General features: G+C 45.2%; 1 protein-coding gene across 1 annotated transcript; it reads left to right on the top strand.

The window, feature by feature from the left end:
* Positions 1-30,373: 30,373 nt before the first annotated feature.
* On the top strand, positions 30,374-102,310 carry LOC122926868 (leucine-rich repeat-containing protein 38-like). Its single transcript, XM_044278373.1, has 2 exons — positions 30,374-31,001; positions 102,045-102,310. Exons 1-2 carry the CDS (start codon positions 30,374-30,376, stop codon positions 102,281-102,283), a joined length of 867 nt encoding a protein of 288 aa, XP_044134308.1. The 3' UTR covers positions 102,284-102,310.
* The last annotated feature ends 41,869 nt before the right edge of the window (positions 102,311-144,179 follow it).

The raw sequence follows: 144,179 nt of genomic DNA, 5'->3' as shown, positions 1-144,179 counted from the left end.
GGACCTTTGTGGACAGTTGTTGTCGTCCACCTGGGTGTTTGTGTTTGTCTGTCCTCTCCCTGGTGTTTCCCTCTTAGTGCAGTGGTGAGGACTAGCGATCCCACCGGCCCGTTCATTATCTAGGGTTCATTTCAGGGAAAGCCAGGGTTTAGGCACGTGATCGCCGCACGGGTGAGGAACCCGTCTAGGGACGTCAGGGCAGTCAGGTGCCAGCCGCAAGGAGAGTTAGGGGTCACCACCTTTCCCTCTCCCTTGGGCAGGACTTTCCCTTTTTCCTCGCTGTGCGTGTTGCCGGTCATTACATTATATCTGGCCCTTATTTTTGTGTAGCCCTTATTACCTACTTAGAATCCAGTATGGATCCAATTGCTGCTCTGTCCGAACAATTTCATGGCCTGTCTTTGGAGGTGGTAGGATTGAAGGCGTCGGTCCTCCAGCAACAGCAGCAATTACAACAGACCGCAAGCCCAGCGGTTGCTACTGGTAACCAGGTTGTTGCGGAACCCAAGGTCCCTCTCCCTGACAGATTTTCTGGGGGAAGGGACAAGTTTTTGACTTTCCGTGAGGCCTGTAAATTATACTTCAAACTGCGTCCTTACTCCTCTGGTAATGAAGAACAGCGGGTGGGTGTTGTTATTTCCCTGCTGCAGGGGGACCCGCAGTCCTGGGCGTTCTCTTTACCTACTGATTCTCAGGCGCTTCGGTCAGTGGATGAGTTTTTCGGGGCCTTGGGTCTCATATATGACGACCCTGACCGAGTCGCACTGGCTGAATCAAAATTACGGAGACTCCTACAAGGAGAGCGGCCGGTAGAGGAGTATTGTTCTGACTTCCGTAGGTGGGCTACGGATACCCAATGGAACGACCCGGCTCTCAGGAGTCAGTTCTGCTCTGGGTTATCCGAAAGGGTTAAGGATGCGCTTGCATTGTATGAGACCCCCTTTTCCCTTGATGCAGTTATGTCCCTTTCTATCCGTATAGATAGACGCCTTAGGGACAGGTTGAAAAAACCGGAGCCATTGGTAACCCCTCCCAAGCAGCAGTAAGTCTGTACGGACTTGAACGAGCCTATGCAGCTAGGAGGAACTACTCGTCAGGTCCGTCCTCCTGAGGTTCGCCGTAGGCGTGGGGTTTGTTTTTTTTGTGGGGAGAGGGGTCATTTCATTAACGTCTGTCCTTCTTTCCTCAGAAACAAAAAAACTTCGGAAAACTACTAACCCCAGGCTGTGTGGAGGATGTCAGCCGGGGGGTATACGTTTCCTCCATACGTACATCGCAATTTGTGTTGCCAGCGGTTATTGTTTTTGGTGATAAGACAGAGACTATTTCTTTCTTTCTAGACAGTGGAGCAGGGGTAAATTTGATAGATGCCCATTTTGCCCGCACTATGGGTTTGTCTCTCTGTACACTACAGAGACCTATTCCCATATTTGCTATTGATTCTGCTCCTCTGTCTCAGAGAAATCTCACCCACATTGTTCATAATTTACACCTTCGGGTAGGGGACCACCATAACGAGATGCTTTCATGTTATGTTCTGGAGGGGCTTCCCGCTCCGGTAGTGCTGGGTCTTCCCTGGTTGGTAGCGCACAATCCAGTGGTGGATTGGCAGGCCAGGGAGATATTGGAGTGGAGTGAGCCGTGCAGAGAAAATTGCTTAAATAGCAATTGCTTAGTCGCCTCCATAGCTACCCTACCTACATTTGTTTCGGACTTTGAGGACGTTTTTTCTGAAAAGGATTGTCAGAAGTTACCACCTCATCGTCCTTATGATTGCCCGGTTAACCTTATTCCCGGCACAAAATTACCCAAGACCAGGTTATATAATCTTTCAGGTCCAGAGAGACAAGCCATGAAGGATTATATCTCAGAGAGTTTGGCTAAGGGACACATCAGACCCTCTTCTTCACCCGTGGCTGCAGGGTTTTTCTTCATTAAAAAGAAAGATGGGGGCCTGCGTCCTTGCCTAGATTTTTGTGAATTAAATCGGATAACCATCCGAGACCCATACCCTCTTCCTCTCATTCCTGACCTGTTTAACCAGATTGCGGGTGCTAGGTGGTTCTCCAAACTCGATCTTAGGGGGGCCTTCAATCTGATTCGTATTAAAGAGGGGGATGAGTGGAAAACAGCTTTTAACACCCCTGAGGGGCATTATGAAAATCTAGTTATGCCTTTCGGCCTGACCAATGCTCCTGCCGTCTTTCAACATTTCGTTAATGACATTTTTAGTCATCTAATCGGCAGGTTTGTGGTAATATACCTAGATGATATCTTAATTTATTCGTCTGATCTGAGAACACATGAGGAGCATGTCAGACAAGTACTACAGGTACTACAGACGAATGAATTATATGCTAAAATTGAAAAATGTGTTTTTTCCGTTCAGGAGATACAATTCCTAGGTTATTATTTATCTGCGTCAGGTTTCCGTATGGATCCTAGGAAGGTCCAGGCAATTTTGGATTGGGATCTTCCTGAGAACCTCAAAGCACTACAACGGTTTTTGGGCTTCGCGAATTTCTATAGGAAATTCATTTAAAAAAAATCGGTGATCGTAAAACCCCTTACTGACATGACTAGGAAGGGGACTGATTTTTCTAAATGGTCTGACGCCGCTAAAGTTGCTTTTTCCAACCAGGGAAGACCCAGCACTACCGGAGCGGGAAGCCCCTCCAGAACATAACATGAAAGCATCTCGTTATGGTGGTCCCCTACCCGAAGGTGTAAATTATGAACAATGTGGGTGAGATTTCTCTGAGACAGAGGAGCAGAATCAATAGCAAATATGGGAATAGGTCTCTGTAGTGTACAGAGAGACAAACCCATAGTGCGGGCAAAATGGGCATCTATCAAATTTACCCCTGCTCCACTGTCTAGAAAGAAAGAAATAGCCTCTGTCTTATCACCAAAAACAATAACCGCTGGCAACACAAATTGCGATGTACGTATGGAGGAAACGTATACCCCCCGGCTGACATCCTCCACACAGCCTGGGGTTAGTAGTTTTCCGAAGTTTTTTTGTTTACCTCAGCACCTGTACTAGTCCAACCTGATGTCTCTCAGCCTTTTATTGTTGAAGTCGATGCATCAGAGGTGGGAGTGGGGGCTGTACTGTCTCAGGGTCCGTCTCCTGGCAAATGGCGTCCTTGTGCTTTCTTTTCTAAAAAACTATCTGCAGCAGAACAGAACTACGATATTGGCAATAGGGAACTGTTAGCTATTAAACTTGCGTTTGAGGAGTGGCGTCACTTTTTAGAGGGGGCAGTCCACCCCGTCACTGTGTTTACGGACCACAAAAATCTGCTGTACCTCGAATCAGCTAAGCGTCTCACCCCTAGACAGGATAGGTGGTCGCTATTTTTTACCAGGTTTAACTTTGTGATCGTCCTGGGGTAAAGAATACCAAAGCTGATGCACTATCTCGTTGTTTCCCTGGAGGGGCTAATGTGAGTGATCCGGTACCCATTCTACAAAGAGGAGTGGTTGTCTCTGCGGTACACTCTGCTTTGGAGGGGAAGGTGTTAGAGGCCCAGGGGGACGCCCCGGTCTCTTGCCCCTCAGAGAAACTGTTTGTACCGTTGAACCTACGTCTCGAATTATTAAAGGAACATCATAATTCGGCACTTGCTGGGCACCCGGGTAGTAAAGCAACCTTAGAGCTATTGTCTCGTCGTTTTTGGTGGCCAAGGTTGCGTCAGGATGTATTGGATTTTGTGTCTTCTTGTTCTACCTGTGCGTGCGCAAAAGTTTCACATACACGTCCTGCAGGGTCTCTATTACCACTCGTCATTCCCAATAGACCATGGACACATCTGTCTATGGATTTTATCACTGACTTACCTTTGTCTGCGGGTAAAACAGTTATTTTGGTAGTAGTGGACAGGTTTAGCAAAATGGCACACTTCATTGCGTTACCCGCACTACCTAATGCTAAAACTCTTGCTCAGGTATTCGTCAGTGAGATCGTGAAGCTTCACGGGGTCCCCTCCGATGTTGTTTCGGATCGGGGAACCCAGTTTATTTCTAAATTTTGGAAAGCTTTTTGTTCCAGTTTGGGGGTTCACTTGTCCTTTTCCTCAGCTTTCCATCCTCAGTCGAATGGACAGACTGAGCGTACCAACCAAAATCTTGAGACATATCTAAGATGTTTTGTGTCTGAAAACCAAGAGTTGTAGTCGTCATATTTACCGTTAGCTGAGCTTGCCATAAATAATCGCCGTCAGGAATCCACTGGCAAGTCACCATTTCTTGGTGCATATGGTTTTCATCCCCAATTCTGTACTTTCAAAGAGGGGGGGTCTTCTGGGGTTCCCGAAGAGGAACGGTTTTCGTCATCTCTTTCATCGGTATGGCAGAAGGTGCAAGCTAACTTGAAAAATATGGGAGGTAAATACAAATGCATGGCTGATAAGAGACGGTCGCCAGGTCCGGACCTAGGAGTGAATGACTATGTGTGGTTATCTACTAGGAATATCAAATTGAAGGTTCCCTCTTGGAAACTGGGTCCTAGGTTTATTGGTACTTACAAGATTGTAGCCATCATCAACCCCGTGGCTTTTCGCCTAGAGTTACTTCAGACTTTTAAAATCCATAATGTCTTTCATAAGTCGTTACTCCAAAAATATGTTCCACCTCTAGAACCGTCACCGCTGCCACCCCCTCCTGTTGTCGTGGATGGTAATTTCGAATTTCAGATATCCAAAATTATTAATTCTCGTCGGGTCCGCCGCTCTCTCCAATATCTGGTGCACTGGAGAGGTTACGGTCCCGAGGAAAGGATGTGGGTTCCTGCGTCTGAGGTAAACGCCGACAGGCTAGTTCAGATTTTTCATGCCTCTCATCCTGAGAGACCTGCGTCCTGAGTGTCCGGAGGCCCCTCGTAGAGAGGGGGGTACTGTCACGAGGGTGTCAAGAGCCACGCCTGACTCCGTTGTACCCGGGGTCAGGAGGTCGCAGCGGTTGGCTGCACGCTCTATGTAAGATAGGGATGTTTCCTTATTGTAGCTTTCTGGGTTTGCTTTGCAAACCCTTTTGTCTCACTCAGGGATCCGTAGCTCCTTCTCTCAGCTGTTCCTTGTCCAGCACTCCCAATCCTCCTGTGTTTGTCTGTCCTCTCCCTGGTGTTTCCCTCTTAGTGCAGTGGTGAGGACTAGCGATCCCACCGGCCCGTTCATTATCTAGGGTTCATTTCAGGGAAAGCCAGGGTTTAGGCACGTGATCGCCGCACGGGTGAGGAACCCGTCTTGGGATGTCAGGGCAGTCAGGTGCCAGCCGCAAGGAGAGTTAGGGGTCACCACCTTTCCCTCTCCCTTGGGCAGGACTTTCCCTTTTTCCTCCCTGTGCGTGTTGCCGGTCATTACAAAAACCCCTCTAATATACTGCACATCTGGGATAAGACGTGCATAAGTGAGTGTCAAATTTAGGCCAGAAATACGGCTTTTTGGTTACTGGGGTGAGAAAACCCTCTGATATACTGCACATCTGGGATAAGACATGCATAAGTGACTGTCACATTTAGGCCAGAAATACAGCTTTGGCATACTGTGGTTAAAAACCCTCTAATATATTGCACATCTGGGATTACACGTGCATAAGTGACTGTCACATTTAGGCCAGAAATACACTTTTTGGTTACTGGGGTGAAAAAACCCTCTAATATACTGCACATCTGGGATTAAACGTGCATAAGTAACTGTCTCATTTAGGCCAGAAATACGGCTTTTGGTTACTGGCGTGAAAAAAAACTCTAATATACTGCACATCTAGGATTAGACAAGCATAAGTGACTGTCACATTTAGGCCAGAAATACGGCTTTGGCATACTGTGGTGAAAAAAAGCCTCTGATATACTGCACATCTGGGATTAAACGTGCATAAGTGACTGTCACATTTAGGCCAGAAATACGGCTTTTGCATACTGTGGTGAAAAACCCTCTAATATATTGCACATCTGGGATTACACATGCATAAGTGACTGTCACATTTAGGCCAGACATACACTTTTTGGTTACTGGGGTGAAAAAACCCTCTAATATACTGCACATCTGGGATTAGACAAGCATAAGTGACTGTCACATTTAGGCCAGAAATACAGCTTTTTGGTTACTGGGGTGAAAAAACCCTCTGATATACTGCACATCTGGGATAAGAAGTGCATAAGTGAGTGTCACATTTAGGCCACAAATACCGCTGTCATATAGAGTTTAAAAAAATAAATATTAGTGCAATACCCTACATCAGGGTTTTTATTGGCGGTTAATTATTTTTAACAGACTTAACCACTTTTTACTTTGCTTTGTAAACGCTAACTATGAGGCAAACATCTAATAAGGCACGCTGTCATGGTTGTATTGGTGGAGCCTCTGGTGCAGGGAGAGGATGTGGCCGTTCTGCCACAGCTATACGTCCTACTGAACCTACTACCTCAGAGCCCAGTAGCCGCCAGAATCTACAGCGATATTTGGTCGGGCCTAATGCCGTTCTAAGGATGGTAAGGCCTGAGCAAGTACAGGCGCTAGTCAATTGGGTGGCCGACAGTGGATCCAGCATGTTCACATTATCTCCCACCCAGTGTTCTGCAGAAAGCGCACAGGCGGCGCCTGAAACCCATGCCCATCAGTCTGTCACATCACCCCCGTGCATATCGGGGAACCTGTCTGAGCCTCAAGTCATGCAGCAGTCTTATGCTGTTTGAAGACTCTGCTGGCAGGGTTTCCCAAGGGCATCCACCTAGCCCTTCCCCAGGGGTGGAAGACATAGAATGCACTGACGCACAACCACTTATGTTTCCTGATGAGGACATGGGAATACCACCTCAGCACGTCTCTGATGATGAGGAAACACAGGTGCCAACTGCTGCGTCTTTCTGCAGTGTGCAGACCGAAAAGGAGGTCAGGGAGGAGGACTGGGTGGAAGACGATGCAGGGGACGATGAGGTCCTAGACCCCACATGGAATGAAGGTCGTGCCACTGACTTTCAGAGTTCGGAGGAAGAGGCAGCGGTGAGACCGAGCCAACAGCGTAGCAAATGCGGGAGCAGGGAGCAAAAGCAGAGCAGCCGTCGCCAAAACAGTTCGCCTGCTACTGGCCACCGTCAACAGGGACCGAGCACACCAAAGGCAGCTTCAAGGAGTTTCCTGGCATGGAACTTCACACAATGTGCTGACGACAAGACCCAAGTGGTTTGCACGCTGTGCCATCAGAGCCTGAAGTGAGGCATTAACATTCTGAACCTTAGCACAACCTGCATGACCAGGCATCTACATGCGAGACATGGGCTGCAGTGGAGTAAGCACCTTCAAAACCAAGAAAGGGCTCAGGCCCCTCCTGCTCCCTCTTCTGCTTCTGCCTCGGCCTCCTCCTCTGCCTCCGGAGGAACGTTGGCACCTGCCACCCAGCAAACAGAGGATGTGCCACCAACAACACCACCTCCGTCACCAAGCATCTCCACCATGTCACACGGAAGTGTTAAGCTCTCCATCTCACAAAACTTTGAGAGAAAGCATAAATTCCCACCTAGTCACCCTCGATCCCTGGCCCTGAATGCCATCATTTCTAAACTACTGGTCTTTGAAATGCTGTCATTAAGGCTGGTGGAGACGGACAGCTTCAAACAGCTCATGTCGCTGTCCCACAGTACGTCGTTCCCAGCTGCCACTACTTCTCGAAAAGAGCTGTGCCCTCCCTGCACAACCAAGTATCGGATAAAATCAAGTGTGCACTGCGCAACGCCATCTGTGGCAAGGTCCACCTAACCACAGATACGTGGACCAGTAAGCACGGCCAGGTACGCTATATCTCCCTAACTGCACACTGGGTAAATGTAGTGGCGGCTGAGCACCAGGCGGAGAGCTGTTTCGTGCACATCCTTCCGCCGCCAAGGATCGCATGGTATCATTCTTTGCCTCCTGTTGCCTCCTCTTCCTACTCGGCTTCCTCCTCCTCTTTTACCACCTCCTCATCCGGTCAGCGACAGACCTTCACCACCAACTTCAGCACAGCCAGGGGTAAATGTCAGCAGGCCGTTCTGAAACTAATGTGTTTGGGGGACAGGCACCACACCAAGCAGGAGTTGTGGCGGGGTATAGAACAACAGACCGACGAGTGGTTGCTGCCAGTGAGCCTCAAGCCTGGCCTGGTGGTGTGCGATAATGTCACGGAAGGTGTACAGGAAACAAGACAACACAAAATGAATATATGACTCACTGGATCCAAAACTAAGGAACAAAAAGGGAGACCCCTGCATCAGACCTGGCACTCTCCCTGACTGCTCAGCCTATGCGAAAATCCCAATGGTAGATGATCGCATATCCTCGTACCTCGACTGTATAACACCTGAACACCCTATAATAGTGAGGGGACACAACCACCGGCTCCCTACACTAGATACGGAGGGAGTCAGGGTCACCTGGGATCCAGCAAACAGAAAAAATGAATGAACAACACTTATCTTGTAGAAGACTGGGAAGTAGGATCAGCATGCACACACACTCCAGGAAGAAATATAAACCGCACACTGATGCACTATGGGGAGGAATTTAAGGGATGCAATCAGTACAACTACATGACAGCTGAGAGAGGCTAACGAGATGAGGAACTGAAAGCAAAACAAAGGAAGCTCAAGGAGGAGGTTCTGAAAGGCATCTGTCAGAGCTTCTCAGATGTCTGGTGGTGACAGTACCCCTCCTTCTACGAGTGGACTCCGGACACTCAGAGCCCACCTTCTCAGGATGAGACCTATGGAAAGCCGTGATGAGACGAGTGGCCTTAATGTCCGTCACTGGGACCCACATCCTCTCCTCAGGACCATAACCCTCCCAATGAACAAGGTACTGAAGAGAACCGCGGACAAGACGAGAATCCACAATCCTAGAGACCTGAAATTCAAGATTCCCATCAACCATAATCGGAGGAGGAGGCAAAGGCGAGGGTACAATGGGTTGAACATAAGGTTTCAATAAGGACTTATGAAAAACATTATGGATCTTCCAAGTCTGAGGAAGATCAAGACAGTAGGCAACAGGATTGATGACAGACAGGATTTTGTAAGGCCCAATAAACCTAGGACCCAACTTCCAGGAGGGAACCTTCAATTTGATATTCTTGGTAGACAACCACACCAGATCACCAACATTCAGGTCCGGACCAAGCACACGTCTCTTATCTGCCACACGCTTATATCTCTCACTCATGCTCTTTAGATTATCCTGAATCTTTTGCCAAATAGATGACAAAGACGAGGAGAATCTGTCCTCATCAGGTAAACCAGAAGACCCCTCTCCCGAGAATGTCCCAAACTGCGGATGAAACCCATATGCACCAAAAAATGGTGACTTATCAGAGGACTCCTGACGACGGTTATTTAAAGCAAACTCAGCAAGGGACAAAAAAGAACACCAATCCTCCTGATTCTCCGCCACAAAACAGCGCAGATATGTCTCCAGATTCTGATTGACGCGCTCTGTCTGGCCATTCGACTGTGGGTGGAAAGCAGAAGAGAATGACAACCGAACCCCCAAGCGAGAACAGAAAGCCTTCCAGAATCTGGAAACAAACTGCGTGCCCCTATCAGAGACTATGTCTGAAGGAATACCATGCAATTTGACAATGTGATCAATAAATGCCTGCGTCAGCGTCTTAGCATTGGGCAAGCCAGGAAAAGGGATGAAATTCACCATTTTGCTAAAACGGTCCACCACCACCAGAATCACAGTCTTCCCCGAGGAACGAGGCAGGTCCGTTATGAAGTCCATGGACAGATGTGTCCAAGGACGGGAAGGAATGGGTAAGGGAAGGAGAGGACCTGGTGGCCGTGAATGAGGGACTTTGGCACGAGCGCAGGTCTCGCAGGCTGCCACAAAACCCTCAACCGACTTACGAAGCGCAGGCCACCAGAATCTCTGAGCGATGAGATCCACTGTGGCTCTTGCCCCCGGGTGCCCAGCAAGGACAGTATCGTGGTGTTCCTTAAAAATCTTGTGTCTTAAAGCGAGAGGCACAAACAACCTCCCAGTAGGACAAAGATCAGGAGCCTCTGACTGGGCTACCTGCACCTCTGCCTCCAATTCAGGATAAAGAGCAGAGACCACCACACCTTCAGCCAAAATGGGACCCGGGTCTTCAAAATTCCCACCTCCCGGAAAACAACGTGACAGGGCATCTGCCTTCACATTCTTAACCCCAGGGCGGAACGTGACAACAAAATTAAACCTTGAAAAGAACAAAGACCATCTGGCCTGTCTCGGGTTCAGACGCTTGGCTGACTCCAAGTAGGCTAGATTTTTATGGTCAGTAAACACGGTAATAGGGTGTCTGGCTCCCTCTAGCCAATGGCGCCATTCCTCAAAAGCCAACTTGATGGCCAACAACTCCCTATCTCCCACATCGTAATTTCTCTCTGCGGAGGAGAGTTTCTTCGAGAAAAAGGCACACGGATCGCCATTTGGCAGGAGAGGAACCCTGAGACAATACCGCACCCACACCCACCACAGAAGCATCAACCTCAACTATGAAGGGTAGAGAAATATCAGGTTGTACCAAGATGGGAGCGGAAGCAAAACTCTCCTTGATATTAGAAAAGGCCTTACGCGCCTCTACCGACCAGGAAGAAAAATCTACCCCCTTTCTGGTCATATCAGTGAGTGGTTTAACAACAGAGGAATAATTCAAAATAAACTTCCTGTAATAATTGGCAAAGCCCAAAAAACGCATCAGCGCCTTCTGATTCTCAGGAAGCTCCCACTCAAGCACAGCGCGGACCTTCTCGGGGTCCATGCGAAAACCAGAAGCGGAGAGAAGAAACCCCAGAAATTGAATTTCTGGAACCGCAAACACACATTTTTCCAGTTTCGCGTACAATTTATTCTCCCGCAGGATGAGCAAGACCTGACGTAAGTGTTCCTTATGAGTTTTGAAATCAGGAGAAAAAATCAAAATGTCATCCAAATACACTAATACAAATTTCCCCATTAAATGATAAAAAATGCTGTTCACAAAATGCTGAAAAACGGCTGGAGCATTCATCAAACCAAAAGGCATAACCAAATTCTCAAAATGGCCCTCAGGGGTATTGAAGGCCGTCTTCCATTCATCTCCTTCTCTGACCCTGACCAGGTTGTATGCCCATCTTAGATCTAATTTGGAAAAAACTTTAGCCCCAACAATCTGGTTAAACAGGTCCGGGATCAGAGGAAGCAGATAAGGGTCACGAATTGTGATACTGTTCAGCTCCCTGAAATCCAGACAAGGTCTTAAAGAACCATCTTTTTTCTTAACAAAGAAAAAAACAGCGGCAACAGGTGACTTCGAGGGTCGTATGTGTCCTTTTCTCAGACTCTCAGAGATATAAGCACGCATAGCGACCCTTTCAGGTTGGGAGAGATTGTATAAACGAGATTTAGGCAGCTTGGCGCCTGGGATGAGATTAATAGGGCAATCGTACTCCCTGTGTGGGGGCAAATCCTGAACTCCACTCTCAGAGAAGACATCCGAAAATTCTGGGAGAAAGGATGGTAGTCTTAGTAGAAACCTCAGAAACAGATGTCGTGAGGCAATTCTCTCTGCAAAAGTCACTCCAACCTTTTATTTGCCTCGCTTGCCAATCAATGGTGGGGTTATGTTTAGTGAGCCAGGGTAGCCCCAACACTAGAGGAGTAGGTAATCCGCTAAGGATGAAACATGACACATCCTCAACATGAGCATCACTCACAATTAAATGGATATTGTGAACTATGCCCTTTAATGATTTCTGAGAAAGTGGAGCGGAATCAATAGCAAAAACAGGAATATCCTTTCCCAAAGTGCATACCTGGAAACCATGAGTTATCGCAAATTTATTATCAATGAGATTGACAGCTGCTCCATTATCTACAAAAATCTCACAAAAAATGTTCTTGCTCTCTAGCGCCACCCTGGCAGGCAGGACAAAACGGGAACTACAAGCAAACGGAAAACCTTCAATTTCCGCCTCAACCCTGCCAATGGTAACAGATGGAACATTTTTAAAGGATTTTTTCCTTTTTGTTTCTTTATTACTCCCAAAAAACTGCCTGAATCTCCTAGAGGGACAAACATTTGCCAAATGATTTATACCTCCACAACAAAAACAAACCTTCCCATGCGGGCTGAATCTTCTATTGTCAGAGACAATCAACCCCAGCTGCATGGGCTCCTGCTCAGAAGGGGTTGACAGCGACTGAGACCCCTGCGCACAGAAAGAGACCGCTGCACTGTCCTGGGATTGAGTATGACAGGAAGGAGTGATCTCTCCTCTCTCTCTAAGACGCCTGTCAATACGAACGGCCCGAGACATAGCAGAGTCCAAGGAAGTAGGCCTCTCATGAAAGGCAAATGAATCTTTCAATCCCTCTGAAAGACCATGGCAAAATTGACTTCGGAGTGCAGCATCATTCCAACCAGTATCAGCTGCCCATCTCCGAAATTCTGAGCAGTATATCTCTGCGGATTGTTTACCCTGGCATAACAGACGTAGTCTAGACTCAGCCAAAGCAATACAATCCGGATCATCATATATCTGACCCAGGGCTAAAAAGAATTCATCCACTGAACGTAGGGGCCGTGCTCCCACCGGCAGCGAAAAGGCCCACGACTGAGCGTTACCCCTGAGCAGTGATATAATGATCCCCACCCTCCGTTCCTCATTACCAGAGGAATGGGGAAGAAGGCGAAAATGGAGTTTGCAAGCCTCTCTAAAACGCACAAAATTCTCACTACCCCCGGAGAACGTATCCGGGAGCGAGATCTTAGGCTCAGAACAAACTCCATGAACGCAAGCTGAACCGGTCACTTGAAACTGAGAAAGAGTCTTACGGAGATCAGCTACCTCCAATGAAAGACCCTGGAAGCGTTCAGTCAAAAGTGAAACCGGATCCATGCTTGAGACGGTTTTGGCGGTTTATAATGTCACGGAAGGTGTACAGGAAACAAGACAACACAAAATGAATATACGACTCACTGGATCCAAAACTAAGGAACAAAAAGGGAGACCCCTGCATCAGACCTGGCACTCTCCCTGACTGCTCAGCTTATGCGAAAATCCCATTGGTAGATGATCGCATATCCTCGTACCTCGACTGTATAACACCTGAACACCCTATAATAGTGAGGGGACACGATCACCGGCTCCCTACACTAGATAAGGAGGGAGTCAGGGTCACCTGGGATCCAGCAAACAGAAAAACACAAATGAATGCACAACACTTATCTTGTAGAAGACTGGGAAGTAGGATCAGCATGCACACACACTCCAGGAAGAAATATAAACCGCACACTGATGCACTATGGGGAGGAATTTAAAAGGATGCAATCAGTACAACTACATGACAGCTGAGAGAGGCTAACGAGATGAGGAACTGAAAGCAAAACAAAGGAAGCTCAAGGAGGAGGTTCTGAAAGGCATCTGTCAGAGCTTCTCAGATGTCTGGTGGTGACAGATAATGGGCGAATTATTTATTCAACAGACTTTTGGGTCCTTCAGGAGGTGGTCACACTATATTTCTTTATATATGCAATTCAGTGGTCACTGGGACCGAAGTGTGGCTTTTTATCACCTCACTGACTAATTATTTTCATAAAACATAGATTTTAATAGTTAATTTTAAAATATTTGTTTCCACTCTAAATTTAAAATTAATGTATGTTTTATGAAAATAATTAGTCAGTGAGGTGATAAAAAGCCACACTTCGGTCCCAGTGACCACTGAATTGCATAGATAATGGGCGAAATCTCGTTGAAGCTCTGGGACTAGCCGGTTTGACGCACATCTCTTGCCTGGCGCGTGTGCTGAATTTGGTGGTGCAGAAATTCACTCACAACTACCCCGACATGTCTGAGCTGCTGCATAAAGTGCGGGCCGTCTGTGCGCGCTTCCGGCGTTTTCATCCTGCCGCCGCTCGGCTGTCTGCTCTACAGCGTAACTTCGGCCTTTCTGCTTACCGCCTGATATGCGACATGCCCACCAGGTGGAACCCCACCTTGCACATGCTGGAGAGACTGTGCGAGCAGCAGCAGGCCATAGTGGAGTTTCATCTGCAGCACGCACGGGTGAGTCGCACTGCGGAACAACACCACTTCACCACCAATGACTGGGCCTCCATGCGAGACCTGTGTGCCCTGTTGCGCTGTTTCAAGTACTCCACCAACATGGCCAGTGGCGATGACGCCGTTATCAGCGATACAATACCACTTCTATGTCTCCTTGAGAAAACACTTAGGGCGATGATGGAAGAGGATGTGGCCAAGGACGAGGAGGAGGAAGAGGGGTCATCTCTAGCACTTTCAGACCAGTCTTTTAGAAGTGGCTCAGAAAGAGGATTTTTGCAACAGCAGAGGCCAGGTACAAATTTGGCCAGCCAGGGCCCACTACTGGAGGAGGAGGATGAGGAGGAGGATGGGGATGAAGCATGTTCACAGCGGGGTGGCATCCAACGCAGCTCGGGCCCATCACTGGTGCGTGGCTGGGGGGATATGGAGGACACAGACGATACGCCTCCCACAGAGGACAGCTTGTCCTTACCTCTGGGCAGCCTGGCACACATGAGCGACTACATGCTGCAGTGCCTGCGCAACGACTGCAGAGTTACTCACATTTTAAGGTGTGCTGACTACTGGGTGGCCACCCTGCTGGATCCCCGTTACAAAGACAATGTGCCATCCTTAATTCCCTCACTGGAGCGTGATCGGAAGATGCCCGACTACAGGCGCACGCTGGTAGACGCGCTCCTGAGAGCATTCCCGACTGACGCCGGGGGACAAGTGGAAGCACAAGGCGAAGGCAGGGGAGGAGGAAGAGGTCGCCAATGCAGCTGTGTCAGCGTCAGCACCTCAGAAGGCAGGGTTAGCATGGCCGACATGTGGAAAAGCTTTGTCACCTCGCCGCAACAACTGGCCCCAATTGCTGATATGGAGCGTGTTAGCAGGAGGCAGCATTTGAACAACATGGTGGAACAGTACCTGTGCACAGGCCTACATGTACTGACTGATGGTTCTGACCCATTCAACTTCTGGGTCTCCAAATTGTCCACATGACCAGAGCTTGCCCTGTATGCCTTGGAGGTGCTGGCCTGCCCTGCAGCCAGTGTACTCTCTGAACGTGTATTTAGAATGGCAGGAGGCATCATTACAGACAGATGAAGCCGCCTGTCCACAGCCAACGTGGACAAGCTCACGTTCATTAAAATGAACCAGGCTTGGATCCCACAAGACTTGTCTGTACCTTGTGCAGAATAGACATTTATACCACCATCAAACATACATTCTTGTACTCAAGTCAAGTGCAATGATTCTTTGTTTTCTTTTTTTTATTTGTCCCAATATTTTGGGGGCTACCTACCCCAATAAAAAAAAAAAAAAAACATTGTTGGCTACCTCCTCCTCCTCCATTGCTGCCTCCACCTACAACACCACATTCACCGCCTCCTCAACCTCTGACTCCATATCCATCTCCTTCTCTGAGTTGCAGGTTAATAATTTTAAATTTTTAGTTATTTTATTTCATTTGAAGTTATTTCCCTATCCACATTTGTTTGCAGAGCAGTTGCCATGCTTTTAAGCACATTTTACTGCCTTTTACATCCCTCTAGCCTTTTTAAGGACTATTTTAGAGCCATTTTAATGCAAAAAAGTGCCAATTTTAGTGCCCTAATTTGAAGAAAATATTATTTTCAATTGTCGGGTGACATTTTACAATTTTTGGCGTATACAAACCCCTGCTGTGCCTGGGTGACAAGAGCCTAAATCTCTCAAAATCCTCTGTTCTATTGCTGGGTGACATGAACCCCCTTTTGCCATGAATAAATCCCTGCTGTGCCTGGGTGACAGGGGCCTAAATCTCTCAAAATCCTCTGTTCTATTTCTGGGTGACATGAACCCCCTTTTGCAGTGAATGAACCCCTGCTGTGCCTGGGTGACAGGGGCCTAAATCTCTCAAAAATTCTGTTCTATTGCTGGGTGACATGAACCCCCTTTTGCCGTTAATGAACCCCTGCTGTGCCTGGGTGACAGGGGCCTAAATCTCTCAAAATCCTCTGTTCTATTGCTGGGTGACATGAACCCCCTTTTGCCGTTAATGAACCCCTACTGTGCCTGGGTGAAAAGGGACTAAAGCTCTCAAAATCCTCTGTTCTATTGCTGGGTGACATGAACCCCCTTTTGCCATGAATAAATCCCTGCTGTGCCTGGGTGACAGGGGCCTAAATCTCTCAAAATCCTCTGTTCTATTGCTGGGTGACATGAACCCCCTTTTACCGTGAATGAACCCCTGCTGTGCCTGGGTGACATGGGCCTAAATCTCTCAAAATCCTCTGTTCTATTGCTGGGTGACATGAACCCCCTTTCGCCATGAATGAACCCCTGCTCTGCATTGTTGACAGGGACTAAATTTAGTGAAAACATCTGTTACTGATCAGAAGATGCGCGACTACAAGCGCACGCTGCTGATGGCATTCCCACCTGACAGCGGGGGCACAGTGGAAGCACAAGGCGAAGGCGGAAGAGGTCACCAACGCAGCTGGGGCACCGCTAGCACCTGAGAAGGCAGGGTTAGCATGGCCCAAATGTGGAAAAACTTTGTCAGCCTTGGAGGTGCTGACCTGCCCTGCAGCCATTGTATAGTGTGAACCTGTGTTTAGCATGGCAGAGAGCATTGTCACAGGCCGCAGCCAATGTGGAAAAGCTTACGTTTATTAAAATGAACCAGGCATGGATCCCACAGGACTTGTCCGTACCTTGTGCAGAATAGACATTTATACCAGCCTCAACCATCCATTCTTGTACTCAAGTGCACTTATTCTTTGTTTTATTTTGTTATATGTCCCAATATTTTGGAATTTAGAAATAAAAAATAACACAAATCAGTGTTGGCTACTTATTCCTCCTTCACCGCCGCTTCCACCTACATCGCCACATCAACCTACACCGCCAAATCCACCTACACCGCCACATCCACCCATCCACTGCCTCCTCAACCTTTTTTATGCTATTTTAAGTCATTTCCCTATCCACATTTGTTTGCAGAACAGTTGCCACGCTCTTAAGCACATTTTGATGCCTTTTGTAGCCCTCTAGCCCTTTCCAGGACTATTTTAGAGCCATTTTAGTGCCCAAAAGTTTGGGTCCCCATTGACTTCAATGGGGTTCAGGTTCGGGTCAAGTTCGGGTCCCGAACCCAAACTTTTTTTTCAAGTTCGGCCGAACTCCTCGAACCCGAACATCCAGGTGTCCGCTCAACTCTAGTCCTTTCTTTATCGATATACAGTGGCATAAAAGGCCTTTTCTTTCAGGTGAATGCCTAATTTTTGGGGCCTGTACTGGCCGACAGTTACATATTTATCCTGTGACTGCCTAATGTACCTCCAGCCACAGAATGAGAGCAACGGAGCGGGGCGCAGCATAGCATAGTGTAACTTGACTTAGGGGGAAGTTGAAGGCAGATAAAGGGTTAATGTATCTTTTAGGTTAGGGGTTGGGCTAGGTATTTTGCGGGCAATATATAAGCTTGGGGGAGGAGACACCTCCCACCGGCGTGCAGGGATTTGTCACGGTTAGTCGCATCATGGCGTCTGTGGAGGATCTGGTTTTGGCTGTGAGGGCTGCTGTTGAGCATCACGGTCAGGATTGGCTGCAGGATTGTTTGAGGGTGGCTTTAACAGGTCCGTCCGGGCCCCCTGCGGCACCTGGAGCTAGGCCCAGGGCCAGGAGATCAGTGCCTTCTAAACGCCTGAGCCCTGAGGCTACTCCCCGAGTGCGGCGGCGCTTAAGGAGCCCCGTCTGGGACCCTCCGCTGGGGCTTTGGCTATTAACCCTTGCCAGTGCAGCGGGAGGAATCCTGCTCAGCGCCGGGCACCGGCGGGAGAGGGACGTGCTGCGCCGCATCTCTCGTCCTCGGCGCGTCAGAGGGGGAGAAGTTCTAGAGCTGTGTCTCCCTCTCCAGCGTTCTCTGGAGGGGCGTGAGCCGGCGGTCGGATTTTACCTGCTCAGCCTGTGGGTAGGGTCCGATCCGGGAGAGCGGCGGAGGGTGCGGCCTCATTGGTGGCTTGTGAGGGCCTGTCTGGGAGCGCAGCTGCGGTGAGGAAGCAAGTGGCGGCGCGGCCTGCATCCTCTGGCCGGCGGCAGTCAGCGTCTGTTCAGCGGAGGAGCTCGAGGAGAGGAACAGCGAGCCAGTGGTCGGAGGCGGTATTGCCAGGATTTTTCACAAGCGCTGGGTGTGGACTCTGGGTTCGAGTCCCCCATGGTGCAGCAGGGGAGTGTGACGGCGGTTTCAGGAATTGATGCGGCTGCCGGTTTTCCTGCCGACGAGCAGGGGATGGAAGACATTTTTACTGTTGGTGGAGGTGCGCTGGGTCGGCGGCCATCAGGATGTGGGCCAGGCGGCTTTGAGGACTGTGAGTTGCAGCCAGGCCAAGCGGACGCTGGCCGTGGTTCCCAGGACTAAGGGGCCTTGGAAGAGGGCGAGGTGAGCCTGGACGAAGGGGATGCGGATGGCAGCCTTGAAGTTACTGCGGGTACTGGTCCTTCATTATCATCAGCGCGGAGTGGATCGTGGACGGGAGGATCTACAGGACGGTCGGCGGCTGCTGGGAGGACGCCCCAGGGACAGCCAGGTGAGCAAGCATCGTGTCAACAACGGACCCTCGGCGGGTCGGGTTCGGGGGGGCTGTCTGGGTCTGAGGGTTTAGTGCGGGAATTTATGTCGGGGATGTTATCGCTGGTGGTGCGCTTGGGTTCGGGTGCTGGCACGTCTCCGGCGGCGGTGTGGTCGTTTGCGCCGGTGGTGGGCAGGGGTGTGTGTGCTAGGGCGGAGGCCATTGAGAGCACGCCGACTGTCACGGCGGGTGCTTTGGTGGGGGAGACGGCGGTGTGTGGGGGTGGCAGAGGCAGGGCAGGTGAGGACGTCAGAATGGTGGACTCGGCAAAAGGGGAAATGTATGTTTGTTTTGAGGGGCCTTTGGGGGCGCATTTGAAGGTTGAGGTCAGGGAGAGAATCTGGCAGGGGGAGTATGTTGAGATTGGAGAAGTTTAATCTGGAAAGGGGTAAGCCAGATGAAAGCAAAAAGGAGGAGGAGGAGAAGCGGCAGTATCGGTTAATTCCGTGGACGTTTTTGAACTGGCTTCAGGCTTTTGCGATCTTCGCTAGTGTGGTGGGGGAGAAAGCGCCAGAGACTTGTTTGGCCTTATTTTGCTACATGGATGCGATTGGGGAGGCATATAGGACGTATGGTGGGGTGGCTTGGCTCCGCTATGACGAGCAGTTTAGACAGAGAAAGGCGGTGCGATCGAGTATCAGGTGGGACCACAAAGATATTGGTCTGTGGATGTGGCTTACGTCGGCTCCAAAAGGTGTTGGCCAGCCCTTTCGGTCCGGTGCCGGGGGTTCCTCGGCGTCAGAGGTCACTAGCGGGAATAGGAAGGGGTGCTGTTGGCAGTACAACGAGGGTTACTGTAGATATCTCGCTGATTGCAGGTTCAAGCACAAATGTTCAGGTTGCGGGGGGTCCCATAGCTTGTCACTGTGTTTTAAGCGCGGAAAGGGCAGAGGTTTTGAAGCTGCACACAAGGGGGGCGACTTCCGTGATGGTGGTAGAGATGGTACCGTGGCTAAAGACATACCCAAATAGAGAGGCTGCAGAGTTGCTGTTGAGGGGTTTTAGGGACGGTTTTGTGATCCCGTGTGTCTCAGTTGAGGTTGAGGTCGTGGCTCGCAATTTGGCTTCTGCCTTGCAACGACCTGAGGTGGTTGCGGAGAAGATTGGTAAAGAGGTGGCTGCGGGGAGGATTGCAGGCCCGTTTTCTGAATGTCCTTTGTGAGTGTCCCCTCTTGGGCTGGTTCCTAAGAAGGAGCCGGGCAAGTTCAGGCTTATTCATTACCTGTCGTTTCCCGCGGGGGGTTAAGTCAATGATGGTATTAGCGGGGAGTTATGTTCGGTGTCATACACGTCTTTTGATGAGGCGGTCCGTTGGGTGCGTCGCTTCGGTCAAGGGGCCTTGTTGGCGAAAACAGATATTGAAGCAGCGTTCCGTTTGTTGCCCATTCATCCGGATAGTTTTCATTTGCTGGGTTTTAAGTGGGAGGGGCAGTTTTATGTTGATTGTTGCTTGCCGATGGGTTGCGCTATTTCATGTTCGTTGTTTGAAACATTTAGCTCCTTTTTGGAGTGGGTGGTTAAGCAGGAAGCTGGTTGGAATTCGGTGTTGCATTACCTTGACGATTTTTTATTTTTGGGACCGGCAGGGTCAAGGGTTTGCTCGGTTTTGTTGCGGACGATGGAACGGGTGGCGGCCAGGTTTGGCGTGCCGCTAGCGCCTGAAACAGCTGAGGGGCCGGCTACAACGGTCAAGTTTTTAGGGATTGTGATTGATAGTGTGGCAATGGAATGTTGCTTGCCTGAGGATTAGGTGGCAGATTTGTTGTGTGAGGTGGCTTCTCTGAGAAGGTCTAGGAAGGTGCAGTTGCGGCGGGTGCAGTCTGTATTAGGAAAGTTGAATTTCGCTTGTAGAATCTTACCGATGGATAGTGGTTTTGTAGGCGCTTGGCCATGGCTACGGCGGGTGTCTCTGTGCCTTTTCATTTCTTGCGTTTGTCAACTGACATGAGGGCGGACTTGGCGGTTTGGGAACGTTTTTTGGGCGAGTTCAATGGTCGGTCTGTTTGGATGGAGGCCCCTGTTTCTAATGCTGATTTGGAACTGTTTACTGATGCTTCAGGGTCATGCGGTTATGGAGCATTCTGCCAGGGGCAGTGGAGTGCGGGTGCCTGGCCTGAAGAGTGGAGGGCGGCAGGTTTTTTGGGCAATCTAGCCTTGTTAGAATTGTTCCCAATTGTGTTGGCTATGGAATTGTGGGGGGACTTGCTCACGAATAAACGGGTGCGATTTTGGTGCGATAATTTGGGTGTGGTGCAATCGGTTAATAGCCAGTCGGCTAATTCCCCTCCAGTGTTGCGTCTGCTGCGGCATTTGGTCCTTAAGGGTTTGCGGTTGAATGCCTGTTTTGTTGCTGTGCATGTTCCTGGTGTTGACAATGCTATTGCTGACTCACTTTCTCGGTTTCAGTGGGATCGTTTTCGAAGGCTGGTGCCGGACGCGGATGCGTTCATTGGGGAGCTTTGCGTGCCGATGTGCGAAGGAACGGAAGGTAATTGGGTTTTCTACCCGATGGATTGGTTTGCGGGGGCTCTTATGGGGCCGGGTGCTTCAGGAATTCAATGCGTCAGTTTCTTTTGACAGGGCACCGGATATTTTGGTTCTACATGTGGGGGGCAATGACTTGGGGGTGCGTAGTTCTGATTCGGGATATAAAGTTGGACTTGTTGCGGTTGTGGTGTGATTTTCCGGGGCTGTTGGTGGTGTGGTCGGAGGTGGTTGCTCGGAGGGTTTGGCGCTTGGCGCGATCGGTTGACCGGATTAATAAGGCGAGGGCGAAGCTGAATAAAGAAGTGGGCGCTTTGTGTGGCGTCATGGCGGTATAGTGGTGCGTCACCAAGATTTGGAGGTGGCTTTGTCTCAATTCCATAGGGATGATGGGGTTCATCTCAATGATGTTCATCGACATGTGGACCCTGGGGCTTCAGGAGGGATTGGAGACAGCTTTGAGGGTGTGGCAGGACGTCCATAGGTGAGGTTTCACCTACGGTCGTTGGTGGCAGGTTAACGGAGGGTCCTGGAAGGCAATGCAAGGCTAAGGGTCCATTCACACGTCCGTTGTTTCTTTCCTGATCTGTTCCGTTTTTTGCGGACCAGATCTGGACCAGATCTGGACCCATTCATTTTCAATGGGTCCTGAAAAAAATCGGACAGCACAATGTCAGATTTTTTTCAGGACCCATTGAAAATGAATGGGTCCAGATCTGGTCCAGATCTGGTCCGCAAAAAACGGAACAGATCAGGAAAGAAACAACGGACGTGTGAATGGACCCTTAATAGGTGCATGACAAGTTGGAGCGTGCATCGCATGAGGATCGGTAAGCTGGTGGTTGGGGCCCCTGTTTGGCAAAATGGGCCCACAGGGGTAGATGGAATTATAATTGGCGGATTTGGTGCCCTTGGGTCGGTGACCGCGGCCAAGGGTAAGATGGTATGACAAATGGAGGGGAAGAGTGATGAGAATGGCTTGCCTTGTTGCCTTCTAGGATCCTATTAGTCTTTCAAGGTTCGGAATGTTGTTTATTCATTTTGATACGCATTTTGATATGGGATAGGCATAAGGCCATCCTTCATATAAGATAGGGCCAAGGGCTATTCATAGTATTCAGCATATTGGGCAGACTAGATGGGCCAAATGGTTCTTATATGCCGACAAATTCTATGTTTCTATAAGCCACAGAATCCAAAGTTCTTTGCTGTCAGGTGAATGCCTATTGGCTAATTTTTGGGGCTTGTACTGGCCGACAGTTAAATTTTTTATCTCTAGCCACATAATCACACCTGTCTCACTCCTCTGCCTCTCATTATGGTGGCCTATGAACCGCATTCACCATAAGGACCTTCTAATATCACAGGGTCATGTGACTGTGCCCCCACCCCATACTGTGCCCCTCACCCCGTACTATGCCCTCTTATACCCTGCATTGTGCCCTCTTACCACACCCTGTGCAGTGCCCCTAGTCATTCCCCTTACTGTGCCCTCTTATACCATTTTTATCCGGTCACGGTATGGTGGTGTTATCCCATCATAGCACAGAGGTGTTATCCGGTCAATGTATGGTGGTGGTATCCAATAACTGGATGGCCATAACTGTATCCCTTTCCCTGGCACCGCAATATACAGATTGCGGTGCTAAGGACCTTTGCGGCACAATCTGTGTCAGAAATACGCCTAATATAGATGTATATATATAATAAATAACCCCCTAATTGTATCATTATTCGGGGGTAGGGCTAATATCTTTATATTATATAGATTATAGTGTATTATTCTATGCCCTGTATTTCCCAGTAGAAAATGATCCTTGGGAAACACAGTCCTCATCCCTGACCACCAGGACCAGGTAACGCTCTGTCAGTACATGGCAGCTTCCCCTCTTCGTCACGCTGCTCTGCTGTGTACTGGTGCTTATTCTGACACTAGGGCTGGGTTCACATCTTATTTTTTGCCATCCATTTAATGCATACCAAAAATGTATGCGTTAACAGATGCCTCAGACTGATGCCGTACAGTGGGGTCTGTTTACCATACAGTTCCATGGCAGAAAAAAAAAATTACGTTAACGTATGCATTTTTTTGCTGGACTCTGCAGGATACATAAATGTGGAGTGCTGCACATTTGTATACATCAAAGCGATAGGAAATAAACATTTTCTAGGCTCCAGCGGGGCACATTTTTGAGAGTTTCCCTTTAAAGCCTCATGCACACGGCCGTTGTTTTGGTCCGCATCCAAGCCACCGTTTTGGCGGCTCGGATGCGGACCCATTCACTTTAATGCAATGGGGCCGCCAAAGATGCGGACAGCACTCCGTGTGCTGTCCGCATCCGTTGCGCCGTTCCAAGGCCCCGCAAAAAAAATATAACATGTCCTATTCTTGTCCGCGCTTTGCGGACAAGAATAGGCATTTATATTGAAGGCTGTCCGTGCTGTTCCACAAATTGAAGAACGCGCACGGACGCCATCCGTGTTTAGCGGATCTGAGATTTGTGCATGAGGCCTAAGTTGCATAAAAATGGCCCCTGAGTAAAATAATTTTTTGGGGTGGGAATTTTTGCCAATGATCCCCCTCTGGTATGTCACTGTCCATGTTGTGGGACTATTTGTGCACTTCTAGTAAGTGTTTGCTGGCTGCAAATATGACCTGAAGGTTTTTCAGGTTTGCCTGCCATTAAAGGGAATGGGGCCCACCGCGAACGCGCGGTTCGCGAACATTTGAATCGCCCGGCCCATGTTCGTCCATCACTAACCTGGATAACTTTGTAAATTTTGATCAGGTCACATTCTTTGTCAAGCTGTCATTGCATGGGCTAGATAAGCCTTCCTACATCACGAACCTGAAAACACGGGATTATTTTACCCATTTATCTTCATAACTCAAACACATTCTGGAACATTTCCTTGTACAAATCCCCATCTCTGTTAATGATCTGGCAGCCTCATTCATTAGACAATTGAATGTTTGAAAATGGTATTACCTTCAGATTCCTGAATGTACACAGGCCTATCAATCACTGCGCAGCTGCCCGTGTCCTGGCTTATTTTAGCCATCACAGAGGTTAATGACAACCACTTTTTATAGTTACATGCACCAGCATATTTCATGTTCGGCTTTAATGATCTGCTGGGATGTCATCGTTTTCCCGCTGAGTGGGGGTCTTCTACAAACGTATAAAATGCAACTCAAAATGATCACTTCTTTTTTATGTCATTATTGCATTTGCATTACACCTGGTCGGCAACAAGGTCAATATATGAGAATACTGTAGGTGACTACGTTCTCTGGAGACAACAGGGTTCTCCATCAATCTGATGTATCTATAAAGTCATAACTGCTTCCTGGGTGACAGCAGATATGACTTCACAGAAAACACATGTATGATCATCCTTCTTTTATTACAGTAGCATGAGAACAGAGTTCTGGGCTGGAGGACAAGTAGTTCAAGGAGAATCCTTCGCCGTGCCTCCTACATCTCCAGTGGTTGCCTGTGCAGTAAAAACACAGGGTTAAAGCAACCCTCAGGTTCACAATAAACATGCCACAATAAATTTACGCAATATACAGTATGCTGTGGTTAAGATAGCTGATGCCCTCCTTTTCAGTATTGCTGTGGTTCATGAAGGTCTCAGTCCCTTCTTCATGTATGTAAAATGTCCACCATATTCTCAGACTACCCTATGCACACTAGGCTACTGTAGCCTGAGACAATGCGAACTAGCTCTGATGACACCAGCACTGTGCCCATCCTCTATCTTACCTGGTCCACCCGAGAGAAGGAGAAGTATCTCACAAAGGACACTAAAGTTATACACTACACTAAAGTGGTTGAGCGGAAAATTTAATACAGCACAACCTATTTCCCTATGGGAAACAAAGTTGAAGGCTGACACCAAAAAATACAACATGGTCAGATTTTTTCCCAAAGTTTAAGGAAAGTTGATTTTTCTACATGGAAACATTGCTGTTGGTTCACAGCCATTGTAATCACATGATTTTAATGGATTCTCACACAACCAAATGTTGAAGTAAAATCGCACGATTACCATAATGCAACCTCAATGTTTCCATATGCAACACAAAGTTGTAGGCTGACGCAAAAACTACAATAAGAATGTTATGATGTTTACGTCCTCCCATAGAGGGGCTGCGTTGAAATTGCTGTAATCTCATGACCTTACTGTGACTCATGTGACCAATCGTGGAGGACTGGCCATAGACCCTACAGGGAACTTCCTGGTGGGCTGATGTCCCATGGGCCACCTGAGCCCTCCTCACGGCCGGCCAGTGGCAGTTTTGGGGATATATTTTGTGATGCACTGTGGTATTTGGCTCTGTTGGGATGGTATAATGTGCCAAAACATAGTATTGTTGGACCGTCTACTTGTTTTAGCCCTTGTTAGGGCCACTTTTATTCCAGGGCCACTTTAAGTTCCCACTCCACCCCTGTGACCAATATAAACCACAACATCTTTTCCTACTTGGGCCCCCTAGCCATAACTGCCTACCTAGCTGTGCTTCACCAACAACTAGGGGGCGCCTCACCAATGAAGCCTGTATTTCTGTTGAAGAAGCAGTGATAGAGATACACGGGTGCAGATATATCAATGTCACTGTAGCTGGAAAGGATTTTATTCTTGTGCCAGAATTTCTGGTATGCCAAGTATTTGAAGTGTATGGGCGAAATCTAGTTTTATTTATGACATGCTAGACAAGAATGTTTTTTTAGACAACTGATGCACCAAATATTTGTCCAGTCCAAGTTTAGAAAAACTATACAGCTCCAAGTTGGCATAAAAAGTGGTATTAAATTCTGATATTCTAAAGCTCTAGGGCGCATTGTGTATATTGTGAATATTTGTGGTGCATTGTGTCGCATCTTCCCTTCAGACTATGTTAAGACAGAAATCACAGATTTAGACACATTTGACAATATTAGTCATAACATTGACACCAAATAAAAATGGCACAGGCACAATATTCTTGTCAAAATCAACCAATCTTAATATATCTGCCCCAGGGATGCCTCTTAATTACCTTGATTTCCATTTGCAAACATGTCTATAATTCCATGGAGACATTAACGTTACCTCCCCCGCCTTCATCCACCTCCTTTATTTAGAGCATGTGATTAATGGATTTTGGGGAAAGGGGGGCAGGGCTGCCGATGTTTTGTTTCTGGCTGTAATGGAGAACAAGCAGGAGACAACCCTACAGACACATTTGCATAGACAGCAGAAACAGAATACTCCATGTTATTATGCCGTAGGGCTCATGCACATGACCGTGTGTCCCCGTGGCCAATTGCAGGACGCATACAGGGGGTCTGCAATACACAGGCACCAGCCGTGTGCATTCCGCATCACGGATTGTGGACCCATTCACTTGAATAGGTCCGCAATCATGGAGAAGAACAGAAGCGCGGATCAGAACCCCACGGAAGCACTACGGGGTGCGTAAAAATGGAAATAAGGAAGAATACATACAGGAGTAAATTATATTATTTTTTTTGCTGAACCATTGAAATTAATGATTCCGTATACGGACCGTACACGGAACACAAAAAACGTTTGTGTGAACGAGCCATTAATCTCAACGCTCTACAGGATTAAAGAGCTGCTGGATCCTTTATATACATGCTATCTGCACGTTGTGTGTGCAGATAAGATGTATATAGTCAGTGGGCAGTCATCAAGGGGTTAAAGGGCTTCTGTCACCCCACTAAACCGTTTTTTTTTGTTTACTTATAATCCCTATACTGCGATTTATGCCTACATAATCTAATTAATCATTTCGGTTCAGTAGATTGTGTAAAAACTTGCTTTTAAAATATGCAAATTATCTTGCTACCAGCAAGTAGGGCGGCTACTTGTTGGTAGCAGCCGCATCCTCCGATCCTAAAGACGCCCCCTCCGCATGTTGATTGACAGGGCCAGGGAACGGGATCGTTCTCTGCTGGCCCTGTTTGCATTCAAAATCTCGCACCTGCACTGTACCTGTCTTCAATCGGCGCAGGCGCACTGAGAGGCGGACGCATTCTCAATGCGCCGGCGCCGGGTGTAGATGTGATGTCATCGGCGCAGGCGCAGGCGACTGAATACCGTTACGGCACAGGCGCGAGATCTTGATAGCAGACAGGGCCAGCAGAGGATGTTTTCTGAGATTTCTGCGTTGTGTTATCTAATCTAAGCAAACACCTTCAATTGCTTTTCAATGGCTTTTGTCTCAAGATAACACGATAAGTTAAGAAATTTGAGTTAACAGCTGGAGTGCTAACCCTGCTACATCTGTAGTATCTAAAAAATTTTTAAAAAACATTAAGCATATATTTGCCTCCCAAAAAAACTAAAATCTACATGACTGTTCTCTTAGGCCCCCTTCACACGAGTGAGTTTTCCGCGCGGGTGCAATGCGTGAGGTGAACGCATTGCACCCGCACTGAATCCGGACCCATTAATTTCTATGGGGCTGTGTAGATGAGCGGTGATTTTCACGCATCACTTATGCGTTGCGTGAAAATCGCAGCATGCTCTATATTCTGTGTTTTTCACGTAACGCAGGCCCCATAGAAATGAATGGGGTTGCGTGAAAATCGCAAGCATCCGCAAGCAAGTGCGGAGGCGGTGCGATTTTCACGCATGAGTTGAACGCATTGCACCCGCACTGAATCCGGACCCATTAATTTCTATGGGGCTGTGTAGATGAGCGGTGATTTTCACGCATCACTTGTGCATTGCGTGAAAATCGCAGCATGTTGTATATTGTGCGTTTTTCACGCAACGCAGGCCCCATAGAAGTGAATAGGGCTGCGTGAAAATCGCACAGCATCCGCAAGCAAGTGTGGATGCTGTGCGATTTTCACACACGGTTGCTAGGAGACGATCGGGTAGGGGACCCGATCATTATTATTTTCCCTTATAACATGGTTATAAGGGAAAATAATAGCATTCCTAATGCATAGTACAATAGGGCTGGAGGGGTTAAAAAAATAAAATATAATTTTACTCACCTTAATCCACTTGCTCACGCAGCCCGTCTTCTCTTTTGTCTTTATCTTTGCTGTGCACAGGAAAAGGACCTGTGGCGACGTCACTACGCTCATCACATGGTCCGTCACATGATCCATCACCATGGTAAAAGGTCATGTGATGGACCATGTGATAAGCGCAGTGACGTCATCAAAGGACCTAGTCCTCAAAGAAGAAGACAGAAGAGATGCCGGCTGCGTGAACAAGTGGATTAAGGTGAGTTAAATATTTTTTTATTTTTTTTTTAACCCCTCCAGCCCTATTGTACTATGCATTCTATATTCAGAACCATGTTATAAGGGGAAATAATACAATATACACAACCTTGAACCCAAACCTGAACTTCACTGAAGAAGTTCGGGTCTGGGTACCACATTCAGTTTTTTATCACGCGTGTGCAAAACGCATTGCACCCGCGCGATAAAAACTGAACAACGGAACACAATCGCAGTCAAAACTGACTGCAATTGGGTACCTACTCACGCGGGTTTTCCGCAATGCACCCGCAACACATCCGGACCCTATCCGGACATGCTCGTCTGCAAGGGGCCTTAGGCCTCTTTCACACGAACGATACAGATTAGGTCCAGATGCGTTCAGGGTGCGTTCAGTGAAACTCGCACCATTTTGCAAGCAAGTTCAGTCACAAGCAACACAGAACTGATGCGTGAAAAAAAACGCTCATCTACACAGAACCATTGAAATGAATGGGTTGGGATTCAGTGCGGGTGCTATGTGTACACGTCACGCATTGTACCCGTGCAGAAAACTGGTTTGTGTTAAAGGGTCCTTAGTCTGCTCAGTATTTCCCTTGTTACAGCCACAGTTTGTGCTTCAGATCCTCCATTCCTACAGCCATTTTGGAGGGATTTGAGACTTGTACTTAGTCATCTAGTCACATAAGCTGCATAGACATACAGTCTATAAAGCACTTTCTTTACATACATAAAGAAAGTGCTCAACAACCAACACCTAGGCAAGAAGCTGGGTTCTCTCTTTCTATTGAACACCTAGGCTCGAAATGCAAACTCCTCCTCGTGTTTCCTTTCAATTAAAATTGAGACAGCTGTCGACTCTACTAGCTGTAGGTTAGCAAGAAAAGAATGAAGAGGGAGCGGAGTAACACATGCCCACAGGAGGAGTGTAGTCATTTATCAAACTGGTGTAAAGTAGAACTGGCTTAGTTGCCCATAGCAACCAATCAGATTCCACCTTTCATTTTTGACAGCTCCTTTGGAAAATGTAAGGTGGAATCTGATTGGTTGCTGTGGGCAACTAAGCCACTTCTACTTTGCACCAGTTTGATAAAACTCCCGCATAGAGTTTATTTGATGTCTGTACCCATGGGGACGTGTGAACCTGAACAAGAGCTGTACACGTATGGAGGTTTTAAATCAAGACAATTTGCTATGTTGAGTAGTAGGCTGAACTTTTTTTAGTAGATGCTGAAAACATTATTATGGTAGAACTAGTAGAACCACTAGCACTGCAAATGTGGTCAGTGTAACAGCAAGTTATGTTTATGTCCTACTGGTGACAGGACTTGTGGGCAAAAAAACAGCACATCAAAAAGAGCGCTAGGCCTGTGGATCCCAACCCTGCCGCTGTGCCTGGGGCACTACTGTCCTCAAAAAACAGACGAGCAAAGTCAAAATGGCTTAAAATGCCATGATAGTGATGATCATAATCACATCTAATTAATTTTCCATAGCCATCATAAATGATCACTTTGTAAACCTTGAGGGCAGCAGGTTTGTTATCAGTCGTATGTAATGAATTTTCACGTCATCTTAATGTGATTTTTTTTTTTTATTCTACTTATCTACTTTAAATGCTTTGTACAAAACACAATGTCACCATGGATGTCACCACAGGTGATCAAATGATGCGAGCAAATGTGGATTTGTAACGAGAAGAAAAGGATCCTTGGAACCTGAGCAGAAGCTAGTGAGGAGGAGCTGGTCAGCAGCGAAGCACAGACTCAGGCTGCTTTTCACAATAGTGGAGATACATTTTCCATGCATAGAACATTCCCACTGTTTGTTTCCCCTCCCCCAAGTCTGCTGCTATCTGATCTATGATGATATGTGATCTCTAGGATACCCTCACACACAAGTACCAGGCATTGCTGCTCAGCTATGCACCATGTCTCTGTCTTAGTACCACTCTCTGCTTTAAATCCTTTACAATGCTGCCATGCTTCCATTTCTGTATTTCACCTCTTTTTTGCTTCTGCTGTTTGCTCATTTTACCTCTAGGTCTCCTTTGCCCTTCCGTTTGTATATGTTTGGACTATCACACAATAGATTGCAGGGACCAAGGACTTCCAAGACTCCCCAACCTCTTCCCCTTGGATATAAGGAAACTGCTTGCAGCCAACAACCACATACAATCGATCCCGGCGGATCTGTTTTTATTTTGCGTGGATCTGGTCTATCTGGATCTCAGGAACAACTCCTTGACCTCTCTGGAAGAGGGCACCTTCAGCAGTTCTACCAGGCTGGTGTTTCTGGATTTAAGTTACAATAATCTGACGCAGCTCGATGCTGGGATTTTTAAATCGGCAGGGAAGCTGATAAAGTTAAGCCTGGGGAACAACAATCTTTCGGAGGTGCATGAAGATGCCTTTGAGAACTTGGAATCTCTTCAGGTCTTGGAACTGAATGACAATAACTTCCAAAGTTTAAGTGTCAGTGTACTAGAATCCTTGCCATCGCTTCGGACTATCCGCTTAGAGGGTAATCCCTGGGTATGTGACTGTGAATTTGCCAACCTCTTTTTTTGGATTGATGAAAATTCTAATAAACTGCAAAAAGGTGGGTGAAAAAAATATCTGCATCATTTGCAAAAACCATCATCATGAAAGGCACTGCTGCTCAGTGGTTAGCAATGTTGTTTTGTAACACTGGGGTCCTGGGTTCAAATCCAACCAAGGAGAACATTTACAAAGAGTTTGTATGTTCTCCTTGTGTTTTGGGGGATTATCTCTCACGCACCAACACATACTGACGTAGATTTCAATGAAATTCATCCTAATGTGAGTCTGAATTAGAGGAAATAGATTGTGAGCTTCTTTGGAGACAGGGACCTATGTGAATGATGACGACCTCTGTACAGCACTGCAGGGTGTACTGGCATTATATAAGCAATGAAATATACAGTAATAATAGTTGTAGCTAGTTGAGTATTAGATCATCTACTAGTATTACTAAAATGACATGGCCCTGTTTTCACAGGAAAGTCCCTTCTACAGAACTGCTTGAGGCCTCCACTGAATTAACCTTTGATAATAATTTGTAAATCTCAAATGTTGGGAAAAACTCAGAAATTTGTCTCATAAATCACAAATCTGGGAAGTATGGGGAAAGTACTTTGTAATCCTGGGGGTTACAGAGGTCAGCCCCCACCTATCATACTTTATGATCTAATCAACCATGATTATAAGCATAATGAGACAAAGCCCACTTTAAAGGTAAATATAAAATCACTGATCCTAAAAATACTGCAAAAAAATCTCTCCTGTTCTGCTGGTCAAAATAGTTCGTGCCATAGGAGCTGGACTACAGGAACCATCTCTCTAGGTAATGCCATATTTGTAAGAGGGTAACTACCCTTTGGACCTACAAAGCCGGATTTTTTGTCTGGACAAACCCCCATCTTCCCCGCCTGCACCTTGAGCGGGACAAAAGAGGTCTATTTCTTCCTCTTGGGGACCGGCAAAAAACGTATTGTGGTTTTGATATCTGGTCGCAAAGCTAAGTACCACAAATTGTATCACACAGTATCCATCTATTATGTTACCCCCTGATGAACCTGATAAATATTAGGCAAAACGCGTCGGGGATTATTAGTGATTATCTGTTTTGGTTTAAGAGAATAAGGGTGACATTTATCCATAAAGGGCACCATTTATTCTTTACCATATCATCCTGGAGCATTTTTTATGTAGGGATTTTTAGGGACCGGATAGCACTAGGTTCGGGGACAGGGAACCTCCACCATCAGGGGGCCGCCCTGGGCACAGCAGACCTCTAGGGCTTCTAGGGGTAGCTGGTTCCTGTTTCTAACCCTGTAATTTATCGGGTTAGAATTATCTCCCTGTACCCATCTAATTAAGTGTTTACCCTGTCACTCTGTGTGTTTTTCGTTTTGGGGGTTACTACTTCCCCACTGAGTAACCTCAGTAAGTGTAGTCTTTTCACTGTCGGTATATACATACCTATACCCACTTAAATATTTAATAAAGGTAATTTTAAAAGTCACTCTTTTTTCATATATGCCCTTTACCTTAAAAACTATTGTGACAAAACATCTCCTTAGAAAACTTTCAATACGGATAGTAACTACCCTTTGAGCCTTGCCACTTATCTGTAGTATGAGTGTTGCAGGGTAGAATCCAACAGAGGAGGCGTGACGGTTGTTTTTTTCATTACACATAGATGGGTGAATTAAAATTCTAATCACTGCTGTTTTATTCCATTGTTAGAATCCTAAAACATCTCTGGGTGATTCATTTACATTATAAAGACACGTAGCACACAAATTGCTTGTCACATGGGCTCTGTAGATGTCCTTGTACTTTGAAAGTAGCTTGAAAAAAGGACTAGGTGTTGCTATGATAGATGAAGTACTAAGGTCGATCAGTATGTACACTATCTTCCTGTTGTCAATTTAAAATAGATTTACACATTGCTGTGCCACAACTTTTACCTAAGGTCACCATCTTTGGCCACCTTTGCTTGAACATACAAATTATATACAATAGTCATGGTACACTTTCTCTAGCAGAGAACCTTATCCATTCACTGTAGACTCCTGGTTCTGGAGGACTTTGGCTACTCAACAGCTAGCTGGATTATTGATAGAGTCAATTATTTAATGTGATTATCTTCAAATATGATGACCTTGTGGTTAACAAATATTTGTATCCCATAAATAAAAGAACTACTGAGCTAGCTCAGTGAAAATTTTGTAATGGAGATATGATGCTAAGTACAGTGTGATTAGATGTTTCTACTCATCAGCAAAGTTTCTTGGAAACGCATATTATCTCAGGGACAGTGAGCTGTATCTATAACCTTCACTAGCATATGTGTCATATCTTTATTCCAGACTATCTATTGAATATACTATTATCAAACTTGAGCCCACATTAGCTACTCTACCCCGGGTGTAAGAAGAAGACCACTGAGAACTTCAGCAAATCTTTTTCATTATGTGTTCAACTGATCTTAGGAGGATCACTAATAAAAGACCAAGGGAGCTTTAAGCAGCTCCATTAGTTCATTTAAATGGAATTTATGCTGCACATCTTGACAATGGGGAATCCCAAGCAGGGGCCATTCCTATAAGATAGGAATAGCCCAAAATGGCCTTTAAAAGAGGTTCTCCATCAGGAGAGGGCATCAATCTTTGATTGTTTCGGCACTTTCAAAGGCCATAGCAAGCCCTGTAGAAATAGATTTTCTGACCCAAGACGTTTCCTCTCATTCTGACATTAAAAACAAATTTACAATTAAAGGAGGACTCCTCAAATAGTGGACCCTTATAGGAGTGTTGAGATCAATATGCGTAACCCTCTTATTTTGCAAGGCCTGTTAAAGGTTCAAACATTGACTATACGGTAGCCAACTTCACTACAGAGTTAGCTTCTTTCTCTTGGAAGAGAGCTAATCTGCATACTATTTTTCCCAGGTAGCACTGCCTGGCCTGTTTGACTTTGTATGCCTGTCCTGGCTGTCTCCACGAGGGGTAACAGGTCACTCTCAGACCTACTGTACATTAAAGGCCTCTCACCTAGCCAACCAAGAACCTAGAAATATCTGTCTGCATATGGGTCCCTTTATATGGGTACTTTTTAGAGAAGGCTCTTGGTAAGGCTAATATTCTCGGTCCTGTTCCAAGGCCTCTTAAAGGGGTTGTCGGAGATAATTAAAAATGGCATGTCTTTAAAAAAAAAATCATCTTATACACAACCTTTTCTCCAGGGTCCGGTCAGTGCAATGAGAAATAGTTGCATATAAGATGTATTCTATTATGTTATTATCAATTATTACCCTCAATCCTCTGACTCTCCAGCTGTGGAAAACTACAACTCCCATGGCCTGAGTTGTAGTTGCATTACAGCTGGAGAGCCCCTGGTTGAAGACAAATGCAAAAGACAGTGATAGATATTATAGGTAGCAACAGTACTCACATACTATGGTATGTGCAATGATATGATTTCAGACTGTGGCTCACACTATAGCCTACGCTAGACAAAGACACATATACATGCTAGGAACATCTTTATAGGAATGTCAGCTGGTCTGTGGCTCGCACATTATTGTGAATGGAGGTTTATATCAACATGAATTCCCTATGAAAAAATTGACTTGCTGAAACTAAGAAAAGACTAAAGCACATTAGGTTTCATGCACACAACCATATTTATAATCTACGCGCAATCTGTATTTTTTGCAGATAGCACAATGGCTCATTCACTTCTACGAGGTTATGCACACATCCGTATTGGGGTCGGATCCGTGTAGCCACTCCACAAAGTAAAGAACATTTCCTATTCTGGTCCGATTCGCGGATAAGAATAGTCCCCTCTATTAATGAGAGTCAGAAAAATGTGGAATGCGCATAGATCCGTATTTTTCTGATCCATTGTTTGAGGACCAACATATGTACATGGCTATGTGCATGAAATCCTAGATTAATGGCAGTTGGTGGTATTGGATGACCATCTAATGTTTATGAGAGCCTACTTTTTCGGATTACAACCTGCCTGATCCTTTTGTTCTTGAGGAGATAAGCCGCCAGCGGGAGAGATAGCTTTTGGCCAACAGCTATCTTAAATGTATGACCAGCTTAATTCTATTTTAGACCTCACCTTCTTCAGACCAGAGAGGGAGTACACATTAGGAGGGAGTACACATGTGGTGCATACAACATCAATATGCCACCTGGATACTTAGATGGCTTAGCTTAGCGGTTAACATCAATTATTTCCTAGTTAGTACTGACTATTGCTGCTAATAATATATAGATATAGGGCGGTGATAAATTATTTTGTCTGGTTCAGGGCATTGAAAGAGTTTATGCCAACATCCCTGGTGGTCTAGGTAGTAAAGGCATTAATAACAGCATCCCTGGTAATCAAGGGTAGTGAAGGCATTACTGATAACTCCATAGGATGAGTACGTCATAAATAGTGATGAGCGGCAGGGGCAATATTCTAATTCACAATATTTTGCGAATATTTGGTAGAATATTCGTCATATATTCGCAAATTCACAAATTCGAGATTATTTTCTTGATCGCGAAAAATCTGCAATATTTGCGTAATGCGCACGAAATACGCGCGTGGGTCACTATAGCTACATTTTTCAAGCTGCTAGAAGTTTCCTGAGACTGGGGAAAATGGTTGGCACGAGAATTACAATAGCTTTATATGCAGATAGAGTGCTCCAATATATACGCAATTGCGAAATCGGCACTAATGATGCGAATATTTTGGAGCACCACGTGCAACTTCACATTATAACAGGTATGACTACTTATAAGTGATTGGTGTACTAAGTATTGTTGTGAACTTGTCACATCAAAGCACTATGTCTGTATGTATGTATGTATGTATGTAGCATGTATGTATGGACAGCAGAACCTATCAGCTACACTATATCAGGATATAACCTACACCGACTATCTCCCACTAACTATCTGTATTATATATATAAGGCTGCTTTCACACTAGCGTTCGGGTTTCCGTTCGTGAGCTCCGTTTGAAGGAGCTCACGAGCGGACCCGAACGCAGCCGTCCAGCCCTGATGCAGTCTGAATGGAGGCGGATCCGCTCAGACTGCATCAGTCTGACGGCGTTCAGCCTCCGCTCCGCTCGCCTCCGCACGGACAGGCGGACAGCTGAACGCTGCTTGCAGCGTTCGGGTGTCCGCCTGGCCGTGCGGATCCGTCCAGACTTACAATGTAAGTCAATGGGGACGGATCCGTTTGAAGATGCCACAATGTGGCTCAATCTTCAAGCGGATCCGTCCCCCATTGACTTTACATTGAAAGTCTGGACGGATCCGTCCCAGGCTATTTTCACACTTAGCTTTTTTTTAGCTAATATAATGCAGACGGATCCGTTCTGAACGGAGCCTCCGTCTGCATTATTATGGGCGGATCCGTTCAGAACGGATCCGCCCGAACGCTAGTGTGAAAGTAGCCTAAACTAACTAACTATAAAAATTAAGAATATTCAAAATTACGAATATATATCACTATATTGTAAATATTCACGAAGTCTCGAAGTTGCGATATTCGTGCTTCATATTTGCTATTCAAATATTCGCGCCCAACACTAGTCATAAACTACCCAGAGTACTTAACTCTTTGTGCTGTCTGTGGATACAGAAGAGCTAAGTTTATCACTTGACAGAACTTGTGATATTACAATGTGTTATCATTAGTTTTCTAAAGGGCTGCTTGTCCAGCAGTATTCATTGTTTTTTAATATATTGCTCACAGTGGATTAAAACTGAAACATACTGGCCCTCACCGATCCCCCCACCGCTGCTTTGCTTTGGGCTTGACACACAGGAAAGCCAGTAGATTCCTGCTCAGTCAAGCAATGATTGGCTGAGAAGGCCTTCCTTGGCATTTCCTGCGTGCCAAGCCAAGATGAGGAAACGGAGATCTGTCGGAACCAAAACAACATGGTAATGGCAAAGGCCATGGATTGGTGAGGGTATGCATGGCAGCTTTTATTTTTAACCCACTGTCAGTCCTATATACAAAAAATTAATAACGTTGGACAACCTCTTTAGTGCGATATCACAGTGCAGACAGAAAACAGCTCAATGACAAATTCGGCTCTGCTACCTATATACCGTAAGTGCAGATTTTCCACTTTTGCAGCTGGCTGTCTAAAATCTGCTACAACTGTCTGATAATTACTTTTGTGCTTGTAGCCATCTGTCCAAGCCATAGATATATAAATCAGAAAATCCAAGGGCTGTGAGACAGAAAATCATTATTTTCACAACGCTCTATTTCGCCTTTAAATAACTGCCGGCTTTGTATATGGATCCCAATTATATTATCCAATTACTATATTTGCAAGAAGCTCCTAAGATTCAATGCCCAATAGTAACAGGCTGTATAAATCCCAAATCCCGATGTCAGCTCACCAACCCTCACACAGCCCCGGTGATTGATGGCTATTCACTGACACACTGGACATAGTCATTAAAGCTGTGCTAATTGCTTCCTTTAATTGCCTGCATTCACAGGATTTAGTATTTTTACTGTTCTGTTACTTAAAGGGAATGTGTTATCAGAAAATGGCCTATTTGTTTAAATCATATTTTGTTAAACATATAATTTTAGAATTTTTGCCAATTTGTGTTTCAGTTTTCCATGTCACTAACAATATATTAGGCCACTAGGCCTAATAATATTATGTGATTTTCTGTTCTGTATAGGTAACGTTTAAGCAGTCATCACATTATCATCACAATCAGGATTACAATAACAGATAACACCTGTGTATAGATAACACAGGATCCAACATTCACAATAGCTCTACTTCCTCCTGACCTCTGTACAGGTCACAGAGCGTGCCTAGAAAAATCTCCCACGGACCTTAATGAGGTCCCCTCCTGTCTACTGTGTCAATGGCCCATGTAGCTGCTCTCAAAGAACAGGAAGCCGTAACATATTTCGGGCCTAGTGGTCAGTGTGAAAATTTGCATGATTTTAGTATCACTTTTTAAAATATAGATAGTGACAAAAAAGATAAATGCAAATTGCCACATTCCCTTTAAAGAAAATACCTGTCGACCTTTATTTAGTTTTTTTCTAAATAGGTCCAATATTCTGTGGCGATTCCTATGCCAATATAATATATATCTTTATAGTGGTCAGCGCTCAAGTGTGTGGGCCATTACAGAACTCCCATAGAAGTTAATGGAAAGAGCTGTACATGCACAACCTCTTCTCCATTCAGAGTGGTTGTGGCCCCTGGAAGGATGGGGGAATCAGGGAGCCCTGTTTGGGGGGATAAGTACAGGGTCCAGAGATGAGACTATCCTGTGTATATGCTATAAATATCTAAGATGAGAATATCCCTTCAATCATACCTGCCAACTTAAAGGGCTTGGGTTTGATGACCTATCCTCTTCACCGAGCACCTGTCATCATGATCAACCCTATTAAACCAGGCATTCCACCTGGAAGTGGAGGCACTGGTGGCTTCAGAGAAAGAACGCTTCTGGGGGGAATGATATCACCGGTACCTGCACACTGTGAATCTGTGCTACTTGGCAAGCAGCTGCAGATCTAGAGGACAAGTGCCAAGTTTGTAAGATACGGCGTAGGCACCAAAAGACTGGGTAAGGTTAGATGTCTTGCCCTGTCAATCAACCAGGAGGGGGTAGGGTACTAAGCGCCGGGGTATAGCTGTAACCGTGCTCCTAGCGCTACAGCCAGCCCCTTGGTTCTCCAACTAACTAATTTGCATAAATGTAATAGTAATGATATCAAGCAACAAGTTAAAAATTAGATATCGTTTTAATCAGCATGATCAACCTTACCAGGCAGTAGGCCTGGTTTAATAGGGTTGATCATGTTAACAGGTGGTATTTAACTGTATGCTGTCTAGCTTGTGGCTGTGGTCCAATGAACCAACTGCTTGCCCCCTTCACGTGAATCAAACAGCTGACTGGCTGGGAATGCAGAGAGTAAGACCCCCGCCCATCTGATATTGTTGACCTATCCTGAAGAACCCCTCTAGATTGTTCTCCGGGAGGTCCCAGCTTGCAGTGCCTAGCCATGCCTCTTTATAACTGACCACACCCCCATTTACAGCCCTTTATAACTGGCTATGCACCCCTTTCATGCTGAAGAGCTGACCTCTCAATGCACGTTTGGAGTCAGATTTGCAGGCGGAACACATCCAAAATACTGTACAGCCACAAGGTCCAAACAAGGAACTCCATCCTCCAGTTGGTGATGGAAATTGAGCCCAACATCTTCTTGGCCTCCTCCCCCACCATGCAGTGCTTCGGGGGACTCTTACCCCTTACTCATGCGTTGTGTGACAGGGGAGATGTTGAGCTTGAGCTTGTGCTTTACAAATTGGAATTAAGTCATTTCACTAGAGATTTTGTATGAAATAGATGAAACATCTGCATGTCTTTTTATGAGTCGTGAGTATGACATAATGACTCACTCAACACCAGTATCAATTTTATTGATCAGATTTTGGGGCGTGAAATCTGACAACAATCCATATCCCATACATGAATGGGTTTTCCATAATCCTCTTATGCCACAGAAATTTTCTGGGCAAATTTCTAGTGCCCTCACAAAAAAAAAATAAAAAAAAAAATAAATCCCCCATGACTGTCTGTTTCAGATGGAAACCCTAAGGATTATCCCCATTAAATGAGGATAATCCTTGCGCAGAGCTCCTCTGCGAGCCTCACATTTCTGCCATGGATCTTGTAGCAAAATATGTGTTAGATTTGCAATAGTTAAGCTTGACACATGTGAATGTAGCCTTAATGTTCACCATTCCATTATTATGTTCAAAATTCTGTACTAATTATTTCTTCAAAAAGTTCTGCAAACCATACATATTGATGTCATCAATATCTGATCTGCAGATATCCGACACCTGGCACCCCCGCTGATCAGTTGTCTGATATTGTTGTCAGATATTGTTGACCTATCATCATTATGTATGGCCTGCACAACCCCTTTAATACATCTGCATAGAGGAGCTCTGTTTATCTGACTTTTAGTGTTGATTGAGCACAAAAGTGCTCCGGTGCTCGAGTAGAACACTTTGGGATGCTCGGGTGCTCTACCGAGCACCAGAGCACAATGGAAGTCAATGGGAGAACCAGAGCATTAAACCAGGCACCCCCTGCTCTGAGGGGAGGGTGTCTGGTTCACAGGTCAGAAACTAATGGAAACACTACTGAAATTTTTCAGGAACAGCATGGGGAGGATGTCTGGATGCATCTTGGACTCCCAGGTCACTGCTGGGAACAGATGTTGTCCGAGTAGTACGCCACTTTTACAGACTGACAATAATACGCACAAAACCGAAGATAAAATCGATTTTAGAGGAAAAAGTTGTTAGGAAACATTCTTTGCCTGTATATTTACTTGTATATAAAGTGCAAGTGCTGCCAAAATTACAAGGAAGAGGCACTCCGATACAACCTGTATATCACATAAAGGAGGGCCTCATTCATATTGTGGTGCAATTGTTCAGGAAGTAGGACTCCTACACTCATAAAGCCTATGCACTAAGTGAAAGGGCTGCCAAAAATTACAAGGAACCACACTCTAATACACCCTTTATTACACATAAAGGAGGGCATCCTACACACCCTTGAAAAATTATGATTGATGGCCTGCTGGTGACCCTCAAAAACATTAGGGGCGAGGGCATGCTGGTGATCTGACCATCTAAAACATTAGGGGTGAGGGTCTGCTGCTGATCTGACCCTCTAAAACATTAAGGGCGAGTGCCTGCTGCTTATCTGACCATATAAAACATTAGGGGCGAGGGCCTGCTGCTGATCTGACCATCTAAAACATTAGGAACGAGGGCAGCCTAATAAGCATTTTGATATGATGGAAGAGGAGGAGGACGAGAAAAGGAAGATTGAGCCATATACCGTTTTTTTGTGGTGGAAGGGGTGCATGGGAATACAGTGTATTCAATACACCATAAAAGCCACATTTAAAGTGCCTTTATGTTTAGCTGCTTTCCTCTGGCGGAGCACTAAATACCCGCTCTGACAAAACGCTGGTGGCAGGGCAGGCCAGCAACTCAAAGGCGTAGAGCGCCAGTTTCGTGGCACGTGTCCAGCTTGGACACCCAATAGTTGTAAGGCACCGAGGGATCACTGAGGACGCTGACACGGTCTGCTATATACTGGTTCACCATCTTCCAAATCTATTCCCTCCTTGTGACAGTAGGCCGCGCATCAGGGTGAGTGTGCTGGCGGTGTCATGAATCTGTCCCAGGCCTTGGAGAGTGTTGCTTTGCCTCTGTTGGAACTGATGTGTATTCCCTTTTGTCTCCCCTCCTCGGTTGCCCAAGGAACTACGTACTCTCCAGCGTTGTCAGCTTGAAATTTATGGAGCAATTTTTCCACAAGGAACTTCTGATAATGCACCATTTTGCTAGTCCTCTCCACCACAGGAATGAGAGATGAGAAGTTCTTTTTATAGCGGGGGTCGAGAAGGGTGAACAACCAGTAATCAGTGTTGGCCATAATGTGTATAACGCAAGGGTCACGGGAAAGGCAGCAAAACATAAAGTCAGCCATGTGTGCCAGAGTCCCAACAGACAAGACTTTGCTGTCCTCATCAGGAGGATGACTCTCAAAGTTGCGTAAAACCTCACAGAGGTGAGACATCCATGCCCACTCGTCGATTGTGAAGAGCGAAAGCTGACTGGAAAGGCGACAACCATGTTCCAGCGTTGCCAGACCGGCGGCATTTGTAGATGACTTTTGGAAATGGGCACACAAGCGGCGCACCTTCACCAGTAGCTCAGGCAAATTGGGGTAGGTTTTGAGAAACCGCTGAACCACTAAGTTGAACACGTTGGCTAGGTATGATGTGTGTGAGCTTGCCGAGCTCCAAAGCCGCCACCAAGTTACGGCTATTATAAGACACAGCTCTGCGGCAGTGTTCTGTTTGTCACCTAAACATATTAGTTTCAGCTCGGCCTGTTGCTTCTTCCCCACTGCAGTGCTACACTGCTTCCAGCTACTGACTGATGCCTGACTGGTGCTGCAAGATGAGAATTCAGAGGTGGAAGTTGAGGAGGAGGTGGAGGAAGAGAAGGGGGGGTTGCAGCCACTAATGTAGGTGTTGGCAGAAATCCTGATGGAAGTAGGGCCCTCAATCCTTGGCGTCGGTAGCACCTGTGCCATCCCAGGTTACGACTAGCTCCCGGCCTCCACAACTTTCACTCAGTGTGCAGTCAGGGAAATGTAGCGTTCCTAGCCAAAAGCACTTCCCAATAACTGTGTTGGTCAGGGCACGGGTGATGTTATGGGATACATGCTGGTGTAAGTCGGGGAAGGCACACCGGGAAAAATAGTGGCGGTTGGGGACTGAGAAATGAGGGATGGCTGCCGCCATCAGGCTGCCGCCATCAGGCTGCCGCCATCAGGCTGCCGCCATCAGGCTGTGGAAAGTCTTAGTGTCCACAAGCCTAAATGGAAACATTTCCAGGGCCAGAAATTTGGAAAGGTGCGCATTTAGTACTATAGCCTGTGGGTGGGTGGCTGGGTATTTGTGCTTTCGTTCAAAGGCCTAGGGTATGGACATCTGTACGCTGTGCTGGAACAAAGAAGTGGATGTGTTAGCTGAGGGTGCTTGCAAAGGTCCAGGTGCAGGGCGGGTGGCATCTGGGCCTGCGTCTTGGACAGGGGATTGGCCAGCATGTAACACAGGGAAAAAGGAGGCAGTGGTGTGACCCGCAGACACTGATTGTGGACCCAGGTGTTCGGCCTACCTATTAGGGTGCTTTGATGCTATGCTGGCGGATCATGCTGGTGGTGTTGAAGTTGCTAGTGTTCACGCCCCTGCTTATTTTGGTACGGCACAGGTTGCAAATGACAATTCTTTTATTGTCCGCACTTTCCTCAAAAAAGCGCCAGACTGCGGAACACCTACCCCTTGGCAAGGGAGATTGCCGCAAGGGGGGTGCCCTGGGGAACAGTTGTGGGCCTGTTTGGTGTGGGCCGCCTTCTCCCTTTTGCCACCCCACTGCCCCTTCCAGCCTGTTGCGGTGCTGCAGATCCCTACCCCTTTGTATTGCTGTCCTCACTCAGCTTTCCACCTTCCCAGTTTGGGTTAGTGATTTCATCATCCACCACCTCCTCCTCCACTTTCTCACTCTGGGCATCCTCCTGACTTGTTGACCTAACAAGAACCTCACACAACTGTGTCTCATCCTCATCATCAACCTCTTGAGACACTAATTGCCATTGACTTTTTGGCAACTGTGTCTCATCATCACCATCCACCGCTTAAAACACTAATCGCCGTTCCCCACAGTCATCTTCTTCTGACTGTGGATGCTCAAGAGTTTGGGAATCAGTGCACAAGATCTCCTCATATCCCTCTTCAAGCGGGCTTGCCGAGAGGCCCAAATCAAGTAATGGCGATGAAAAGAGTTCCTCGGAATATCTGAGTGTGGGATCACTTGTTTGCCAAGATTCTCCATGGTGGGAGGAAGGAGGATCAGGGTGAGGATCCTGATGACCAGACTCTTGGCTACTGAGACTGGACTTTGTGGAAGACAGGGTGGGGCTTAACCGACTGGAAGCATTATCTGCTGCAATCCAACCTACCACCTGGTCGCACTGGTGTGACTTTGATAGTGGTGTCCTGCGCCGCCCTGCAAACTGGGACATGAAGCTTGGTATCGTGGATGGATGATTGTTTTTTTTGTGCTCTGGCAGCAGACACAGTTTCACCGCACCCAGGGCCATGGCAACTACTCTCCCGCATGTTTATTGGCTGCGTAGCAGCCAACAAACGTGCGGGGAGGAGACTCGAGCAACGCAAGTCAAAATGGTGTTCGGCCGAGCATGCTTGCCCAACACTACTGACTTCACAAATGATAAAATTCTGACTGCATAAAGTCACCACTAGAGGGAGCACACAGCACTTGGATTTTAACAGCTAGTGGAGCCACAAAAGTGTTATAGTAAGCAAAAAAGCCAGTTCAGTGTCAGGCCCCATCCCCCCATCATGTGCCTCATTGTAGTAGTAATTTTACCATGCTTCTATGGTAGGTACTATAGACCTTTATCTGTAGTTCCTTAGGCATCCAGTCATTCTCTGAGCTAGAATGTAAGCAGTGCATTGACCAGAAGACTCCGATGATGCTGATACTAAATATTTCGGAATCTTCTTTCCTGGTAACTATCCTTGATTCCAAAAGACCATTTATAGTAAAATGCTAGCGTTAAGCCGTCATTTAACTACACAAAAACATTCTGCACATTGCCTTGGGTATGGCGAGCGCTCTGTGCTTCATATTCAGCTAGTGCAGACTTAAGACCCCTGTGAGAGATCAATTGCATGCAAAGTTCGACTGAACTGCAGTTGCCGTGGAAACTGTCAAGGAGATGTGACAAGTTTTATGTTGCTAAATCTTTTGATACATTGTTATTGCATGGGCCGTGATCAAGAGCAGACTACAGAGGGAAAACAGATCATCCAATCCCAGGAAACCATTTTAGCTTATGAAATATTTAATTATATTTTTTTCCTATAAAATATTTATCGGAGATACATGTAGCCATCTGGAAAGCTGCGTAGAACTGGCAGCGGCTTAAAGGACTTGTTCATTTTACATGCTGTAATCTTTACTATGAGGATGATATATACATTTTCCCATCACGTTATACACTGCTCGTTTCCATGGTTACGGCCACCCTGCAATCCGGCAGTCGTGGACTATGGAACAAAACATTGTCCTCTCTGGCGGCCAAGACCAAAGGCGTGCATATAGGTTGGCGCTTTTCCTAATTTCCTAATGTGATGGAAAAATGAATCCAGCCAGTAAAAGAAGCAATATGGACAATCACAATACATTAGGAAGTGCCTTGTATTAACTTTCTCTACATGATAAATGCCATTTGCTGAAGTGAGACAACCCCTTTAATTACTGTCTCTTGTGATATAATATTTCAAAGTGTTAACTATTTATATTGCAATGATAATGTTCCCTCCACACGTAAATGATGGCGTCCAGTCTGGAATGATAGTTTATCCGTCAATTATTTGAACCGACCAATTAGTCCAATTTCTATTGCCCATCAATAATTTTTACCTCTGATGACGACTTACGCATCCACAATTTTACATTTTTGGATAGACCATGATATAAATGATGTGTATACCAAATCTTGTACTCTTTTTATATGATGGGGCACTATCTCAGAAGGTTTAGTCACCTTTGATGTATTTGATTTGATTCGAAGAATATTATATCACAGAGGTCACCTGTCATTGTATTGTGAGGACTCCATCAAGCACTAATACTGTATCTCAGCTTCCTTCAACCATATGAAGGAGATTGGTGGGGAAGAAGAATAGTAGAGTGAATTGCAGTCAACCATTAAAGGAGTTTTCCAGCAAGATTCAATATTTTAGAAAAGTAAAAGAATCTTCACTCACCTCACCAACCCTACTTCCAACTGGTAGATTTGGTCAACCCTGCTTGTGTTAAACTTCAATATTAATCTTGTATCTACAGGAATGGCCATATACTGAATTATACTGATGGGGACATAAGACCAAAGAGCCTCCTAAACAGCCTCTTCTTATATGACATCTAGTATTAGAATCATAGGCCCACCAGAGAACATTATTCTGGGAGCCACCCTCCAACCATCCAGAACATGTCCACATCCATCTTCACTATTATCATTATACACAATGTACATTCTGATTGCCTGATTGGAGTCGGGAAGGAATTTTTTTATTACCCTAAAGTGGGGAAAATTGGCTTCTACCTCACAGTTTTTTGTTTTTTTGCCTTCCTCCGGATCAACTTGCAGGATGACAGGCCGAACTGGATGGACAAATGTCTTTTTTCGGCCTTATGTACTATGTTACTATGTTACATATAATAACTCCTTTTTTGGGCCTTACTGACCAAGCGTTTTTCTTCCTTTTTTCATCGTCGCGTTCCAAGAGCTATAACTTTTTTATTTTTCCGTCTATATAGCTTTATGAGGGCTTATGTTTTGCGGGACAAGTTGTAGTTTTTAATGGCGCCATTTTGGGGTACACAACTTTTTTATTAACTTTATTAACTCTTTCTGGGAGGGATATGTGAAAAACAGCAATACCGCCACTGCGTTTTTACGTTATAAATTTTACGGCGTTCATTTTTCAGCATAAATAACATACTATCTTTATTCTTTGGGTCAGTATGATTACAGTGATACCAAATACATAGTTTTTTGGGGGGTTTTAATACTTTTTTGCAATAAAACCCTTTTAAAAAAAATATGTTTTTGCATTGCCGCTTCCCAAGACCAAATAACTTTTTTATTTTTCTTTCTATGGAGTTGTGTGAGGGCTTGATTTTTGTGGGATGACTTGTATTTTTCATTGGAATCATTTTGGAGTAAATGGTGCTTTTTGATCTCTTGTTATTAAGTTTTTTCAGTGGTAACTAAGAATTAGCATATCTGTTTTATTTAATTTTTTACGGCGTTCACCGTAGGGTATAATTTATGTGATATTTATGTAGTCTGAGTTGTTACGGACGCGGCAATACCAAACATATGGAGGAGTTTTTTTTGCAATTTTTTTATTCGTTGAAAAGCGTATTTTCAATGGAAAAAAAGCTTAATTTTTTTAATGGAATTTTTTAAATTTAATAAATGTGTTTTTTTTTAACATTTTTTTTACCACTTAATAGTCCCACAAGGGGACTATAACAGACAGTATTTTGATTGCTTTTAAAATAAAATTTCGAGATTAGCCAACATATCCTACTGTAGAGGACATGTCTGAGCCCGAGCACCGTGCCAAGGTTTCTCAAGTAACTCGGGACCTAATGCTAAACTTACCTGTGCCGTATGGGCAATACCGGGAGCCAGTGAGCAAATTACAGGTGCGCAAGGTCCGACTCACAGCAAACTCCCAGTTACCTCCAGCATGCAGCCATTCTTACAATAGGAGGAGGGAGAAAGCTCTGAGTCCCACCCAAGACTGGCTGATATAGCCTAGGACTCACATGTGCACCAGAATGCTGCCTTGTAGATGGAAATAAAGGCACATTCAGACTAGGAGTTTTTACACCTCCAAACAATTCTATATATAAACTACAAATTGGTGTGGTAATGAAAAGCAGGAAGTGCTCAACCCCATATGTAGTGGCGCATCTATACCGGGGGGGCAGATACTGCACTTGTGGTCCGCTGCTAAAGGTAATCCCCAGCAAAAATGCATAGAATGGAGGATGCCCACAGCGGACCACAAGTACCACAATAGACATCCTACACAGGATAGCAAATGTGTGGATGTGATAAACAATCAAAGAAAATAACAATAACTTTTACAAAGACAGGTGCACTCTGTGGTCTTACTAAACCCTTAAAGAAATAAAGACCCATAACTTTTTTATTTTTCTTTCTATAGAGTTGTGTAAGGGGTTGATTTTTGCGGGATGACTTGTATTTTTTAGTGGTATAATTTTGGAGTAAATGGTGCTTTTTTATCGGTTGTTATTAAGTTGTTTTTTTTTGCGGCAACTAAGAATTAGCAATTCTGTCTTTACAGACGCGGCAATACCAAACATATGGGGAGATTTTTTTTTTTGCTATTTTTTCATTGAAAAGCATATTTTCAATAGAAAAAAAGCAAAAAAAATTTAATGGAATTTTCTTTATTTAATAAATGTTTTTTTTTTTTACCATTTCATAGTCCCACAAGGGGACTATAACAAACAGTTTTTTGATTATTTTTAAAATGCAATGCACTATCCCTATAGTGCATTGAATTTTAATGGCAATGCTATTCTAACAATGACCAGCAGGCTGTGCCAGAGAGGCGCAGCCTGCTGGAAATTACTGAACGCTGGTCTGGGGCCTACATCAGACCCCTGCCAGCCTTCACACACATCGAAATGTGATCGTGGGGTGCCGATGTGAGACAGAGGGAGTCCACTCCCTCTGTCAGCACTTTACATGCGGCGGGTGCCATTGCCCACGGCATGTAAAATGTTAAACAGCCCAGATCGGCACTCCTGCCGGTCCGGGCTCTTAGAGCGCTCTTAGAGCAGGTCAGATTTAGACCCTGTAGAGTCAGGATCAGGGACTGGTGGATCCTCTTGTATTCAGTTGGACCAGTCAGCTCTGATGACGTGATCATAGAAAGTTGTACTAAATCCCACAAGGGCTGTATTTCAAGTTCCACATCCTAAAACACATTATAAGGGACAGTAATCGGCTTTCAAACTTGAAAACAAATCCAGGAAAAGATTCAGAACCAATATTGAAGCCATTATCGCATATCCTCATGTACATCCAGATTTCTAAATTATCTCTTATAATCTGATGTCTCTAATAGGATTGTAGCTCACAATTAAATTACATCTACTTTATGACATTGACAAATTTAGAAGCTATAAAAGAGAAATTTAGGGAAATATTTTTTTTAGGAATATAATTTTCAGGAAATTATTTTTTATTATAATATTTACTGGCAAATTTAAAAAAGGATGACTATGCTTATTAGGACAATGCAAAACTGTAATAGAGATACAGTGTGACAACTCAGGGGTCACTTAGCTCTCTGGGATCTTCACACATCAAGAAGCCACTCCAACACAATGGATTTAGGTGTAAACTGGCTGTAACCTTTGTCCACGTGGCATAACGGTGTACAGTTCACACACAGGAAACAACGTAAATTCTAGGTAAATTCTAGGCTACTGACTACGCAGTAGTTACCCCTCACAAGTTAACCAGGACCTGTGTCTACCACCCAGAGTTCATGTCAAAACACATGGTCCTCCAGCTCCCACACAGTCTCAGCACTGCATGTCTCTTCTCCAGACTAGAAGCCCTGTTGGAAGATATCAGCATCTATAAATGACCTCTTGAGCCTCAATAACAGGCCATTTATCTGAAGATTGGAGGGAAAAAGACTCAACTTTCCCAGACTTTTCTTCACCTATATATAACGGGTAGCTCATACACCTTCAACAGAAAGGTTGATTAGCCAACAGATCTCTCCCTACTCCCCATACACGTTTGGCTCGGGTGAGCGCATATGTGTTCTCTGTGGGCAGAGGACAAAGCTGCTGCCAAACACTTTTGGTGGCAGCTTATCTGCAGGGAAAACAAAAGGATCAGACATTGAAACTGAAAGCGGCCAATCCTTTTCATCATCTGTTGGGGGAGAATTGGGAGTTCCCCGTACTCATTAAATTGTTGGCTGGTCTGAAAATTGTGGGTTCAGCTGGAAACCACCTAATGTGTAGGAATCGATGTCCGACACATTAAAGTGATGATACCATCAAACATGTTTTATCACATATTAACAACCTGTATGTGAATATTGTAGGGATCTGCTCTGGTAGGCAGGGTAAGCAGACGCACGGTTGAAAAGCAAAAGTTCAGTGTTTATTCACACAAAAAGGCAAAAAAGAAAAACAATACTTTGCAGGTTCCTGGTGTTAGTTGACACAGCAAGAGTACACAGAACAAAACATGTCACCTGGCAATTCACAGCAGGCTATAGAGCGCCTGACTCCCAGCAGGCGGCTCTCATGCGGCTCTCAGCCTTGCAGCATGGCGGAACTCCTCAGCTTCCAAACACAGAGCTTCCACAGCTCCACTGTCACATGGAGGATCATTCCACACCCAGCTGAGCTGCTGGCTGGATTTTTAAATCCCAGCCCAAAACCTGGCCTTGACCGTGGGGAACAGCGACCCACCCTGCTCTTTGGCTGCTCCCAATAAGAAACGGCCCGGATCGGCTTTACAGACACACTAAGTTCCACAGTGGGAGAAAAATAAAAAGCATCTGTAATGACCTGCTCTATAAAATATTACATAATATACTCCCTAAGGTGAATGCAGTTAAAAAAACAAAAAAAAAACTGTGCCAAAATAGCCATTTTTGGTCACCTTGTCACAAAAAAGTGCAATATTTAATGATCAAAAAATCACATATACCCAAAAATGATACCAATAAAAACGTCAGCTCTTCCTTGAAAAAAATTAGTCCCTGCACAAGACGATCAGCGAAAAGTAAGAGAATATGGCTTTCAGAAAATGAAGATACAAAAATATGATTTTTGTTTTGAAATATGCTTTATTACAGTATGTAAAACTGTAACAAAAAAATGTAAATACACATATTTGCTCTATAAAAACAACACATGATCTATCCTGTCAGATGTCTGTAAAAAATAAAAATGGCACCACAACAGCTATTTTGTGGTTACCTTGCCTCACAAAAAAGTGTAATATCGAGAGATCAAAAATCATATGTACCCAAAAATAGTACCAATAAAACTGTCACCTTATCCCGCAGTTTCCAAAATAGGGTCACTTAAAATTATCCCAGTGAAATCTGCCATCCAAAATCCATATGGCGCTCATTCCCTTCTGCGCCCCGCTGTGTGCCAATGCAGCAGTTTGCAATCACATATGGGATGTTTTTGTAAACTGCATAACCAGTGTAATAAATATAGAGTTTGTTTGGCTGTTAACCCTTGCTGTGTTACCTTTAATCAGTTTTGAATAATTTCAGGGGAGTAGGTTCCTAAATGGAGTCATTTATGGGTGATTTCTACTATGTAAGCCCCACAAAGTGACTTCATAACTGAATTAGTACTTAAAAAAGTGCGTTTGGAAATTGCTTCTAAAATTCAAAGGGTAATTGTGCCGCAATCTGGTACTTTCCCTCACTCATGCCAGGTTTAAAAAAAGGGATAGTGGCACGGGCAGGAAAGGGGCCGGCTGGCAGGCCTGTCTCATTTTTTATTTTATAGGTGTAGAAAATGGTCTAAATCTATGACAGCAAGGGAGCTGGCATACATTTAGAAGCAGCGGTGGACATAGTAACATAGTACATAAGGCCGAAAAAAGACATTTGTCCATCCAGTTCGGCCTGTCTTCCTGCAAGTTGAGCCAGAGGAAGGCAAAAAAAAAAAAAGGTAGAAGCCAATTTTCCTCACTTTAGGGGAATTAAATATTCCTTCCCGACTCCAATCAGGCAATCAGAATAACTCCCTGGATCAACGACCCCTCTCTAGTAGCTATAGCCTGTAATATTATTACACTCCAGAAATACATCCAGGCCCCTCATGAATTCCTTTATTGTACTCACCATCACCACCTCCTCAGGCCTCTTTCACACTATCGTTTTTTTTTCCGTTTTGCGGTCCGTTTTTTGCGTTCCGTATACGGTCCGTATACGGTACCATTCATTTCAATGGTTCCGCAAAAAAACGGAATGTGTTCCATATGCATTCCGTTTCCGTATTTCCGTTTTTCCGTTCCATTGAAAAGATAGAACATGTCCTATATTTGGCCACAAATCACGGTCCGTGGCTCCATTCAAGTCAATGGGTCCGCAAAAAAAATGGAACACATACGGAAATGCATCCGTATGTCTTCCGTATCCGTTCCGTTTTTTGCGGAACCATCTATTGAAAATGTTATGCCCAGCCCAATTTTTTCTATGTAATTACTGTATACTGTATATGCCATACGGAAAAACGGAACGGAACAACGGAACCACAACGGAAGCAAAAAAACGGAACAACGGATCCGTGAAAAACGGACCGCAAAACACTGAAATGGACATACTGTAGTGTGAAAGAGGCCTCAGGCAGAGAGCTCCATAGTCTCACTGCTCTTACCGTAAAGAATCCTCTTCTATGTTTGTGTACAAACCTTCTTTCCTCCAGACGCAGAGGATGTCCCCTCGTCACAGTCACCGTCCTGGGAATGAATAGATGATGGGATAGAGCTCTGTACTGGCCCATGATATAGTTATACATATTAATTAGATCTCCCCTCAGTCGTCTTTTTTCTAAAGTGAATAACCCTAATTTTGATAATCTTTCAGGGTACTGTAGTTGCCCCATTCCAGTTATTACTTTAGTTGCCCTCCTCTGGACCCTCTCCAGTTCTGCTATGTCTGCCTTATTCACAGGAGCCCAGAACTGTACACAGTACTCCATGTGTGGTCTGACTAATGATTTGTAAAGTGGTAGGACTATGTTCTTATCACGGGCATCTATGCCCCTTTTGATGCAACCCATTATCTTATTGGCCTTGGCAGCAGCTGCCTGACACTGGTTTCTACAGCTTAATTTGCTGTTTATTAAAATTCCTAGATCCTTTTCCATGTCAGTGTTACCGAGTGTTTTACCAGTTAGTATATACGGGTGACTTGCATTATTCCTTCCCATGTGCATAACCTTACATTTGTCAGTGTTAAACCTCATCTGCCACTTATCTGCCCAAGCCTCCAATCTATCCAGATCCATCTGTAGTAGTATACTGTCCTCTTCAGTGTTAATTACTTTACACAGTTTAGTGTCATCTGGGAAAAATTGATATTTTACTATGCAAGCCTTCTACAAGATCATTAATAAATATATTGAAGAGAATAGGGCCCAATACTGACCCCTGAGGTACCCCACTAGTGACAGTGACCCAATCTGAGTGTGTACCGTTAATAACCACCCTCTGTTTTCTATCACTGAGCCAGTTACTTACCCACATACAGACGTTTTCTCCCAGTCCGAGCATTCTCATTTTATATACTAACCCTTTATGTGGTAAAGTGTCAAATGCTTTGGAGAAGTCCAGATATACGACATCCATTGATTCGCCGCTGTCAAGTCTAGAACTTACCTCCTCATAGAAACTGATTAAATTAGTTTGGCATGACCGATCCCTCACGAAGCCATGCTGATATGGCGTTATTTGCTTATTTCCGTTGATATGCTGTAACATAGCATCTCTCAGAAAACCTTCAAACAGTTTACCCACAACAGACGTTAAACTTACCGGCCTATAGTTACCAGGCTCTGTTTTTGGACCCTTTTTGAATATTGGCACCACATTTGCTATGCGCCAATCCTGTGGGACATTCCCTGTCAGTATAGAGTCTGCAAATATCAGAAATAAGGGTCTGGTTATGACATTACTTAATTCCCTTAGGATACGGGGGTGTATGCCACCCGGTCCTGGCGATTTGTCTATTTTAATCTTTTTAAGTCGCTGATGCACTTCTTCCTGGGACAGGACACTTTTAATGGGATATTTATTTTTACATTCAGCATTTCATCTGACAGTTTATTTTCCTCAGTGAATACATTGGAGAAAAAAATATTTAACAGCTTTGCTTTCTCCTCGTCGCTCTCTGCGACTTCCCCCTCATTACTCTTTAAAGGGCCGACACCTTCAGATTACTTTTTAATATTGATATAATTGAAGAACATTTTAGGTTTACTTTTACTCTCTTTGGCAATTAATCTCTCGGTCTCTAGTTTGGCCGCTTTTATTTGTTTTTTACATGTTCAATTTTTTTTCCTTAGTTTTTCAGTGCTTCCGTGCTACCCTCCTGTTTCAGTGAATTATATGCTTTCTTTTTGTCATTTATTGCTTTCTTTACAGTTCTGTTTATCCACATTGGTTTATTTTTGTTCCTTAACCTTTTATTCCCATACGGTATGTACCTCTCACAATGAGATTTTAGGATGCTTTTAAGGATATCACATTTTGTGGCTGTATTTTTATTTTTGAGGACTTTGTCCCAGTTAGTTAGGCCTTATCGCCTCTCTTAGTTGGCTATATTTAGCTTTTTTGAAGTTTTGGTATTTTTGTTCCTCCCTGCAGAAACGCGCTTTTGAATGATAATTGTAAGGTTATTACTTTGTGGTCACTATTTCCCAGATGTCCCCCAACCTGCATGTCTGTTGTTCTGTCAGGCCCATTTGTTAATACTCCCTGAACCAGTTGGGAGAGGTAATTGTCTTTGGTTATTGCCAAGAACCTGTTTCCTTTATGAGATATACAAGTTTCAGTTTCCCAGTCTATATCTGGGTAGTTGAAGTTCCCATAATAACCACCTCAGGCTCATTATGATTTGCCGTGCCGACATGCCGAACTTATGTAAAGGCCGGCACCTATACATAACTCAGTCGCAGCCATCGCCAGCACAACAGTTTATATGTGAGTGTGTGTGTATATATATATATACACCACTGTGTATAGGGTAGGAAAAATGTGATGAGTAGGACGGTGGAATATTTATTTCAGTACTATATGACAATATTTTGAGCACTGCTTGGTGGTATTATTTGGGTTAATGTGACATATTAGTATTATAGTGTTATATATACAGGGTTATTTTGGCATTGCATCACTATTCTAGATCAGCATCTTTTATTACTGCTATTTGAGCAGGAGCACTATATATTAATATTATTTGAGCACTACATGGTGATATCCTTTCAACCCTTTATGATGCTATGAGTGCACAGTATAGCAGTATTTTTTTAGCGTTATTTCATCAATCATGGCGATGGTTGTTGAAGTTCCTATAACCTGAGCTGTAATACAAGATCTGTTAGTTTATGGACTGTGGGCAGCTCCTATATACAGGCATTTAATGTCACATAGAAACATTGTGCGTTTTTTTAAGTTCTGCTTCAAGGTTAAACCTTGAAGAAATTGTGTCTGTGCATGATATAGAGCGGAACACAATCTGGTCATCAGTTAGTGTGACCCTTCCTGGCATTAGATGTGATCCTGCTGACATTGCAAGACCTTTAAAAAGGACATAAGACCATGCAAACTGCTTAAAGGTGAAGATAAGTGCTCTATCTATCTATCTATCTATCTATCTATCTATCTATCGTAGACCCCTTGCCTAGAGCCCCGGAGGAATTGCACCCTGTACTTGTAGTGACTGTGCTGCTGTTTTTTCTTATCTATCATCTCTCCTATCTGTCTCCTATCATCTATCTGCCTATTGTTGAATAATTATTTGGAAATTATATTTTTATTAAAAATTTTAGCAATTTTTTTGCAGAACACTACATCATAGTCTTCTATACTTATTTTCTCTTTTATGATTTTTAAATATCTGAATTGTTTCAGACTCTTATATGAATATGAATTTATTAATATTTTATAGCAAATCTCCCTTTATTTTTTATGTGCTGTTTTTAGGACTATGCCACATAAACTTGTTGGATTAACTTTTGTTAATTTGTGTTCCTTGCATAAATAAATACTTAAAGGGGAAGTTGTTCACTTAACACAATTGTGTGTCCCCACACAGTTACAGTAAAGTGTAAAGCTGAACAGTGCGGCTGTCCACATGCGCAAGGTCACGCCCATCCACTTCCGGGTGTAATGACGTCAACAGTGTGTGCACTTGGCAAGCAGAACAAGACTTGCTGCGCATGCACCATGTTGGCGAACGAGTGCACAGGAGAAAGAACTCAGTGCCTGATGTATAGTCTAGCACTAGCAATCTAAGGGGAGGTGGGGGGCATGTTTGGAGCACCAAGAGTGTTGCTGGAGCGGTGCTCAAACCACATAAGCTCGCCTCTTGGTGCTCCAATGGCTCATTTGTATCAAAATAAAAGTCTAAATTTCTCCACGACGTCGGGACCTAGAATGACAATACAGGTATCGTTTATTCAGGTAGATCAACCCTACAAGGCTATATGCCTGGTTTAATAGGGTTAATCCTGGTGACAGACCCTCTATAGGGGTCAAATAAGCTGTCAACCAGCTTTCTAAAAAATGATAGACCCTGCACTAGGCATAACACAGTGTATCAGATGTTCCTGGAGTGAATAGGATTTAAAGTAACCTGACAGAAAATGACAAGTTAAATGGGTTGCCCAGGATTAGCAAAATTGCTGTTTTCCTCCCAAAATTGCGCCATACCTGTCCACAGGTTGTGTGAGGTATTGCAGCTCAGCCCCATTCACTTCAATAAAGCCAGGGTTCAATACCAGACACAGATTTGGTGCTATTTCTGGAATAAAGCAGTCATGTTTTTTAACCTATACCCTCCTTACAAGGACTTTTTAAATGAAATGTGATATTCCCATACCCAGGCCCAGGGAGAGCAGATTTAGGCCCCATTCACAATACTGTATTTTTGGTCTGCATCTGATCCGCATTTTTTGCAGGTTGGATGAGGAATCATTAATTTCAATGGGGATCTAAAATATGCCAACAGCGCACCGCGTTCTGTCCGCATCTGTATGTCTGTTCCGCAGTCCTGCAAAAAGACTGAACATGTCCTATTCTTTTCCGTTTTGCAGACAAGAACAGTCATTGTTACAAACGGTCTGAAAAAAACCAAAAAAGGATGCAACACGGACATCACACGGATGTCATCCGTATTTTTTGTGGATCCGCATTTTGCAGACCACAAAATACATACAGTCGTGTGGACCCTCTACCGCCATATAGTAGTGCGGACACATGGGCTCTGCCAGAAAACAGCAGTCAGCCGTGGTCAGATCTGCAGGTCTGGAAATTGCTGCAGGGAATAGAGGCCAGGCTGGTGAATTATTAATGCTGAACATGGCAGCTCTATCACATCTCAGGGACCTTTGACTTCTTTCATGTAATTACATGGCGGTTCTCACAGCATCAGGGTGCGCAATATATATATAGAAAGTACTCCTCGACTCTACGTCATACATCATAGTGTTGGAATATGTGATACTATAGTATGTCTAGCATAAAGGGGCTAAAGGGGCTATAAAGGATTAGAATAAGGGCCTGACATTGATTGAGCACAGTGAATGGGCAGAACTTCATTACTACACCAGCCCGTGAACAGATATGGGGCTGGAAAATTTGCAGACTCTGCTGTAAAGAGGACCCGTCACCACTCCTGACATGTCTACTTGTATCCCCCATGTTATAGCAATTCTCATGACTCTATGATGTGCCATTCCGTTATTATTTCTACTAGAAGTTCATGGATAAAGGTATGGATGAGAGTTATCTATTGGGGTTGTCTCTCTACAGAGTCTGATACTGGCAGCACTGTCAGACTATGCAGGGACACACCCACAACTGGTAACACCCATCTGTACCTTTAGCCATAAACTTCTAGCAAGAATAATAAAAGAATGGCACAACATGCAGTCATGAGAATAGATGCTCGGGAATTGTCATTTCTTGTGGAATACAGTTATTTACTAAAACAGGTCCTCTATAAAAGAATTAAAGGGATTGATCGGGAGAATACATAATTTCTTACAGGTGCTGGCAGCCTGCCTCTAGTACTGAAAAGATTATACTTACTTGCTCGCTGCTGCTCCTGTCCTCCACGTCTCCATCTTCGGATCTTCCTCCCTGGTATGGGCATGCTCTCATGGTCCTCTTCAGCCAACTGCTGGTTTTAGCAGTAACGTGTTACTTGTGGACACTACACCACTGAAGCCAGCGGCTGGATGAAAAAGATCAGATGGCCATACCAGGGAGAAAGAAAATAAATCCCGAACCAGAAGATGGAGGTGTGGGACCCAGCGCAGAGCACCAGAGTGGAAGAGTTCACATTTCAGTTATTGGTCAGTTATTTCCATCAGTTATTGTGAGCCAAAACCAGGTGCGGGTAAAAAACACAGAACAGGAGGAAACCTTTCCATTATACTTTATCTCTGAGTAGGCACCACTAGTGTTTTGGCTCACAATAAAAGATGAGCGAATTTCTCACAAATTCGATTCGGTCGGTTCGCCAAATTTCCCAAAAAGATTTGATGGCGAATCACATAAAAAAAACAGCTATTTGCTGTCTGCTGAGAGCCTGTATAGTGGTGTAGAACACTGTGCCTTGCAATAACACGTATAGGGAGTCTGCTGTGGTAGTGAAATAATACTGTGAGTCAGTATGACATGCAGATGACAGGCGTCGCTCTTAGAATCACTGCAAACTTCACTTATTTGAAAACTCAAAGCGTGAACTCAGCCTTACAGGTCGATGTTACCATGAGGTATTAAGAACTGTGCATTGGCCCAAGATCCTACTATAGCGTGAAAGAGTGCACTTTTACACCATCGTCAGCTGATTCCACATAGATGTCTACAGAACCTGTTCTATTAAACGCTGATACAAGTAGAGCCCCCCTGACAGAGTGGAGAGGGTGTCAGCAGGAAGTTTGTGTTGATGTTACTGTTTATTTTGCCCTTCTCATCCAACATAAAAATAATTCAGAAAAAACGGATCCTGTCTTTTGAGCATCCGCCCTCAATCGGTCAGCATTTGGTCAGTAATCCATCAGTATTGCTAAAGACTAAAAAAACAGGAGTGGATCCAAAACAGAGATTACACATTCTGCTAACTGTCCTCTGGAATCCCGTCCTCGCTGAAAAAGTGGAGCTGAGCCGGCGGCATATAATACTTCTCGAGCTGAGGGAACAGAAAATTACAGGGGCAGGTTGAGGACAGGTGGGGGCACAGAGCTTGTTCCTGGACCATTCCAACCAAGTGTCATGTCAGAGGAATCCACTGACTCCTGGCTGGGGGTATCTGATGTCACTTGCGACAAAGTAGAACACTAAGTCAATCATTCAAGGACTGCTGGGTTGCTGGTCAAGACACGACCGCTAGATGATACCGGGAACTCAGGTCTCTCGCTGCGACTGCTGTTGCAACCCCCCCCCCCTTCTTGTGCTGCTACTTCTGCCTGCTCCAGAAACATTTTGGCCACCGCCCGTTCCCTTACAAGGGCCTGTGACATGTATGTCCGAAATACTGTAAACTAAAAGAAACTGCAAAGGTCTAAGAGAAATACTATCAGACTGCAATTTCACCCCAGAAGCAAGGATGAATGGATGCCAGTCCAGTATCTCACGGTAGAGATATATATATACAGTACAGACCAAAAGTTTGGACACACCTTCTCATTCAAAGAGTTTTCTTTATTTTCATGACTATGAAAATTGTAGATTCACACTGAAGGCATCAAAACTATGAATTAACACATGTGGAATTATATACATAACAAAAAAGTGTGAAACAACTGAAAATATGTCATATTCTAGGTTCTTCAAAGTAGCCACCTTTTGCTTTGATTACTGCTTTGCACACTCTTGGCATTCTCTTGATGAGCTTCAAGATGTAGTCACCTGAAATGGTCTTCCAACAGTCTTGAAGGAGTTCCCAGAGATGCTTAGCACTTATTGGCCCTTTTGCCTTCACTCTGTGGTCCAGCTCACCCCAAACCATCTCGATTGGGTTCAGGTCCGGTGACTGTGGAAGCCAGGTCATCTGGTGCAGCACCCCATCACTCTCCTTCATGGTCAAATAGCCCTTACACAGCCTGGAGGTGTGTTTGGGGTCATTTCCTGTTGAAAAATAAATGATGGTCCAACTAAACGCAAACCGGATGGAATAGCATGCCGCTGCAAGATGCTGTGGTAGCCATGCTGGTTCAGTATGCCTTCAATTTTGAATAAATCCCCAACAGTGTCACCAGCAAAGCACCCCCACACCATCACACCTCCTCCTCCATGCCTCACAGTGGTAACCAGGCATGTAGAGTCCATCCGTTCACCTTTTCTGCGTCGCACAAAGACACTGTGGTTGAAACCAAAGATCTCAAATTTGGACTCATCAGACAAAAGCACAGATTTCCACTGGTCTAATGTCCATTCCTTGTGTTCTTTAGCCCAAACAAGTCTCTTCTGCTTGTTGCCTGTCCTTATCAGTGGTTTCCTAGCAGATATTCTACCTCGAAGGCCTGATTCACACAGTCTCCTCTTAAGAGTTGTTCTAGAGATGTGTCTGCTGCTAGAACTCTGTGTGGCATTGACCTGGTCTCTAATCTGAGCTGCTGTTAACCCGCGATTTCTGAGGCTGGTGACTCGGATGAACTTATCCTCCGCAGCAGAGGTGACTCTTGGTCTTCCTTTCCTGGGGCGGTCCGCATGTGAGCCAGTTTCTTTGTAGCGCTTGATGGTTTTTGTGACTGCACTTGGGGACACTTTCAAAGTTTTCCCAATTTTTCGGACTGACTGACCTTATTTCTTAAAGTAATGATGGCCACTCGTTTTTCTTTACTTAGCTGCTTTTTTCTTGCCATAATACAAATTCTAACAGTCTATTCAGTAGGACTATCAGCTGTGTATCCACCTGACTTCTCCACAACGCAACTGATGGTCCCAACCCCATTTATAAGGCAAGAAATCCCACTTATTAAACCTGACAGGGCACACCTGTGAAGTGAAAACCATTTCAGGTGACTACATCTTGAAGCTCATCAAGAGAATGCCAAGAGTGTGCAAAGCAGTAATCAAAGCAAAAGGTGGCTACTTTGAAAAACCTAGAATATGACATATTTTCAGTTGTTTCACACTTGTTTGTTATGTATATAATTCCACATGTTATTCATAGTTTTGATGCCTTCAATGTGAATCTACAATTTTCATAGTCATGAAAATAAAGAAAACTCTTTGAATGAGAAGGTGTGTCCAAACTTTTCGTCTGTACTGTATATATATATATATATTTATATATAGTAAATACATCCCAAAACTTTGTATCAGGCCGCAAATTCACCCCAAAAGCAAGGATGAATGGGCGTACTTTTATATATAAAATAAATACACCCCAAAAGTCGTTGTATCAGGCTGCAAATTCACCCCAATAACAGATGCTAGGATTAAATCAGTAATATTAGATCACTTTTAGTAACCCCAACTAGTGCAGCAAGTTGTAATAGAACAGCTCCTATTACTGCGGCTTTACAGTCTCCTATTGTACCCTGCTCTCTCCCTACAGTGTGGATAATGTCTCTGTGGCAGGCACAGCACTATGAAGTGTTTTTTTTGCGCTGTGGCATTAGAATAATTTTGATATCTCTGACTTTTAGTCTAACCAGACTGTCTATTACTCTGTAATTCCTCTAGTGCCGTTCTATGGAAACAGTAGGTTTAAAGAGCACACCAAATGCTTGAAATAACTTCATTATTAACTTCAACTTTTCTTCATATAACACTGCCGCCTCCGCAGCAGATAGTCCATGTACATAACATGTGTTGAAAATATGTCACAAAATGGTGGTATGAAAAATGGTGGATATATTTCACTCTTCAGTATCTGTACTCTCACTTTAAGTTATTTAAGCACTTTATGATCTCTCTGAGAGGTATATCTGAGGACTAACTAATTGTTCTACTTGCAGTATGCAGTTAGCAGTGACTATTTGCAGATTGGTTAAGTATGATCTGGTTTGGTTGTATGCAATTTGGATTGCAATATGGAATCTGAATGCTTGCAATTTGTATTTGTAGTTTGCAATTGAATTTGCAATTTGTATTTGGTGGAACTGTAAGTAAACACATAAATAACTGGTTCAGTATACAGTTCTAATCACAATACTAACAATATGAACATTATATAACTGTTCTAAATGCCTATTTTTGGCTTCTAAAACTGGACTCTCAGTGGAGTGAATGTCAGCTCCTGTCTCTGGTGAATAATGATTCTAGCAGCTCCTGCTAGGGGAATTCCCAGACAGGCTGTGTGTGAGGCTGGCTGTTATTGGTGAAAACTCCTGCTGTGTGAGAAGCTGGCTGTGATTGGTCTAGACTTCTGCCCAGCAACAACAGATTAACACTATGCTTTCTGTTGTTTCTGCTGTGTCACTGAGCTTACCTTACATTACAAAATTAATCTTAAAGGCATATTATCTTTTTCTGCTTCTGTGAACACAAAATATAACAGTTATATGACATCCAAAACATGATATCACAGTAAATAACTCAGCTTTTTTCTTTAACACATAAACATAGACACTGTATTAAGTTTATTAGCAGGCTTAGCTGTATAAACATATAAGCTATACTAGCAACCTAGGACGGGTCTTAGCTGGCCAGCTACAATTGGCAGTATGCAGTTAGCAGTAACTATTTGCAGATTGGTTGAGTATGATCTGGTATGGTTGTATGCAATTTGGATTGCAATATGGAATCTGAATTTGCAATTATGAACTTTGTAGTTTGCAATTTAATTTGTAGTTTGCAATTGGTGGAACTGTAAGTAAACACACATATAACTGGTTCAGTATACAGTTCTAATCACTATATTAACAGTAGGGACATTATATAACTGTTTTAAATACCTATTTTGGCCTCTCTGCTTCCATAAAACACAGCTCTTAGTGGAGTGAATATCTGTTCAGCTTCTCTCTCTGGTGAATAACTCTAGCAGCTCCTGCTAGGGGAATTTCCCAGACGGTCTGTGTGTGAGGCCATCTGTGATTGGTCAAAACTCTTGCTGTGTGTGAGACTGGCTGTGATTGGTCAAAACTCCTGCCCAGCAACATTACATTATATAATGAATCTCAAAGGCATATTATCTTTTCTGCTTCTGTGAACACAATATATAACAGTTATCTGACATCCAAACATGAAGTCACTGTAAATAACTCTGCTTTTGTCTTTAACACACAAACATAGGAACTGTATTAAGGTTATTGGCAGGTCTAGCTGTATGAACATATAAGCTATATTAGCAACCTAGGACAGGTCTTATCTGGCCAGCTACAGTCTCCCTATCCTTTCCCTACACTATGTCTCCCTATCCAGATAAAATTCCAAAGGAAATGGAGCTTAATTCACTGTCACCGAAAAAAATAATCATGTTTAATATCAATGTATTAAAAAATGATCTGTCAAGATCTCCATCCAGCTCATGTCTCCAGTCAGTGTTACTTCCATCAGCACTCTTAACCACTGATCCGGTTTTCTAAGAAATGCAAAATCATTTGAGCACTAAACCACACGTTTAGGCCTCCTGCACACGACTGTAGGTGTCCCGTTCCGTATTGCGGACCGCATTTGCGGATCCGCAATACACGGGCACTGTTCTGTGTGCATTCCGCATCACGGATGCACAACCATTCACTTCAATGGGTCCACAAATCCGGAGATGTGGAATGGTGCAGAACGGAAGCACGGAACAGAACCCTACGGAAGCCCTACGGAGTGCTTCTGTGGGGTTTCGTCCCGTACTTCCAGTCCACAAAAAGATAAAACATGTCCTATCTTTTTACAGAACGGGTGGATCTCGGACCCATTAAAGTGAATGGGTACGTGATCTGGTGCGGTTGCCCCACGGTCGTTGTTCGTGCTTTGCATCCGCATTTTGCGGGACGCAACACGGCCACGGGGCGCACATGTTCGTGTGCAGGAGGCCTTATACCAAAGACCTTTCCTGGATTTCTAAGAATCGAGTCACCTGGGAGCAACTACAAAATACAATCCTTGGACTGGAGAAACCCACATTTTTCACATTCCCCTTTACAATTATAAGTAGACATTTGAGGAAGTAGAAAATCTTAGCACCTACCGTAGTCATGAGCGGTGTCTTGTTCTCTGCAATGTAAGTCCTTGAGTCATCCACTCCTGTCAAATTGTTAAAACGTCAGCCCTCTCTGTTAAAAGGAAAGCTGGGTGACAACCAATATGGCTGCCATTAGATGTCCTATTTGGATTCAGATTTTTTGTACTCCTACATTGTTATGCTTGAATTGCCACCCAGACTTCCTAGATCTGCCCCTGCAATAGAAGTGACAGTCAGCTGCCATGGTGTATAGATGCCTAATAGACTGCCTGTCAGTTTTAGGCCTCATGCACACATGTGGACCCATTCACTTCAATGGAGCCGCAAAATATGCGAGCTGGTTGGAGATGCACAGTTTAAATCTTCAACTGCCACCAGCCATATGTTCTGTTCTAAAACAGCTGCAGCAGAAAGGACATGCCCCTGAGCCAGCCTGATGAGAATTGATCAGAACAATTAGGAAAATTAATGAGGTGCTCTCTGGATCCATGTGAGGGGCAGGGCGGGTTCTGGCTTTGTTAGGCCTGTTTCACACTTTGTTTTTGTTGTTGTTTTCCGGTATTGAGATCCGACAGAGGATCTCAGTAGTACTGGAAAAGAAAAATGGTTCAGTTTAGACCTCATGCATTCTGAATAGAAAGAGATCCGTTCAGGATGCATCAGGATGTCTTCCATTCCGGCAGCATTCCGTTTTGTGACCGGACACAAAACTGCTGCAAGCTACGGTCATGAAAACGGAAAAAAACAGATCCGGTACTGAGGAGCCTAAAAAAACTGATCTGTCACCCATTGACTTTCAATGTATTTAGTGACGGATACGTTTTCTTCAATTTTGATTTCACACAACCGCATCCTAATGGAACGGGTGCATCCTGATGTGCAAAATCAAAACGGATCCGTTTAATTCCGGTATTGAGATCCTCTGCCAGATCTTGATACCGGAATTAACAACGAAAATGTAAAAGTAGCCTAAGAAAGGTACTGTCATGTACAATAATATGTCTGATTTTCAGTTTTTAACCCCTTCAAGGGGTTCATTGTTGCAATTTTTTTTTACGAAATATCACAAAAATCATTTAATCAAATTCCCTGAAGGCGAACATGCTATATGTGCAAGCTGTGCTCTAGGTAGGTAGGTAGGGAGACTCATTGCCACCTTAGAAGCTACTTTGTACTACCTATTAGATTCCATGATCTAATGCATTTCACGGCGTGTAATTATTAATTGTCATTATTAAAGGGGATTGCTCTTTAACAGGCTTTCAGAAAGCAAAGGGCCCATATACTGCCCTTTCATGGGAGCCCTCTGCTGTCCGTGTCTGCGCCTGAACCCCCTCATATATCCAAAAGGTGTCTAAACTAGAACTTTGAGGGGTTTGTACATGATTATAAAAACATGGCTGCTTTCTTCTAGAAGCAGTGCCACATCTATCCACGGGCTGTGTCTGGTGTTGCAGATTGAAGTAAATGAGCATGAGCTGCAATACCACATACAACCTGTACACAGGAGTGGCACTGTTTTTGGAAAAAAGCAGCTGTGCTTTTATAATACTGTTCAACCCCTTTCAGACTCTTGAGCTTCTTCAGGATTGAAAAATACACCTCTGACCTCTCATTAAATTCCAGAGGACATGTCACAGGAGAACAGCGGATGGTAACTTCGAGTCAGGCGTATTACACTTTCCTCACGTTTCTCTGCTTAAATTTATAAATAGCCATTAAATGATCATGAAGCGCCATCGAATGAATACCAAGTCATACAATCCCCTGCTCCTTTACCCTTGTTCATGGTGAGTATTAATCAGGAATGTAGTTTGTGTTCTCTCGCCCTGTATTATACATGACAGCAGGCATGTAAATCTTATAGAGAATTCGACATGTAGACTCCTCTTATGTCAGACCCTCAAAATCTTTCCAGCTACCAAAGCAATTCTGCTTGAAGGAACCCAGGTGATGCCTGACAATTAAAGGAACACTCCAGACAAAACTGATTGTGTTATGCAGTAGCGTAACTAGAAATGACTGGGCCCCACAGCAAATTATTGAATGGCCCCGGCCTACTCCAGAAACTTGGAAACCCCCTCCTCCTATGCAACCCCTACTCCTGTGGCTAGTCAAGATCAATCTCTCAGATGAGGCCCAGTATTCAGTCCGTCCGTTTCATACAGTGTCACTGTATATAATGTCATTGTATAATACCGTTACCCCTTAGTGACCACCCATACGTGTTTTTACGTTCACTAAGGGGCCTTAGGCCGGGCCGCCGCTTTTTTCCGGCAGCCCAGTTTAAGCGCTGCAGGGGTCCCCCATGCAGCGTGGAGCAGGGACCTGACTCTCACATGAGAGCTGTGGCCCTGCTCTAACAGCCCGGACCAGCAGGAGTGCAGTGGCGCCCGCCGCATGTAAAGTGCGAACAGAGGGAGCTGACTCACTCTGTCTCCCATCGGCACCCCACAAATGCGATCACGGGGTGCCGATGTGTGTGAAGGCTGGCAGGGTCTGATGTAGACCCCAAACCAGCCTTCAGTAATTTCCAGAAGGCTGCGCCTCTCTGGCGCAGCCTGCTGGTCAATGTCAGAATAGCATTGCCATTAAAATGCAATGCACTATAGAGTAATGTAAATTATCACCTACGGTGAACGCCGTAAAAAATTTTTAATTATAAAAAATAGATAGAATTGCTAATTTATTCTTAGTTGCCACCAAAAAACACTTAATAACAAGCAATCAAAAAGCGCCATTCACTCCAAAATGAAACCAATAAAAAATACAAGTTGTCCCGCAAAAATCAAGCCCATACACGACTCCATAGAAAGAAAAATAAAAAAGTTATGGGTCTTGGGAAGCGGCAATGCAAAAAAAAATATTTCTTGAAAAAAAGGGGTTTTATTGCAAAAAAGTAGTAAAATGTAAAAAAAAAAACTATATGTACTTGGTATCACTGTAATCGTACTGACCCAGAGAATAAAGATAGTTATTAATACCGAAAAATGAACTCCGTATAATTTATAAACTAAAAATGCATCTTCTTCCTAGAAATAGTTAATAAAAGTTTAATCAGAAAGTTATGTGTACCCCAAAATGACAGCATTAAAAATAACAACTTGTCCCACAAAAAACAAGCCCTCATAAAGCTATATAGATGGAAAAATAAAAAAGTTATAGCTCTTTGAACGCAACGATGAAAAAAGGAAGAAAAATGCTTGGTCAGTAAGGCCCAAAACAGGTGGGTCACTAAGGGGTTAAGGGGGCCCTGACAATAAAATCTTTTAATCCTCCTCCTGGGTGGGCCCCTTCTGAGTCCGGGCCCCAAAGCAGCCACTTCCCCTGCTTCCCCTATAGCTACACCCCTGATCCCATTGATCATGAGAATCGTTATCCCGTTCCCCCGTTCTGATAGAGCGGCAGATTGTGCCTGTGGAATACCCCAGACCTGGGGGTACTAACATTTTGTAAATAGCTTTATATTATTTTAGATTGTAATGCTATGTGCTATTTTATATGCTTCAGGCCGCTTCTTTCAGAAATGTATGGTTGGCAGTGGTTGATAGGAACAGGGCTAATCACCCTGTTCCTCCCCTCTTGGTAGGAGTGGGCTGGTCCTGCTTCCTGCTAGGAGGGAGAGTTCCTGAGTAAGCTGAATGGGGAGAGGAAGCACAAGCCAGAGCTCCTGCTCTTAAATAGGATTCTACAGAGAGCTCAACTTATTCCAGGCCCCAAGTGAATTATTGGGATGCTAGACAGCAGAGTGAATCGCTACAAAGACATTGCTGAAAGGCGAGGGACTATGGCTAAGACACCCATCACCCAGAGCATCGCTAGACCAGTATGACCTATCTGCTAAATTGCAGTCAACCAACCTACATTTATAATTAGTGTTGAGTGAACCCGAACTGCACCGAACTTTGCGAGTTCGGGAACCCGGACCCAAACCCGAACTTTTCAGCAAATCAGGGCAGGGCAGCCAATCAACAAGCCTTTAATCTGTGAGCACTTAAAAGCCATCACAGCCATGCCTACTAATGGCAAGGCTGTGATTGGCCGGTGCATCATGTGACCCAGCCTCTATACAAGCTGGATCATGTGTAGCTCCACCCATCAGCTCTGAGTAGTGCAGGTGAAGTGAGGGAAAGTGTTAGGAATCTCATCTGGCGATTTATTTTCTGTTGGTGACCTATAGTGATTTTTTTGTGGGTGCAATACACCAGCTTTGCACACCTGACACAGAAATATAATAATTCATCTTGCTGTTAATTCTGTGAGTGATCTATAGCAATCTTTTGTGGGTACAATGCACCAACTGGCACCCCTGACACTGAAATGTAATAATTAATCTCGCAGTTAATTCTGTGGGTGACCTATAGCAATTTTTTTGTGGGTGCAATTCTCCATCCTTGTACCCCTGACACAAAAATATTATAGGTAATCTGTCTGTTAGTTCAGTGGGTGACAGATACCCATTTTTTATGTGAAGTGCACCTGCACTGCATCTGTGACAGGGAAATTAATATAGTTAATCCGGCTGTTACATCGGTGGGTGACATATACCATTTTAACCCCGCAACAATGATTTTGCTACTGAGAGAAAAACATGTGATTTAGGCCTCATGCACATGGCCGTCGTTTTGGTCCACATTCGAGCCGCAGTCTTGGCGCCTCGGATGCGGACCCATTCACTTCAATGGGGCCGCAAAAGATGCGGACAGCACTACGTGTGCTGTCCGCATCCGTTGCTCCGTTCTGTGGCCCCGCAAAAAAATATATAACATGTCCTATTCTTGGCCGTGCTTTGCATAGGCAGTTATATTAAAAGGCTGTCCATGCCGTTCCGCAAAATTTATATTTTTTAGGACGTTAGAAGGCTTAGAAGTTTAGAAGCAATTCTTACAATTTTTAAGAAAATTTCCAAAACCCACTTTGTGGGGCTTACATAGTGGAAACCCCCCATAAATGACCCAATTGTAGAAACTAAACCCCTCAAGTTACTCAAAACTGATTTTACAAACTTTGTTAACCCTTTAGGTGTTCCACAAGAATTAAAAGAAAATGGAGATCAAATTTTTAAATTTCACTTTTTTGGCAGATTTTCCATTTTAATAAATTTTTTTCTTCAACACATTGAGGGTTAACAGCCAAACAAAACTCAATATTTATTACCCTGATTCTGCTGTTTACAGAAACACCCCACATGTGGTCATAAACTGATGTAAGGGCACACGGCAGGGCGCAGAAGTAAAGGAGCGCCATATGGTTTTTGGAAGGTAGATTTTGCTGAACTGGTTTTTAGATGCCATGTCCCATTTAAAGCCCCCCTGATACACCTTATAGTAGAAACTCACAAAAAGTGACCCCATTTTGGGGTACATGTGATTTTTAATTGCTCTATATTAAGTTTTTTGTGAGGCAAGGTAACCAAAAAATGTCTATTTTTTGCAAGATTCATCTTACAGGGTAGCTCATGTGCTATTTTTATAGAGCAAGTTGTTACGGATGCAATGATATCAAATATGTCTACTTTCTTTGTTTCAGTTTTACATAATAAAGCATTTTTGACAAAAATAAATTATGTTTTTATGTGTCCATTTTCTGAACGTAATATTTTTTTTATTTCGATCGTCTTGTGCAGGGCCTCGTTTTTTGCAAAAAGAGTTGAGGTTTTTATTGGTACCATTTTCGGGTACATAGGATTTTTTGATCATTCATTATTACACTTTATGGGGCAAGGTGACAAAAAATTGGTTGTTTTGGAACAGTTTTTATTTATTTATTTATTTATTTATTTATTTTTACAGCGTTCATCTGAAGGGTTAGGTCATGTGACAGTTTTATAGAGCAGATCGTTACGGATGTGGCAATACCTAATATGTATACTTTTTCTTATTTATTTAAGTTTTACACAATAATAGCATTTTTGAAACAAAAAAAAAATAGTTTTAGTGTCTCCATAGTCCGAGAGCCATAGCTTTTATATTTTTTAGGTGATTGTCATAAGAAGGGTATCATTTTTTGCGGTATGAGGTGACGGTTTAATTGGTACTGTTTTGGGGGTTATACACCTTTTTGATCGCTTGGTGTTGCACTTTTTGTGATGTAAGGTGACAAAAATGGCTTTTTTGGCACTGTTTAAATTTTTTTATTTTTTACGGTGTTCATCTGAGGGGTTAGATCATGTGATATTTTTATCAAGCATGTTGTTACGGACGCGGCGATACCTAATATTACACTTTTTTAAAATTAATTTCACTTTAACACATTAATAGCATATTTGAAATAAAAAAATGATGTTTTAGTCTCTCCATGTACTGAGAGCTATAGTTATTATTATTGTTTTTTAGCGATTTTCTTATGTAGGGGCTTATTTTTTGTGGCATGAGGTGATGGTTTTATTGGTACCATTTTGTTTGATATATGCCTTTTTGATCACTCGGTGTTGCACTTTTTGTTATGTAAGTTGACAAAAATGGTTTTTTTTGACACAGTTTTTATTTAAATTTTTTATGGTGTTCATCGGACGGGGTGGATCATGTGATATATTTATAGAGCTGGTTGTTACGGACGCGGTGATACCTAATATGTCTATTTTTTTTTTTATTTTTTTTATAGGAAAAGGCTATTTATTTTATTTTTAATTTACATTTTTATTTATTTATTTTTACTTTTATTATTTTCTCTTTTTTTTTAATCAAGTCTAAGGCTACTTTCACACTTGCGGCAGTGTGATCCGGCGGGCAGTTCCATCGTCGGAACTGGCCGCCGGATCCGCCGATCTGCTGCTGCCTGAAAGCATTTGTGAGACGGATCCGGATGCGGATCCGTCTCACAAATGCATTGCAAGGACGGATCCGTCTCTCCGCTTGTCATGCGGACCGACGGATCCGTTTTGTACATTTTTCGCATTTTTACCGATCTGCGCATGCGCATGCCGGAACAACGGATCTGGCATTCCGGTATTCTGAATGCCGGATCCGGCGCTAATACATTCCTATGGGAAAAAATGCCGGATCCGGCGTTCAGGCATGTCTTCAGTTTTTTTCGCCGGAGAAAAAACCGTAGCATGCTACGGTTTTCTCTTTTGCCTGATCAGTCAAAACGACTGAACTGAAGACATCCTGATGCAAACTGAACGGATTACTCTCCATTCAGAATGCATGGGGATATGCCTGATCAGTTCTTTTCCGGTATAGAGCCCCTGTGACGGAACTCTATGCCGGAAAAGAAAAACGCTAGTGTGAAAGTACCCTAAGGCCTCTTTCACACTTGCGTTGTCCGGATCCGGCGTGTACTCCACTTGCCGGAATTACACGCCGGATCCGGAAAAACGCAAGTGTACTGAAAGCATTTGAAGACGGATCCGTCTTCAAAATGCTTTCAGTGTTACTATGGCACCCAGGACGCTATTAAAGTCCTGGGTGCCATAGTAGTAGTGGGGAGCGGGGGAGCAGCATACTTACCATCCGTGCGGCTCCCGGGGCGCTCCAGAGTGACGTCAGAGCGCCCCAGGCGCATGGATGACGTGTACATGCGATCACGTGATCCATGCGCTTGGGGCGCCCTGACGTCACTCTGGAGCGCCCCGGGAGCCACACGGATGGTAAGTATGCTGCTCCCCGCTCCCCACTACAGTTTACCATGGCTGCCAGGACTTTAGCGTCCCGGCAGCCATGGTAACCATTGAGAAAAAGCTAAACGTCGCATCCGGCAATGCGCCGAAACGACGTTTAGCTTAAGGCCGGATCCGGATCAATGCCTTTCAATGGGCATTCATTCCGGATCCGGCCTTGCGGCAAGTGTTCCGGATTTTTGGCCGGAGCAAAAAGCGCAGCATGCTGCGCTATTTGCTGCGGCCAAAAAACGTTCCGTTCCGGAACTGAAGACATCCTGATGCATCCTGAAGGACGGACTGTCCATTCAGAATGCATTAGGAAAATCCTGATCAGTATTCTTCCGGCATAGAGCCCCGACGACGGAACTCTATGCCGGAAGACTATAACGCAGGTGTGAAAGGGCCTTACTTGGATCTTGAAGATCCAGTGGGGCTGATGGCTGTAATATACTTTGCAATGCTCTTGCATTGCAAAGTATAGTACTATCAGATTTCCTGTAGATGGCAACACCGGACGCCTGTGCAAAGCGTCCGGTTGCCATGGCAACCATCGGGCGCTGCCATCGCAGTGCGGCAACACCGATGGTTAAGAGAGGGAGCCCCCTCCCTCTAATAACCCCATGGATGCCGCTGCCGCGTCATCTAAAGGGTTACAGCAGAGTGTCAGCATACAGCCGACACTCGCTGCTGATGGCGGCGGCTCAGGAATGGAGCCGTCGCCATCAAATACAGCAGGTGGACCACATCAGGGGCTGGGGGCACAGATGAGACAGGATACATGGATGGGGGGGACCGCATCAGGGGCACAGTTGGGGGCAGGATACATAGATGGGGGAAGGGACCGCATCAGGGGCAGGTGGGGACAGTTGGCGGAACAGGAGAGCGCTTCCCCGGCAAAGAGGCAGGGCTCACAGGGGGTGGCACAGATGGGGCCCACAGACAATTTCTGCTACATATGGGGCAAATACACTACTTATGATCAGCGCAAGAATCTGACAAAGCGAGTGCGTCTTGCAGCTTGGGATGCATTTGTGCTCGTAGTGCAGAACTTCCTTGGGAACAGACGAGCTGCAAACTATGCTGAATTAGTAGACAACATGCTTACAGCTTCTGAACCACTTGGCTGCCGAATGTCATTGAAACTGCATTTCTTACATTCCCATCGTGACTTTTTCCCACCCAATTTGGGACACATAAGTGACGAACATAGAGAGCGGTTCCATAAAGATATTTCTACAATGGAGAACAGGTATCAAAGCCGCTGGAATCCCAACATGATGGGGACTACTGCTGGTTTTTGCAACAGGAAAATATGACCGTTCACAAACGCAAAAGCAGATGCCTGAAGCCCTTTTAACCCTTTCACGTCTGCAATCTGTATATATACGTGATAGCTGCACATACCCCGTGCAGCTACCACGTATATATACGTTCTGGCAGCTCTTTAATCTGCATACAGGCCCCTGCCCTGTATGCTGTCACGGACAGCATACAGTGCAGTAATGCCGGCAAGGGACCAATCAGAGTGGCCCCTTGCCGGCAATCGATCCGATTGGTTAGTCTGTGCAGACTAACCAATCGGATCGCGGCAGCGTTAAAATGCCGGTTTCAGGCTCTGATCTGCGCTCTGCAGATCAGAGCCTGAAATCGGTAAGGTGTCCTCGTGCCCCCCGATCCTCCAAGCCTTTGGTGTGCCCCTCTGTGGTCCCCCCATCTGTGCCCCGCTGACCTGTGCCACGGAGATCTGTGCCTCCTGCGCAGCTGCGCTGATCTCCTTCCTGCCCTGATGCGGTCCGCCCCCTGCATTCATTTTCTGGCCGCCGGCATCCCCCCCCCCAGCGCTGCCCCCGATTCGCCATTCTGTGTGCGATGGCGGCGGCTCCATTCCTGAGCCGCCGCCATCAGCAGAGAGTGTCAGCTCTATGCTGACACTCTCCTGTAACCCCATAGATGCTGCGGTTGCGGCATCCATCGGGTTAACAGAGGGAGGGGGCTCCCCCTCTCCACCATCGGGGCTGCAGCGCTGTGATTGCAGCGCCCGATGGTTGCCATGGCAACCGGACGCTTTGCAAAAGCGTCCGGTTGCCATGGCAAAGGCGTCCAGTGCTGCCACCTACAGGCAGTCTGGAAGTATTATACTTTGCAATGCAAGAGCATTGCAAAGTATAGTACAACTATCAGCCCCACTGGATCTTCAAGGTCCAAGAGGGAACTGATAAAAAAATGTGAAAATAATAAAAGTAAAAATAAATCAATAAATAAATAAAAATGTAAAAAAAAAAAAAAAGACATTGCCTTTTCCTATAAAAAAATGAAAAAATAAAATAAAATACACATATTAGGTGTCACCGCGTCCGTAACGACCGTCTCTATAAATATATCACGTGATGGACCCCGTCCGATAAACACCATAAAAATAAATTTAAAAAAAACTGTGCCAAAAAAGCTATTTTTGTCACCTTACATCACAAAAAGTGCAACAGCAAGCGATCAAAAAGGCTTATGACCCCTAAAATAGTATCAATCAAACCATCACTTCGTCCCGCAAAAAATGATACCCTATTTAAGACAATCGCCCAGAAAATAAAAAAGCTATGGCTCTCAGACTATAGAGACACTAAAACATCATTTTTTTGGTTTCAGAAATGCTATTATTGTGTAAAACTTAAATAAATAAGAAAAAGTATACATATTAGGTATTGCCATGTCCGTAACGATCTTCTCTATAAAACTATCACATGACCTAACTCCTCAGATGAACGCTGTGAAAATAAATAAATGAAAACTGTTCCAAAACAGCCAATTTTTGGGTCACCTTGCCCCATAAAGTGTAATAATGAATGATCAAAAAATCCTATGTACCCAAAAATGATACCAATAAAAACCTCAACACTTTCTGCAAAAAACGAGCCCCTGCACAAGACGATCGGCAAAAAAATAAAAAACATATGGCGTTCAGAAAACCAATCCAGCACAATCTGCCTTCCAAAAACCGTATGGCATTCCTTTCCTTCTGCGCCCTGCCGTGTGCCCGTACAGCAGTTTACGATCATATGTGGGGTGTTTCTGTAAACCGCGGAATCAGGGTAATAAATATTGAGTTTTGTTTGGCTGTTAACCCTCAATGTGTTAAAGAAAAAAAGATATATAAAATGGAAAATCTGCCAAAAAAGTGAAATTTTAAAATGTCATCTCCATTTTCCTTTAATTCTTGTGGAACGCCTAAAGGGTTAACAAAGTTTGTAAAAATCAGTTTTGAGTAACTTGAGGGGTGTAGTTTCTATAATGGGGTCATTTATGGGGGTTTCCACTATGTAGGCCCCACAAAGTGACTTCAGACCTGAACTGGTCCTTAACCACTTCAGCCCCGCTAGGTGAAACCCCCTTCATGACCAGAGCACTTTTTACACTTCGGCACTACACTACTTTCACCGTTTATCGCTCGGTCATGCAACTTACCACCCAAATGAATTTTACCTCCTTTTCTTCTCACTAATAGAGCTTTCATTTGGTGGTATTTTATTGCTGCTGGCATTTTTACTTTTTTTGTTATTAATCAAAATGTAACGATTTTTTTGCAAAAAAATGACATTTTTCACTTTCAGCTGTAAAATTTTGCAAAAAAAACGACATCCATATATAAATTTTTCGCCAAATTTATTGTTCTACATGTCTTTGATAAAAAAAAAATGTTTGGGCAAAAAAAAAATGGTTTGGGTAAAAGTTATAGCATTTACAAACTATGGTACAAAAATGTGAATTTCCGCTTTTTGAAACAGCTCTGACTTTCTGAGCACCTGTCATGTTTCCTGAGGTTCTACAATGCCCAAACAGTAGAAAAACCCCACAAATGACCCCATTTCGGAAAGTAGACACCCTAAGGTATTCGCTGATTGGCATAGTGAGTTCATAGAACTTTTTATTTTTTGTCACAAGTTAGCGGAAAATGATGATGATTTTTTTTTCTTTTTTTTTCTTACAAAGTCTCATATTCCACTAACTTGCGACAAAAAATAAAAAATTCTAGGAACTCACCATGCCCCTCACAGAATACCTTGGGGTGTCTTCTTTCCAAAATGGGGTCACTTGTGGGGTAGTTATACTGCCCTGGCAATTTAGGGGCCCAAATGTGTGAGAAGAACTTTGCAATCAAAATGTGTAAAAAATGACCGGTGAAATCCAAAAGGTGCACTTTGGAATATGCGCCCCTTTGCCCACCTTGGCAGCAAAAAAGTGTGACACATCTGGTATCGCCGTACTCAGGAGAAGTTGGGGAATGTGTTTTGGGGTGTCATTTTACATATACCCATGCTGGGTGAGAAAAATATCTTGGTCAAATGCCAACTTTGTATAAAAAAATGGGAAAAGTTGTCTTTTGCCAAGATATTTCTCTCATCCAGCATGGGTATATGTAAAATGACCCCCCAAAACACATTCCCCAACTTCTCCTGAGTACGGCGATACCAGATGTGTCACACTTTTTTGCAGCCAAGGTGGGCAAAGGGGCACATATTCCAAAGTGCACCTTTCAGATTTTGCAGGCCATTTTTTACACATTTTGATTGCAAGGTACTTCTCACACATTTGGGCCCCTAAATTGCCAGGGCAGTATAACTACGCCACAAGTGACCCCATTTTGGAAAGAAGACACCCCAAGGTATTCCGTGAGGGGCATGGCGAGTTCCTAGAATTTTTTATTTTTTGTCACAAGTTAGCGGAAAATGATGATTTTTTTTTTTTCTCTTTTTTCCTTACAAAGTCTCATATTCCACTAACTTGCGACAAAAAATAAAAAATTCTAGGAACTCGCCATGCCCCTCACGGAATACCTTGGGGTGTCTTCTTTCCAAAATGGGGTCACTTGTGGCGTAGTTATACTGCCCTGGCAATTTAGGGGCCCATATGTGTGAGAAGTACTTTGCAATCAAAATCTGTAAAAAATGAACGGTGAAATCCGAAAGGTGCACTTTGGAATATGTGCCCCTTTGCCCACCTTGGCATCAAAAAAGTGTCACACATCTGGTATCGCCGTACTCAGGAGAAGTTGGGGAATGTGTTTTGGGCTGTCATTTTACATATACCCATGCTGGGTGAGAGAAATATCTTGGCAAAAGACAACTTTTCCCATTTTTTTATACAAAGTTGGCATTTGACTAAGATATTTTTCTCACCCAGCATGGGTATATGTAAAATGACACCCCAAAACACATTGCCCAACTTCTCCTGAGTACGGCGATACCAGATGTGTCACACTTTTTTGCTGCCAAGGTGGGCAAAGGGGCACATATTCCAAAGTGCACCTTTCGGATTTTGCAGGGCATTTTTTACACATTTTGATTGCAAAGTTCTTCTCACACATTTGGGCCCCTAAAAAGCCAGGGCAGTATAAATACCCCACATGTGACCCCACTTTGGAAAGAAGACACCCCAAGGTATTCAATGAGGGGCATGGCGAGTTCCTAGAATTTTTTTTTTTTTGCATAAGTTAGCGGATATTGATTTTTTTTTGTTTTTTTTCTCACAAAGTCTCACTTTCCGCTAACTTAGGACAAAAATTTCAATCTTTCATGGACTCAATATGCCCCTCACGGAATACCTTGGGGTGTCTTCTTTCCGAAATGGGGTCACATGTGGGGTATTTATACTGCCCTGGCTTTTTAGGGGCCCTAAAGCGTGAGAAGAAGTCTGGAATATAAATGTCTAAAAATGTTTACGCATTTGGATTCCGTGAGGGGTATGGTGCGTCCATGTGAGATTTTATTTTTTGACACAAGTTAGTGGAATATGAGACTTTGTAAGAAAAAACAAAAACAAAAACAAACAAAAAATTTCCGCTAACTTGTGCCAAAAAAAATGGCTGAATGGAGCCTTACCAGGGGGGGAGTGATCAATGACAGGGGGGTGATCAATGACAGGGGGGTGATCACCCATATAGACTCCCTGATCACCCCCCTGTCATTGATCACCCCCCCTGTAAGGCTCCATTCAGACATCCGCATGATTTTTTACGGATCCATGGATACATGGATCGGATCCACAGAACGCATGCGGACGTCTGAATGGAGCCTTACAGGGGGGTTATCAATGACAGGGGGTGATCAGGGTAATCAGGGTGATCACCCCCTGTCACTGATCACCCCCCCTGTAAGGCTCCATTCAGACATCCGCATGATTTTTTACGGATCCATGGATACATGGATCGGATCCACAGAACGCATGCGGACGTCTGAATGGAGCCTTACAGGGGGGTTATCAATGACAGGGGGTGATCAGGGTAATCAGGGTGATCACCCCCCTGTCACTGATCACCCCCCCTGTAAGGCTCCATTCAGACATCCGCATGATTTTTTACGGATCCATGGATACATGGATCGGATCCACAGAACGCATGCGGACGTCTGAATGGAGCCTTACAGGGGGGTTATCAATGACAGGGGGTGATCAGGGTAATCAGGGTGATCACCCCCTGTCACTGATCACCCCCCCTGTAAGGCTCCATTCAGACATCCGCATGATTTTTTACGGATCCATGGATACATGGATCGGATCCACAGAACGCATGCGGACGTCTGAATGGAGCCTTACAGGGGGGTTATCAATGACAGGGGGTGATCAGGGTAATCAGGGTGATCACCCCCCTGTCACTGATCACCCCCCCGGTAAGGCTCCATTCAGACATCCGCATGATTTTTTACGGATCCATGGATACATGGATCGGATCCACAGAACGCATGCGGACGTCTGAATGGAGCCTTACAGGGGGGTTATCAATGACAGGGGGTGATCAGGGTAATCAGGGTGATCACCCCCCTGTCACTGATCACCCCCCCTGTAAGGCTCCATTCAGACATCCGCATGATTTTTTACGGATCCATGGATACATGGATCGGATCCACAGAACGCATGCGGACGTCTGAATGGAGCCTTACTGGGGGGTTATCAATGACAGGGGGTGATCAGGGTAATCAGGGTGATCACCCCCCTGTCACTGATCACCCCCCCTGTAAGGCTCCATTCAGACATCCGCATGATTTTTTACGGATCCCTGGATACATGGATCGGATCCACAGAACGCATGCGGACGTCTGAATGGAGCCTTACAGGGGGGTTATCAATGACAGGGGGTTATCAGGGTAATCAGGGTGATCACCCCCCTGTCACTGATCACCCCCCCCTGTAAGGCTCCATTCAGACATCCGCATGATTTTTTACGGATCCATGGATACATGGATCGGATCCACAAAACGCATGCGGACGTCTGAATGGAGCCTTACAGGGGGGTTATCAATGACAGGGGGTGATCAGGGTGATCACCCCCCTGTCACTGATCACCCCCCCTGTAAGGCTCCATTCAGACGTCCGCATGATTTTTACGGATCCATGGATACATGGATCGGATCCGTAAAAATCATGCGGACGTCTGAATGGAGCCTTACAGGGGGGTGATCAATGACAGGGGGGTGATCAATGACAGGGGGTGATCAGGGAGTGTATATGGGTGATCACCCGCCTGTCATTGATCACCCCCCTGTAAGGCTCCATTCAGACGTCCGCATGATTTTTACGGATCCATGGATACATGGATCGGATCCGTAAAAATCATGCGGACGTCTGAACGGAGCCTCACAGGGGGGTGATCAATGACAGGGCGGTGATCAATGACAGGGGGGTGATCAGGGAGTTTATATGGGGTGATCAGGGGTTTATAAGGGGTTAATAAGTGACGGGGGGAGGGGGGGGGTGTAGTGTAGTGTGGTGTTTGGTGGGACTGTACTGACCTACCTGAGTCCTCTGGTGGTCGATCCTAACAAAAGGGACCACCAGAGGACCAGGTAGGAGGTATATTAGACGCTGTTATGAAAACAGCGTCTAATATACCTGTTAGGGGTTAAAAAATTCGGATCTCCAGCCTGCCAGCGAACGATCGCCGCTGGCAGGCTGGAGATCCACTCGCTTACCTTCCGTTCCTGTGAGCGCGCGCGCCTGTGCGCGCGCGTTCACAGGAAATCTCGCGTCTCGCGAGAAGACGCGTATATGCGTCCAGGAGGAATAAAGCAACCACCTCCCGGACGCATATACGCGTACAGCGGTCGGGAGGTGGTTAAAAAGTGGGTTTTGGAAATTTTCTTAAAAATTGTAAGAATTGCTTCTAAACTTCTAAGCCTTCTAAGGTCCTAAAAAAATAAAATGACATTTCCAAAATGATGCCAACATAAAGTAGACATATGGGGAATGTTAAGTAATAAATATTTTATTAGGTATCACTTTCTGTTTTAGACGCAGAGAAATGGAAATTTGGAAAATTGTGAATTTTTCCTAATTTTTGGTAAATTTGGGATTTTTTCATAAATAAAGGTGAAATATATTGACTCAAATATATGACTATCATGAAGTACAATGTGTCACGAGAAAACAATCTCAGAATGGCGTGGATAAGTAAAAGTGTTCCAAAGCTATTACCACATAAAGTGACGCATGTCAGATTTGTAAATTTTGACCTGGACATTGGGGCATCAATGACCCTTGGTCATGAAAGGGTTAATAGCACTGGGTCTTGCTCAAGTAAGACTTTTAAACTGAAAAACAAGACTTTTTGTAATTCTATAACATTTTCATACACTGTTTACTATGCAAACTTTGATGTAGATCAGGTAATTATTGGAGTAAAACTTGTTCTGTTCAAAATTATTCAGTGCTTTCCAAGTGCTTAATTCATTTAGGCATCTGACTTTGGATTTGTAATCTGCACACTCAATTTAATATAGGACAAATGGTTTTTGCCCAGTAGCAGCCCAAATTTTTTTTTGTTGCTTGGTGTTTTGTGTGAGATACACCTGCACTGCATACGTGACAGGGTAATAAATCTAGTTAATCCATCTATTAGTTTGGTGGGTGACATATACCAATTGTTTGTGTGAGGTACACCTGCACAGCATACGTGACAGGGAAATAAATATAGTTAATCTGTCTGTTAGTTCGGTGGGTGACATATACCCATTGTTTGTGTGAGGTACACCTGCAATGCATTTGTCACAGGGAAATAAATCTAGTTAATCCATATGTTAGTTCAGTGGGTGACCTCAAAGAATGAGGAGAACATCAAATAAGGGACGTGGCCCTGGTCGTGGTGCTGCTGGTGTTGGTGGAGCTCCTGTTGCAGGGAGAGGACATGGACATAGTCGATCTGTGCCAGCTACACGCCCAAATGAAACACCTTCCTCAGGTGCACGTAGGCGACAACATTCAGCATTATTTTGTAGGCCCGAATAACGGTGTACGAATGGTGAGGCCAGAACAAATAGAGGCGGTAGTAGATCGGATGGCTAACAGTGCCTCCAGTTCCTTCACATGGTCTCCCACCCGCTCCTCTGCTAAAAGCGCAGAGTTGGCACTTGCAGCCCATGGGCATCTGTCTTTCACCTCACCCCCTTGCAAATCAAGCAAGCAGTCTGAGCCCAGGTCATGCAGCAGTCGCTTATGCTTTTTGATGACTCTGTTAGCAGGGTTTCCATCAGCCATCCACCTAGCCCTGCCCCAGAAGTGGAAGAGATATAGTGCACCGATGCCCAACCACTTATGTTTCAGGATGAGGACATGGGAGGACCACCGCAGCATGTCTCTGATTATGACAAAACACAGGTGCCAACTGCTGCAGCTTTTTGCAGTGTGCACACCAGCAAGGAGTTCAGGGGTGAAGATTGGGTGGAAGATGATGTAGAGGATGATGAGGTCCTAGACCCTACAGGGAATCAAGGTCATGCGAGTGACGTGTGCAGTTCGGAGGAAGAGGTGTTGGTCACACAGCACCAGCTGCACAGCAAAAGGGAGCAGGGTGCAAAAGCAGAGTTGCTCTTGTAGTGTACGGGAGAGTAATACCCCGTCACTACTGAAGGGTCACTTGGGTATTGTCGTTCCCCCTGTATTTAAGGGGAGGTTGGTATAGAATATCTTATAATGTCATGCTATGTATTTTCCTGTTACTGTGAAACGTGCATTTGCAGGCCGGCTAGGGTGTAGTTCCAGCTCTGAGTCACTAGAGGGAGCTAGGGAACCCTAGGTTATATAAGGCCCAGTCAGGAAGTAGTAGTAGAGAGTCAGACAGTGGGAGCAGAGGTCAGAAATGATCCTGTGTCTGAGAGAAGGCCAGGCTATGGGCCTGTGAGAGCATAGCAGGCCTGAAGCCTGCCGGCTAGGAGAGGGTAGTAAAGGCCCTGTAACCGGGTTCCGGATCCAAGGAAAAGGTTCCCCTCCTGAGTCATCATCCGTTTAGCTGAAGCAGCATAAGCAAGCCACCAGCCAAGACACAGATTACCACAGAGGCCGATCAGATAAAGCAAGAGGTACTCAAGATAACAGAGGAGGTACTAGATAAGGACAGCTTCAAGGGTACGCCAGATAAAGGGCATTAGACCTTGGAGAGAAAGTCACATGTGTCAGGACCAGTCAGGAATAGTGTGCAAGCCGCCTGTACTGCATCTCCTGCAATCAACACTCTGTATTATACATTGCTAAGACCGGCCATTCTGTACTCCCAAGAACCACCTGTATCTGTATGGAAAACCAACCGTCTTTCATGGAACTGTGCTCTACCTGTGTCCATGTATTATCCTGACTGATATTCAGTAAAGTTCCAGTTTTTGTTGGCTACCCTATGCTTGCTTCATTCTTTTATAACATCATACACGGCGTGTCACCGTTTAATTGACACTGGCGTCACGAACTTTGAACTACCTGCCTGTTCCAGTATTCGCCCCAATTGAAGACGACAGTGGATCCCAGGTTAGTGGTCAATCTGCACTACAACGCCCAGCATACACTACTGACCCCCTGGGACACTGCATCGCTCTTTTTGGCGTCACGAACAGGATACGCATACTTCTGAAGTGCAGAGAAGTGTGAACTGTGTGCTTTAACTGTTCCACCACCGTATTGCAAAGACTGTAACCTTTATTCTAAATCTGAGGATTACAATTGTGCCTGGGAGGAATCAGAGACGCTGTGCTGTGTTGCGCTACCCCCAGAGAGAAAATCGCATTTGTGGACTGTGTTTTATTGGACTTTTCATCATCCTGCTTGCTGTCAGTGAATTGCAGCATCAGGACATCTAAAATGGCCGCCGACGCCATGAGGCTTTTTACTGCGCCATCAGGATGTGCAGAGGCGCGAATATTTGGCGCCGAAACCCCCCAAGAAGAAGGAGGAGATTGCCCTGGAGCGCCACCCACCTTGAGGAGTGACGATGTGGCTGAGTTCCTTGGTGAGTTACGCCTGGGAGGCGGGCCTCAGATGGAGGTCGACCGGCCCAGTGAGTGGGAGGAGTCAGTGTCGACTCTGCACCCAGTGAGAGAAGAGGAGAGAGAGCGGCTGGACAGCTGCCAGCGGGCGGAAGAATGCGCTGAGGCCCGACGTCTAGCAGCGGCTGCCACAGTTACCCAAGCGGCTACTATTACCGGACCGCCGGTAGCTCCGACGACCTGCACCAAAGCTGACCTAGAGGCCCTAAGCAAGAGAGTGTATTGGGTAGCGGACCTCGGGTACGCAGGATGCGTGCAGTGGATCCCGTTTCCTAAGACGGATGCCGAAATGGAGGCCATGAAGGACAAGCCTCCCCCTCTAAAGATTGACAGAGGAGATGGTTTCCAGATGTGGCCGGCCTTGCCAGAACAGTTGCTGCAAGTTCCGTTCATCGACTCGTCATCCGAGGAAGAATATGACACTCGCCTGTGAGTACTCCTTTCCTCATGTCCATCTCCCTAATGGCCGTTTTGTCCCTCCAGTTGGCAGAGCTGGTCAAGTTCGCTGCCAGTTACACACGGCCGGTGGCATTCTAACTGAATAATGGTGCCACTGTATACCACTGCTTCCAGCTGCCCATGTTGTGTTTGGGACATCCGGTCTGCTGCTAATATCCCAGTTGTGCCTTTAGTTTTGCACCATTTTTTCCCTTTTTACCCCCATTTCAGGTTGAAAAGACATTTTTATGTCAGCACTATTTTAAAGGGTAAGCAGGACTTGCCAGGATAACATGGCCCTGGTATTGTCAGAGTCCTGTATTGTCATTTTATATATGTGCTGCTGACAGTATTTAGTAACCGGTTTTTATTCACGTCTATGTGCCCAGAGATGGACTTCCTATGTGCAAGCCTCTGAGATGTTGATATTACTATGGACTTATTTATTGTCATGGACTATCCTGGTTCTTTAAACATCTCGCTGTGCCAGGTCAGCGCCCCCGTTTCACTCACTATCCTGTGAAAAAGAGAACGACGCCCCTTGTCACCAGACTTCACCTTTGCCAATTGGGTCTGATAAGAGTGTAAATGACATATATGTATGCATGCATGTGTCTTTCTCTATTTCAGGTCATGATTCCAGTTGGGCGGGCCCTGATGGAGTACGAGGTCGTACTCAGCTTAAAGCAGCGGGGTATGTAGTGTACGGGAGAGTAATACCCCGTCACTACTGAAGGGTCACTTGGGTATTGTCGTTCCCCCTGTATTTAAGGGGAGGTTGGTATAGAATATCTTATAATGTCATGCTATGTATTTTCCTGTTACTGTGAAACGTGCATTTGCAGGCCGGCTAGGGTGTAGTTCCAGCTCTGAGTCACTAGAGGGAGCTAGGGAACCCTAGGTTATATAAGGCCCAGTCAGGAAGTAGTAGTAGAGAGTCAGACAGTGGGAGCAGAGGTCAGAAATGATCCTGTGTCTGAGAGGAAGGCCAGGCTATGGGCCTGTGAGAGCATAGCAGGCCTGAAGCCTGCCGGCTAGGAGAGGGTAGTAAAGGCCCTGTAACCGGGTTCCGGATCCAAGGAAAAGGTTCCCCTCCTGAGTCATCATCCGTTTAGCTGAAGCAGCATAAGCAAGCCACCAGCCAAGACACAGATTACCACAGAGGCCGATCAGATAAAGCAAGAGGTACTCAAGATAACAGAGGAGGTACTAGATAAGGACAGCTTCAAGGGTACGCCAGATAAAGGGCATTAGACCTTGGAGAGAAAGTCACATGTGTCAGGACCAGTCAGGAATAGTGTGCAAGCCGCCTGTACTGCATCTCCTGCAATCAACACTCTGTATTATACATTGCTAAGACCGGCCATTCTGTACTCCCAAGAACCACCTGTATCTGTATGGAAAACCAACCGTCTTTCATGGAACTGTGCTCTACCTGTGTCCATGTATTATCCTGACTGATATTCAGTAAAGTTCCAGTTTTTGTTGGCTACCCTATGCTTGCTTCATTCTTTTATAACATCATACACGGCGTGTCACCGTTTAATTGACACTGGCGTCACGAACTTTGAACTACCTGCCTGTTCCAGTATTCGCCCCAATTGAAGACGACAGTGGATCCCAGGTTAGTGGTCAATCTGCACTACAACGCCCAGCATACACTACTGACCCCCTGGGACACTGCACTCTTCCCTAGCCAGTATGCCTGCTACTGCCCCCCGTACCCAGGGACTGAGCACGCCAAAGCCAACTCAAAGGAGTTCCCTGGCATGGCAGTTCTTCAGACAATGTGCTGACGACAAGACGCAAGTGGTTTGCACACTGTGCAATCAGAGCCTGAAGCAAGGCATAAGTGTTCTAAACCTGAGCACAACCTGCATTACCAGGCATCTAAATTCAAAGCACAAGCTGCAGTGGAGTAGACACCTCAAAAACTACGAAAGATCTCAGGCTCCTCCTGCTCTCTTTTCTGCTGCAGTCTCTGCCTCTTCCTCCCCTTCTAGAGTGACAGTGGCACCTTCCACCCCGCAAACAGAGGATGTGGCAGCAACACCACCACCTCCACCACCGTCACCCTGCATGTCCACACTGTCTCATGGAAGCGTTCAGCTGTCCATCCCCCAAACACTGGAGAGAAAGGGGAAGTACCCCCCTACCCACCAGCGATCCCTGGCCCTGAATGCCAGCATTTCAAAATTCCTGGCCTTTGAAATTCTGTCATTCCATCTGGTGGAGACTTTTAAAAACCCAGCCGCCACTACTTTTCTAGGCAAGCAATCCCTGCCCTGCACAACCAAGTGGCAGACGAAATCGGGGATGCACTGCGCAACGCCATCTGTGGCAAGGTCCACATAACCACCGATACATGGACCAGTAAGCACGGGCAGGAACGTTATATTTCCCTAACTGCACACTGGGTAAATGCAGTGGCGCCTGGGCCTGAGGCGGATAGCAGTTTGGCGCATGTCCTTCTGCCACTGAAGATTGCAGGGGCATTTATCGTTGCATCCTACTCCGCTTCCTCCTCTACCGTCTTCTCATCCTGTTAGCGCAACACCTGCACCACCAACTTCAGCACAGCCAGGGGGAAATGCCAGCAGGCTGCTTTGAAATTCATCTGTCTGGGGGGAAAAAACAGACACTGCGCAGGAGCCGTGGATGGGCATGGAACAACAGACCGATGAGTTGGTGCCACTGAGCCTCAACCCCGACCTGGTGGTGTGCGATTACGGGCGAAATCTCTGCCTCATATGCGACATACCCACAAGGTGGAACTCCACCTTGCACATGCTGGAGAGACTGGGCGAGCAGCAGCAGGCGATAGTGGAGTTTCAGCTGCAGCACACACGGGTGAGTCGCTCTGCGGAACAGCACCACTTCACCACCAACGAGTGGGCCTCCATGTGGGACATGTATGCCGTGTTGCGCTGTTTAGAGTACTTCACCAACATGACCAGTGCCGATGACGGCATCCTCAGCGTTACTATCCCACTTCTATGTCTCCTTGAAAAAATGCTTCAGGCGATGATGGAAGAGGATGTGGCACAGGTGGAAGAGGAGGAGGAAGAGGGATCATTTCCATGGTTATCAGGACAGTCATTCACAAGTGGCTCGGAGGGTGGGTTCCTGCACCAACAGAAGCCAAGTACACAACTATCCATCCAGGACACAGTTCTGGAGGATGAGGAAGATGATGATGATGAGGAACCGTGTTCACAGCAGGATGGCACCCAAAGCAGCTCCTGGGCATCACTGGAGCATGGCTGTGGAATACAGAGGACACAGACGATACACCTCCCACAGAGGACAGATTGTTGTTGCCTCTGGGCAGCCTGGCACACATGAGCGATTACATGCTGCAGTGTCTCCGCAACGACCGCCGACATGCCCACATTCTAACCAGGGCTGATTACTGGGTGGCCACCCTGCTGGATCCCCGCTACAAGGACAACAAGCTGTCCTTTATTCTGTCACTAGGAAGTGATCGGAAGATGCGCGAGTACAAGCGCATGCTGGTAGATGCGCTGCTGGTGGCATTCCCTCCTGACAGCGGGGGCTCAGTGAAAGCACAAGGCGGAGGCAGAGGACGAGGAAGAGGTCGCCAATGCAGCTGGGGCACCACCAGCACCTCAGAAGGCAGGGTTAGCATGGCCGAAATGTGGAAAAGCTTTGTCAGCACGCCACAACAACCAGCACCACCAGCTGACATGGAACGTCTTAGCAGGAGGAAGCATTTCAGCAACATGGTGGAGCAGTATGTGTGTGCACGCCTACACGTGCTGAATGAAGGGTCTGCCCCCTTCAACTCCTGGGTCTCCAAATTGGGCACACATGGCCTGAGCTTGCCCTTTACGCCTTGGAGGTGCTGGCCTGCCCTGCGGCCAGTATATTGTCTGAATGTGTGTTTAGCACGGCAGGGGGAGTGATCACAGACAAGCGCAGCCGCCTGTCTACAGCCAACGTGGACAAGCTCATGTTCATTAAAATGAACCAGGCATGGATCCCATAGGACTTGTCCGTACCTTGTGCAGAATAGACAAGTATACCGGCCTTACCCAGCCATTGTTAGCCTCCAGCGCACTTTCTCTTTACATTCTCTTTTATATTTCCCAATGTTTTGGGGGTCTTCCCAAATTTATTTATTTAAAAAAATATATATATATTTAAGGAAAAAATTAATTTAAAAACTGTGTTGACTATCTCCTCCTCCTCCTCCAACGTCGCTTCCACTTACGCTGCCATGTCCACCGCCTCCTCAACCTCCTTCTCTGACCTCTGCCATCTAGTTCAAGATTATTATTATAATTTTTTTATATTCTATAATATTTTAAGTCATTTCCCTATCCACATTTGTTTGTAGAGCAATTGTCCTGTTTTTACCCCCATTTTGCTTCTTTTTTGCAGCCCTCTAGCCCTCACTATGACTATTTTACAGCCATTTGTTCGGGTCCCGAATCCAAACTTTAACCCGAAGTTCGGCCGAACCCGGCGAACCCGACCATCCATGGGTCCGCTTAACCCTAATCATAAACCTTCCTGGTGCCAGAGAAGTTTTGCACTTGAAATTGGCTGCCACTAAATGTATTTGAATGTTTACGTTGCACTTGGTAAAACAACTTTTATACATTTATTTCTGACCTCATTCATCGATATTACATTTCCACTGCACCATTCCCCAGAGAGCAATGGCCCGAGGGAGTACACGGTGACACAACACTTTATCAGGCCCACTGCCACTCCCATCCTCAGCATCGGCTCCTCTGGCTCATTACACTGCCTCTCCATTCATTCACTATGGGAGCATCAGAGATAATCGAGTACAGCACTTGGCTATCTCTGGTGCTCCCATAGAAAATGAATAGAGCGGCATGGTGCATGCTCGACCTATAGCTTCTTTATAATGGGGGAAAGGGACACCAATTTTTGTGATCAGTGGGGGTCTCGCTGGTTGGACCACCAGCCATCAGATAGGTATCCTCTATCCTGTGGATTGGTGGACAACGTAAAGACTATGTACACCTTTGAGTAAAATGCAATCATAAAAAAATTGCCTCCAGTTTGGCTTAATATCACCCAATTTACCCGACTTGTGTGTCAGAAAAGGAGGAACAGGTGCTTCATAAATATGGCCCTCATTCTGACCACCATATCAGACAACTGGCATAAATACATTGATAAATCTCCCCAATAACAATGCTGTCTCGGGCTCAGTGAAGAGGAATTTATTCACTTACTATTGATATTAATGGACATTGTAAAACTCTCTTTGTACTGTGCTCCCCTAATGGTGGCTTCTGGAAAATGATGTGGATTTACGCCAGGAACAGAAAGAGTTCAGTCGTGACCCCTTCCCCCCATACCCCATAGCAGTGGCCTGGTTTGCCTCCATTGCACGTACTCCTCCGGTCTTGACCATGTCCTGCTCACACAGCTGATGGGATTGTTACAATGTACCATTGTCCAATAGGAAAGAGATTTTTGGTGACATAAAATATAGCTCACAGAGTTTCACAGGATTGATACATTGTAACTAGGGATGAGCGAACTCGAACTGTATAGTTCAGGTTGGTACCGAATTTTGGGGTGTCCGTGACACGGACCCGAACCCGGACATTTTCGTAAAAGTCCGGGTTCGGGTTCGGTGTTCGTCGCTTTCTTGGCGCTTTTGTGACGCTTTCTTGGCGCTTTTTGAAAGGCTGCAAAGCAGCCAATCAACAAGCGTCATACTACTTGCCCCAAGAGGCCATCACAGCCATGCCTACTATTGGCATGGCTGTGATTGGCCAGAGCACCATGTGACCCAGCCTCTATTTAAGCTGGAGTCACATAGCGCCGCCCGTCACTCTGCTCTGATTAGCGTAGGGAGAGGTTGCGGCTGCGACAGTAGGGCGAGATTAGGCAGATTAACTCCTCCAAAGGACTTGATTATTGATCGATCTGCAGCTGTGGGTCATTGAGCTGCTGAAATTCAATTGCTCACTGTTTTTAGGCTGCCCAGACCGTTTGTCAGTCACATTTTTCTGGGGTGATCGGCGGCCATTTTGTGTCTTGTGGTGCGCCAGCACAAGCTGCGACCAAGTGCATTTAACCCTCAATGGTGTGGTTGTTTTTTGGCTAAAGCCTACATCAGGGTGAAGCTGTCACACCAAGTGCATTTAACCAGCAATAGTCTGTTTATTTTTTGGCCATATACTACATCAGGGGCAAGCTGCGCCTGTCACCAAGTGCATTTAACCCTCAATGGTGTGGTTGTTTTTTGGCTAAAGCCTACATCAGGGTGAAGCTGTCACACCAAGTGCATTTAACCAGCAATAGTCTGTTCATTTTTTGGCCATATACTACATCAGGGGCAAGCTGCGCCCGTCACCAAGTGCATTTAACCCTCAGTAGTGTGGTTGGTCAAGCTATCACACCAAGTGCATTTAACCAGCAATAGTCTGTTCATTTTTTGGCCATATACTAAATCAGGGGCAAGCTGCGCCTGTCACCAAGTGCATTTAACCAGCAATAGTCTGTTCATTTTTTGGCCATATACTACATCAGGGGCAAGCTGCGCCCATCACCAAGTGCATTTAACCCTCAGTAGTGTGGTTGGTCAAGCTGTGACACCAAGTGCATTTAACCAGCAATAGTCTGTTCATTTTTTGGCCATATACTACATCAGGGCAAGCTGCGCCCGTCACCAAGTGCATTTAACCAGCAATAGTCTGTTCATTTCTTGGCCATATACTACATCAGGGGCAAGCTGCGCCCGTCACCAAGTGCATTTAACCCTCAGTAGTGTGGTTCGTCAAGCTGTGACACCAAGTGCATTTAACCAGCAATAGTCTGTTCATTTTTTGGCCATATACTAAATCAGGGGCAAGCTGCGCCCGTCACCAAGTGCATTTAACCCTCAGTAGTGTGGTTGGTCAAGCTGTGACACCAAGTGCATTTAACCAGCAATAGTCTGTTCATTTTTTGGCCATATACTACATCAGGGGCAAGCTGCGCCCGTCACCAAGTGCATTTAACCCTCAGTAGTGTGGTTCGTCAAGCTGTGACACCAAGTGCATTTAACCAGCAATAGTCTGTTCATTTTTTGGCCATATACTAAATCAGGGGCAAGCTGCGCCCGTCACCAAGTGCATTTAACCAGCAATAGTCTGTTCATTTTTTGGCCATATACTACATCAGGGGCAAGCTGCGCCCGTCACCAAGTGCATTTAACCCTCAGTAGTGTGGTTGGTCAAGCTGTGACACCAATTGCATTTAACCAGCAATAGTCTGTTCATTTTTTGGCCATATACTACATCAGGGGCAAGCTGCGCCCGTCACCAAGTGCATTTAACCCTCAGTAGTGTGGTTGGTCAAGCTATCACACCAAGTGCATTTAACCAGCAATAGTCTGTTCATTTTTTGGCCATATACTAAATCAGGGGCAAGCTGCGCCCGTCACCAAGTGCATTTAACCAGCAATAGTGTGGTTATTTTTTGGCCATATCCCAGTCTAATTCTGTCACTAAATCCATACCGGTCACCCAGCGCCTAAATACTAGGCCTCAAATTTATATCCCGCTAAATCTCTCGTTACCGCTGTACTGTTGTGGCTGGGCAAGTTATTTAGTGTCCGTCAAAGCACATTTTTTGTTCTGGGTTGAAATACAATTCCCAATTTAGCAATTTCATAATTTAGTGGTTTCTGCTATATCAGAGCTATTTGAAATCTATCCCTAAAAGGGTATATAATATTCAAGGTGCACATAGGGTCATTCAGAATAACTTCACACACACACTACTGTGCATTTCCAAGTCTAATTCTGTTAGTAAATCCATACCGGTCACCCAGCGCCTAAATACTAGGCCTCAAATTTATATCCCGCTAAATCTCTCGTTACCGCTGTCCTGTTGTGGCTGGGAAAGTTATTTAGTGTCCGTCAAAGCACATTTTTTGTTCTGGGTTGAAATACAATTCCCAATTTAGCAATTTCATAATTTAGTGGTTCCTGCTATATCAGAGCTATTTGAAATCTATCCCTAAAAGGGTATATAATATTCAAGGTGCACATAGGGTCATTCAGAATAACTTCACACACACGCTACTGTGCATTTCCAAGTCTAATTCTGTTAGTAAATCCATACCGGTCACCCAGCGCCTAAATACTAGGCCTCAAATTTATATCCCGCTAAATCTCTCGTTACCGCTGTCCTGTTGTGGCTGGGCAAGTTATTTAGTGTCCGTCAAAGCACATTTTTTGTTCTGGGTTGAAATACAATTCCCAATTTAGCAATTTCATAATTTAGTGGTTTCTGCTATATCAGAGCTATTTGAAATCTATCCCTAAAAGGGTATATAATATTCAAGGTGCACATAGGGTCATTCAGAATAACTTCACACACACGCTACTGTGCATTTCCAAGTCTAATTCTGTTAGTAAATCCATACCGGTCACCCAGCGCCTAAATACTAGGCCTCAAATTTATATCCCGCTAAATCTCTCGTTACCGCTGTACTGTTGTGGCTGGGCAAGTTATTTAGTGTCCGTCAAAGCACATTTTTTGTTCTGGGTTGAAATACAATTCCCAATTTAGCAATTTCATAATTTAGTGGTTTCTGCTATATCAGAGCTATTTGAAATCTATCCCTAAAAGGGTATAAAATATTCAAGGTGCACATAGGGTCATTCAGAATAACTTCACACACACGCTACTGTGCATTTCCAAGTCTAATTCTGTTAGTAAATCCATACCGGTCACCCAGCGCCTAAATACTAGGCCTCAAATTTATATCCCGCTAAATCTCTCGTTACCGCTGTCCTGTTGTAGCTGGGAAAGTTATTTAGTGTCCGTCAAAGCACATTTTTTGTTCTGGGTTGAAATACAATTCCCAATTTAGCAATTTCATAATTTAGTGGTTCCTGCTATATCAGAGCTATTTGAAATCTATCCCTAAAAGGGTATATAATATTCAAGGTGCACATAGGGTCATTCAGAATAACTTCACACACACGCTACTGTGCATTTCCAAGTCTAATTCTGTTAGTAAATCCATACCGGTCACCCAGCGCCTAAATACTAGGCCTCAAATTTATATCCCGCTAAATCTCTCGTTACCGCTGTCCTGTTGTGGCTGGGAAAGTTATTTAGTGTCCGTCAAAGCACATTTTTTGTTCTGGGTTGAAATACAATTCCCAATTTAGCAATTTCATAATTTAGTGGTTCCTGCTATATCAGAGCTATTTGAAATCTATCCCTAAAAGGGTATATAATATTCAAGGTGCACATAGGGTCATTCAGAATAACTTCACACACACGCTACTGTGCATTTCCAAGTCTAATTCTGTTAGTAAATCCATACCGGTCACCCAGCGCCTAAATACTAGGCCTCAAATTTATATCCCGCTAAATCTCTCGTTACCGCTGTACTGTTGTGGCTGGGCAAGTTATTTAGTGTCCGTCAAAGCACATTTTTTGTTCTGGGTTGAAATACAATTCCCAATTTAGCAATTTCATAATTTAGTGGTTTCTGCTATATCAGAGCTATTTGAAATCTATCCCTAAAAGGGTATATAATATTCAAGGTGCACATAGGGTCATTCAGAATAACTTCACACACACACTACTGTGCATTTCCAAGTCTAATTCTGTTAGTAAATCCATACCGGTCACCCAGCGCCTAAATACTAGGCCTCAAATTTATATCCCGCTAAATCTCTCGTTACCGCTGTCCTGTTGTGGCTGGGAAAGTTATTTAGTGTCCGTCAAAGCACATTTTTTGTTCTGGGTTGAAATACAATTCCCAATTTAGCAATTTCATAATTTAGTGGTTCCTGCTATATCAGAGCTATTTGAAATCTATCCCTAAAAGGGTATATAATATTCAAGGTGCACATAGGGTCATTCAGAATAACTTCACACACACGCTACTGTGCATTTCCAAGTCTAATTCTGTTAGTAAATCCATACCGGTCACCCAGCGCCTAAATACTAGGCCTCAAATTTATATCCCGCTAAATCTCTCGTTACCGCTGTCCTGTTGTGGCTGGGCAAGTTATTTAGTGTCCGTCAAAGCACATTTTTTGTTCTGGGTTGAAATACAATTCCCAATTTAGCAATTTCATAATTTAGTGGTTTCTGCTATATCAGAGCTATTTGAAATCTATCCCTAAAAGGGTATATAATATTCAAGGTGCACATAGGGTCATTCAGAATAACTTCACACACACGCTACTGTGCATTTCCAAGTCTAATTCTGTTAGTAAATCCATACCGGTCACCCAGCGCCTAAATACTAGGCCTCAAATTTATATCCCGCTAAATCTCTCGTTACCGCTGTACTGTTGTGGCTAGGCAAGTTATTTAGTGTCCGTCAAAGCACATTTTTTGTTCTGGGTTGAAATACAATTCCCAATTTAGCAATTTCATAATTTAGTGGTTTCTGCTATATCAGAGCTATTTGAAATCTATCCCTAAAAGGGTATAAAATATTCAAGGTGCACATAGGGTCATTCAGAATAACTTCACACACACGCTACTGTGCATTTCCAAGTCTAATTCTGTTAGTAAATCCATACCGGTCACCCAGCGCCTAAATACTAGGCCTCAAATTTATATCCCGCTAAATCTCTCGTTACCGCTGTCCTGTTGTAGCTGGGAAAGTTATTTAGTGTCCGTCAAAGCACATTTTTTGTTCTGGGTTGAAATACAATTCCCAATTTAGCAATTTCATAATTTAGTGGTTCCTGCTATATCAGAGCTATTTGAAATCTATCCCTAAAAGGGTATATAATATTCAAGGTGCACATAGGGTCATTCAGAATAACTTCACACACACGCTACTGTGCATTTCCAAGTCTAATTCTGTTAGTAAATCCATACCGGTCACCCAGCGCCTAAATACTAGGCCTCAAATTTATATCCCGCTAAATCTCTCGTTACCGCTGTCCTGTTGTGGCTGGGAAAGTTATTTAGTGTCCGTCAAAGCACATTTTTTGTTCTGGGTTGAAATACAATTCCCAATTTAGCAATTTCATAATTTAGTGGTTCCTGCTATATCAGAGCTATTTGAAATCTATCCCTAAAAGGGTATATAATATTCAAGGTGCACATAGGGTCATTCAGAATAACTTCACACACACGCTACTGTGCATTTCCAAGTCTAATTCTGTTAGTAAATCCATACCGGTCACCCAGCGCCTAAATACTAGGCCTCAAATTTATATCCCGCTAAATCTCTCGTTACCGCTGTCCTGTTGTGGCTGGGAAAGTTATTTAGTGTCCGTCAAAGCACATTTTTTGTTCTGGGTTGAAATACAATTCCCAATTTAGCAATTTCATAATTTAGTGGTTCCTGCTATATCAGAGCTATTTGAAATCTATCCCTAAAAGGGTATATAATATTCAAGGTGCACATAGGGTCATTCAGAATAACTTCACACACACGCTACTGTGCATTTCCAAGTCTAATTCTGTTAGTAAATCCATACCGGTCACCCAGCGCCTAAATACTAGGCCTCAAATTTATATCCCGCTGAATTTGAATACAATACATTGGGCCAAATAATATTTTTGTTGTTGTGGTGAACCATAACAATGAAGAAAACATCTAGTAAGGGATGCGGACGTGGACATGGTCGTGGTGGTGTTAGTGGACCCTCTGGTGCTGGGAGAGGACGTGGCCGTTCTGCCACATCCACACGTCCTAGTGTACCAACTACCTCAGGTCCCAGTAGCCGCCAGAATTTACAGCGATATATGGTGGGGCCCAATGCCGTTCTAAGGATGGTAAGGCCTGAGCAGGTACAGGCATTAGTCAATTGGGTGGCCGACAGTGGATCCAGCACGTTCACATTATCTCCCACCCAGTCTTCTGCAGAAAGCGCACAGATGGCGCCTGAAAACCAACCCCATCAGCATGTCTCTGATGATGACGAAACACAGGTGCCAACTACTGCGTCTTTCTGCAGTGTGCAGACTGAACAGGAGGTCAGGGATCAAGACTGGGTGGAAGACGATGCAGGGGACGATGAGGTCCTAGACCCCACATGGAATGAAGGTCGTGCCACTGACTTTCACAGTTCGGAGGAAGAGGCAGTGGTGAGACCGAGCCAACAGCGTAGCAAAAGAGGGAGCAGTGGGCAAAAGCAGAACACCCGCCGCCAAGAGACTCCGCCTGCTACTGACCGCCGCCATCTGGGACCGAGCACCCCAAAGGCAGCTTCAAGGAGTTCCCTGGCATGGCACTTCTTCAAACAATGTGCTGACGACAAGACCCGAGTGGTTTGCACGCTGTGCCATCAGAGCCTGAAGCGAGGCATTAACGTTCTGAACCTGAGCAGAACCTGCATGACCAGGCACCTGCATGCAAAGCATGAACTGCAGTGGAGTAAACACCTTAAAACCAAGGAAGTCACTCAGGCTCCCCCTGCTACCTCTTTTGCTGCTGCCGCCTCGGCCTCTTCTGCTGCTGCCGCCTCGGCCTCTTCCTCCGCCTCTGGAGGAACGTTGGCACCTGGAACGTTGGCACCTGCCACCCAGCAAACAGGGGATGTACCACCAACACCACCACCACCACCTCCGTCACCAAGCGTCTCAACCATGTCACACGCCAGCGTTCAGCTCTCCATCTCACAAACATTTGAGAGAAAGCGTAAATTCCCACCTAGCCACCCTCGATCCCTGGCCCTGAATGCCAGCATTTCTAAATACTGGCCTATGAAATGCTGTCATTTAGGCTGGTGGACACAGACAGCTTCAAACAGCTCATGTCGCTTGCTGTCCCACAGTATGTTGTTCCCAGCCGCCACTACTTCTCCAAGAGAGCCGTGCCTTCCCTGCACAACCAAGTATCCGATCAAATCAAAAAATCAAGTGTGCACTGCGCAACGCCATCTGTAGCAAGGTCCACCTAACCACAGATACGTGGACCAGTAAGCACGGCCAGGGACGCTATATCTCCCTAACTGCACACTGGGTAAATGTAGTGGCAGCTGGGCCCCAGGCGGAGAGCTGTTTGGCGCACGTCCTTCCGCCGCCAAGGATCGCAGGGCAACATTCTTTGCCTCCTGTTGCCACCTCCTCCTTCTCGGCTTCCTCCTCCTCTTCTTCCACCTGCTCATCCAGTCAGCCACACACCTTCACCATCAACTTCAGCACAGCCCGGGGTAAACGTCAGCAGGCCATTCTGAAACTCATATGTTTGGGGGACAGGCCCCACACCGCACAGGAGTTGTGGCGGGGTATAGAACAACAGACCGACGAGTGGTTGCTGCCGGTGAGCCTCAAGCCCGGCCTGGTGGTGTGTGATAATGGGCGAAATCTCGTTGCAGCTCTGGGACTAGCCAATTTGACGCACATCCCTTGCTTGGCGCATGTGCTGAATTTGGTGGTGCAGAAGTTCATACACAACTACCCCGACATGTCAGAGCTGCTGCATAAAGTGCGGGCCGTCTGTTCGCGCTTCCGGCGTTCACATCCTGCTGCTGCTCGCCTGTCTGCGCTACAGCGTAACTTCAGCCTTTCCGCTCACCGCCTCATATGCGACGTGCCCACCAGGTGGAACTCCACCTTGCACATGCTGGACAGACTGTGCGAGCAGCAGCAGGCCATAGTGGAGTTTCAGCTGCAGCACGCACGGGTCAGTCGCACTACAGAACAGCACCACTTCATCACCAATGACTGGGCCTCCATGCGAGACCTGTGTGCCCTGTTGCGCTGTTTCGAGTACTCCACCAACATGGCCAGTGGCGATGACGCCGTTATCAGCGTTACAATACCACTTCTATGTCTCCTTGAGAAAACACTTTGGGCGATGATGGAAGAGGAGGTGGCCCAGGAGGAGGAGGAGGAGGAGGAGGAGGAGGAAGAGGGGTCATTTTTAGCACTTTCAGGCCAGTCTCTTCGAAGTGACTCAGAGGGAGGTTTTTGGCAACAGCAGAGGCCAGGTACAAATGTGGCCAGCCAGGGCCCACTACTGGAGGACGAGGAGGACGAGGATGAGGAGGAGGTGGAGGAGGATGAGGATGAAGCATGGTCACAGCGGGGTGGCACCCAACGCAGCTCGGGTCCATCACTGGTGCGTGGCTGGGGGGAAAGGCAGGACGATGACGATACCCCTCCCACAGAGGACAGCTTGTCCTTACCCCTGGGCAGCCTGGCACACATGAGCGACTACATGCTGCAGTGCCTGCGCAACGACAGCAGAGTTGCCCACATTTTAACCTGTGCGGACTACTGGGTTGCCACCCTGCTGGATCCACGCTACAAAGACAATGTGCCCACCTTACTTCCTGCACTGGAGCGTGATAGGAAGATGCGCGAGTACAAGCACACGTTGGTAGACGCGCTACTGAGAGCATTCCCATATGTCACAGGGGAACAAGTGGAAGCCCAAGGCCAAGGCAGAGGAGGAGCAAGAGGTCGCCAAGGCAGCTGTGTCAATGCCAGCTCCTCTGAGGGCAGGGTTAGCATGGCAGAGATGTGGAAAACTTTTGTCAACACGCCACAGCTAACTGCACCACCACCTGATACGCAACGTGTTAGCAGGACTCAACATTTCACTAACATGGTGGAACAGTACATGTGCACACCCCTCCACGTACTGACTGATGGTTCGGCCCCATTCAACTTCTGGGTCTCTAAATTGTCCACGTGGCCAGAGCTAGCCTTTTATGCCTTGGAGGTGCTGGCCTGCCCGGCGGCCAGCGTTTTGTCTGAACGTGTATTCAGCACGGCAGGGGGCGTCATTACAGACAAACGCAGCCGCCTGTCTACAGCCAATGTGGACAAGCTGACGTTCATAAAAATGAACCAGGCATGGATCCCACAGGATCTGTCCGTCCCTTGTCCAGATTAGACATTAACTACCTCCCCTTAACCATATATTATTGGACTCCAGGGCACTTCCTCATTCAATCCTATTTTTATTTTCATTTTACCATTATATTGCGAGGCTACCCAAAGTTGAATGAACCTCTCCTCTGTCTGGGTGCCGGGGCCTAAATATATGCCAATGGACTGTTCCAATGTTGGGTGACGTGAAGCCTGATTCTCTGCTATGACATGCAGACTGATTCTCTGCTGACATGAAGCCAGATTGTCTGTTACGAGACCTCTCTCCTCTGCCTGGGTGCTGGGCCTAAATATATGCCAATGGACTGTTGCAGTGGTGGCTGACGTGAAGCCTGATTCTCTGCTATGACATGAAGACTGATTCTCTGCTGACATGAAGCCAGATTCTCTGTCACGGGACCTCTCTCCTCTGCCTGGGTGCTGGGCCTAAATTTATGAAAATGGACTCTTACAGTGGTGGGTGACGTGAAGCCTGATTCTCTGCTATGACATGAAGACTGATTCTCTGCTGACATGAAGCCAGATTGTCTGTTACGGGACCTCTCTCCTCTGCCTGGGTACTGGGCCTAAATATATGCCAATGGACTGTTGCAGTGGTGGCTGACGTGAAGCCTGATTCTCTGCTATGACATGAAGACTGATTCTCTGCTGACATGAAGCCAGATTGTCTGTTACGGGACCTCTCTCCTCTGCCTGGGTGCTGGGCCTAAATATATGCCAATGGACTGTTGCAGTGGTGGCTGACGTGAAGCCTCATTCTCTGCTATGACATGCAGACTAATTCTCTGCTGACATGAAGCCAGATCCTCTGTTACGGGACCTCTCTCCTCTGCCTGGGTGCTGGGCCTAAATTTATGAAAATGGACTCTTACAGTGGTGGGTGACGTGAAGCCTGATTCTCTGCTATGACATGAAGACTGATTCTCTGCTGACATGAAGCCAGATTGTCTGCTACGGGACCTCTCTACTCTGCCTGGGTGCTGGGCCTAAATATATGCCAATGGACTGTTGCAGTGGTGGCTGACGTGAAGCCTGATTCTCTGCTATGACATGAAGACTGATTCTCTGCTGACATGAAGCCAGATTGTCTGTTACGGGACCTCTCTCCTCTGCCTGGGTGCTGGGCCTAAATATATGCCAATGGACTGTTGCAGTGGTGGCTGACGTGAAGCCTCATTCTCTGCTATGACATGCAGACTAATTCTCTGCTGACATGAAGCCAGATTCTCTGTTACGGGACCTCTCTCCTCTGCCTGGGTTCCGGGGCCTAAATATCTGAGAATGGACTGTTCCAGTGGTGGGTGACGGGAAGCCAGATTCTCTGCTATGGGACCTCTCTCCAATTGATTTTGGTTAATTTTTATTTATTTAATTTTTATTTTAATTCATTTCCCTATCCACATTTGTTTGCAGGGGATTTACCTACATGTTGCTGCCTTTTGCAGCCCTCTAGCCCTTTCCTGGGCTGTTTTACAGCCTTTTTAGTGCCGAAAAGTTCGGGTCCTCATTGACTTCAATGGGGTTCGGGTTCGGGCCGAAGTTCGGATCGGGTTCGGATCCCGAACCCGAACCTTTTCGGGAAGTTCGGCCGAACTTCTCGAACCCGAACATCCAGGTGTTCGCTCAACTCTAATTGTAACAAATAAAGCAGCCTATGTAGAGCTAAGTCAAGAAAGGTTCTTATCCTTGGTTTTGGGGTTTGGAGCCTTGACCCTAACAACACAGGGACTAGAGATGAGCGAACTTCTGTTTTAAGATCGGCGTCTAAAGTTAGGGTTTGGATTAGCGGAGAATCCCGATCTGGAACCGGATATGGATTCCGACTTCCGTTGTGGTCCGTGGTAGCGGAATCAATAATCGGCCATTCAATACCACGGACCACAACGGAAGTCGGAATCCATATCCGGTTCCAGATCGGGATTCTCCGCTAATCCAAACCCGAACTTTAGACGCCGAACTTAAAACAGAGGTTCGCTCATCTCTAACAGGGACGCATCCCCTTTTAGTTATCTGTCTCTAGTTTCTCCCTATCTTAGGATATTTTTAAGATTACGACATCTTGTAAGGTGACTTTATCGCACGCTGGATACCAACGGTTCCCCACAGACCCCAATGAATTACAATATAATGGGGTCCATCAGGTTCCACCAAGGTGTCCACCATATTGACAGGAAAGAATAGCGCTTCCATTTGTTCTGTAAAATATGACGGAATTACAGGCCTTTACAGAAGGAAGTTGCCAAGTAACACAATCTTCTTTCCATAGGCCTTCCTTCCTAAAGCAGTCAAGTGACCTCTAGTGGTAAAAGGAGATATTGCAGACCTTTTTATTATATAAGGTTATGCTGCAACCCTGCAAAATGTCACACATGATGCACATTAACTGTAACCACTTACGAAGACTAACGATATAAAAGGGAGCTGTAAATGTAAGTATGGACAACTGAAGTTATAAGAGGTGGAAATCTACAAGTAATTGCTTATTATTGATTTCATGAAAGGTCAGGTACATAGGAAGCAAAGCAATTAAAACAATACCCCATTGGGGAATAGCCATCATCCTATTACACACCAAACAATAACGCAATTGGGCTATCTACATCATATGTCTTTTAGAAAAACATGTAGGTAGATGGATTGTTTGCAATATACACAGTATACACAGTAATATTTATATTTGTAATGCAAGAGCTGGGTGCTGAGATTTAGTGATGCAATTGATCTGTGCCAGTCGCAGTGCACTATTATACAAAAAGACTATCTTCTGCAACTTTCTTCCCTGCTCTCTACTAGTGATGAGCAGGAGGTGCCATATTCGATTTTGCAATATTTTGCGAATATTCAATTGAATATTCGTCGAAATCGAATATTTGTCATTATTCTATTTATCGCGAATAATATGTGATATTTATTATTCGCGTATTGCGACTTTTTTTAACTGTATAAGGCAACTTTCCTATTGGTTGGCTATGGCTATGTCTAATATGTGTATTTTACGAATATTCGCTATATAGCTATATATTCTTGTTTTAGAATAGGACGAATATTCTAAAAAACAAAGTTATAGCAATATAGCGAATATTCATAAAATACACATCTAGACTGCAATTTAGCGAATATAGTGCTATAATATATATTTTTTTAATAGTCAAATTTTTTTTGTCTCTTCTGAACTGCAGATTTGGAAAAATTTACACTATAAAAAAAAAAATACTATAGCACTATATTAGCTAAATTGCAGTCTATATGTGTATTTTACGAATAGTCGCTAAATTGCTATAACTTAGTTTTTTAGAATATTCAGCATATTCTAAAAAACAAAGTTATAGCAATATAGCAAATATATTCGTTATGTAGAATATTCATCTTTTTTCTTTTCAATCTGTACTGGTATTCCACTTTGGCATATTCTTCCCCGACAAGCGTCCCCATCTCCATGGGAAAGCCTGTGGATTAGAATATACCATCGGATCTGAGTTTTCACAATCTCAGGGAAAACTCAGATCCAATGGTATTATCTAATCCACAGGCGTTCCCATGGTGACGGGGAGGCTTGTCGGGGAGGAGTATGTGAACAACTGTACAGATTGGAAAAAAAAGGCGAATATTCTAAATAACGAATATATTCACTATATTGCTATATATTCGTTTTTTAGAATATTCGTAATTTTTTTCCATATGAAAACATGATTCCTTCCTGCTTAAGTTGCTTGTGTGCCAATGACTCATTGACCCACAAGAAAGAAGCAGGTAGGAATTATGTTTTCAGATGTTAAAAAAATTAAGAATATTTGATATTTAGCAAAGTTGCGATATTCGTGATTAATATTCGCTATTTGAATATTCGCGCTCAACACTATTCTCTACATGGCACTCAGATGTGAGCAGCAAGCTGTGTGTGACCTTCTCCTCTTGTGCCAATATCGGCATTCTAGAGAACTCCAGAAACAATCTAGGTTTCTACCGGGACAGAAGTGTGTAGATAATGGCAGAAATCCAGGTAACAAGGGAGGGGGTCATAGGACATGGGGCTACACGTGGTGGTAATATGAAAGCCTATGATCAGCTAAACCCCAAAGGGGTTTCCAAGATTGGAAAAAATAGTTTTCCAAGGACAGCATCTTGGAAAGCTCTTTTATGTGTTGCATATTTTATTGTAGCTTAGCCTCACTCGCATGCATTGGGGTGAGCTGCAATATCAGGCACATCCAAAAGTTCTGTTTCATGAAAACGAAATCTAGGCAAATCTAGGACAATCCCTGACAAGTAGAGCAGAGAGGAGGATGAGGCAGCTCTTTAGCTCAGTGTCCTGAAGTAACGTGTCCTCCTGTGTGATTAGGTTTTGTGTGAACTAATAGGACGGTGGCCATCTCATTTCTCCTAATGATTGCTCCATAGACAAAACGAGCCATAATAACTATTTATAATAAAGTAATATTTAAGTATTTTAATTTTTTTAATTCCCGGAGAATCCCTTTAAGGCCTCATGCACACGACCATATGTATTTTGCGGTCCGCAAGAAACAGATCCGCAAAAAATAGGGATGATATCTGTTTGCATTCCGTATTTTGCGGAATGCAACAGCTGGCCCCTAACTAGAACAGTACTATCCTTGTCCATAATGTGGACAATAATAGGACATGTTCTATTTTTTGCAGAACGGAAAAATGGAATGTACACGGAGTACATGCAGCAAAAAAACAGAAAATACATTCGTGAGCATGAGGCCTAAGGATTATGTGTGTATAAATAGAATTCTAACAGTTTCCATTTCCACTCTTTATAGGTGTGGAAGAAATTCAGTGCACATTAGAGGACCGCAAAGTCTTCCTTCATGAGCTGTCCAATATCAGCTTCAGCGAATGCAAGTTCACCTTATCACTGACAGATTTTTTAATCATTATATTTTCTGGAGTTGCTGTATCCATTGCTGCCATTTTTTCCAGCTTCTTCCTGGCTACCACTGTGCATTGTTTTCAAAAATGTGCCCCAAACAAGGATGAAGATGAGGATGACGATGACTGAGGACCTTTCGCAATGACTTGAACATCACCTTATTGGACCACATACCCCTGCAATGGCCCATTGGTTGTATAGAATGAATTGTCTTCCTTTCATTAAAGAGTGATGAAATTATCCTCTAGGAGGTCTACTTAAAAGGTAACTCTTCCCAGAACACATACCATCATTATTATTTTCTTCCTGTAACCCTGATGGTGGCTTCCTGGGACAAAAATCTCCAACAAGGTCCATTGGTGTCCAAGCACTTTATGCAGAGTGCCACTGGCCTCTTCAACTTGGGGAGATGCCAATTTCCAATATGTCCTTACGACATGTAAAATATATTTTAAGGTGGATTTCCTCTTTAATTCCTTAAGGAGAAACCATATTTTTAGTGGAAAATGCCAACACACATGGCTAACCTGAAGAACCCTGATTTGTGCTGATGAGGTGGCAACACACCTGTCCAGAGATTGATGTCTACAGCTGTTCACGTCCTAGGAATTCATCTGGCAGGTCACGTGCAGGACAAGCCATAGACACATGGCACTAGAGATAGGTCATTTCTTCCTGGTGGAAAGCCCTGAGCCTATTCTTACCACAGCTAAACGCTCTTCAGCAGACCTTAGTATACCCGGTGTAAAGTTATAAACCGTAACAAGATCTGAAAGTGCTTCCTGGATCCGATTTACACATAAGTATTTTTTTATACTTAAAAGGAAATCCAGTCACCATAAAAATGCAATCCACTTTATTGTCATCATATTAAAGAGCAAGAGGAGCAAAGGAGACTGATAAATAGTTTTGTGGGAAAAGATTCAGTCACTTCTAACCTATTGATTGAAATCCTTGCTTTTTTGGGGCTATGGAATAGCATAGGCAGTCCTTTCTGAGTCTTGTTTGAGCATGTGTAGCTGTCAGTCACTGGTTAGGACCACCCACATGACTCCTATGTTTACCATGAGCAGGAACCTAAAGGGGTTGTGCAAGAATGTGGGAGGTTTTGGCAACTTGCCACCAGCCATCTTACCCCCGACCACACACACTTGACTGGATCTGTAAAGGAAAGCTTACTTACCTGCTTCCAACGCTAGCTCCTCACTCCTTCTCCTGGCCTGCGATGCTCTGCTCGGGTTTCTCACTGAAACATCCGGTTTGACTTGGCTGCAGAGGTTCACCGGTGGTTTTGAGCGAGAGTGCCGAGCAGAGCATCACAGGCCGAGAAGAGAAGGAACAGAAGCTAACATTTTCCCATTACAGATGTGGCCAAGTGGGGGGCCCCCTTTAAAGGGGTAGTCCGAGATTTTAACATTGATGGTTTATCCTCAGGATAAGCCATTAATATCAGATCTGAAGGGGTCCAACTCCTGGGATCCCCGTAGATCAGGTGTTTGAAGAGGCCATGGCGCTCCAGTGAGCTCTGCGGCATCTTCCTTGGCCAGTGACGTCAAGTTCATTGGTCACATGGTCTAGACACATCTCAATCTCTTTCAAATGAATGGGGCTGAGCTGCAATACCAAGAACATCCGCTATCCAATGGACAACACTGTGCTTTGTAAGCTGCAAGGATGCAACAGCGCTCACTGGAGTGCCGTAGCCTCCTAAAACAGCTGATCGCCGGGGTCCTGAATGTCGGACCCCCCGCAGTTCTGACATTGATGACCTATCCTGAGGATAGATCATCAATATCAAAATCTCGGAAAGACTCTTTACTAGATATACTGAATCCTCTGACACAAAACTATGCATCAATCTGATCAGCGCCTCCTGATCTAGAACCTCCTGCCCACAGATTGGGTTGCATTTTCATGGTGACAGGCTCCCTTGAAAAAAACATATGAACATTATGACTGTTAATTAATTTATAATAAGGGGTTCGCCTCTGACTACTGTCTCTTAAATATGCAAATGAGGATTGAAGATGATTTTCCTAATGGCAAATATATAGCGCTTACCATAATTCTTCTGACATTTGCTGCCATCACATTTTTCGGAAGAGATCGAATCATCTTCTATATTCGTACATTAATCACAACTTTGACACGGACTAATATTCCTTATTACCATATCTTCACCTAATATGGAATTGGTGCTGTCATTTCAAATGCTTAAGCACTGAAGAACCCTCTCTAGATTCTTCTCTAGTGCACGCCTGGTCAGTTCATGCAGGGAAACACTTCAAGAAAGACAAAATATCATGTGATGTCTTCCATTACTTACTGCTAGCCTTGTGGGAATATTTAGTCTTAGGAAATGTGCTGCTCACCACATCTAGGATTATAACCTGCTATTTGCTAAAATACAAATTTCACCTGAAGCTGTCATATTGCACATCTTCCAATATAAAAATGTCAAAATGTTGTTGTTTTTCCGTGCATGAAACAAGGATGATCAGCAATGCTTGATCATTAGATTCTGATCCCTGGAACCCTTGTTATATAGGTCATCAATATAAATTTCTTGATAACCTATGTACTGAATACGTCATCATTATCAGATCGGCTCCAGTGAGTGTAGCAGCTCCCTGAAACAGCTGATTGGCAGGAGTGCCGGGATTCAGAACCTCCCCCGATGTGATAATGATGACCTATGCTGAGTATAATGTCATAGAGCAGCAGGAAATGCTAGCAGAATGCTTGGGTGTATAGGGAGAGGCATTACCAGTAGAAAGAGGGAGGCACTCATGCCGCTCTACAGAGCACTAGTGAGACCTCATTTGGAGTATTGTGCTCAGTACTGGAGACCATATCTCCAGAAGGATATTGATATTTTGGAGAGAGTTCAGAGAAGAGCTACTAAACTGGTACATGGATTGCAGGATAAAACTTACCAGGAAAGATTAAAGGACCTTAACATGTATAGCTTGGAAGAAAGACGAGACAGAGGGGATATGATAGAAACTTTTAAATACATAAAGGGAATCAACAAGGTAAGAGGAGATAATATTTAAAAGAAGAAAAACTGCTACAAGAGGACATAGTTGTAAATTAGAGGGGCAAAGGTTTAAAAGTAATATCAGGAAGTATTACTTTACTGAGAGAGTAGTGGATGCATGGAATAGCCTTCCTGCAGAAGTGGTAGCTGCAAATACAGTGGAGGAGTTTAAGCATGCATGGGATAGGCATAAGGCCATCCTTCATATAAGATAGGGCCCGGGTCTATCCATAGTATTCAGTATATTGGGCAGACTAGATGGGCCAAATGGTTCTTATCTGCCGACACATTCTAGGTTTCTATGTTTCTATAATCAATTCCTGGATAATCCCTTTAAACATTGAGGTAGTAAATGGGATGAGCTGCAGTACCAGATACAACCACACATGCTGATGTACTGCTGTGCCTGGATAAATACCGTTCTAATGATAAGCAGAGGTTCCAAGAGTCCATCTTAAAATGTGCTCTCTCATCTCTGTTCTTAGACTTACACGCTGACACTGAACTGAACTGCTCTCTCCCCTGCTCTCTATATAGACAGGGTGGTGGACGTAAATATGGCCTATTAACTCGCATAAAAAAGTACGGGAAATACATTTACTACATACACAAGTGCATTTTTGAACCCCCTTTGCAGTGTCCATTGGGATACTGTATATGGATAGAGTTTGTCTTCATGAGGCACAAACTTTCAGCTCCTTTCACACTGACATAGTGACGTGAAGGGTTTGCCTGGCATAGGAACCATCAACCCCAATGGTCTAAACCTGTGCTCCTTCTCAAAAAAAACTACTCACCTAGCTATGCTCCTGCCATCCCCATGCTTCTTCGACCCCGTCCTGTTCTGGTACTCGCAGGATCAGAAAGTGGATTGATCCCAATGATTCTGAGGCCAATCATGCCATTGAAATGCCATTATAGAAAATGTGACTGAGGCCTGTGATTGACTGCAGCAGTTAGGTGGGGACCAGAACTGGCCTGTAATGGGGCAGCAGTGTGGGCACAACAGGACCTTGGACAGTTAAGTGCGTTTTTTTTATTTTTTTATTTTTAGGGGCAGAAGTTAGGACCATTGGGGTCATCACATCCTAGGCTGACTTATAATAGTTCTGTCAAGATTCCATTTTGCTTTGCTGGAAAGAACAGAGAATGACCATCACAAAGCAAGTGTGAACCCAGACTCATGCCTACACTATATTGTACCTAGCTAAAGGCAAAATTTTCACATCCACTATTAGTAAGTTTGGTGACTGAGAATGGCTCTCACGATGAGCCGGCCAACATCGCATCCCACTGTGACTGGCATAGCCTAAACCAATGATGTAGCAGCTAGGCCCACACATAGCAGAGTGAACAGTGGACTGGCCATAGACCCTACAGGGAAATTTTGTGGTGGGCTGATGCCCAGGAGGCCACCCAAGGCCTCTTCATTGCTGCTAGCCAGGCATATAGTGATCTGATACTCTCATTGGTAATGCTGGGAGCATCAGGTACTTATGTACATGGCTTGTGGCCACAGGTGCCTTCCTAAATTAATTTGTATTGCCGCTCTCAGGATGACAATACAGTTAAATACTACAGTGGGGTTATTGCTAGGGGGTGTCCAGGCAGCATGCTGAAGGTAAGGCTGCCTTGACGCTGTAGCCTGCATCTCACCTTCTTAGCCCCCTGCTCCATATCTTAATTAGAGACAACTGGAAGACGAGGAGGACAGAACGTGGCAGTTATTGATAGCCACCAAAGAAAGGCAGCTTCTGGGGAGGTATTTTGTGCTACACTATGGTATTTGGTTCTGCAGAGGCAGTATTTATTGCTGCACTGTGCTGACCCTTCTCCTTCTGTTGTCCTTTCATACTTGTGTTAGCCCTGCCTACTTGCTTTCTGTCAAAATGAACCTGCCTACCACATAAGGCCACTTAATTTTTTTCCAGGGCCACTTTAAGTTCCAGGTCCACCCCTGACCAGAGGTCTCTGTGTCCTTATGTCTCTGTCCTGGCCTAACACAAACCTTTCCAACCACAAAGGTGTGTTACTGACAGCAGGAGCCCCAGCCTGTCCTGAAATAATTCCTGGCAGTGCCCTGTAAATGCCTTGTTCGAGAGCCATGGAAGTAGAATTCTACATGGTACAAGCATTTGGTCACTTGGCTTTCTGCTTATGCTAGCAGCCACCGTAGATGTGGCTATAATGAGGAAGCGAGAGCGCACATGGGAAAGACCACAGGGCTAGAAGGAAAACTGCTGGCTTCTACGCTGCTCACCTGAGTGTGTTGCCTGATGAAGGGTCCATTCTGGATCCAAACCGTATTGCAATTTATCTAGTGAAAGTAAATGTTCCTGTATCCTGAATGTTCCTTCCGCAATCTGAAGTCCCTGTTCTTCCCTTTTGACCCTCTGCAATCACCCCAGATGTGATAGAGGAAGCTAAGACCTTCAGTCAGGAACTTTCTATCAGCCAAAGGGAATAACTCCTCGAAAAGACTGGCTCTTACTCCATCTATGTATTAAATGGTCAGCCTTTCATTTGAATAGCCATCCAGTTATACTTCTAATGTCTAGTCCAGCCACGGTTTACCACAGCAATAACAGTCACTAGAGACCCATCCACCCAGAAAGTGAAGGGCACTTCAATGTTTTTACTTTGTCAATAAAGATTCAAAAAGCTGTTATCTATAGTGAATCAATGCTGATACCCAGTAATAGGAGGGTCCAAGAGGGGGTAAATACTTTTTTGTTTTATAGACAATGAATGTCAATTTCATAGAGCAACTAGTGGTATCAGGTTATCTTTCAAGAGTTTGTCTATTTGGCTGGGGCTACATTACGACTTTGGCCTTGACACGCATAAATATTACTGTGCAGCGCTGCAGCATGACTACTAGTAAAAGACAATGGGTTGCGACCCACTAGTTCCCATGACCTGACATTCGCAAGAAATCCAAACCCGCTGGATAACTTGTGACTGTCGAGTTGTGGCAACTTGTGGGTACAGTACAGTACCCACAGTATAGTAGCATGAAAATACTGTGATTTTTGGCCTCGCTACGTGTCTCTCTGCAAAAGTCGCCCTTGAGCCCCAGCTTTACTCTAGTGCCAACTGTGAGATATTTGAAGGAATATTTATACATGAGAAATGTTTTGTACTACAACCCCCAGCATTGCATTACCCTGTTGTGTTATAAATGTGTTGTATATGTTTATATCGTTGTTCTTCGTATTTATTACCCCTGAGGTCACAAATATGTTGTACATATTTGTCCGACTTTATTTAATAAAATCATGGCCTGTTCTGTGTATGTTGTGAGGACTCTTTTCAATATCATTTATATTTCAAAGGTAATTTTTTACAATTTCTGTTTTGTCCAAATAGGATTTTAGAATTCGGATATTACCGATATCATCAGCACACTAACATACAGCAAAATAGTTAAAGTGGTTTAAGATTAGAAAAAGGTCTATTTACTTCAAGAAAAAGGATCACTTTTGTGCATGGACCATATGTGGTGTTGCAGTTTACTCCCACTTAAAGGAAATGTATAATTAAATTGTTTCAGTCAGATATTTATTATACACACATCATAATAATCTATAAACTGGAATAAAAATAGTTTTCATAATAAACTGATATTTACTGGTTTTTGCAGCGTATTTGACAGATTTTCTGTGTAGAATGGGGCCAGATCTGCAGGGTAATCTCATTATTTAGTTTATCCCTAGCAACCAGTTTATTTCAAAGTACTCAAAGCTGATGGTACTCATGCATTGATGGAGCCAGGATAGGCCATCAATATCAGATCGGTGTGGATCCAACACCTGCGCCCCTGTTGATCATCTGATACATTGTATCTACAGCTCCTAAAGTCGCACCAGAAGTTGGAACTACAGAGCTCTGTGCATCGTATTGTGGACAGAACTTTTAACTGCAGTACTGCTTCTATTGTGAACGGGCGCAGCACTACATTTACCAGCTTCATCCACTGCACAATGGACAAAGCTGTGAAGTTCCATCACCAGCTTCCAGACAGTAGAGCTACAAGGTAACAACTGACCAGAACAGAAATAGTTCCTAGTAGTGCCTTAAACCATATATCCTGAGTAAAGAGCAAAGTGTATGGAAGAGAGGGGGTCACATAGCAAAATCACAGTGGGTTCTTGCAATATAGTGATCTGTTTTGCCCCCAAGATGGACTGGCCTAGTGTTTGTTCTTCATAATGTAAATGCTCTGGAGTGGGGAGTCCTGCAAAGATGCTCATCGTCACCCAGTAGCAAAGAGGATGAGACCAACCAAGACTGGACTTCTCCTTTCAAAAGGGCCTGCGTGGCCTGCATCTATGGCAGCAATCCTAACTGGTGGTCCAGACTCTGCAGACCTTACAAAAGCCTTACCCACCTGCTGATTATTATGCTATTCACCATTGCTGAGACATTCCTGGTGGTCTTTGCATTTGTTTCTGGTGCTGCTGGGAAAGACGTCATCAATTATTCCACATGATTGCAAGCCATTGGCTGGAGGCATAATGTGGAGTATTAGGTCATTGCTACAACATTGAACACATCAGCCACTGGGACCACTAAAGCAGCAGGGCTGGAATGGCAGGGGATTGAGCAGGTGAGTAAGGCTTAATTTTTATTTTAGATCATTCCTTATAGCATCTAATGTAATTTAGTGACACCATCCTGGGTACAACAGCACATACAATATTCTGACACTGGATGGTGTCAGGAACCAGCACAGGGCACCCAGAACTAAAGGAGAAGGGTCATTTGGTTTTCAATCTAGTTTAGTGAAACAATGCCGATTGTCCACAAAACTACAGACCTGGGCTTCACCTATACCAGTCACCTTTCTCATGTTCTACCTGTGGCTCATGGATCTCAGATATATCTAGGACTTACATTATGGCTAAAATACACAACAACCAAATGGCTGCAAAACCCACATAAATGAAGCAAAGATCTGGCAGAAAACAAGACACTTAAACTCACCAAAGAATGACAGGAAATGAATGCTGAGGGTCACAAAGAAAGATGATCCAGCAGTAGATTAAATGTGAAATGTGCAGCATACATGCAAATAGCAGATGAATGACAGTAAAACAGAAATGTAGCTAGGTAAATGTGGGCACTACACAAGGGTCAATATGGCCACGTTATTCTCCACCTCCTGTGGAACATGGTCATTGTATTTTATATGATGTTTGTATGTGTTTTCCCTGTTATCTCCTGTATCACGCCTGTTAGGGGTAGTTCCTCCTCCTAGACAGTAGAGGGGGCTAGGGAACCCCTAGTATATATAGTTAGGCCCAGACAGGAAAGAGGCAGTGCAGTATAGTCCAGGAGGCTAGTTAGTGCAGTCTAGCCTGCCTGAGGGTTCCTGAGCAAAGAAGCTCAGAAGTTTGCCACCAGGAGAAGAGGTTACCTCCTGAGAAAACCAAGTTCCCTTAAAGGTGCAGTGCAGAGCCAAGTGTATTTCCAGCCAAACAGAGAGCAGAAGGGCAGAAGGATATTTCTACAGCAAGGATATATATACCAGAGGAAGTTTTCCTTACCCAAGGATAAAGCCAGCTATAGGGCATACGGGCCTTGGAGAAAGACCGACAGGATTCTGAGGAAAAGTGCAGCCTGATCTGTAAGTGTTATTCCCTCTGAGTATCTTGCAAAGACATTGCCTGCCGTTTTTATATCAAGCCTTCCTGTTACAACCTGTTTACATGTGGAACTGACCAAAGACTGTAAATAGTTGAACTGTTTTCAGTAAAAGAAGTTCTGGTTCACTACAACATTGTGTTCCTCAATTATTCCTACAATAAATTGGTGTGCCACCGTTACCGGCACTGGCGTCACGAACTTAAAGGGATCCTGCCACCGGCACATTAAAAACCTGCAACATCCAGGGCACTTCACTTACCATCAGGCCTGGTCCCTATACACAGAGAGTGCCCCAGAGGACCCCTGTGCCAGCCTCTCCATCACTGCTGTACCTCTGCCCAGGGTATATAAAAGACTGTGAGTACTATAACCACCCTTGGTTAGTAACTACCCCTGTGACCTCACCATTCGCCTCACCCTGCAGGGCTGCGTACTACGTAGAATAGGGTGACCCAGTCTGTCACTGCTTAAGGGATAAAATAAATAGTGACCATGGGGGTCATTTATTAAGGCTGGCATTTTATCGTTCAATATATCTTTATTGAGGATTTTTCCATTTATCCAGATTAGTCAAAGATACAATATACAAAGTCAGTGCAAAAATATCAAACATCGAGATACAATATCATGTCACCTGAGATGTCAATATCTGGCAAGATAATAAATCTTTGTAGAATTTGAGAAAAATGTAGGAACATTGAAAAAATGAAGGAACATTGACAAAAATAAAATAAAATAAAATAGAACAAAAAAGATGGCAGAGAGATCTACAGTAGTCATGTCACTGCGGTGTGTTTATCATCTGCTATAGCGAGATTTAACCGTGTAACAGATGTAGAACAGTTATAGCCAGTTAGGACCAACACTCTCCAGGCTATCCTTCAGGAGAGAGATTGGTCCACTGTGCCCATTCCATTTCAAACCTACCCAACATGAAATTTTTGTGGGCCAACATTTTTTCATAGGATCTAGTGGTATCCACAGCATTTATGATTTCTTGTATCGTCAGGATCGTTGAACTTTTCCAGTACCTGGTAATGGCTAATTTTGTAGCTAAAAACAAGTGCATAGAAATAGTTCTAAATGTATATTGGATGTCTGTGAGATCAATAAATAATAAAGCTAGGGCTGGGTCCCTATTTAGCTTGTGGCCTGTTGCCCCTTCAATCAGTTGAAAGACGCTGGACCATAATTCTCCCAGTAGGGGGCAGTCCCAAAGTATATGCAGTAGGGATCCTCTGCCGCCACATCCCCTCCAGCACAGCAGCCCCGAGCCAGGGAAAATGCGATTTAGTCTCAGGGGAGTAAAATACCATCTAAGTAATGTTTTCGAATAAGACTCTAGATGTGATACACATTTCAGTCTCTTGGTCGCATAGTTGATAGCTATGGACCACTGTGCTGGGGGGATGCTGCGTCCCAATTCCGTCTCCCAAGACAAGATGGGTGCTGTCTTTACAAAGGAGTTTTTCTTGCCAAGAAAACAGTAAAGTGGGCGGATACCTTTCCAATTGGATTGCTGCAGAGCCCACTGGTTCAGGAGCTCCATGTGTACATTTACTGTTAGTGTAGGGTTGGAGGACAACAAATGACGGATCCTCAAGTACTTATGAAAATCCCTCTTATGGATCTTAAATTGGGTCTGCAAGTTTCCAAAAGAATTCAAAGTTAGCTGCGAAAGCAGATCCGCAACCATCACCACCCCTCCCTCTTTCCACCCCGTCAGAGAGAGGTCAGGAAGAAGGTATTGCAGCGCCTCTATTGGGGTGAGCTTCGCTATGGAAGCGGTTACATCCTGCCCGCTGTTATGATATTGTTTCCAAACATTTAGAGACGTGGAAAGTAGGTACGGGAGGGAATGTGACGGGATGTCCCCAAAGAGGGAAGCGCACAACATCGCCTTCAGGTTATGTGTTGGGGCAAGTGCTCGTTCAATATGAACCCAATGCTTGGGGTTGTCAGAGTTCCACCATTCTTTGAGTTGATGTACTCTAGTGGCTAAGTAATAGTCATGAATATTTGGGAGGCTTAAACCGCCAAATTTTTTAAATCTTGTCATGACCGACCTAGCAATGCGAGGGGGGCCCTTGTGCCAGATAAACCCATTAAGCAATTTGTTCACGGCCCTAAAGAAGGAACTAGGTAATTCCAGTGGGAGGATCCTGAACAAATAGAGAAGTTTGGGGAGCACATGCTGCTGAAAGGCCGCCAGTCTGCCAAGCCATGATATTTCTGTTTTTGCCATATTCCCTAACTCCTTTTGGAGACCCAGGAGGAAACTAGGAAAATTTGCATCGTACAGCTTTTGAATAGTGGGGGTGAGTTGGACACCAAGATATTGGACACCCGAGGACTGCCAATCCCAGGGGTAAAGCGTCTGTAGATGCTCTAGAGTACGTTTGGGGATAAAGAGGGGAAGTGCCTGGGATTTTCCCTCATTCAGTTTGTAAAATGAGAGAGAGCCATAAACGTGAATGACCCTCCTCACTTCATGTAGCGACTGGACAGGGTTAGTGAGGGAAAGTATAATGTCGTCTGCGTATAATGAGAGAGTGTGCTGCCTGTCTCCGATTTGAATCCCCGAAATGTTCTCAGCTTGTCTGATAGCTTGTGCCAATGGCTCTAGGGATAATATGAATATTAAAGGGGACAGGGGGCACCCCTGCCTGGTGCCATTTGAGAGACTAAAGGGGTCCGACAGAACGCCGTTGGCCAATACACGAGCTGTAGGGCCTTTGTATAATGCCTCTATGGCCCTGGTCAGGGCAGCAGGGAACCCCAATTTATGGAGTACCGAGAAGGCAAACGACCAATTCACCCGGTCGAATGCCTTCTCGGCGTCCAGGGTAAGGAACACCGTGGGCACTCTCAATCTGTTGACTCTATCTAATAAGTTAAAAACTCTCCTGGAGTTGTCTGTAATCTGTCTACCCAGGACAAACCCCACTTGGTCAGGAGCTACTAAGGATGGGATAATTGCCGCTAGTCTGTTTGCCAACAGTTTGGCGTATATTTTCAGGTCGGTGTTAAGGAGGGATATAGGCCGGAAATTCTGGGGAGAGGTAGGTTCTTTACCCGGTTTTGGCAAGGTGACAATAGTTGCCTCTAACATCTCTCTAGGCATATGACCATCTTTCAAGATCCTAGATAGGGACGAGTGAAGATGTGGGCCCAGAAGTTCAGAGAACATCTTATAATAGGAGTTAGACAGACCATCTGGTCCAGGACTTTTGTGGTGAGGCAGTTTTTTGATTATACCCAATATCTCCTCGAGTGTGATGGGCTGACATGTACGTAATTTTTGTTCCTCAGACATAGAGGGTAAAGAGAGGGAGTCAAGAAACCTACTAATGTCACATTCCTCGGGCTGATCCACCTCTTTATTTGCAGCCAGGTTATAGAGGTTGGAGTAGAAGGTCATAAACCTATTAGCAATCGCTTTCGGGTCATAAATTTTGTGGGATTTAGTGGAGTCCCAGAGAAAAGCAATACGTGCGTTTTGGGACCTACGTTTAATTGCATTTGCTAATAATTTCCCTGCTTTGTTCGCCTGGGAGTAATACATGGCCTTGACTTTTTTAAGGGATAGTTCATACTTATGCAGCATGTGCTCCCCCAACTGTGCCCTAAGGGAGCGAAGCTCCTCTGAGTGAAGAGGAGAAGGGGATGATTTGTTCAGAATCTCTAGGGCTCGGATTTTGTTCAGTAAGTACGTAGTGTGGAGTTCTCTCTTCTTTTTGGCTCTATGCCCTATCTTAATAAAAATGCCTCTGACATAGGCCTTATGTGCTGCCCAAACAATAGAAGGATTATCTACAGAATTTACATTGTTCAGGAAGTATTCAGACAAAGCCTCCGTTACCTCTTTTTGACAATCCGGACTTGCAAGCAAATAGTCATTTATTCTCCATGTCGGGTTCGGAGGGCGATTATACTGTTCTGAGATCTGCACAGAAATGGGAGCATGGTCTGACCATGTGATCGTACCTATTTCAGAGCTTGTGACATTCGAAAGGAAGGTTCTGTCTACTAACACCAGGTCTATGCGAGAATATGTGAGATGAGAAGGGGAGAAGTACGTATAGTCACGTTCCATGGCATGATGTAAACGCCAAATGTCATATAGGGACATGTTGGATAAAAGGGTCATCAATGTGTGGCGATTCTGTCTCCTAGGAGAGGAGGAGTCAATGGATGCATCGGGAACCATATTGAAATCACCACACATGAGGACCCTTCCTTGTTGCACAGACTGGACTTTGTTGAATAGGATTTGGAGGAAGCGCTGGGAATGCGTATTAGGTGCGTATAGACCTACTAAGGTGTAGAGAACATTATTTAAGTAGCAGATATGTATAATGTACCGCCCTCCGGAGTCGACAAAGGATGACACAGCAGAGTAGGCTACCGTATTCTTAATTGCTAACAATACCCCACGTTTCTTTTTAGCACAGTGGGCCTGAATGACAACCGGAAAACATCGATGCTTGACGCGGTCAGCGTCAGAGGCTATTATATGCGTCTCCTGAGCACAAAAAATGTCACACTGCAGGGAGAGAGCCTCCCTCCACATCAAATTGCGTTTATAAGGGCTGTTAAGCCCCCTAACATTCAAGGAGCTAAGCTTTAGTACCATGAGTATTCTGTATAGCTATTGACGCAAAAGAAGTAATGAAGTGGAGGGAGGCGCAGGTCCGGCCACAGCGAACACACATAATGCAAGTGCAATTAGACATAATGCTCTGCCAAAAATAAATGAAAAACCAGAACTGGAAAGCAAAAAATATGAATAGTGACCAAGGCGTCACAACAAAAGTCTCCCTATTGGAAAGACAAAACAGGGAGAGGAACATAGGTAAGGCACATACGTGCGCCTCGGCATCAGTAGGGGGAAAAGTCCTGCCAAATGCCATCGTGGAGAACCCGAGACTGTTGCTCCATGGGTATAATAACAGGTTCAACCCCTTTAATACGCTTTCTTCCTTCGTCTATTTTCCACCAGCTGCCACTCTCCAGATGAATGATGATGACGTCTAGGAGCATCAGAGTCCTGAGAGGGTTCCACTACAATGTTCCAAGATGCAAGGGTCGCTTTGCCTTCAGCAACCGATCGGATCACCACAAAGGAGCCATCCTTATGGATCAGGAGCTTGACGGGGAAACCCCATCTGTAAGCAATAGAGTGTGCTCTCAGGGTGGTAGTAATGGGTGCTAGAGACCTCCGGAGTTGCAGTGTCGCCGCAGAAAGGTCCATAAAGAGTTTTACCTCAGTATATGGAGTAGGCAGGACTTCCAGCTTCCTCGCTGCGGTGAGGACCTGTTCCTTGATGTGGAAAAAGTGTACTCTGGCCAGTACATCTCTTGGGATATCATCCGGCAGGTGTTTGGGCTTAACTATTCTGTGCGCCCTATCAATTATAAGGTCACGGTCAGCACAATTGGGTAGAAGCAGTCTTATCAGCCTCTGGATATAAGCAGTCAGCTCAGGTGCAGTAACCTCTTCTGGGACCCCTCGCAACTTGAGGTTGTTCCGGCGGGAACGATCCTCCATGTCTGCTATCTTCGCTTTAAGCTGAGCGACCTCATCAGAGAGGAGTTCATGGGAGTCTATAAGAGTGTTGTGGGAGGAAGCGAATTCTCCCATTTTGGTCTCCACATGATCCATTTTATCCCCCAGCTCCCTGACAGTGGTCTGAATCGGTACAATCGACCGCGAGATCTGTGCCGTTATGGAGTGGTGGAACGCCAGCAACATGTCCTTTATTAGGGTTCCTGAAGCTGGTTGGTCCGTGGTTTGCAGGCCCTGAAGCGCCTCATGTATAGAGGGCATGTCAGGCTGGCCCTTGGGGGAAGATGCACACTCACCGGAGTCTCGGGGACCATGATGTCTCGGCCTCTGTTTGTCCAGACTAGCTGTCGGTGATGCTCGTGTGTCTGCATTTCCAGGGTGCGCGGGAAGCGTCTCCTCCATCCGCGGCTGAGATCTGGGTGAAGATGCTGCAGGGAGAGACTCCGCTGGAGAGGATCTGGAGGGATACTCGGTTTGCAAGAGGTATGCAGGTGAACGCGGGCCCGCTGATGATGAGGGGCTGGAGCCAGGCGTGCTCCGTGTGCCGTCTCCTCCGGCGCCATCTTTGATTTTTTCATGTGCAAAGAAAAAGTCCAATTTTCCTTGTTGCTTCACACTTTTCCTGCCTCTAGTCATCATGGAGGCTTAGGGTGGGCTCTTAGGAACAAATCGCTGCCGATTAGGTGGATATTGGTGGGGTTTAGCAGGTCTGAAACGCTTCGGTGGAGCAGGAGCTCAGACTCAGGCTGCCATCTCACTCGGCTGCTTGGCCACGCCCCCCTAAGGCTGGCATTTTAGATGCCGATCTTAAAAAACTCTTCGCTGATAGTGGATCCACCGAAGTTATGTAGAGGTGCTGGCCTCTACATATCTTTAGCACAACCACCGCCGGTCTAAATGTACACCAGCTTCCTTGCTGCTTAAAATAGGCATAGAAAATGATAACTGAGACACGGCCCCTTTTTAGACCTGGCGTGAGACGGGAGAAGTCACAGATTGCGGCTCAAATCACCTTTAGGGTCCATTCACATGCAAATTGCGGATCTGCAAAACACAGGCACACTTTAATGGAAATGCCTTTTCTTTTCCGTGTCTGCGGACAAGACTAGGACATGTTCTATGTTTTGCAGAACAGAAGTGCAAATGTGGACAGCACACTGTGAGCTGTCTGCACCCGTTCCACACAATCCGGAACAGATCCGGACCAAGCTTGCGGACGTGTGAATGGACCCTTACAGTGTTAATTCTCATCCCTTAGGTCTCATGCATGCAGTGGCCGTATTGCGGCCCGCAAACAGCGGGTCCGCAATATGCGGGCACCGGCCAGGTGCTCCCCATTCACTTGAAGAGAACATGAATATTTTTTTTACGGTGCGGACAGATCACAGACCCATTCAAGTTGAATGGGTCTACATCTGTCCCAGCCACCGCACGAATGTTGCCTGTGCATTGGGGACTGCCGTGTGCATGAGGCCTTAGAGATAGTATCAGGATGGGGTGAGTCCTAAACCTGGGCTTGGCTCTTTCCTGTGAGCTGTTAGTGAGTCTAGAGCTGGTAGATGAGGTTTGAGCATCAAAAGATAGTCAGTCCTGTGACAGCTATAGTTGGCATATGAAAATCCAGGGGGAAAACAAGGCAGCATCCCCCAGAGTAAGTGAAGGGACTCAGCATGCCCAAGAATTTTGAGCAGCAAAGAGAAGAAGGTTTGTGCATGTGTAACACCCCAGAGTTGTGTTGCTAAACTCTTTTACCCCACTACAATCTCCTAAGAGCATTAACCTTGTCATCTGATGTAATTTTACATTATATCCTCACAACTGTGCATTATAAACCATGTTAAGTGTATATTGCTGTAATTTCCATGTTCACCAGCAGGTGGCAGAAATGTTCTGGTAAGGACTTAGGTTCAGTTTAGTACATCTAGGCTGGAATAGTTCATTCCAGCATAGCTCCCCCTCTGTGAGCAGAGTGGGCTGTGCCCAGATCCTGCAGCATGGGGAGAGAAGGAAGTTAGAGTCATAGTGCCAGCCACTCCTGTTGGGGAAGGCTGTGTGTTAGTCTTCAGGAGTCCCCCTGCATAGGGAACCAAGCCAGGATCTTGTCTTGGCTGAGACATTGATCATGATCCCCAGCCTGAGCCCTGCAGCCTTGGCTGGATGAAGCAAGCAGACAACTCCAGTTCCAGGAAGAAATCATACCCTGAGAAGAAAACTGTGAGTAAAGTCCAGAGACCCAGGAGAAGCCATATTCCTCCTCAGCTAGTCAGTCCCCATACAGCAGAAGATAGAAAGTGCAGAAGCCAAATTCCTGCCACAGTATAGAGCTAACAAGCAGACGTCCTTTCCTGCAAACTCCAGGTACATGAGAGAGCAGAAGATAAATTCATGCCAACCATTGCCAATAACTGCTGGGACCTAAGACTAAAGCTGTATTTTGCTTGGATGAAAGTTACAATGAATAAAGACAAGTTTGAACTTCACCCAAGGCCTGGATCTCAATTTATGCTGCAAAATCCCTCTATTACTCCTACTAGCACAACACAAAATTTATTGCAAGTGAGCCAGGATCGAGGAGTCCAGCCATAACCAGGTAGGATACACCGTTGACACCATTACCACTACCATACAGAGACATTACACCACTCTGGCATTCCTAACCTGGGGCATAAGTTATAACACCTTAAAGGGCCCTGTGACAGTACCCTGCACAAGCTGCAATTGGCGTCACAAACAAAACTATAGACTATCACCTACACCTGACCCAGCCAGTGCATAATTTGGCGTCAGAGTGCATACCCCGGTCCAGCTGTAGTGTCCCACTACGTAAAGGTGGGCACTACTCAAGGGTCAATTGTACTCAAGGGTCAATTGGGTCACGTTGTTCCCCACCTTTTTTGGAACATGGTCATGGTATTTTGTATTGCATTTTAATGTATGTTGTCATGTTATCTCCTGTGTACCGGGCCTGTTAGGGGTGTAGTTCCTCCTCCTAGGCAGTAGAGGGAGCTAGGGAACCCCCTAGTATATATAGTCAGGTCCAGTTCAGGGAGAGATAGTTAGAGTGTGTAGTTAGAATCCAGTGTGCACTTTAGCTAGAGAGCAGCTGAAGTTCAGCTTCTAACATGCAGCTAGATAGCCCAGGTTTCTAGCTTGCACCCAAGAGAAGAAGTTTCATCCTGAAGTTCCCTGTATCTTGCCAAGTACAGAGCAGAGCCAGTGTTAACCAGCCAAGTAGAAAGCTGAAGGGCAGAAGGATATTTACAGCAAGAGGATTTATACCAGAGGAAGTTTTCCCTACCCAAGGAGAAAGCCATCTATAGGGCATACGGGCCTTGGAGAAAGCCAGACAGGATCTGAAGAAAGTACAGCCTGATCTGTGAGTGTTCATTCCCTCTGAGTATCTTGCAAAGACTTTGCCTGCCATTTATGTGAAGCCTGCCTGTTACCAAGACCCTTAATATGGAACTAACTGAAACCTGTATATAGTTGAACTGTTCAGTAAAAAGAAGTTCTGCTTCACTACAACTGAGTGTACCTCAATTATTCCTACAATAAATCTGTGTGCCACCGTTACCGGCACTGGTGTCACAAACTGTAAAAGATCTCGCCACCGGCACACTAAATCTACAACACCCAGGGCACCTCACCTACCACCAGGCCTGGTCCCTATACCCAGAGAGTGCCCCAGAGGATCCATGTGCCAGCCTCTCCATCACTGCTGTACGCCTGCCCAGGGTATATTAAAAACTGTGAGTACTAATAGCAACCCTCGGTCTGTTAACTGTCCCCTGTGACCTCACGATCGCTCACCCTACAGGACTGGCGTATTGCACAGCTCACTGCACATGGAAGCAGACTATGGAAGTAACATACTTCTATTATTCCTGGACTTCACAGCCCTGGATTTAAATGGCCTCTGGCTCCCAGTCATATCAGGGGGACAGATTATGTCACTGTCTTAAGGTCGACACCCCACAGTGAGCATTGTAGATATATATATATATATATATATAGAATTGTACCCCTCTGCTGAATTGGGACTTTAAGTGTTGCCATCTTTGAAAGTGTCTTAGGGAGCTCCTGGAATCAACCCCATAAGGGTCTATTCACACGTCCGTAGAATGGATCAGCATCCGTTCCACAATTCTGTGGAACGAGTGCAGACCCATTCATTTTCAATGGGGACAGAAAGGATGCGCATTTCCAGTCCGCGGCTTCCGAAAAAAATAAAATATGTCCTATTATTTTCCGCAATAGCGGACAAGAATAGGCATTTCTATAGGGGTGCCGGCCCGGTGTATTGCGGATCAGCAATACTCTACGGACGTGTGAATGGACCCTAAGGGCTCATGCACATGACCGTATGCCCTCCGAGACATACGATCTGTGAGCGGGCCTCATGTCCCGGAGCGGCATACATTGTGCGCACGGGAGTACACATCATCATAGGTTCCTATGATGCTGTGCGCATCGGGCCGCCCGCGGGACTATTGTCCTGCAATCATAATATCATATGAGTGCAGAACAATAGTCCGGTGGGCGGCTCGATGCGCACATCATCATAGTAACCTATGATGATGTGCACTCCCGTGCGCACGATGTATGCCGCTCCAGGACATATGGCCTGCTCACGGACCTTATGTCTCGAAGGGCTGGGCTCACACTTCAGTTATTTGATCAGTTATTCCTATCAGTTATTGTGAGCCAAAACCAGTAGTAAAGCCTATACAGAGATTAGGTACAATGGAAAAATATGTACCTGTTCTGTGTTTTTGACTTGCACCTAGTTTTGGCTCACAGTTACTGATGGAAATAACTGACCAAATAACTGAAGTGTGAACCCAGCCAAAGGGCTCATTCAGACAACCGTATGAATGGGTCTACATTAGTTCTGCAATTTTGCGGAATGGGTGTGGACCCATTAATTTCAATAGGACTGCATCTGTAGTTCCGTTCCGCACCTTCACAAAAAAAGAGAGAGCATGTCTTATTCTTGTCCGCAATTGTGGACAAGAATAGGCATTTCTATCATAGTTCCGTCCATGTGCGGTCCGCAAAATGTGGAACGCACATGGGGCAGTATATGTGTTTTGCGGATTTGCAATTTGCGGACTGCAAAACACTACAGCTGTCTGAATGAGCCCTAGGTCAGACTCAGGAATATTTGCAACTGTGTGTGAACAGTGCCTGCATTTCATGTGGATGATTGTTGATGACTGGCTCTTCATCCAAAACTTTGGCAATCTGTTGAACTCCATTGCATCCTCAAATCACCTGTTCTCCTGTTTTTGCACCCTGTCACTTTAACACCAACGGCCCCTCACTTTCCAACAAGCAAGAGACCTCTATGAAGGAAACCACTGCTGCCTTCTTCACTGTGCATGAGTCAACGGAGCGCTGGAGCTGCACAGCTTCCACAGTGAATAACACCACCATCCTCACAACTCTACCACTCCCATTTTCTCCCTCACACCACCAACCGGGCCATTGCAGAACACACATTAGTCTCTGTGGAACTACAGATCCCAGAATATACCGAAAACAGACTAGAGCTAGATCAGAATGTCAGAATCTTGAAGGAAATGTGCCTAGTACACACTGTACCTGACAATCAGACTGAACTTATACCTGGATATAAATAGGCTCAGCCAACAGCACTCTACCATAATCAACCATGCAAGGCTAGATGATAATAACCAAACCCAGATGCAGATGCAAAGCAGCTGTATAGCAACTGCCCACATATAGTAACTAGGTGACCTTGAAGAAACAGGCAGACCCCTGTTACTTGTAACATCTGGAGCCAACATTTTTGGGGTCTGGTCTGGAGACTGATAAATGGGTCTGATTGAGGGTGTGATAAATTTATTATAATGATCTGATGTCTGATTATGTTAGGGCTCTGGTCTGGTACCTGTTGATTATGGGGATTGTTCTGGGGTCTGATTAAGTGGTCTGGTCTTGGGTCTGAATAATTTTAAGATTCTAGTGTCGGGTTTGATAAATTTTAGGGGTAGGAATTTGAGATATGACTAGGGGTCTGAATAGTTTGAGGGTCTAGTTTGGGTCTGGGGTTGGATTTGAATTAAAGTGGTTGTCCAGGCTTTTACTAATTATGTCCTATCTTCAGGACAGGTAATGAATATCAGATCGGTGGGGATACGACTCCTGGCACCCCTGCTGATTAGGGATGAGCGAACTCGAACTGTATAGTTCGGGTTCGTACCGAATTTTGGGGTGTCCGTGACACGGACCCGAACCCGGACATTTTCGTAAAAGTCCGGGTTCGGGTTCGGTGTTCGTCGCTTTCTTCGCGCTTTTGTGACGCTTTCTTGGCGCTTTTTGAAAGGCTGCAAAGCAGCCAATCAACAAGCGTCATACTACTTGCCCCAAGAGGCCATCACAGCCATGCCTACTATTGGCATGGCTGTGATTGGCCAGAGCACCATGTGACCCAGCCTCTATTTAAGCTGGAGTCACATAGCGCCGCCCGTCACTCTGCTCTGATTAGCGTAGGGAGAGGTTGCGGCTGCGACAGTAGGGCGAGATTAGGCAGATTAACTCCTCCAAAGGACTTGATTAACTGATCGATCTGCAGCTGTGGATCATTGAGCTGCTGATCCTCAATTGCTCACTGTTTTTAGGCTGCACAGACCGTTTGTCAGTCACATTTTTCTGGGGTGATCGGCGGCCATTTTGTGTCTTGTGGTGCGCCAGCACAAGCTGCGACCAAGTGCATTTAACCCTCAATGGTGTGGTTGTTTTTTGGCTAAAGCCTACATCAGGGTGAAGCTGTCACACCAAGTGCATTTAACCAGCAATAGTCTGTTCATTTTTTGGCCATATACAAAATCAGGGGCAAGCTGCGCCTGTCACCAAGTGCATTTAACCCTCAATGGTGTGGTTGTTTTTTGGCTAAAGCCTACATCAGGGTGAAGCTGTCACACCAAGTGCATTTAACCAGCAATAGTCTGTTCATTTTTTGGCCATATACTAAATCAGGGGCAAGCTGCGCCTGTCACCAAGTGCATTTAACCCTCAATGGTGTGGTTGTTTTTTGGCTAAAGCCTACATCAGGGTGAAGCTGTCACACCAAGTGCATTTAACCAGCAATAGTCTGTTTATTTTTTGGCCATATCCCAGTCTAATTCTGTCACTAAATCCATACCGGTCACCCAGCGCCTAAATACTAGGCCTCAAATTTATATCCAGCTAAATCTGTCCCTAGTGCTGTAGCTGGGCGAGTTATTTAGTGTCCGTTCAAGCACATTTCTTGTTCTGGGTTGAAATACAATTCCCAATTTAGCAATTTCATAATTTAGTGGTTTCTGCTATATCAGAGCTATTTGAAATCTATCCCTAAAAGGGTATATAATATTCAAGGTGCACATTGGGTCATTCAGAATAACTTCACACACACCCACTACTGTGTATTTCCAAGTCTAATTCTGTCACTAAACCCATACCTGTCACGCAGCGCCTAAATACTAGGCCTCAAATTTATATCCAGCTAAATCTGTCCCTAGTGCTGTAGCTGGGCGAGTTATTTAGTGTCCGTTCAAGCACATTTCTTGTTCTGGGTTGAAATACAATTCCCAATTTAGCAATTTCATAATTTAGTGGTTTCTGCTATATCAGAGCTATTTGAAATCTATCCCTAAAAGGGTATATAATATTCAAGGTGCACATTGGGTCATTCAGAATAACTTCACACACACCCGCTACTGTGTATTTCCAAGTCTAATTCTGGCACTAAACCCATACCTGTCACCCAGCGCCTAAATACTAGGCCTCAAATTTATATCCCGCTAAATCTGTCCTTAGTGCTGTAGCTGGGCGAGTTATTTAGTGTCCGTTCAAGCACATTTCTTGTTCTGGGTTGAAATACAATTCCCAATTTAGCAATTTCATAATTTAGTGGTTTCTGCTATATTAGAGCTATTTGAAATCTATCCCTAAAAGGGTATATAATATTCAAGGTGCACATTGGGTCATTCAGAATAACTTCACACACACCCGCTACTGTGTATTTCCAAGTCTAATTCTGGCACTAAACCCATACCTGTCACCCAGCGCCTAAATACTAGGCCTCAAATTTATATCCCGCTAAATCTGTCCTTAGTGCTGTAGCTGGGCGAGTTATTTAGTGTCCGTTCAAGCACATTTCTTGTTCTGGGTTGAAATACAATTCCCAATTTAGCAATTTCATAATTTAGTGGTTTCTGCTATATCAGAGCTATTTGAAATCTATCCCTAAAAGGGTATATAATATTCAAGGTGCACATTGGGTCATTCAGAATAACTTCACACACACCCGCTACTGTGTATTTCCAAGTCTAATTCTGGCACTAAACCCATACCTGTCACCCAGCGCCTAAATACTAGGTCTCAAATTTATATCCCGCTAAATCTGTCCTTAGTGCTGTAGCTGGGCGAGTTATTTAGTGTCCGTTCAAGCACATTTCTTGTTCTGGGTTGAAATACAATTCCCAATTTAGCAATTTCATAATTTAGTGGTTTCTGCTATATCAGAGCTATTTGAAATCTATCCCTAAAAGGGTATATAATATTCAAGGTGCACATTGGGTCATTCAGAATAACTTCACACACACCCGCTACTGTGTATTTCCAAGTCTAATTCTGGCACTAAACCCATACCTGTCACCCAGCGCCTAAATACTAGGCCTCAAATTTATATCCCGCTAAATCTGTCCTTAGTGCTGTAGCTGGGCGAGTTATTTAGTGTCCGTTCAAGCACATTTCTTGTTCTGGGTTGAAATACAATTCCCAATTTAGCAATTTCATAATTTAGTGGTTTCTGCTATATCAGAGCTATTTGAAATCTATCCCTAAAAGGGTATATAATATTCAAGGTGCACATTGGGTCATTCAGAATAACTTCACACACACCCGCTACTGTGTATTTCCAAGTCTAATTCTGGCACTAAACCCATACCTGTCACCCAGCGCCTAAATACTAGGTCTCAAATTTATATCCCGCTAAATCTGTCCTTAGTGCTGTAGCTGGGCGAGTTATTTAGTGTCCGTTCAAGCACATTTCTTGTTCTGGGTTGAAATACAATTCCCAATTTAGCAATTTCATAATTTAGTGGTTTCTGCTATATCAGAGCTATTTGAAATCTATCCCTAAAAGGGTATATAATATTCAAGGTGCACATTGGGTCATTCAGAATAACTTCACACACACCCGCTACTGTGTATTTCCAAGTCTAATTCTGGCACTAAACCCATACCTGTCACCCAGCGCCTAAATACTAGGCCTCAAATTTATATCCCGCTAAATCTGTCCTTAGTGCTGTAGCTGGGCGAGTTATTTAGTGTCCGTTCAAGCACATTTCTTGTTCTGGGTTGAAATACAATTCCCAATTTAGCAATTTCATAATTTAGTGGTTTCTGCTATATCAGAGCTATTTGAAATCTATCCCTAAAAGGGTATATAATATTCAAGGTGCACATTGGGTCATTCAGAATAACTTCACACACACCCGCTACTGTGTATTTCCAAGTCTAATTCTGGCACTAAACCCATACCTGTCACCCAGCGCCTAAATACTAGGCCTCAAATTTATATCCCGCTAAATCTGTCCTTAGTGCTGTAGCTGGGCGAGTTATTTAGTGTCCGTTCAAGCACATTTCTTGTTCTGGGTTGAAATACAATTCCCAATTTAGCAATTTCATAATTTAGTGGTTTCTGCTATATCAGAGCTATTTGAAATCTATCCCTAAAAGGGTATATAATATTCAAGGTGCACATTGGGTCATTCAGAATAACTTCACACACACCCGCTACTGTGTATTTCCAAGTCTAATTCTGGCACTAAACCCATACCTGTCACCCAGCGCCTAAATACTAGGTCTCAAATTTATATCCCGCTAAATCTGTCCTTAGTGCTGTAGCTGGGCGAGTTATTTAGTGTCCGTTCAAGCACATTTCTTGTTCTGGGTTGAAATACAATTCCCAATTTAGCAATTTCATAATTTAGTGGTTTCTGCTATATCAGAGCTATTTGAAATCTATCCCTAAAAGGGTATATAATATTCAAGGTGCACATTGGGTCATTCAGAATAACTTCACACACACCCGCTACTGTGTATTTCCAAGTCTAATTCTGGCACTAAACCCATACCTGTCACCCAGCGCCTAAATACTAGGCCTCAAATTTATATCCCGCTAAATCTGTCCTTAGTGCTGTAGCTGGGCGAGTTATTTAGTGTCCGTTCAAGCACATTTCTTGTTCTGGGTTGAAATACAATTCCCAATTTAGCAATTTCATAATTTAGTGGTTTCTGCTATATCAGAGCTATTTGAAATCTATCCCTAAAAGGGTATATAATATTCAAGGTGCACATAGGGTCATTCAGAATAACTTCACACACACGCTTCTGTGCATTTCCAAGTCTAATTCTGTCACTAAATCCATACCGGTCACCCAGCGCCTAAATACTAGGCCTCAAATTTATATCCAGCTAAATCTGTCCCTAGTGCTGTAGCTGGGCGAGTTATTTAGTGTCCGTTCAAGCACATTTCTTGTTCTGGGTTGAAATACAATTCCCAATTTAGCAATTTCATAATTTAGTGGTTTCTGCTATATCAGAGCTATTTGAAATCTATCCCTAAAAGGGTATATAATATTCAAGGTGCACATAGGGTCATTCAGAATAACTTCACACACCCGCTACTGTGCATTTCCAAATCTAATTCTGTCACTAAACCCATACCTGTCACCCAGCGCCTAAATACTAGGCCTCAAATTTATATCCCGCTAAATCTCTCGTTACCGCTGTCCTGTTGTGGCTGGGAAAGTTATTTAGTGTCCGTCAAAGCACATTTTTTGTTCTGGGTTGAAATACAATTCCCAATTTAGCAATTTCATAATTTAGTCGTTTCTGCTATATCAGAGCTATTTGAAATCTATCCCTAAAAGGGTAGATCATATTGAAGGTGCACATAGGGTCATTCAGAATAACTTCACACACACGCTTCTGTGCATTTCCAAGTCTAATTCTGTCACTAAATCCATACCGGTCACCCAGCGCCTAAATACTAGGCCTCAAATTTATATCCCGCTGAATTTGAATACAATACATTGGGCCAAATAATATATTTGTTGTTGTGGTGAACCATAACAATGAGAAAAACATCTAGTAAGGGACGCGGACGTGGACATGGTCGTGGTGGTGTTAGTGGACCCTCTGGTGCTGGGAGAGGACGTGGCCGTTCTGCCACATCCACACGTCCTAGTGTACCAACTACCTCAGGTCCCAGTAGCCGCCAGAATTTACAGCGATATATGGTGGGGCCCAATGCCGTTCTAAGGATGGTAAGGCCTGAGCAGGTACAGGCATTAGTCAATTGGGTGGCCGACAGTGGATCCAGCACGTTCACATTATCTCCCACCCAGTCTTCTGCAGAAAGCGCACAGATGGCGCCTGAAAACCAACCCCATCAGTCTGTCACATCACCCCCATGCATACCAGGGAAACTGTCTCAGCCTCAAGTTATGCAGCAGTCTCTTATGCTGTTTGAAGACTCCGCTGGCAGGGTTTCCCAAGGGCATCCACCTAGCCCTTCCCCAGCGGTGAAAGACATAGAATGCACTGACGCACAACCACTTATGTTTCCTGATGATGAGGACATGGGAATACCACCTCAGCATGTCTCTGATGATGACGAAACACAGGTGCCAACTGCTGCGTCTTTCTGCAGTGTGCAGACTGAACAGAAGGTCAGGGATCAAGACTGGGTGGAAGACGATGCAGGGGACGATGAGGTCCTAGACCCCACATGGAATGAAGGTCGTGCCACTGACTTTCACAGTTCGGAGGAAGAGGCAGTGGTGAGACCGAGCCAACAGCGTAGCAAAAGAGGGAGCAGTGGGCAAAAGCAGAACACCCGCCGCCAAGAGACTCCGCCTGCTACTGACCGCCGCCATCTGGGACCGAGCACCCCAAAGGCAGCTTCAAGGAGTTCCCTGGCATGGCACTTCTTCAAACAATGTGCTGACGACAAGACCCGAGTGGTTTGCACGCTGTGCCATCAGAGCCTGAAGCGAGGCATTAACGTTCTGAACCTGAGCACAACCTGCATGACCAGGCACCTGCATGCAAAGCATGAACTGCAGTGGAGTAAACACCTTAAAACCAAGGAAGTCACTCAGGCTCCCCCTGCTACCTCTTCTGCTGCTGCCGCCTCGGCCTATTCTGCTGCTGCCGCCTCGGCCTCTTCCTCCGCCTCTGGAGGAACGTTGGCACCTGCCGCCCAGCAAACAGGGGATGTACCACCAACACCACCACCACCACCTCCGTCACCAAGCGTCTCAACCATGTCACACGCCAGCGTTCAGCTCTCCATCTCACAAACATTTGATAGAAAGCGTAAATTCCCACCTAGCCACCCTCGATCCCTGGCCCTGAATGCCAGCATTTCTAAACTACTGGCCTATGAAATGCTGTCATTAGGCTGGTGGACACAGACAGCTTCAAACAGCTCATGTCGCTTGCTGTCCCACAGTATGTTGTTCCCAGCCGGCACTACTTCTCTAAGAGAGCCGTGCCTTCCCTGCACAACCAAGTATCCGATAAAATCAAGTGTGCACTGCGCAACGCCATCTGTGGCAAGGTCCACCTAACCACAGATACGTGGACCAGTAAGCACGGCCAGGGACGCTATATCTCCCTAACTGCACACTGGGTAAATGTAGTGGCAGCTGGGCCCCAGGCGGAGAGCTGTTTGGCGCACGTCCTTCCGCCGCCAAGGATCGCAGGGCAACATTCTTTGCCTCCTGTTGCCACCTCCTCCTTCTCGGCTTCCTCCTCCTCTTCTTCCACCTGCTCATCCAGTCAGCCACACACCTTCACCACCAACTTCAGCACAGCCCGGGGTAAGCGTCAGCAGGCCATTCTGAAACTCATATGTTTGGGGGACAGGCCCCACACCGCACAGGAGTTGTGGCGGGGTATAGAACAACAGACCGACGAGTGGTTGCTGCCGGTGAGCCTCAAGCCCGGCCTGGTGGTGTGTGATAATGGGCGAAATCTCGTTGCAGCTCTGGGACTAGCCAATTTGACGCACATCCCTTGCTTGGCGCATGTGCTGAATTTGGTGGTGCAGAAGTTCATTCACAACTACCCCGACATGTCAGAGCTGCTGCATAAAGTGCGGGCCGTCTGTTCGCGCTTCCGGCGTTCACATCCTGCTGCTGCTCGCCTGTCTGCGCTACAGCGTAACTTCGGCCTTCCCGCTCACCGCCTCATATGCGACGTGCCCACCAGGTGGAACTCCACCTTGCACATGCTGGACAGACTGTGCGAGCAGCAGCAGGCCATAGTGGAGTTTCAGCTGCAGCACGCACGGGTCAGTCGCACTACAGAACAGCACCACTTCACCACCAATGACTGGGCCTCCATGCGAGACCTGTGTGCCCTGTTGCGCTGTTTCGAGTACTCCACCAACATGGCCAGTGGCGATGACACCGTTATCAGCGTTACAATACCACTTCTATGTCTCCTTGAGAAAACACTTAGGGCGATGATGGAAGAGGAGGTGGCCCAGGAGGAGGAGGAGGAGGAGAAGGAAGAGGGGTCATTTTTAGCACTTTCAGGCCAGTCTCTTCGAAGTGACTCAGAGGGAGGTTTTTGGCAACAGCAGAGGCCAGGTACAAATGTGGCCAGCCAGGGCCCACTACTGGAGGACGAGGAGGACGAGGATGAGGAGGAGGTGGAGGAGGATGAGGATGAAGCATGGTCACAGCGGGGTGGCACCCAACGCAGCTCGGGTCCATCACTGGTGCGTGGCTGGGGGGAAAGGCAGGACGATGACGATACGCCTCCCACAGAGGACAGCTTGTCCTTATCCCTGGGCAGCCTGGCACACATGAGCGACTACATGCTGCAGTGCCTGCGCAACGACAGCAGAGTTGCCCACATTTTAACCTGTGCGGACTACTGGGTTGCCACCCTGCTGGATCCACGCTACAAAGACAATGTGCCCACCTTACTTCCTGCACTGGAGCGTGATAGGAAGATGCGCGAGTACAAGCGCACGTTGGTAGACGCGCTACTGAGAGCATTCCCAAATGTCACAGGGGAACAAGTGGAAGCCCAAGGCCAAGGCAGAGGAGGAGCAAGAGGTCGCCAAGGCAGCTGTGTCACGGCCAGCTCCTCTGAGGGCAGGGTTAGCATGGCAGAGATGTGGAAAACTTTTGTCAACACGCCACAGCTAACTGCACCACCACCTGATACGCAACGTGTTAGCAGGAGGCAACATTTCACTAACATGGTGGAACAGTACGTGTGCACACCCCTCCACGTACTGACTGATGGTTCGGCCCCATTCAACTTCTGGGTCTCTAAATTGTCCACGTGGCCAGAGCTAGCCTTTTATGCCTTGGAGGTGCTGGCCTGCCCGGCAGCCAGCGTTTTGTCTGAACGTGTATTCAGCACGGCAGGGGGCGTCATTACAGACAAACGCAGCCGCCTGTCTACAGCCATGTGGACAAGCTGACGTTCATAAAAATGAACCAGGCATGGATCCCACAGGACCTGTCCGTCCCTTGTCCAGATTAGACATTAACTACCTCCCCATAACCATATATTATTGGACTCCAGGGCACTTCCTCATTCAATCCTATTTTTATTTTCATTTTACCATTATATTGCGATGCTACCCAAAGTTGAATGAACCTCTCCTCTGCCTGTGTGCTAGGCCTAAATATATGCCAATGGACTGTTGCAGTGGTGGCTGACATGAAGCCTGATTCTCTGCTATGACATGCAGACTAATTCTCTGCTGACATGAAGCCAGATTGTCTGTTACGGGACCTCTCTCCTCTGCCTGGGTGCTGGGCCTAAATTTATGACAATGGACTGTTGCAGTGGTGGCTGACGTGAAGCCTCATTCTCTGCTATGACATGCAGACTGATTCTCTGCTGACATGAAGCCAGATTGTCTGTTACGGGACCTCTCTCCTCTGCCTGTGTGCTAGGCCTAAATATATGCCAATGGACTGTTGCAGTGGTGGCTGACGTGAAGCCTGATTCTCTGCTATGACATGCAGACTGATTCTCTGCTGACATGAAGCCAGATCCTCTGTTACGGGACCTCTCTCCTCTGCCTGTGTGTGTGCTGGGCCTAAATATATGCCAATGGACTGTTGCAGTGGTGGCTGACGTGAAGCCTCATTCTCTGCTATGACATGCAGACTAATTCTCTGCTGACATGAAGACAGATTCTCTGTTACGGGACCTCCCTCCTCTGCCTGGGTGCTGGGCCTAAATATATGCCAATGGACTGTTTGCAGTGGTGGGTGACGTGAAGCCTCATTCTCTGCTATGACATGCAGACTAATTCTCTGCTGACATGAAGCCAGATTGTCTGTTACGGGACCTCTCTCCTCTGCCTGTGTGTGTGCTGGGCCTAAATATATGCCAATGGACTGTTGCAGTGGTGGCTGACGTGAAGCCTCATTCTCTGCTATGACATGCAGACTAATTCTCTGCTGACATGAAGACAGATTCTCTGTTACGGGACCTCTCTCCTCTGCCTGTGTGTGTGCTGGGCCTAAATATATGCCAATGGACTGTTGCAGTGGTGGCTGACGTGAAGCCTCATTCTCTGCTATGACATGCAGACTAATTCTCTGCTGACATGAAGACAGATTCTCTGTTACGGGACCTCCCTCCTCTGCCTGGGTGCTGGGCCTAAATATATGCCAATGGACTGTTGCAGTGGTGGGTGACGTGAAGCCTGATTCTCTGCTATGACATGCAGACTAATTCTCTGCTGACATGAAGACAGATTCTCTGTTACGGGACCTCTCTCCTCTGCCTGTGTGTGTGCTGGGCCTAAATATATGCCAATGGACTGTTGCAGTGGTGGCTGACGTGAAGCCTCATTCTCTGCTATGACATGCAGACTAATTCTCTGCTGACATGAAGACAGATTCTCTGTTACGGGACCTCCCTCCTCTGCCTGGGTGCTGGGCCTAAATATATGCCAATGGACTGTTGCAGTGGTGGCTGACGTGAAGCCTCATTCTCTGCTATGACATGCAGACTGATTCTCTGCTGACATGAAGCCAGATCGTCTGTTACGGGACCTCTCTGCTCTGCCTGTGTGCTAGGCCTAAATATATGCCAATGGACTGTTGCAGTGGTGGGTGACGTGAAGCCTCATTCTCTGCTATGACATGCAGACTGATTCTCTGCTGTCATGAAGCCAGATTGTCTGTTACGGGACCTCTCTGCTCTGCCTGTGTGCTAGGCCTAAATATATGCCAATGGACTGTTGCAGTGGTGGGTGACGTGAAGCCTCATTCTCTGCTATGACATGCAGACTGATTCTCTGCTGTCATGAAGCCAGATTGTCTGTTACGGGACCTCTCTGCTCTGCCTGTGTGCTAGGCCTAAATATATGCCAATGGACTGTTGCAGTGGTGGGTGACGTGAAGCCTCATTCTCTGCTATGACATGCAGACTGATTCTCTGCTGACATGAAGCCAGATTGTCTGTTACGGGACCTCTCTCCTCTGCCTGTGTGCTAGGCCTAAATATATGCCAATGGACTGTTGCAGTGGTGGCTGACGTGAAGCCTCATTCTCTGCTATGACATGCAGACTAATTCTCTGCTGACATGAAGCCAGATTGTCTGTTACGGGACCTCTCTCCTCTGCCTGGGTGCTGGGCCTAAATTTATGACAATGGACTGTTGCAGTGGTGGCTGACGTGAAGCCTGATTCTCTGCTATGACATGCAGACTGATTCTCTGCTGACATGAAGCCAGATCCTCTGTTACGGGACCTCTCTCCTCTGCCTGTGTGTGTGCTGGGCCTAAATATATGCCAATGGACTGTTGCAGTGGTGGCTGACGTGAAGCCTCATTCTCTGCTATGACATGCAGACTGATTCTCTGCTGACATGAAGCCAGATTCTCTGTTACGGGACCTCTCTCCTCTGCCTGTGTGTGTGCTGGGCCTAAATATATGCCAATGGACTGTTGCAGTGGTGGCTGACGTGAAGCCTCATTCTCTGCTATGACATGCAGACTAATTCTCTGCTGACATGAAGACAGATTCTCTGTTACGGGACCTCCCTCCTCTGCCTGGGTGCTGGGCCTAAATATATGCCAATGGACTGTTGCAGTGGTGGCTGACGTGAAGCCTCATTCTCTGCTATGACATGCAGACTAATTCTCTGCTGACATGAAGACAGATTCTCTGTTACGGGACCTCTCTCCTCTGCCTGGGTGCCGGGGCCTAAATATCTGAGAATGGACTGTTCCAGTGGTGGGTGACGGGAAGCCAGATTCTCTGCTATGGAACCTCTCTCCAATTGATTTTGGTTAATTTTTATTTATTAATTTTTAATTTAATTCATTTCCCTATCCACATTTGTTTGCAGGGGATTTACCTACATGTTGCTGCCTTTTGCAGCCCTCTAGCTCTTTCCTGGGCTGTTTTACAGCCTTTTTAGTGCCGAAAAGTTCGGGTCCCCATTGACTTCAATGGGGTTCGGGTTCGGGACGAAGTTCGGATCGGGTTCGGATCCCGAACCCGAACATTTCCGGGATGTTCGGCCGAACTTCTCGAACCCGAAACATCCAGGTGTTCGCTCAACTCTACTGCTGATCAGCTGTATGAGGAGACGGTGCATGCTGTGCACGTGCCATCTCCCTTCTCTCTTCCTGCTCACCTCTGCTATGCCTATGGCAAAGATTATAGACAGCAACAGCCGACATGAAGACAGAAGGGAGACGGCATGTGTGCACTGCGTACACCATCTGCAGCGTCCCACTAGTGTACCTGGGCACTGCAAAAGCTTGTTTTGTCAAATGCTGTATCATGCTGTATTTTATTCTTATGTGAAATCCCTGTTACCAGGCTGTCAGGAGCACTACACACATTCCACCACTAGATGGGGTAGCACCACAGTATATATAACACAGTTCAGGCCTAGTTAGGGAGTTGGAGTTAGAGTTTGGAGAAAGAAGGAGATGGAGTGAGGAGCAAGGGGGAAGGAGGGGTCTCCTTTCCTCTCAGCTCTCTCTCTCTCTCTCTTCGGCTCCACGGCCCAGAGGAGCCATCGTGGGATCTCAGTATCAAGCTAGGAAGATAGGCAGAGGTGAAGTCTGTATTCTACCATTCACTCTTCCAGAGTATCAAGTGGATTTTCCCAAGTTTATTGTGAAAAGACAAAGGAAGGACAAAGCCATTATTCAAGGCTCTAGGCGCCTTTGTACCGTCCTGATAAAAAGTTTAAGAGCACTTGAAAATGGCAAAAAATCATATTAGCATGGCTGGATTTTAACAACGTTCCAAGTAGAGCTTCAACATGCAACAAGAAGAAATGGGAGTGTGAAAAGCACAAGCCTGGTCATCAGGCAGCTCAATAGAGACAATGGACTTCTACCCAATCCCTCAAGAGAGATGACTGCGGACTTACTCCCATACTCGATCAGACCTCAGGGGGCACAGGTATCCCAGATATGGAGTAGACTAGGAAGCTATTCGACAGCCGACTTCATGAAAAAATCATGGGGGACTTACCGCAACAACACCCCTCTGCCAGACTTGGGATACCCTTAATTTCTTAGATTTGATCTCGCTAAGATCAGTAGGAGAGGCAATAGTTGCACAAAACAAACTCACCGGTACCCTGACATGGTTTGAAAAGATGATGACTCCCTCAACACCTCAGTGCAGGCTAATATCTACAATATACCTACCCTTAAATACTCCACAACCCGAGTAACACCACAATATATCCATATATCAATTTTATACCATTATAAAATTTACAGATGACACGACCGTGATAGGCCTAATCTTCAACAATGATGAGAACCTAGAGAGATGGAGTAAGAACAACAACCTCATACTCAATACCAAGAAAAACAACGGAGCTCATTCTGGATTTTAGGAAGAAGAAACAAAATGGACACCATTCCATTAGCATTAATGGTGGAAACGTGGAGATAGTTCAAAGTTTCAGATTCTTGGGAGTTCATATTAGTCAGGACCTGTCTGGATAAAAACACAACAGAAATTACTAAAAAGGCCTTCAGAGGCTTTATTTTCTGAGGAGTCTGAAGAAAGCACAACTCCCAAAACAGCTGCTTGTCAATTTTTACAGGTGCACCATAGAATCTGTTATCACATACTGCATTACAGTGTGGTACTCCGGCTGCTCTTCTGAGGACAAGAAGACCCTCAAGCGCATCATCAGAATGGCTGGCAGAATCACTGGTACTCAGTTACCATCACTGGATGACATCTTCACTGCTCGTTGCAGCAACAGGGCAAAAATTATCTGCGGGGATCCAACTCACCCCGGCCACAGCCTTTCACTCCCCTACCCTCTGGTAGGCTGCTTAGAGCCCTACATGCCCGCACCACTAGCTGAAGAACAGCTTTAAGTTTTACCCCAAAGCAATCAGTCTCCTAATGCTCGGAGATTATTGCCCCTTCCTAGGATAGAAAACTACCACAGACTGAAAGTGACTGCTGCATTCATGAACCCATGATGACCTCTTGTCTGCAGTGGTGTCTGAATCAGTGTATATATACTCACCAAGCACTTACTATATATATGCTGTGAACTGTGAATAGTAATGCCTTCTAGTGCATGTTTTGTTTTTTTTCTAGTGTAATGCTTTAGTTTAAATGTCAATTCTTGTTCCTCTGTCCATGGCATCTCGGATTGCTCCAAACAACATGTTCATTGTATTATATTGTATTGTACAGTGACAATAAAGGCTCTTATCTTATCTATCTACATGGGCTGCAGATTAAATGTGACTTTCTCAGACAGATATCCCTCCGCATACACACACACTCACACGGCTTTTCCCGCTGTGTGAAAATACAGGAACACTCGTACAAAGTGCTCACACAATGTTACCGTACACCCAAACAACTGGTCCTTAGTGGCCTAAGCGACAATGATAAATGTTGGAGATGTAAAGAGGATAGGGGTACATTACTCCACAGTTTCTGGTCCTGTCCTAGAATAAGACCATACTGGGAGAGTCGTCTCATCGACTAGTAACAAAATACTGAGCATCAACCTTTCTCTGTCTCCCGAACTGGTTCTCCTGTGGCTTCCCACAACGGCCATGTCACCCTCAAAGGGCAATCTGGCGACTCACTTGATACAAACAGCCTGCTTACTCATTCCACAAAATAGCTAAGCACAGACCCCCCAACTCTATCCCAATGGTTAGCTAAGGTAGACTGTGTGCATCGCATGGAGGAACTAGTTAGTTAGGAACTCCGGTCCCATGAAAAACATCGAAAACTGTGGGCCCTCATGGACCTCTTACAGGCACCCGACCTGACCTCAACTTTCTCAGCAGGGATTTAGCTGACTAATCATCCTATTCTCTCCCCTCCCTGGGATTTATATAAGAGCACTATGGCAGGACATAATAACCCTCGTCTCCTTGGGTGTCTCCCAAGGTAGCATTAGACTAGCTTATCGACCGATGTTGTCCAGTTTTAGGGCATACTCCCCTTCTATTTACCTGTTAAATGTCACTCTATGGCTGATAAGAAGAGGCATATGCAAATAGATGTATGCATCATTTGAATATGTTAACCATACTACCTCATTGCTTTTGAGATAATGACAGAATCTACTATGCAATATACTACCTTAACCCATTTGATACTGTTTGTACCAGATTATATACACTCGTCACAACTAGGTGATACTTGAAAAGACAACAACTAAGGTGCCCTGGGCGCACACAACATGCTCCACAGAGTGGGGTATGAGTTGTGAGCCGGGAGGCTATATGGAATATATGCATATATTTGTTACAGTATGTTACCTCTGTATGCATTGTGTATACCTATTCTGTGATGCACTATGAAATCTGTGCAAAGATGTGGATTCATTGTCATTTTCTGTCAGGTAGTCACACGTTGTGATGGCAAAGGCAAAAAAATCTCCCTTTTTTAACGTGGTCGGTTGTTGAACTGCATAAGCAGGGTCTCTCACAGCGCGCCATCGCTGCTGAGGTGGGACGCAGTAAGGACAGTCATTTGGAATTTCTTAAATTCTTAAATGATCCTGAGGGTTATGGAACAAAAAAGTCAAGTGGAAGACCCAAAAAAAATTCATCAGCACTAAGCCGGAGGATCCAATTGGCTGTCCATCAAGATACTGGACAATTCTCGACCCAAAGGCCCCTTTCACACGAGCGAGTTTTCCGCGCGGGTGCAATGCGTGACGTGAACGCATAGCACCCGCACTGAATCCTGACCCATTCATTTCAATGGGTCTGTGTACATGAGCGTTGTTTTTCACTCATCAGTTCTCCGTTGCGTGAAATCGCACCCGCGCAGAAAAAACTGAACAACTGAACGCAATCGCAGACAAAACTGACTGAACTTGCTTGCAAAAATAGTGCGAGTTTCACTGAACGCACCCTGAACGCATCCGGACCTAATCCGTCACGCTTGTGTGAAAGAGGCCAAATTAAGGCCCTTACTGGGTCTGACTGCAGCCCCATACCATCAGACGGCATCTGAGACTGAAGGACTATAAAAACAAAAAACTTCTTCAAAGACCTCGACTCCTTTACCCTGGGTTCACACCTGAGCGTTCTGAAACGAGCGCTCTGTATGCGCGATTGTACCGGCGCTTACAATCGCGCATACAGAGACAGGCGAACACACATTGTCGCGCGTTCCCGAATATCTATGTACGGGAACGCGCGACAAAATGCCACAAAAAAGCTCAAGAACTTGTTTGAGCGTCGGGCGTTTTACAGCGCGATCGTATGCGCTGTAAACGCCCAGGTGAGAACCATTCCCATAGGCAAGCATTGGTTTCTCCTTGTTGAGCGTTTTACAGCGCGTAGGAATGCGCTGTAAAACGCTTAGGTGTGAACTTAGGGTTAATGCCACATAACTGCTCATTTGGACTTTTCAAGAGAGCACCAAAAATGGGACATTCAAAGGTGGAAGAAAGTTTATTCTCTGATGAGGAAAAAATTTAACCTTGATGGGTCCAGATGGTTTCCAACGTTACTGGCATGACAAGCAGATCCCACCTGAGATGTTTTCTACGCGCCACAGTGGAGGGGGCGCCATAATGGTCTGGGGTGCTTGTTTCCTTCAGTGGAACAATGGAGCTTCAGGAAGTGCAGGGGCGTCAAACGGCCGCTGGCTATGTCCAGATGTGGCAGAGAGCATTCCTCATGACTGAGGGCCCTCGTCTGTGTGGTAACGACTGGGTTTTTCAACAGGACAACGCTACAGTACACAATGCCCGCAGGACAAGGGGCTTCTTCCAGGAGAATAACATCACTCTTTGGCCCATCCTGTGTGTTCCCCTGATCTAAATCCAATTGAGAACCTTTGGGGATGGATGGCAAGGGAAGTTTACAAAAATGGACAACTGTTCCAGACAGTAGATGGCCTTCGTGCGGCCGTCTCCACCACTTGGAGAAATGTTCCCACTCACCTCATGGAAACGCTTGCATCAAGCATGCCGAAACAAATTTTGGAAGTGATAAACAATAACGGCCATGTAAGGGGACGTAGGTAACTCATTACTGAGTCCATGTTGGAAGTTGGATTTCTGTTTTGGGGGGGTTTCTTTTTTTTTGGAGGTGTGGTCCTAAACTTTTGATCAGCTGAAAATAACCTGTTTCAGTTTATTCATTGTTTTCATTAAATTGAATGCTCAAAAACTGTTTTGTCTCACTCCCATTACTTCTTGTTGCATGTTGAAGCTTTACTTGGAACCTTGTTAGATCCAGCCATGCTAAATAAGATTTTTTGGCATTTTTCAAGTGGTCTTAAAACTTTTGATCAGGACTGTATCTAGGTGAAGGATCTATTAGCTTCCATCAGCCTCACAGTTATTTTAAGGACAGATAAGATATCTGTTGAACTACCTCAACTGAGACTGAAGCCAGGCAAAGAGCTGAATATCAGTGAGTACACAATTACCTACTATAGCCTGAGACATAACTACGTATAAGTATTTATGACATAAGTACAGCCTGTTACTGGGATTCATCACAACCAACCTGCATGTTTATACGAGACTGTTTCATAACTGGATGTAAACTCTTATCAAAAACCTGGTTACAGTAAAGTTTTCAGTTGGATTCAAACCTGCCTCATTCATCTATCTCCATCCTACAACCACCCTCACCATTTTGCACCATCAAGGTGCTGGCGTCACGACATTACCTAAACTAGGGGCCCAGCCGCACAAGCACTCATAAACCCAATCACCATCAAGGGCACCTCGATCACCACCTGCACAGTGTCCCCTGTAATAGAGTGTGCCCCGGAGAATCCAGTGCTGTTCTCCTTTTCACTGCACTGCTGGCAGTGGCAGATCCAAAGCCTGGTCTCAGGAGGGGCACTTCCATATTGTTTTGTAATGTGTTGCTTATAGAACAGACTATTTTATTAACCTGTGTGAGCAGAAGAAATGCTCTGTCTATAACTAAGGAATATCAGGGTATATTATACAGGAGGTAATATAACTGAGGAGGCGTAGCAGGGTAAATTATACAAGGGGTAATATAACTGAGGAGGGCTATCAGGGGACATTATACAGGGGTAATATAACTGAGGAGGCGTAGCAGGGTAAATTATACAAGGGGTAATATAACTGAGGAGGGCTATCAAGGGACATTATACAGGGGTAATATAACTGAGGGGTATCAGGGTAAATTATACAAGGGGTAATATAACTGAGGAGAGGTATCAGGGAAATTGTACAGGGGTAATATGAGTTATATTACCCCTGTATATGTCCCCTGATAGCCCTCCTCAGTTATATTACCACTGCATACTGTCCCGTGCTACCCCTCAGTTATATTACCCCTGTATAATGTCCCCTGATATCTCTCAGTTATATTACCACTGTATAATGTACCCTGATACCCCTCAGTTATATTGCCCCCCTGTATAATGTACCCTAATGCCCCTCAGTTATATAACTGAGGGTATCAGGGTACATTATACAGGGGGGTAATATAACTGAGCTGAGGAGGGGTGCAGGGTACATTATGCTTAGTGCGTACTGTATATAACATATAGGGTCTCAGCCAGGCCACGATGACGCCGCCACCCTCACCTCACTTAGCAGGCGCGCACGCCGGCACGCAGTAGCTTGAAGCAGGCTCTTCTTCCTTCCTCTGCCGCCCAGATGGGACCACCCCCTCTCATGTCCTGGCTGCGTGCGCCTACACGCACGTCGCACGGCTCTGCCTCAGCTCCAGCTCCACCCCCCATGTACAGTGAATTTAGCCGGCACAGATATTGTAATTTACACTGAGTGATGGGCGCGGCCAGCGTTAGGGCAGGGATTCAGAAAAACTATATTCTTGGATTCCCGGAGGGGGGAAATTGCCCCCCCCCCCCGGATCCACCAATGACTGCTAGCCCAGGGAGGAATCTACTAACCGCGAGTACCCGATGAACTATTGTACCTTTCGGCCCACCGTCAACCTCACGTGTTCTCCCCTGTGGATCGGCACGTTGCATATTTTCTCATACAGCTGATCAGCGGGGGTGACGGGAGTCGGACCCCCACCAATCTGATATTGATTACCTGTCCTGAGTATAGGACCTCATTAGTAAAAGCCCACACAACCCCTTTAATTAAAGAGTTTGATATGGGATCTGACCAAGGCTCTGAACTAAGGTAGGTGTCTAGTCTGTTGTCTAATTATGTTAGGGTGTGGGTTTAAGGTCTGAATTTGCAATTTAAGAGTTCAGGGTCTGATTAATATAAGGGTCTTGTAGAGCAATATGTGCTTTAAATGCAGCCTGCATTGACTGCATCATATAAAGTAGCTTTTAATTTTACTGTACCATCAGAAAATAAAAACTTCCAAATGATCTCCAAAGTTTTTTCTATTTATGTAAGACACAAGAAATAAATTCTGATTACAGGTGAGCAAACTTGAATTCTGTTATGGATTCCGTTACCATGGACCATAAGTTATGGTAGCAGAATCCATAACGGAATTCTTAGATAACCCGAACCTTGTACGCTGAATTTGATAACACAAGTTCGCTAAGGCTTTGTTCACATCACCGTTCAGCCTTTCCGTTCCCCTGTCCCGTATAGGGGCAGGAAAACGGAAAGGACAGATTCGGCACAAAACTGAGCTGAAAGGAGCCCTCGGGCCCCATAGACTATAATAGGGTCCATTAGGTTTCCGCTCAGAAGAAGATTTTTAAAGCGGAGACAAAAGTCCTGCATGCACAACTTTTGTCTCTGCTCCAAAATCTTCTTCTGAGCGGAAAACTAACGGACCCCATTATAGTCTATGGGGCCCGTGGGCTCCGCTCGGCTCAGTTATGTGCCGAATCTGTCCTTTCCATTTGTCTGCCCCTTAACGGAGCAGGAGAACGGAAAGGCTGAACGGTGAGGTGAACGAAGCCTTATCCCTATTTCTGATGCATGGATATTGTAGAATTTTAAGTAAAATTACAGAAATTTCCTTTACAGATTCTACCGGGAAATGTAGAACTGAAATCATAGTTGAGGGTGAATCATGTGATGGTGACACTAATGCTCAACTCATAGTATTTGTAAGATTTTATGACATTTTTTTTGTGAGAATCTACTGATTCTACAATCTACCATTGTGTTTCATGGTCATACAAACGGTGAAGATATGTATGGACCAAAATCAAAAATGCTGAAGGACATGGATTATGTTATGTCAGTGGTGCCCAACCATTTTTCATCTGAGGGCCGCACTAGACATGGTATAAATTTCTCGGGCCAGAACCACGAGTCTAACAAGACCAAACTTGACTCTGCTGGGGCTTGTGGTTCTCCAGGACAGCTTAAAGCTGGCTTTTCAGCCTTCCAAGGTCACAAGAACATACTGTTTGACATCTTGATCGCACTGGTCCATGGAGGTTGAATCTGACCTTAGTGAGCACAGAATATGCCTACGACCAGAGATATGAAAAATGACTATGTTTCAGTCCCTCAAAGGTTCAATAGGTCGCTTTACCAGCTCTCTCTGGTTCCCTACGGAGACTGTTGTCGGAATGTCTGGCTAATGTTATCCCAGGATCCAGTATTTTACAATGAGCCTTGGCAGGGGTGCTTTTGAAGCTCCCATCCTTATCTTTATGACAGGGAAGTGTCATTTTTAATTAGTAGGACACAGCTCCAAGCAAGGGAATATTTCTCTTTTAAAGCAGAATAAAGGGGGCCTCTAGGCCTGTGAGTGTGTGTGTATTTAAAAAGAGTACTCTACTTTGGGTACCCTCGTCACAGTTTCTATTATGTAAGCCTCACAAAGTGACTTCAGACCTGAACTGGTCCTTAAAAAGTGGGTTTTGGATTTGCGTCCAAACTTCTAAGCCTTCTAACATCCCCCAAAAATAAAAAATTTCATTTTCAAAATGTTCCAAACATGAAGTTGACATATGGGGAATGTAAAGTAATTACTATTTTTGGTGGTATTACTATTATAAAAGTAGAGAAATTGAAATTTGGTAACGCAGCAAAACAGCAAACAAATCCTGCACTACCCAAATGCACTATATGGAAAGTATATTATTGGTATATAACACCCCTGCTTCAATCAGTTTTTTTGGGGGGCAACTGTTATATCACACCAGTAGAATTTATTTGTTCCAATAGAGTTTGTCACTTTGTGTAGCTGCAGTATCGCAGAAGAATCGCACACAACTGCTGCACAATACAAATGCACTATAATAACTTTCTATGATAGAAAGTATATTATAAGTATATTACACCCCTCAGGAAGTCACACCTATCGATAGACTTTTGTGCCCTATTAGCTAGCGCTTGGTGTCCCTAACAATGTGTCCCTGCTCCACACAGCAACTTCTCCCTACACTGGCAAAAGACTGAATGTAAAATGGGGGCCAGATTGGGTTTATTTGTAAGGTAGGGGGTATGTCCAGGTGCTGAAAAGTCTTAATTGGCTGTCCTGTACCACCTGATAGATGTGTCATGGGTAAAATTTCTTCACAATGTAAAAGAATATGGCACCAGCGGACATCGCCATATGTTCACCCGTTCGGTGACCCGCGAACAAGAAAAGTTCGCCGCAAAACGACCACCGGCGAACCGCAAGGCCATCTCTAGAAACAGGTATATCAAACCCCTTAATCAGTATTTTGTGTAAGCAGGTATATCGCCGGCCTCGATCAGTATTTTATGAAAGCATGTATTTCAAACCCCTTAATCAGTATTTTGTGGAAGCAGGTATATTGCAGGCCTCAATCAATATTTGGTGGAAGCAGGTATATTGCAGCCCTCAGTATTTGGTGGAAGCAGGAATATTAAACTGTCACCACCAGACATCTGAGAAGCTCTGACAGACGTTCTTCAGGACCTCCTCCTTGAGGTTCCTTTTGTTTTGCTTTCGTTTTCTCATCTCGTTAGCCTCTCTCAGCTGTCATGTAGGTGCAATGATTGCATCCCTTTAAATCCCTTCCCATACTGCATCACTTTGCGGTTTATACAACTTCCTGGAGTGTGTGCATGCTGGATGCTACTACTGAGTCTTCTACAGATAAGTTTTGTTAATTCATTTGTATTTTCCTGTTTGCTGGATCCCAGGTGACCCTGACTCCCTCCGTATCAAGTGTAGGGAGCCGGTGGTCGTGTCCCCTCACTATTCACTGTTCAGGTGTTATACAGTCGAGGAAAGAGGATATGCGATCATCTACCATTGAGATTTTTGCATAGGTTGAGCAGTTAGGGAGAGAGCCAGGTCT

The sequence above is a fragment of the Bufo gargarizans genome, chromosome 2, assembly GCF_014858855.1.
Source record: "Bufo gargarizans isolate SCDJY-AF-19 chromosome 2, ASM1485885v1, whole genome shotgun sequence".
NCBI classification, from domain to species: domain Eukaryota; kingdom Metazoa; phylum Chordata; class Amphibia; order Anura; family Bufonidae; genus Bufo; species Bufo gargarizans.
The sequence above is the reverse complement of the archived record's forward strand: the minus strand, read 5'-3'. Positions and strand labels throughout refer to the sequence as shown.

Coding starts and splice junctions, on each gene's coding strand:
- LOC122926868 (XM_044278373.1), top strand. CDS start 30,374: ATGCTGCCATGCTTCCATTTCTGTATTTCACCTCTTTTTTGCTTCTGC. Junction 31,002..102,044: donor TTCTAATAAACTGCAAAAAG/GTGGGTGAAAAA, acceptor CACTCTTTATAG/GTGTGGAAGAAATTCAGTGC.